The sequence below is a fragment of the Schistocerca nitens genome, chromosome 4 (assembly GCF_023898315.1).
Source record: "Schistocerca nitens isolate TAMUIC-IGC-003100 chromosome 4, iqSchNite1.1, whole genome shotgun sequence".
NCBI classification, from domain to species: Eukaryota; Metazoa; Arthropoda; class Insecta; order Orthoptera; family Acrididae; genus Schistocerca; species Schistocerca nitens.
In genome coordinates this window covers 398,453,874-398,598,052 of record NC_064617.1, presented here as the reverse complement: position 1 = coordinate 398,598,052, position 144,179 = coordinate 398,453,874, and the positions used below count along the sequence as shown (strand labels likewise).

The following is a 144,179-nucleotide window of genomic DNA, read 5'->3' as shown; positions in this document are numbered from 1 at the left end:
ATTCATGTTGACAGTCACTTAAAGTGGGAAGAACATATTAAAAAACTTACTAACAGAATCGCTACAGCATGCTATGCTATGCTCTTAGAATTCTGACTGCAGTGGGTGATACTACATGTGTCAGATCTGTATATTTTTCTTATATCCACTCTGTTATTACCTATGGAATAATATTTTGGGGGGTCAACAGTAAAAATATTCAAATAGTTTTCAAATTACAGAAAAGAGCAATTCGTATAATAACCAGGAGTGGCAGTAAGGCTCACTGCCTTGAACATTTCCAAAAGCTAAAAATCCTAACCGTCCCCTGTGAATACATTTTTCAAAGTATTATGTATGTAAAAAAAATATTGACTGCTATGTTAAAAATTCTTTAGTACACAGCTATGAAACTAGAAACCAATACAATCTGCATCTAGAGAGGAAAAATAAAGTTAAAACTCAGCAAAGCTTGTTGTACAATGCTGTTAAATTATATAATCAATTACCCCAAAATATAAAAGGTATTGATACAACTGGACAGTTCAAGGCATAACTAAAAATTTTTTTACCACATAAAAGTTATTACGCAGTAACAGACTATCTGAATTAAAACATGTAGCGTGATCAAAGTAGCCTGCATTGTAATAGATGAGGAAATAGTTATAATATGGAATCCAGATTGTACAGTACTACAAGAAAATTACATAGGGATATAAAACTAATGTAAGATACTTTAAAAATGTGTGTAAATATTAATTTTATGTGTATAAATTGTAGGTATATTGTATATGATTTTGCTGACGAAATCCACACAATATAAATTGTTACATGGATTAATAAAGAAATCAATCAATCAAACCTCTTTCCATGTCAGATACAATGTGATGCTCCGACAGGTATAGTATACCTATTACATTATAAGATTCAATGTAATCTAAACAAACCAGGAGCTCATCTACTTTATTCTTCAATCCCGGGATATTTTGGTGAAAAATGGTAACATTATTTTTTACTTTACTTTTGTGAGAATCTACTTTTCTCTTTAATGCACCAATATTTTAGTTAAATATGGTAACATTATTATTTACTTTCCTGTTGTGAGTTTTGCACTTCTTTAGCACCTGCCTGCCTGAAATTCTCATTGGACACTGATATTAGTCTAAAAAAGAGGTAAATCCATGAGTACTAGTGTCCCCCATTATGGATTTCGCTAAAAACCTAGCCAGTTTACCCTTCCCTTTCCTATTGAGGTGTAGGCCATGCCTTGTGAAATCCCCCCCTATCAATAGCCTCGACAGGAACCAATCCAATGTCTGACAGAGTGGCCGCCCTACGCAACTGATCCAACTGCATATTTACCCTCCTGACAGAGCGGTTCAACTGGGGCTGATCATGCCGCATGAAAGCAGGTGCCAGCCCAACATTGGTATAGGTCACTGCCGAGGCTATTTTCACCAGGTCACACTCAATACTGTAGCCCTGATCCCTATCAATACTGTTTCACACTACACCCACTATCAGCATTGATCCTGCTTTGTGAAACCCTTGCACACGGAACCAATATCCTCTACCACCTGGCTAAGACATGCACTTGGCTTTAAAACGTTTGTGACCTGGTACCTGTCACCCAATTCTTCCTGCAAAATCTGGCCCATACCTCTTCCATGGCTGCTACCTAGCAACAGAACTTTCCTCTTATTTTCTACTTTTTTTTTTCAAAGAGTTGGTTTCCTAATGGGATTCTGTTGCATCTTAACCACATCTGCTTCTACCGGAGCCTCTTTCTTACTTAATTGTGGTAGCAAGGCAAATCTATTGGTTGTGCCAATTGGGAAACTGTCAGACACTGTCCCCTTTCTGTGGTCCCTGTTCCCAGCTACCACTTCCCACCGCTGTTTACTCTCCTCCCCCTTAACCTCTTCAGTTCCTCCCTCGTTCTGCCCAAATCAGCCTGAAGGGCTCTAATTTTCTCCTCCTGTTCAGCTATAATCCTATCTCTTGAGCAAACCCTGAAAAGGAATGGAAGAGTCTCGTTTGCTTCCCTAATTCCCACACCGCTACAATTTCCCCAATGAAACCACCTGTCACAACAGCTGCACTAAACCCCTGAACTAACTTTCCTACTGCAGCTCACACACTTAGTATCCATGGTAGTTTGGAAATTAGTTAAGAGATTTACTAAGTGATAATGATAATATATTAAATACAGATGTAAAAAAAACTGTGGAAGGAGTATATAGAGGGTTTATACAAGGGCGATGTACTTGAGGACAATACAGGGTGATTCAAAAAGAATACCACAACTTTAAAAATGTGTATTTAAGGAAAGAAACATAATATAACCTTCCGTTATACATCATTACAAAGAGTATTTAAAAAGGTTTTTTTTCACTCAAAAACAAGTTCAGAGATGTTCAATATGGCCCCCTCCAGACACACGAGCAATATCAACCCGATACTCCAACTCGTTCCACACTCTCTGTAGCATATCAGGCGTAACAGTTTGGATAGCTGCTGTTATTTCTCGTTTCAAATCATCAATGGTGGCTGGGAGAGGTGGCTGAAACACCATATCCTTAACATACCCACATAGCTCTGCGAGTCGATTTTCCTGGGCTGCGAACAAATGCTTGCTGGATGCGTGCTACATTTTCATCACTCGTTCTCGGCCGTCCAGAACTTTTCCCTTTGCACAAACACCCATTCTCTGTAAACTGTTTATACCAACATTTAATACACCACCTATCAGGAGGTTTAACACCATACTTCGTTCGAAATGCACGCTGAACAACTGTCGTCGATTCCCTTCTGCCGTACTCAATAACACAAATAGCTTTCTGTTGAGCTGTCGCCATCTTAGCATCAACTGACGCTGACGCCTAGTCAACAGCGCCTCAAGCGAACAAATGTACAACTAAATGAAACTTTATAGCTCCTTTAATTCGCCGAGAGATAGTGCTTAGCTCTGCCTTTTGTCGTTGCAGAGTTTTAAATTCCTAAAGTTGTGGTATTCTTTTTGAATCAGCCTGTATTATGGAAATGGAAGAGTATGTAGATGAAGACGAAATGGGAGATAAGATACTGCGTGAAGAGTTTGACAGAGCATTGAAAGACCTGAGTCAAAACAAGGCCCCGGGAGTAGACAACATTCTATTAGAACTACTGATGGCCTTGGGAGAGCCAGTCATGACAAAACTCTACCATCTGGTGAGCAAGATGTATCAGACAGGCGAAATACCCTCAGACTTCAAGAAGAATATAATAATTCCAATCCCAAAGAAAGCAGGTGTTGACAGATGTGAAAATTACCGAACTATCAGTTTAATAAGTCACAGCTGCAAAATACTAACGCAAATTCTTTACAGACGAATGGAAAAACTGGTAGAAGCGGACCTCGGGGAAGATCAGTTTGGATTCCGTAGAAATGTTGGAACACGTGAGGCAATACTAACCTTACGACTTATCTTAGAAGAAAGATTAAGAAAAGGCAAACTTACATTTCTAGCATTTGTAGACTGAGAGAAAGCTTTTGACAATGTTAACTGGGATACTCTCTTTCAAATTCTGAAGGTGGCAGGGGTAAAATACAGAGAGCGAAAGGCTATTTACAATTTGTACAGAAACTAGATGGCAGTTATAAGAGTTGAGGGCCATGAAAGGGAAGCAGTGGTTGGCAAAGGAGTGAGAAAGGGTTGTAGCCTCTCCCCAATGTTATTCAATCTGTATATTGAGCAAGCAGTAAAGGAAACAAAAGAAAAATTCGGAGTAGGTATTAAAATTCATGGAGAAGAAGTAAAAACTTTGAGGTTCGCCGATGACATTGTAATTCTGTCAGAGACAGCAAAGGACTTGGAAGAGCAGTTGAACGGAATGGACAGTGTCTTGAAAGGAGGGTATAAGATGAACATTAACAAAAGCAAAACGAGGATAATGGAATGTAGTCAAATTAAATCAGGTGATGCTGAGGGAATTAGATTAGGAAATGAGACACTTAAAATAGTAAAGGAGTTTTGCTATTTAGGGAGTAAAATAACTGACGATGGTCGAAGTAGAGAGGATATAAAATGTAGACTGGCAATGGTGTGGAAAACGTTTCTGAAGAAGAGAAATTTGTTAATATTGAGCATAGATTTAAGTCTTTTCTGAAAGTATTTGTATGGAGTGTAGCCATGTATGGAAGTGAAACATGGACGATAACTAGTTTGGACAAGAAGAGAATAGAAGCTTTCGAAATGTGGTGCTACAGAAGAATGCTGAAGATAAGGTGGGTAGATCACGTAACTAATGAGGAGGTATTGAATAGGATTGGGGAGAAGAGAAGTTTGTGGCACAACTTGACTAGAAGAAGGGATCGGTTGGTAGGACATGTTTTGAGGCATCAAGGAATCACAAATTTAGCATTGGAGGGCAGCGTGGAGGGTAAAAATCGTAGAGGGAGACCAAGAGATGAATACACTAAGCAGATTCAGAAGGATGTAGGTTGCAGTAAGTACTGGGAGATGAAGAAGCTTGCACAGGATAGAGTCTCAGGACTGAAGACCACAACAACAACAACACGTAAAAAAACACTAAATATGTTTTGGAAACTAATATGTAAGTAAACTATTAACAAATGCACTTAAATTTGTGGTATAAAGCTAAATATACACGAAAAAAATTAGGCCTAAACAGCTGAATGTAACCAAAACGAACTTTTTGCGATAAGTGGAAGAATACGTAAATAAAAGAAAAACCTTTAATGGCAAGCTTGAAGAGCACACTAATGAAAGTATTTAATTAGTTAATCTATAACAAATGCACTTAAGATTGTGGTATAACGCCAAGTATGCACAATCAGAAAGTAAGGCAAAACCACGAAATATTAACATAACAAACTTTTAGCGATTACTGGAACAATACGCAAATAAAAGAAAAACCTTTAATGGTGAGCTTGAAAAGCACCCTAATGAATGTATTTAATCAGTTAAACTACAGCAAATGCACTTACAATTGCAGTATAACGTTAAATATGCACACTTGAAAAATTAGGCCTAAGTAGCAATAAGTAAACAAACGAACTTTTCGCGATTCAAATAAAAGAAAAACTTATAATGGTGAGCTTGAAGACTACACTAAAGAACGTATTTAATTAGTTAAAAGTGTTCAACTACAATTTATTACAACCTAAATTACTTATCTTTCACGAGATCTCTGTCTCCGTACGTGCGGCCTTGTTTAGTAATACTTGGCTTATTTACTGCTACAGTCAGGAATATGGCACAAGGTCCACTGGATATTGTGCAAGATTGGTGCAGAAAACAGGACATAAGGGCTAATCCTAAGAAGACTGTTGTGGTACCATTCACAAAGAAGCATATTCAACACTCAAGTTGGAATCTAAAGCTTTTCAGTGAAACTCTACCTGTGAAGTGGATAGTGAAATATCTAGGGGTAACCTTAGATTGAGAAACTAACATGAAACCCTCACATTAAGAGCATCTGCTCCAACGTGAAAGGTACTCTAGTGAGTACCAGAAGAGCTTATGGCAAAAACTGGGGCCCAAGCCCCAAGCCCCACGCCCCAGAGGTATGCACTGGATATACACCACAGCGAGTAGACCTAGGATCTCCTATGGGGCTGTAGTGTGCTGGAAGAAGGTAGAACAGCAGACTGCAGCTAAGGAGCTTGCTAAGGTGCAGAGAGTGGCCTGCTTAGCCATGACATGCAGAATTAGCAACACACCAATTGCTGGGATGGAAATCATGCTGGACATGCCTCTATTACATCTTTGGGTTAAGATGGAGGCAGCAGCTGGTGCATATAGACTCAAAACAGCTAAAAACTGGATCTCATTGGGATATCCAGAATCATACACTGAAATAGTGAGTGAGGTAAATATAGGAATGGTTGGGGAAACACTGGCCGACTATATAATAACTCCCAACTGGTTCAACAAGCCTTACAATATAATAATTGGAAGCAGGGAGCAGTGGGAAAAAACAGTTCGACACTGTACAGTGAACATTGGTTTACTGATGGGTTGAAATCAGACCAAGGTGCTGGGGCCGGGGTGTGCGGGGTTCAGCCATGACGGGATGGCATCATCTCTCTATGGAAACTGGCATTGGTTTTCTAAGCCAAAATCACTGCAATCAGGGCGTATGTGGAGGAGAATGTGCGTAGGTGCCACAAGGACCGTAGCATCTACATCTATTCAGACAGCCAGGCAGCCCTGAAATGATTGACAGCTCCTGCAACAAGACCTAAGATTATTGCAGAATGTCACAGGGTTCTGGTGGAGTTAGAGGGAAGTAATAGGGTAAACCTAGTGTGCGTCCCTGGCCACTCAGGGATCGGTGGAAATGAATAAGCTGACAGATTGGCCAGGATGGGGGCAAAGACTCCATTCATTGGACTGGAACCTGTGCTGAAAATCACCAACGCTATGATCAAATAAGAACTATGGAACTGGCTCAGAAGACAGCACGCAGAATACTGGACAAGATCTATAAACAAAAACATGGGATAGTAATGATGCCAAAGCCATGTTTTAGAAGAAGCTCTGTAATCCTGGGCTTGAACAGGAAAGAGACTAAACTCATGGTTGGACTGATGACCAGGTGGGAATTAACACACCTACATGCAATGGGTATAACGGAAGAAGACCCTAAATGTAAGATCTGTGATGAGAGTGAAGAAACTGCATCACACCTAATCTTCGAATGCACTGCATTGGAGAGCAAGAAACACAGAATTTTCAGGACAACTAGACCTGAATAAATTGTGTCTAAGAACTGGTAAAGTGACTCCTTGCACTATTTAAGGGCATTGGTTGGCTTTACTAGATATACAGGGAGCGATACTGCACAATAAACTCGGTTTCGCTGCGGGCAGTGGTGGGTTAGGCCAAAGCTGTTTTAGCTTCCCTGCTAAAATCAAATCAAAATGACTATACACCTTCATGTGTGCAATTAAATTTACCGATCTAATAAATGTTCTTTTGCCAGAATTTTTGTTTACGCTCTCACTGCTAAAATTCCATTCCATGTTTCATCCAGCTCTAATGTACGGCACATCCTACTGCATTCCGTTTGCACGACAGTGTATTGAGGTCACACTTCAACCCCCATATTCAGATTAATTGTAAAGACACCTTTCAAAGACATCTACAAAAAATTGTATGTCCACATATACTAGGTCTACAACTTTGCTTTTGCAAGTGCTGGGGCAGCTGGTATGCCATAAGTGTCGTAAATGTAACACCATAAGTGTTGTAAACATAACATCATCAAAATATTAGTTAACTTGTCAATGCATCATACAGTTATTCTCAAATATGTCAACTTACAAGCCCAGTTCTCATCATTTGTGGGATATTTTGATTTTTTGCGTTCAACATGAAATCTGTGGCTGAGCCTCATAAAATTCTGGGTAAGATCTATGGTGGTGCACATATTAGTGAAATAACATGCAGAGAATGGATTCAAAGCTTCAACAATGGTGATTTTAACACTGAAGACCAGCATAGTGATGGAAGAGAAAAAGTTTTCAAAGTTACCAAACACAATGGAAGCAATCACAGGAAATCATTATATATAAAATATATATATAAAAAAAAACAAGTGATTCATTTAAGCTGAGCACTGAAAGACAAACGGTCACAGTACAGCAATGGGCATGAAAAGGTGATTTTGCAGCACGACAATGCATAACCCCATGTAGCAAAACCCGTCAAAATATACTTGGAAATGCTGAAATGGGAAGTTCTACCTCATCTGCCATATTCTCCAGGCACTACTCCCTCTCATTACCAACTGTTTCGATCAATGGCACACAGCCTGACTGACCAGCACTTCTGGTCATATGAACAAGTGCAAAATTGGATCAGTTCCAGTTCTTCCGCCACAGGATTTGTATGCTGCCCAAAATAGGGCAAAAAGTAGTGGCTAGTGAGTGCCAATACTTTTAATCTTAAAGTTTTTGTAAGTTTTTCACAATAAAGCCTCAAACTATGAGAAAAATCATGGAAGCAAAGTTGCAGACCTAATAATACGGTTAAACATTACAACACAATGGTCAATCCTGAAGATCTGTGTGCAAGTGAAATTTTAATTCTCAAAAGAAAAGATGTTCTGGTAAATATCCTGCAGGAATAACAGAAGGTTACAAATAAAGCTTTCGGCCTGAAAGGCCTTTGTCAAAAATATATCACGAAACACACACACAAACCCAACACAGGCATCTGAGTCTTGTGTGTGTGAGTTGCATTTGTGTGTGTGTGTGTGTGTCTGTTTCGTGATATATTTTTGACGAAAGCCTTTCGGGCCGAAAGCTTTATTTGTAAGTCTTTTTGTTGTGCCTATCTGTGACTCAGCATCTCCGATATATGGAGAGCGGCAACTTTCCTTTTCATAATATTGTTACATTCAATCCTGGATTTTCTATTGTTTAATTACCAAACTCGGTACACTATGTGTAATTTAGAAACTGAATTTTTCTTTCAAAACCGAATTTTTCGAAGCACCGTACTTCACAAAACATTTGTCAAAATGTAGTCCTACTTTGCACTTCCAATAATAAAATTTAACCATTCAACACAAGGTACATGACAACTTTGAGTATGTGGTTTTTCAGGTCATTCACTCCATCATAATGGACCTCCTAAGATACAAGCTACAGTTTCCTCAGGGTTGCAGCATTTGGTATTCCTATCTTTGGAGCTGTCAATAATACCAGTTTTATTCTTAGGATTAAATCTAAATAGGAAATATCTGGTGAATTATTCCAGCAAAATAACCACATGTTAACTGTTGCACTATTTAGATAGAATCTGATGTAGTGCCACCACCACTGTTCGACTTATTTAATTGTCCAAGTGACGTAAGGAAACACTTATAGCAAGTGATATAATGTCAGGTCCAGTCATAATTCATGAATGAATACAGTGATCCTGAGGTCTGATAATACTGTATCGAGCACCACAAATTTAAACACAACTTCACTGTTTTTTAGTCTGATTCTTTTAAAATCAAGTTAACATTTGCTGAGTTAACATTTTCACTCACATGAAAATAACTAGTCCATTTGATCATGAATGATTCATGCTCTTATCACCAAGGTTGACGGTTTTACATGTCCACATCACAATGGCTGACTGATGACTGATATCAGTCTAGTACTAAACTAGGACTGACAGTTTTCCACCTCCTCATGCATTATGCACTTTTGTGATAGCTCAGCCATCTCTGCAATATTTATCATAATGATCTAATGAATATTTGTTGTCTTCATCAAGTTAATTTTTAATAGTTGAAATTACAATTACGAAGCTTCAGTAAGGATAAATACTTCAGCGCTGTTATATTGGTATATAAGCTGAACATTAAAAATTATTAATGGACATTACACATCTTGGTTCTAACAGTGACAAGGGAATTAAATTGATCTGCTGTTATTCAAGCACCAAGTATCCTGCTATCAGTACTTGCCCACACTCCAGGTGCAAGTGTCATGACCACCTTCCATTTGTGCAGTGGATAAGCTGTCTTTCTACCAACTTGCACAGCTACAACTAAGAATACAATTTGATATGACAATAAACTATGATCCACAATGTGGCATAAAGGACCCAAGCAAAAAAGAAAAATTAAGCTTCCTGATGGAACAAAATTTATGCAAAGCTTGTCAGTGACTGGAGTGCCTAACATATTGTCTTCAGGTTTACTAACTTTTTCTGTATAAGGTGAGAACTTTAACTGTCCTGACTTCTGCTTTTTGAGATAGGCTTCATGTTAACAATTTCATGAAATCTATTCCTTCATCTCCATCATGGTTAATACCAGACCATCCACTGTCTTGTATGTTTGTTGGAGGAACAAGAACCACTTTAAGTTTATCAGAGCATAAATTACTTGGCATAAACAGCATTGCACTTCTTCCCACAATACGATATTTCATACACTAAGTTTTTTCTCCATTATGAAAAAGTAAATGGAATATCAGTCTAAATTGTTGATAATGCCTTTTAATTCACTTTAAATTACAAGTAAAACTGTCACTTATTTACCTTAAACTTAAGAGCAGTTAATTATTTCATTACTTACATTAATGGCACCATGCCAGCAATATGCAGGTATCACTACAATTACCTGTTTCTCACTTAGAAAAGCAACTCAACCAAACTCATTGTTAACTCACTATAAGAGACTCAAGAACACTCAGAACAGGCAGCTTAGGAAATCTAAAAAACTGTTTTCATTGTGCACAGTGTTTCAAAACTCGATGGTAAAACTTCAGGAATGGGTTCCTTATACAACAAAAAGAAAAAAAAGTTTACTAAATATGGGCTCCAAAACACATACCTTAAGAGCTATGAGCACCTGTTCATCTTTGTTAATGTAAAACATATCTCTTCTACTGCAACGTCTTTGATTTCTGTGCTTTGGTAGGAGGAAGTATGAATCCAAACAAGAAACAAATGTCCAATAGACATGCACTCTACACTGCATACCTTACGAGCTATGAGCACTTGTTCATCTTTGTGCGTCTCTTCTACTGCAAGGTCTTTGCTTTCTGTGTTTTGGGCAGAGGAAATATGGATCCAAACAGGAAACAAATGTACAATAAAAATCACTCTAAAATGCTTACCTTAGGGGCTATGAGCACTTGTTCAATAGAAGAGATGTGTTTCTGGACACTTTTTCTTGTTTTGGTCCATGTTACCTCCTCCCATAATATGAAAGCAAAGAGCTGGCAGCAGAAGAGTTTTGTTTCACAGTATCGAAGATGAAGAGGTGTTCATAGCTCTTAACGTATGTTTACTAGACTTTTTCCTACATGGTGTATGAGGAATTAATACCTAAAGTTTTGTCGTTCAACTTTTGAAACATCCTGTATACAGGTTGAATCTTATATTCATTCACCAAATGATGTGTCATTCGATAGGCAATACTGATTAACAAGTTAAATGTCATATGTTTTATCATCTGTACAACTGACATAATGTCTTCTGTGGAAAAAAAAGTGCTGCCCAATTATTGAGCATGTGACATCATTCATTAACATTATTGTGGATTTTTTAAAACTAAATGGTTCCAAGATTTTTCTTCTTTTGGTCCAGTCATTCGATCTCAAAATCAGGACAACACACTTCAAAAAACTAACTAGAAAGCAAAAACCTCGGACCTCACAAAACCCCAACTTATGAGAGTTTCAGATTGATCGGGTCGCCATCTCCAGATATAGTTATCAAGAACTTCAGAGTCAAAGAGGAATTGAAGATGATTCAGATAACTATCCAATTGAGGTCCACATGAGAATTATTCCAAAACATAACAGCAAGAAAAAATTAGTATGACTATGACAGTCAATAGCAAATCTTTGAAGGAAAAGGAATGTGATTGTTAGCAGTTGCCAAAGGAAATGACTATGATGCCAACAACTTTACAGAAAAAATTAAACTTACTGCATCTGCTCCCGAGAAAAATCAAAGAAAGTTAAAAAAAAGAGAGGGAGAGAGTTTGGAACAACTGGAAAATACACAATAATTGGACAATCTATGTTTCAGAGGAAGCAAAGAGATAAAATTGAAAGAGCACAAAAGAGGCACTTTGAGAAGGAGCAACTTGAACTGTAGAAAAACACTTTAAAAAATATAGGACATGAGACTATTATAAAATATTCAAGAACTGTATGTCTGGATGCGTTCTGCAATCACTATGCTTCAGGGAAAAAATGCAAAACTTGCACAGAACAGTGAAGGAAACTATTACTGGCAGCTTATTTTAAAAAGCTACTGAATCATGAAAAACTGACCAAACAATTCGACTTCATTGATAACATTCCAAATGAAAAAACAAAAACATCAAGTATGATTACAAGTCAAATTAAAGAATTAACACACAGCAGAGCTCCACGTGAAGAGAGCCTTACAGCAGAAATTCTAAAAGCTAGTGGACATTTAGGTGTCACTATATAAAAGAAAACAATGGAAAACCCAGGATGAAATGTGACAATAATATGAAAAGAATAGTTGCTACTCACCACATAGCAGAGATGCTGAATCGCAGACAGGCACAACAAAAAGACTGTCAGAAAATAAGCTTTCAGCCAACTAGGCCTTTGTCAGACCCCCCCACACACACAAACGCACACTCACACAAATGCAACTTTTACACACGAGTGCAGTTTCTGGCACCTGAAGCCAAACTATGAGCAGCAGCAGCATATGATGGGAGAGGCAACTCAGTGGGGGTAAGGAGGAGGCTGGGGTGGGAAGAGGGAGGGATACCAGGGTAGGGGTGGGGTGCAGTAAAGTGCTGCTGGGAGCATGCAGAGATCAGGTGGAGAGAGAGAGCAGCGCAGCTGGGTGCAGTTGGGAGGTTAAACAGAGGGGGAGGGATACCAGGGTAAGGGTGGGGTATAGTAAAGTGCTGCTAGGAGCACGCAGGAATCAGGTGGAGAGAGGGCAGGGCAGCTAGGTGTAGTTGGGAGGTTAGACAGAGCGTCTGGGACAGGGGAGGGGGGGGGGGGGGTAGTGTAAAAACAGAGAAGTAAAAATAATGGGTGCGAAGGCTGTGTAGTGCTGGAATAGGAACAGGAAGGGGCTAGATCGGTGAGGACTACAAGTAACGAAGGTTGATGTTCAGATTCACTGATTACATCGCGATCTGGATTGAAGGTGAGGACACCCTATCCACATTCCTCCAGAAACTTAACACACTCTGCCCCCATTTGATTCATATGATCCTGCTCAACCCAACAACCCACCTTCGCACATGTTGTCCTACACCTCAAGGATGGCTATTTCAGTATCTACATCCATAGCAAACCTACCAACCCCAGCAATACCTACACTTCGACAGCTACCACCCATTCCATGCAATCTGTAAGCTAAGCTGCAACCACTGCACTGCATTCTATGTGGGCATGACAACCAACAAGCCATCTGTCCGCATGAATAGTCACGGACCACAAGCTGCTGAGCACGCTGCCCAACACGAAGTTCTTCCTTTCAGTGACTTCACGGTCTGTGCCAAAAGTATCCTTCCCACCAACACCAGCTTTTCTGAATTCTACATCTACACCTATATCTACAGTTATACTCCACAAGCCACCCAACGGTGTGTGGCGGAGGGCACTTTATGTGCCACTCTCATTACCTCCCTTTCCTGTTCCAGTCGCATAAGGTTCGTGGGAAGAACGACTGCCGGAAAGCCTCCGTCCGCGCTCGAATCTCTCTAATTTTACATTCGTGATCTCGTCGGGAGGTGTAAGTAGGGGGAAGCAATATATTCGATACCTCATCCAGAAACGCACCCTCTCGAAACCTGGACAGCAAGCTACACCGCGATGCAGAGCGCCTTTCTTGCAGAGTCTGCCACTTGAGTTTGCTAAACATCTCCGTAATGCTATCACACTTACCAAATAACCCTGTGATGAAACGCGCTGCTCTTCTTTGGATCTTCTCTATGTCCTCCATCAACCCGATCTCGTACGGATCCCATACTGATGAGCAATACTCAAGTATAGGTCGAACGAGTGTTTTGTAAGCCACCTCCTTTGTTGATGGACTACATTTTCTACAGACTCTCCCAACGAATCTCAGCCTGGTACCCGCCTTAGCAGTAATTAATTTTATATGATCATTCCACTTCAATCGTTCCGCACGCGTACTCCCAGATATTTTACAGAAGTAACTGCTACCAGTGTTCGTTCCGCTTCATATAATCATACAATAAAGGATCCTTCTTTCTATGTATTCGCAATACATTACATTTGTCTATGTTAAGGGTCAGTTGCCACTCCCTGCACCAAATGCCTATCCACTGCAGATCTTCCTGCATTTCACTACAATTTTCTAATGCTCCAACTTCTCTGTATACTACAGCATCATCCGCAAAAAGCCACATGGAACTTCCAACACTTTTTTTATCTGCTAGGTCATTTATATATATTGTGAAAAGCAATGGTCCCATAACACTCCCCTGTGGCACGCCAGAGGTTACTTTAACGCGTGTAGACTAGTCTCCATTGAGAACAACATGCTGTGTTCTGTTTGCTAAAAACTCTTCAATCCAGCCACACAGCTGGTCTGATATTCCGTAGGCTCTTACTTTGTTTATCAGGCGACAGTGCGGAACTGTATCGAACACCTTCCGGAAGTCAAGGAAAATAGCATCTACCTGGGATCCTGTATCTAATATTTTCTGGGTCTCATGAACAAATAAAGTGAATTGGGTCTCACAAGATTGCTGTTTGCGGAATCCAGGTTGATTCCTACAGAGTAGATTCTGGGTTTCCATAAACGACATGATACGCAATCAAAAAACATGTTCTAAAATTCTACAACAGATCGACGTCAGAGATACAGGTCTATAGGTTTGCACATCTGCTTGACGACCCTTCTAGAAGACAGGGACTACCTGTGTCCTTTTCCAATCATTTGGAACCTTCCGTTCCTCTAGAGTCTTGCGGTACACGGCTGTTAGAAGGGGGCAAGTTCTTTCGCCTACTCTGTGTAGAATCGAATTGGTATCCCATCAGGTCCAGTGGACTTTCGTCTGTTGAGTGATTCCAGTTGCTTTTCTATTCCTTGGACACTTATTTTGATGTCAGCCATTTTTTCGTTTGTGCGAGGATTTAGAGAAGGAACTGCAGTGCGGTCTTCCTCTGTGAAACAGCTTTGGAAAAAGGTGTTTAGTATTGCAGCTTTACGCGTGTCATCCTCTGTTTCAATGCCATCATCATCCCGGAGTGTCTGGATATGCTGTTTCGAGCCACTTACTGATGTAACGTAAGACCAGAACTTCCTAGGATTTTCTGTCAAGTCGGTAAATAGAATTTTATTTTCGAATTCACTGAACGCTTCACGCATTGCCTTCCTTATGCTAACTTTGACATCGTTTAGCTTCTGTTTGTCCGAGAGGTTTTGGCTGTGTTTAAACTTGCAGTGAAGCTCTCTTTGCTTTCACAGTAGTTTCCTAACTTTGTTGTTGAACCACGGTGGGTTTTTCCCGTCCCTCACAGTTTTACTCGGCACGTACCTGTCTAAAACGCATTTTACGATTGCCTTGAACTTTTTCCATAAACACTCAACATTGTCAGTGTCAGGACAGAAATTTTCGTTTTGATCTGTTAGGTAGTCTAAAATCTGCCTTCTATTACGCTTGCTAAACAGATAAACCTTCCTCCTTTCTTTTATATTCCTATTTACTTCCAAATTCGTGGATGCTGCAACGGCCTTATGATCACTGATTCCCTGTTCTGCAGTTACAGAGTCGAAAAGTTCAGGTCTGTTTGTTATCAGTAGGTCCAAGATGTTATCTCCATGAGTCGGTTCTCTGTTTAATTGCTCGAGGTAATTTTCGGATAGTGCACTCAGTATAATGTCACTCGATGCTCTGTCCCTACCACCCGTCCTAAAATTACGTCCAAATTGCACAGACGGGAACCCTCCCTGCAATATATCCTACATTCCTGTAACCCTCCTAGCCTCAACCTTCATTAGTCATTGTCCTTAGCCATCTAGCCCCTTTCCTGTTCCCATTCCAGCACTACATACCCCTCTATTCCAACAACACATCCAGTCTTTTTACTTCTCTCCTTTTCTGCTACACCCACCTGTCTCCCCCACCCACTGTCTAACCTCCTGACTGCACCTAGATGCCCTACCCTCTCTCCAGCTTCTGCCAATCCTTAGCCCTCATCAACATAGGCCTGCAAAACCATATCAATCAAGCTCAAACCTCCATGCAATATCTTCTCTCCATCCATAAAATTTCCCTGCTATGCAATCCCAAATGCCTGGCTCCCATAACACACACTGAAACTCTTGCCCTCCAGAGCAGCACCACTTCAAAAAACTCTCCAACCTGCTCACTTCCTATTTTCGCCTTGGACTACCACTGTCCATCACCCCTACAACAGCTACAAACCAACCCCATGTCCTCTCATAGCTGACAAAGTCCATCTTGCAGACCTACTACATTTACGCCACCCTACAAAACTCCCTCCCACCACCACACAGAATCCAGAACCTAAGCAGACCCGAAACACAGTCTTGAACCTATCCCTCACAGAAATATCAGTCCTTTCCAAAGGCCTAACCTTTTGCCCCACTCCCAAATTCAATCATGCAGAACTCGTTAAAGACCTTCTCTCCTTCTTCTGGTCCCTACAGTGAAAACACTTTTTCACTACCAACCCTACCAATCAGACTCAACCAAAGACCAATGTTGAACCCTACCTAACTCAGTTCACTCTTCCATCCACCCGTGATCCACATCCACTGCCCCTAAACCAATAAAATCCCTCGACATGCAAACTAAACTTGTATCTGCAGAAAGAACTGCAGACCACCATATAAAAACTGATCACAAACTTATAATTCTACCTGCAGACAAAGGCTCCATCATTGTTGTTTTGAACCGCAAGGATTACCTGGCAGGACTTCGCCAGCTGTCAGTTACATTCACCTACGAACCTTGCCACAGTGACCCCATTCCAGAAATCCAGCAGGATCTCCAGTCACTCCTCAATTGCTTAGGCCCACCTCAGAACCTCTCCCCGGAGTCCATCTCTCTGCTCACCCCTACCACTCCCCCATACTCTTACCTTCCACATGCTTCCTAAAGTCCCTAAACCCAAACACCCAGGATGCCTCATTGTGGCTGGTTACTATGCCCCCACTGAGATAATCTATGCTCTTATAGACAAATACCTTCAGCCTATTACCACTACCTACCCTCCTATATAAAAGATGTCAACCATATCCTCCACCAACTGTCCACAGATCCTCCTCTTTTATCACACAGTGCCCTGCTCATCACCACTGATGCCACCTTCCTTACATCCCGAATGTCCATGCACTATTGAACACTACCTTTCCCAATACTCGACTGGTTCCAGACCAACAAAATCCTTCCTAGTCACCATGAACCATATCCTCGCCCACAATTACTTCTCCTTTGAAGGCATTACCTTCAAACAAATCCAGGGTATGGCTATGGGCACCTGCACAGCTCCAAACTACGCCAATCTATTCATGGGGCATCTAGAGGAATCCTTCCTAAACAGCCAAAATCCTAAACCCCTGATCTGGTTCGGATTCACTGATGATGTCATCATGATCTGGACTGACATTGAGAACACCCTACCCATATTCCTCCAAAACCGTAACACCTTCTGCCGCATTTGCTTCACATGGTCCTACTCAACCCAACAAACCACCTTCCTAGATGCTGACCTCCACCTCAAGAATGGCTACACCAGTACCTCTGTCCATATCAAACCTACCAACCGCCAGCAATAAGAGTACCTCCACTATGACAGCTGCCGCCCATTCCATACCATGAGATCCCTTCCATACAGCCTAGCCACCTGTGGCCATCACTTCTGCAGCGACGAGAGGTTCGTCTCAAAATATACCGAGGGTCACACTGAGGCCTTTACAGACCATAATTATCCTTCAAACCCTTTACAAAAACAAATCTCCCGTGCCTTATCTTTCCAGTCACCCACCACTTCTCCAAATCACACTGTCACACCACAGAGGGCCATTCCCCTCGTAAGTCAGTAACACCTAGAACTGGAGTAACTGAATTACATTCTCTGCCAGGGTTTTGCAAACTGTCATTGTGCCCTGACATGAGAAATGTCCTGCGCACTATCCTTCCCATCCCCCCTTCCCCCAATCAACACAGTGGTATTCCCTGCCATCCACCAAACCTACACAATATCCTCGTCCATCCCAGCACAACCCCTGCTCCCACCCCTTGCCTCATGGGTCATTTCCCTGCAATAGACGTAGGTGCAAGACACTTGCCATACATCCTCCCACCACCACAACTGTGGTCTACAAGCTAAACTGCAACCACTGTGCTGCATTCTAAGTAGGCATGACAACCAACAAGCTGTCCATGCACATGAATGGCCACTGACAAATTGCACCCAAGAAACAACTCGACCGACCTGTTGCTGAACATGCCACCCACCACAATGTTCCTTCTTTCAATGGCTGCTTCACAGTCTATGCCGAATGGATCCTTCCCACCAACACCAGCTTTTCTGAATTGAGCAGGTGGGAACTCTCCCTGCAATCTATCCTACATTTCTGTAACCCTCCTGGCCTCAACCTTCATTAGTCATTGTTCTAAAGCATCTTGCCTCTTCCCATTCCAGCACTACACAGCCCTCTATTACACCAACGTACCCTGTCTTTTTACTTCTCCCTTTTTCCGCTACCCCCATCTCCCCCGCCCACCATCTAACTTCCAAACTGCACCTAGATTCCAAACCATGTCTCCACCTCATACCTAGTCACGCGACATTTACATTTTTACCTGCAAAATCCCCAGCAGGACTTTACCATCCTCACCCTTACCCTGCTATCCCTCCCCCTCCCCGGTCTCCTTCTTACCCCCATCCAGTTGCCTCTCACATAAAGCGTTGCTGCAGCTCATAGTCTGGCTTCAGGTGCCAGAGACTGTAGTTATGTGTGTCAATGTGTGTGTGTGTGAAAGAGAGAGAGAGAAAGAGAGTCTGTTGACTGTTACTAACAAAGGCCTTGCTGGCTGAAAGCTTATTTTCTGAGATTCCTTTTGTTGTGTCTATCTGTGACTCAGCATTCCGCTATACGATGAGTGGCAACTAACGTTTCCATAATATTGTAATAAAAGAGAAACTATATAAGACTTGTGACCCTGAAACAATTTTGGGAAAGTGGGAGGTTTCATTTATTAACCCATTTCATAAAAAGGAAATAAACAGAATCAATAATTAGAGAGGGATTACATTACTACACTCAGAATACAAAATCTTATTGAAAGCTCTATTGGACATATTAAATCCTAAATTATATATACAAATCGTAAAGTATCAAGCTGGATTTAAAAATAGTGGATTCTATCCAGAGCTAATTCTAAACCTTAAACAAGTAACTAGGTATGTTGTTATTGTTGTGGTCTTCAGTCTAGAGACTTTTGTGATGCAGCTCTCCTTGCTACTCTATCCTGTGCAAGCTTCTTCATCTTTCAATAACTACTGCAACCAACATCCTTCTGAATCTGCTTAGTGTATTCATCTCATGGTCTCCCTCTACGATTTTTACCCTCCATCACTAAATTGGTGATCCCTTGATGCCGCAGGACGTGTCCTGTTAACTGATCCCTTCATCTAATCAAGTTGTGCCACAAATTCCTTTTCTCCCCTATTCTATTGAGTACCCCCTCATTACTTACGTGATCTACCCATCTACTCTTCAGTATTCTCATGTACCATGACATTTCGAAAGTTTCTATTCTCTTCCTATCTAAACTATTTATCGTCCATGTTTCACCTCCATACATGGCTACACTCCATACAAATACTTTTAGAAAAGTATAGGTTAGTAAACCTATAGATTAGTAAAACTATACTCAATGTTAAAAAATTTCTCTTCTTCAGAAACACTTTTCTTGCCATTGCTAGTCTACATTTTATATCCTCATTACTTCAACAATCATCAGTTATTTTGCTCCCCAAATAGCAGAACTCATCTACTACTTTAAGTGTCTCATTTCCTAATCTAATTCTCTAAGCATCCCTTGATTTAATTAGACTGCATTTCATTATCCTCATTTTGCTTTTGTTGATGTGCATCTTATATCCGCCTTTCAGGACACTATCCATTCCATTCAACTGCTCTTCCAGGTCCTTTGCTGTCTTTGACGGAATTACAATGACATTGGCAAACCTCAAAGTTTTCATTTCTTCTCCATGGATTTTAATTCCTACTCCAAATTTTTCTTTTGTTTCCTTTACTGCTTGCTCAATATACATATTGAATAACATCGAGGATAGGCTACAACACTGTCTCACTCCCTTCACAACCGCTGCTTCCCTTTCATGTCCCTCGACTCTTATAACTGCCATCTGCTTTCTGTACAAATTGTAAATAGCCTTTCGCTCCCTGTATTTTACCCCTGCCACCTTCAGAATTTGAAAGAGAGTATTCCAGTCAACATTGTCAAAAGCTTTCTCCAAGTCTACAAATGCTAGAAACATAGGTTTGCCTTTCCTTAGTCTAGCTTCTATGATAAGTCGTAGGGTCAGTATTGCCTCACGTATTCCCATATTTCTATGGAATCCAAACTGATCTTCCCCGAGGTCGGCTTCTACCAGTTTTTCCATTCGTCTGTAAAGAATTCGCATTAGTATTTTGCATCCATGACTTATTAAACTTATAGTTCAGTAATTTTCACACCAGTCAACACCTACTTTCTTTGGGATTGGAATTATTATATTCTTATTGAAGTCTGAGGGTACTTCGCTTGTCTCATACATCTTGCTCACCAGATGGTAGAGTTTTGTCACAGCTCTCCCAAGGCTATCAGTAGTTTTAATGAAATGTTGTCTACTCCAGGGGCCTTGGTTCGACATAGGTCTTTAAGTGCTCTGTCAAATTCTTAACGCAGTATCACATTTCCCATTTCATCTACACTTACGTCCTCTTCCATTTCCATAACATTGTCCTTAAGTACATCACCCTTGTATAGACCCTCTATATACTCATTCCACCTTTCTCTTCTTTGCTTAGAACTGCTTTCCATCTGAGCTCTTGACATTCATACAAGTGGTTCTCTTTTCTCCAAATGTCTCTTTAATTTTCCTGTAGGCAGTATCTATCTTACCCTTAGTGAGATAAGCCTCTACATCCTTAAATTTGTCCTCTTTCCATCCCTGCTTAGCCATTTTGCACTTCCTGTCGATCTCATTTTTGAGACGTTTGTATTCGTTTTTGCCTGCTTCATTTACTGCATTTTTATATTTTCTCCTTTCATCAATTAAATTCAATATCTCTTCTGCTACCCAAGGACTATTACTAGCTCTTGGCTTTTTACCTACTTGATCCTCTGCTGCCTTCACTATTTCATCTCTCAACACTACCCATTCTTCTTGTACTGTATTTCTTTCCCCTGTTTCTGTCAATCATTCCTAATGCTCTCTCTGAAACTCTGTACAACCTCTGGTTCTTTCAGGTTATCCAGGTCCCATCTTCTTAATTTCCCACCTCTCTGCAGTTTATTCAGTTTTACTCTACAGTTCATAACCAACAGATTGTGGTCAGAGACCATGTCTGCCTCTGGAAACGTCTTACAATTTAAAACCTGGTTCCTAAATTTCTGTCTTACCATTATATGATCTATTTGAAACCTTCCAGTGTTTCCAGGCCTCTTCCATGTATACAATCTTCTTTCATGATTCTTAAACCAAGTGTTAGCCATTATCAAGTTATGCTCTGTGCAAAATTCTACCAGGCGGCTTCCTCTTTCATTCCTTATCCCCATTCTATATTCACCTACTACATTTCCTTGTCTTCCTTTTCCTACTATTGAATTCCAATCCCCCATGTCCTTCGCTATCTGAATAATTTCTTTTATCTCATCATACATTTCTTCAATCTCTTCATCATCTGTAGAGGTAGTTGGCATATAAACTTGTACTACTGTGGTAGGCCTGGGCTTCGTGTCTATCTTGGCTACAATAATGCGTTCACTATGGTGTTTGTAATAGCTGACCCGTGCTCCTATTTTTTTCATTCATTATTTAACCTACTCCTGCATTACCCCTATTTGATTTTTATTTATAACCCTGTATTCACCTGACCAGAAGTCTTGTTCCTCCTGCCACCAAACTCAGGAACCACACATTTGTCTGGCCTCTCAAATACCCTTTCGTTGTGGTTGCACCTACGGTACGGCTATCTTTATCACTGAAGCATGCAAGCCTCCACACCAACAGAAAGGTTCATGGTTCATAAGAGGGAACTAGGTATACGAAAATATTTTTAAAAAATAGTTCTAATATTTGTTGGTTTTAAAAAGTCTTATGATTTGATAGGAGACACTCCCTCCTTAAAACCATGAAGGAAACAACCAAACAAACTCTTACAAATATGGTATCTAAGGTTAAATTTCCTGAAGATACTACTAGAGTTGGAGTCATAAACGATGGTGGTCGAGTTTAGGCTTGTTCTGTGCACCGACGTCATGTATTCTACGACAGCCAATGAGCACTCGGTAACGTTCTGAGTGCTCTGCTGTGAATCCCGTAGCTAATGCTAGCATTAAACGTGATGACAGCGAGTTGTTTAGTGATTTCAATTCCAATTTTTGCAAGTTGTCATTACTGATTGTGGTGGGAAGTGATAAATTCTGCATAAGCAAGTGAGAGGCACAATTTGCAGGATATACACTTTGTTCAAGTGGAAAGCATGTGCATGCTCGTACCGAAACTGTCGCTTGGAATCGTCAACAATGTAATCCCCGTCCGTGCCACAACATGCACAAACCACCACTATTTGTGGACTGGGCTGTAGTCCCTTCCAATCTTCATCAGGAGTCAGACAAAGAGACAGTTTTGTCACCTCTATTATTCAACTGTCTGTTGCAAAACATTACAAGGGAACAGAAAACAGGGAATCAAAAATTTAATAACTGCATAAACCCGGGTACACTGAAAGAAGCAATAAACTGTTTGGCCTTTGCAGATGATCGATTAATAAAGTATGGAATCTTAGAGAAAGCAAAGAAAAGACTAGAACTTCTGAAGGAGGCAGCTGAAAATTCAACTCTACAATAATCTTCTGCAAAGACAGAATACGTGACCAATGAAACTGACCTGTCAAAAGTTTCGAAAAACAAGTATGGCATCATAAAGAAAATAGACAACTTTAAATATCTGGGTAAAAATATAAATATAAAACGGGAAAAAGAAACGATTAAAACAAGCATGGAAGACTTGGAAAGAACATACAAGAAAATGAAAAACGTGTACAATAAAAAAAGGGTTTTCTAAAGATGTTCAATTAACACATTATTCTACAGTTGTAAAATGGATCAGAAACACTACTTTTATATTGATGCAAAATGGCGTTAGAAGATCTGGAAAAAAAAGAAAGATCAATCTTGCAAAAAATATTAGGTCCAATCAAGGAGGAAGATAGCAACAGGGTTTCGAGACCAAAAAATAAAATATACTTATATGAGGGGTGACTCAAAAGTCCACATGTTTATGGCTATTTTAAACACAGTCCTTTTTAGGGCCACACACTTTTGCCACCAGTGCTACAGGACCATTGTACCTTCCTTGTAAAGTGCTTCTTCTTGCATGGCAAAAAAGTCCTGTAGTGCCCCCAGAATTTTACGAAAGTCTGGAGCCACTTGTTTTCCAGCCGTTTCGAACACGCGTTATTTTAAAGCAGGGCGTAAGGATGAGCATGGGATACTGCACCCATTTATTGTTTGGGCAGGCGAAACTGGAAGGGAGATAATTCGTTGGCACTGGCAAGTGTTCAGCATGACCTGCCAAGAATAAGCAAATATGGCCCGAAAGCTCCGTGGCCAGCTGCAAAGAGTAATGTAGCATTTTATTGTTAACAAACAAATGGAGAGACTCGAAATAGTGACTGTTTATTAGACGTTGAAGTGCTGTTAACAGTACGTGGACTGGACGTGGATAGTCAGCCATGATAAAAGCTTATGTATTAATTGTGCTCAAAAATGTGTAATTAACTAATTCTGGATGCCCGGTAATGTGTGGGCTTACGTCATAAAGTTCAAAGTGGAAATAAATATGTTCTGGTGCATTGAATGATATTCCAAGAGTAGCGTATTTTTTACATAAGAAGAGAGAGAGTGAAAATTTCCCCTTCCTAGCAGTGAAATCTTCGGAAAAGCATCCAGTGCTGGCAGAAGACATCAGCGCTGGGAGAAAGAAGAACTAGCGTTCTTCAACAAGTAAGTCCACGAAAACGCTTAAGCTGTATAGAGAGAGCTTAACATTACACTGGGCCACCGCAGTCCCCCATGATGTCATCTGATAGAAAATGGGTTCCAGCTAGATATTTCTTGAGTTTAGGGAAGAGGAGAACAGAGGTGACCACATTGCATGAATATGGTGGGTGCCAAAGCAGTTCAAAGACAGATGGCAGACATCACACTGATGTGTGTGTGCGTGAGTGCATTGTCCTGATGAAAAACACTCCTTTAGAAACATCCCGAAGCATTTCACTTTGACAGCCTCCCTCAAATGCATTGGTTGGCCAGCATAATATGCTCCATTTACTGTTTCATCTTTTTCGAGGTATTCAGCCAGGATGACACACCTCAAACCCCCAAAAACAGAAACCGTCAGACCATTCACCTTGCCAGCTGATGAGACTCATCTGAACTTCTTTCCACTTTTCCACTCTTTCGAGAAAACCATAGATTTGGGTTGAAAGTGGTAAACCTATGGTTCATCCATTGCCACAAGAAATTTGAGAAGTGTCACAAGATCTGCCTAAAAAGCATCAAGTTTTGTTCGGACATGATGTACCTCTGGCATTTATTTCCTGCTGTCAACATTCTTGGGACCCACAGACATGAGACCTTCTGCACAACCAGTACAACTCTTATGATGTGTCCAACACATTCCTAAGATATGCCCACTTTCTCAGCAATGTGACATGCCAGTCTGCAATGATGATATTCCGGACTGCAATGAAGTCTTCCTCCATACTGACTGTTATCAGTCTTCCACTGCGAGGTGCATCTTGTACGGAAGTATTGCCTCACTTGAATTCGTCTACCCACTTTGCTACAGTGAAACAGGAAGGGGAATTTTCCGCTAATGCTTCCATCATGTCACTATCGATCTCCTGTGCCTCATACCCTTTTTTAGCAGGTACTGGATGACCGCTCACCTGAAGACTTACACTCTTTAACCATTTTTCAAATAGCGCATACCTTGAACACTTCAAATCCAATAACTGGAGGGAAAGGGGACATAATATATACATTTTGGTAGAAACCTAGCAAAGGAATGTACTACTATTAGTCTATCAGCAGGACGGGTTTCACTAGACATGGCCTGCACCTCAACAGGTATGGGAAGGGGAGGTTGGCAACGCTTATGGTTGACAGCATAGGTGGGGTTGGTGGGATCATGGGAAAATTCCTGCAGTAGTGGGTGTTAGAGCTGCACCTTTTTTAGATTGAAGTCAGCTGATAGGTATTACTGCTTAAGGGAAGTCTCTCTAACAAAGGAACCACTTTTGACAAAGCTTAGGTATCCGAGTAATGAGGGAATTAGTATATTTCATCAAAATATACAAGGTATTAGAGATAAAAGTTAGTGAACTGCTTATAGATGTTGACTCTGAAATTATTGGTATATCTGAACACTTCTTAAATAAGGAGATAATTCAGAGGCTTCCTTTACCAGGATACAGGTTGGCTGGCAGCTTTTCGAGGAGCTCTTTGCGGTGTGGGGGAGTAGCCATGTATGTCAAAAAAGGCATCCCATTTGAGTCAATTGATGTTTCAAAGTACTGCACTGAAAAGTTGTTTGAATGTTGTGTAGGAAGGAAGTAGTGCCAACACAGCGGCAGCTGCCATTACTGGGCCAAGCAGCTGGCATGTTCCCGTAGCACAATAAAGGCCACAGCTTTAAAATGAGTTTATGATCACTTTCTGATGGAAGTGAAGGTGCAAACTATAGTGCAGTAATTAAATACGCACTGCAGTAGCACAGTTTTTTGTCATTAAATAACAGAACTACAGAGCAGACAACACAATAGAATTTGTAATCCTTCCACCACAACAAATTCTTAGCACATTCTTTCATTTCTACTTCTACGAGGGTTGGAACTTAAATAGTGGCAACTATTTATTCACAACTGATACAAAAGAGTTACATGTTTGCACCTGTTACTGTCCGTCAAAGTAATCACCAGTGTTGTGTAGAACCCATTGCCAGTGATGCGGAAGGCATAGTATACCATTAGCAGAGCCTGTTCTGTTGATGGTGTGAATGGAGCGGTCTACTGCCTGTCGAATCTCTGGAACTGTTATGAAGCGAATGCCACAAAGTGGTTCCTTCATCTTCGGAATCAAATCGAAGTGACAAGGACTTAATTCTGAGGAGTATGGTGGGTGGTAGTGTACTTCCCAGTCCCATCGACCGAACAGAGCAGCCACAGCTTGCGCTGTATGCGCCCGCGCATTGCCATGCAAAATGATGGGTGGGTTGCACAAAAAGTGTCGCCGCTTCTTTCGCAAAAGGTGGTCGCAGGTGATGCTCCAAAAACGAACAGTAATACTGTGCATTGATAGTCTGCTGTGGAGGAACATAACGCGTTAGGATAACACCATCACAGTTGTACACGAGAATCACCATAACTTTTACCATACTGGGGCTCTGACACACTTTCGACTTTCGTGGCAACCCATAATGACCCATTCGTTGGGTTGGCATTTCAGTTTTGGCTCATACCATGTGGCCCATGTCATATCCAGTGTTACGATGCAGCATAAGAAAGCCTCTTCTTCTCACTCATAGTGCTCCAAGTGCATCAGAGCAGCGTCGTAATGCATCCGTTTCTGCATTTCCATCAAGTCATGCAGAACCCATCATGATGCAATTTTTCGCATGCCCAGGCATTCCTTCAGGATGCAAAGAACAGTCATATGTGCTAATCCGGTTTTGTGGGCGAGCTCACAAATCGTATGACATCGATTATTGTTCACTAACACAGCAACAGCATGCACTTCTTCTTCAGACACTAAGATGACCTGCCTGATGCATGTCTGCCACAGTTTGTTGACCTTCGTTGAAGGCTTTTATCCAACATGCCATGTTTTGTACGGCAATGCCGATTCCCTGCACGCCACTTGAAGACCTAGATGACACTGTCGTACTGTACGACCTCTGGCACATTCAATCTTGATCCAACTCCATTTTACCCATTTCAAAAACATAGTGACACCGTTACGTTAGACTGCTCACTCACAAATGACTGTTTTTCCCTCCACTGTGTGCATGTCAGTGACGTAGGATGGGTGAGTCCATTTGCTCGGAGGTAAGGTAGGTATGTCAACAACGTGTGCTATCAGCGACAATTGTAATTCCACAGCAGTGTTGCCACTATTTAAGTTTCAACCTAGGTATATCATACTTCATAAGCCACATAACGGTGTGTGGCAGAGGGGACTTCTGGTACCACTAACAGATCCCTCCTATCCTGTTCTATTCGCAAATGGCCTGTGGGAAGAATGATTGTTGGTAAGCCCCTGTGTAGGCTCTAATTTCTCGAAATTCCATGTTAGCAGGAATGAAATCATAACAAATTTTGGTGACAAGGAATGTTTAATACCTTATTCAAATGCTGTCAGAAATTTTAGAAACAAGCATTTGCAATTACTTTGAAATAACATATAGTAACATAACAATATAATGAAAGATGCTACTCACCATATAGCGAAAATGCTGAGTCACAGAAAACACACACACTCATGCAAACGCAACTCACATACACATGACCACAGTATCTGACACCTGGAGCAATTCATTATATTGTTATATTCCATCCTGGATTTCCATTGTTTGATACAGTAATATCACACTTGTGGAACTACACGTTTTTGACAAATGCGCCACAAACAAAAGTTTTAGATTATAATTATGTTAATGTTTACGTCTTTCATTACTACTAAGTGAATGAAAAGACTGACTTATAATAATAAATAATTATTTTAATGTGCTGGCACTTGAGTTATCATCACATATACAATTATTTACAATCTCATTTTACATTTTCCATACATATACTGTTGCTGCTGTGTTGTGATTTTGTTGCCATCTGAACAAGATAATTATGCTTCTTCAAGAGTACGTATACACCATTGTAATGAATACGAAAACAAAACTACAACGGAGCAACAGGACGGTATATTGTGAGCCAGGTCCTTTGCTGCTGCAACAGAGTTGGTCTCTAATACTTTTGTTGACCATTGGGAATCAGTAAATTTTTTATTCATACAAAAAATATTTACTGCCACTTTCAATGCACTAAAATCTGCTTCTGAAGGAATAATGCCTCACTGTTGTGTCATTAATTGAAGCTCAAGGATAAAAGCTATTCAAAATTCCACAAAGAGAAAGAACTGCAGAACACCACAGGGTGTAGCTGCATAGAATTGGGAAAAGGACCAGTTCTCTTATGAATCAGCTAAACTGTGTGTGGTAAGAAACCGCACCTACGGGAAATTGTTGTACCCTACGAAGGAATGATACCACTTTCTTCCACTGAGCTGAATTGTTGTAGAATTATTCGAGTAAGCCATGAAAAAAGTTTAAATAAAGGGCCTCCCATACATTCATCATCTTTTTTTTTCTTTTTTAAGCTTCATTTTGCACCTGATCAACTCAAATATAATCGAAATTATGGTGTTAGTAAGCTAAAGCTAAATGCTTTACTATCTATTTTCAGCCAGCATCCTGCAAAGAAAGAAAGACAGTCATTCTGAATTTTACTGTCTTACATTTACAAAAAGTTCAATCAAATGAAAATCTGCATTGTTCAGACCCATTATTTGTTTGCACTGTTATGCCTGTTACACATTTAAAATAATAATAATAAACTCGGATGAGGACTGAATCCATGCAAAACACTTTCCCATTTAGATGCAGACACCTCGCACTACAGCATCAGTAGAGGCAGTAATCCTTTTACGCGATGTTGTTAATGTACAAACGGCTTTATAAGTAGACTATTGCATGAAATGATAGAATTACACAGTTATCTTTTGTTTTTACATTAGTCAGCTTAAAAATATTATAGTAAACATCATACAGAAGTGAACTGACTAAAAGATTCCCCCCACCCCCTCCCCCGATACCGAAATATGAGCAATATCACTTAGTGCACTACAGTAATTGATAGACAAAATGTTGTATCTTGCCTTGAATCCAATACCACGAAACAAAGTTCTACTGTTAATTCAAAATTATCTTTCACAACACAAAAGCCCTGTATAAAGAAATAAACCGTAACTTAGTAGATTTCTGCAATTTCCAGAAATGGCTGTGGAGTACCATGTGACATTCAGCTGTCCAATGGCAAGATGAAATTGTTGGCAATTTACACATAAAATATTGTTGCAGCTTTCTATAAAGAGGGCTTTAAGCCAGACTGGGTCTCTTTGGGTGCTGATCCAGCATGGCATAGGTTTTTCTCCCATGTGAACAACTCAGTGTTGTCCAGGGGACCCTCATGCTTGCCAGAGGGCAGCAATGCTCTCGAATGGTCACCTTCACCCACCACTCCACCCGCCCCTGCTGTTTCATCCTCACATACTCCAATTGCTGCAGGCATCACACTGGGACATTGCTCGTATGAAAGCACTGACACAAGGTTGGCAGCCCTGCAGCCAGGCGACTAGCGCGAGTTTTGGTGTTCTCGTAAAGATAAGTCATTTTAGATTATAAAACATATAGATTAGTACTGAATACGTGGTAAATAAGTGTATTAGTGTGCCCTTTAAGTCTACCATTAAAGGTTTCATTTTTCTTTACGTAATATAGCAGAAAACACGAAAAGACCGTACAGTCATATTTTCTGTTTACGTTCTGCTGAAGCAAATCTATAGAATTTCGTTTAGTTGTTCCTTGCTCTCTCCAGCAATTTAACTTAGCGTACCTCTTCATTATTTAACTAGCATTTCCGGAAAGTAGCGTAAAGTTTAAGTTGTTGTTTCAGAAACTTTGCACTTTTGTTTTTGTTTACACACAGTTGCGTAAACAGTTGCGTATAGGCCAAATTTGTGTAACCATATTTTCGTGTTTATCTGTAATTTAACTGACTTATTCTTAATAAACTATTACGTTTATCATGAGTGAAAAGTGCTTGACTTGCCGTAGAATTGTTAGGTCGGGGCTTTGGTGTGATGGCTGCTGTAGTTTTTTCCATGTGGGTGACTGTAGTGGCGTGGGAATAGGGGAAGTAAATGAGACTCATCAGTGGTTTTGTAGGATTTGTAGTAGAGATAGGAAGATACTAGAACAGGAGGGGAAAATTGCCGCCCTTCAGGCTGAGTTAGACAAGGCCAGGGGAGATCTTGACAGGTTAAGGAGGGAGAAGGGTAAAGAGAGGTGGGAAGTGGCAACAGGCAACAGGAGGAACAGGCCTAGAACTTTGTCTGACAGCTTTATGGTGAATGTGGAAAATAGATTTGACCTGTTGCTTCAGTTAGAAGCTGGTGAGCCTCAAGCAGTTGCAGGTGTAGACAGGGCACAACAAACTTTCAGCAGCAAATTGAAAAGTAAGAATGTAGGGAAATCAGTAAAGAGAAAGAAAGTGTTGTTGTTAGGTAGTTCCCATGGAAGAGGTGTTGGCCAACTTTTGCAGGATGAACTAGGATCAGAATACCAGGTCACCAATTTTTTTAAACCTAGTGCTGGTCTGGAGCAGGTGACAGAGGATTTAGGATCACTTTGCAAAGATTTCACTAAGGAAGACACAGTGGTTATAGTGGGTGGGGCAGGTAACAGTATTGACAGAGATCCTGGGTACAGTATAGAGTGTGACCTGGCGAAGATTGCGTCAGCATCGAAGCATACTAGTGTTGAGTTTGTATCTGTTCTTGGGCGCCATGACCGACCTCATTTGAACTCTTCTGTCAAGAGAGTTAATTTGGAGCTGGAACGGCTGCTCATGTCGGGTGCGGGGTCACACATTGGTGTGGTTCCTGTTGATTCTCTCAGTAGGTGGGATTATACTAGGCATGGCCTTCACCTCAACAGGAAGGGGAAGGGTAAATTGGCTGGGGAAATAGCAGGAAAGTTAAAGGGGGGAGGCACTATCATGAGTGGTAAAATACCAGTGGTTATAGGATTCAGAAAAGACCCTTTTTTAGGGTAGGGAGGACAGAAAGAAAGCAAATTTTAAGAGAGGTTAGAACTGAGACAAATCTTCAGTTTGAGAAAGAAATCAAAAAACATAATTCCAGCTTATTACATCAGCATAAACAGCCATTGGTTAAGAATTTTCAACTGTCAGCAGATATTTTAACTCCACCCAATCTTAACTCAGTCAATGAGAAATGTCAGCTATCTTTATTGCATCAAAATATTCGAGGACTGAGAAATAAAATTAATGAATTAACTATCTGCATAGATGAATTAGAGTCTTCAAACCCAGCTGACATAATCTGCCTCTCTGAACATCATGTGACCACTGGTATAGAACTTTTAAGTGTTACAGGGTTTAGGTTAGCATCTCACTTTTGTAGATCAGAAATGGAGAAAGGAGGAGTTGCCACATTCATCAGGAACTGTCATAAATTTAAGAACATAGACATTCATAAATTTTGCCTAGAACAGCATATGGAAGCATGTGCAACAGAATTAGAATTTCACAAAAAATCCTTCATAATATTAAGTGTATATCGAGCACCTGTAGGTAACTTTAATCTGTTTGTCAACCACCTTGAAGCTGTACTGGCCCATTTAACAACCAAAAACAAAGAAATAGTGGTTGCTGGTGATTTCAATGTAGATTTCCTTAAAGACTCTCCCAATAAGAACTTGTTTGAGTTAGTAACACTATCATTCAACTTAATTCCCACAGTAAAGTTCCCCACTAGGATAGCCACTTGCTCACAAACAGCCATTGATAATATCTTTATAGAAAAGTCCAATGAACAAAATTATATTACAAAACCAATAGTCAATGGCCTCTCAGACCATGACATGCAGTTCCTTCTGTTAAATGTTAATACTGAACAGGATATAAAATCTGTTAAATCTGAGCTCAAAAGGGTAATCAGTAAGCCAAAAATTGATTATTTTAGGACACTCCTCAGAGACATTCACTGGACTGATGTTTACAGCGTTCATGGCATGAATGAAAAATATAACATTTTTGCTAATAAAGTGCTTACCTTATTCGAACACTGCTTTCCCCCAAAACTTACCAAGGTTAGAGCAAAGTCTACAAAGAAGCCATGGATTACTCGAGGAATAGGGGTATCTTGTAAAACAAAAAGAAAACTGTATCTGTCACTCCGAAACATTTCCAATGTTGATGCTATAGCACATTATAAGAAATACTGCAAAATATTAAAGACTGTAATACGGATGTCAAAGCAAATATATTACAAAGAAAAGATAGTCATATCAGATAACAAAATAAAGACAATATGGGATATAGTGAAGGAGGAGACCGGTAGAACCAGGCATGAAGAGGAACAAATAGCATTAAGAGTAAATGATACATTGGTGACAGATGTGTATAGTGTTGCAGAACTTTTTAACAAACATTTTATAACTGTTACTGACAAGATGGGGTTGTCAGGTTCGGTAGATGCTGCTATGGATTACCTTAGACCAGACATTTCAAGTAACTTCCTTAATATGAATTTGACCCTCACTACCCCAACAGAAATAATGTCCATCATAAAATCTTTAAAATCAAAAACATCTAGTGGGTATGATGAAATATCAACAAAGTTAATTAAAGAATGTGATTCTGAGCTAAGTAACATATTAAGCTATCTGTGTAACCAGTCGTTTATTAGTGGAATATTTCCTGAATGGCTGAAATATGCTGAAGTTAAGCCACTGTTTAAGAAGGGAGATAAAGAAATAGCATCAAATTTCCGTCCAATTTCACTGTTGCCAGCATTCTCAAAAATTTTCGAAAAAGTAATGTACAGTCGTCTTTATAACCATCTTATCTCAAATAACATACTGTCAAAGTCACAGTTTGGATTTCTAAAAGGTTCTGATATTGAGAAGGCTATCTACACTTACAGTGAAAATGTGCTTAATTCATTAGACAAAAAATTGCAGGCAACTGGTATATTTTGTGATCTGTCAAAGGCATTTGACTGTGTAAATCACAATATCCTTTTAAGTAAACTAGAATATTATAGTATAACAGGAAATGCTGCAAAATGGTTCAAATCTTATATCTCTGGCAGGAAACAAAGGGTGTTATTAGGAAAGAGACATGTATCAAGCTATCAGGCCTCATCCAACTGGGAACTAATTACATGTGGGGTCCCACAAGGTTCCATTTTGGGGCCCTTACTATTTCTTGTGTATATCAATGACCTTTCATCAGTAACATTACCAGATGCCAAGTTTGTTTTGTTTGCCGATGACACAAACATTGCAATAAATAGCAAGTCAAATGTAGTCTTAGAAAGATCAGCCAATAAAATATTTGTGGACATTAATCACTGGTTCCTAGCCAATTCTTTGTCACTAAACTTTGAAAAAACACACTACATGCAGTTCAGAACTTGTAAGGGGTGTCCCAAGAGTATATGTCTAACATACGATGACAAGAAGATAGAAGAAGTGGACAGTGTTAAATTCTTCGGATTACAGCTTGATAATAAATTCAACTGGGAGGAGCACACCACAGAACTGCTGAAGCGTCTTAACAAATCTCTGTTTGCAATGCGAATTTTGTCAGACATAGGGGATATAAAAATGAAAAAGCTGGCATACTATGCTTACTTTCATTCCATAATGTCATATGGGATTATTTTTTGGGGTAATTCATCAAGCCAAGCTAAAGTTTTCCGGGCACAAAAACGTGCAGTGAGAGTTATATGTGGTGTGAACTCAAGAACATCCTGCAGAAGCCTGTTTAGGGAACTAGGGATACTAACTACTGCTTCCCAATATATTTATTCCTTAATGAAATTTGTCATTAAAAATATATCACTTTTTCAAACCAACAGCTCAATTCATGGAATCAATACTAGAAATAAGAATAATCTTCACAAGGATTTAAAGTCACTTAGTCTTGTACAAAAAGGTGTGCATTATTCACGAACACACATTTTCAATAACATGTCAGCAGCCATAAAAATCTTAACAACCAATGAAATTCAGTTTAAGAGAAGCCTAAAGGATTTATTGGTGGCCAACTCCTTCTACTCCATTGATGAATTTCTTAGTAAAACCAACTGATTTGTATATAAGTACAACATAACTTCTGCACAATTTCAGTGCAGTAATGTGTTCATTGAAAATTTGTGTGTGTGTGTGTGTGTGTGTGTTAGTATAATCTAACTTCTGCACCATTTCAGTGCAGTAATGTGTTCATTGTAAATAAGTATTACAGTAGTTGTATTACCTTATAAATAAATAAAAAACTTTTTTATTTTAAATTCAGTGCATTAGTATTTGTAAAATTACTCTTAGTGTTCATTAAAAAATGACGATCATTCCACTTGGGACCTGTGGAATGGTACATTAGCTTATTTGTTTTAATTGTAAATATTTGTCATGTATTGTTGTTTTTCTGACATGTTCCACATCCTGGAGGACCTCCTCACTACGGATCAATTGGAATGAAAGTAAATCTAATCTAAAAAAAACACATCATCACGTCTACTGGACTGCAATCGATCTTGACATGAAATATCTGCTCCACACTTAAGGTGCTTGCACACAGAACCAGGATGCACCACAGTGCCAGTTACCTTCTTGGCCAGCCCTGGAGCACCTTTGGGATAGGGTGCATGCTGACTTCGCTGGTCTGTTTTAGGGCAGCATGTGGTTGTTAGTGGTAACTGCATTATCCAACTTCCCATACATAACATACTGTCCTTCAATTCGTCAAATGGCACATTATTAGTTATTTTCTGGCTACTTATCAGGCAATTCTGGTCAACAAGTGAAGGCCAGCAGAATGTTTGCATGGGTGTCAGCCGCAGGGTCTTCTGTATTTGTTACACCCTGAGTCATATATGCTGGACCACAGTGGCCCCACCACATTTTTCTCCCAGGGCTGCCATTTAGACCTGATCCTTTGGCCGACTGCAGGGCTTTAGTGGTAGACTACAAAAGTTGATCAACATTTGTTCCGCGAGGTTGGGATTTCTGCCCTTTGCAGGTAGTGGACTATCAATTGCACTGTCTGTGTATACTTCACAACACAACATTTCAATTTGCTGCTTGTGTCATTTCACACCTTCTAAGCTCTACAGAGACTCTCCTACTACGCTGCTGGACTAGCAACTGTAGAAGGAAGGATACAGCAGTGATTTAGACTTAACGATACCTTCGTGATTGACGTTTTTCTACTCATTAGCATAGCGTCCATTCTTATGAACATTGTGCTGCCTAAAAAAAGATTGGAATCTGGACAATTTTTGGTAGCTTGGGCTCAGTCACATAAAACTTTTCGAAAGGCATCATTCCAGACACTGACTGTTGAAACTATTTATCCCCAAAATCCACAATACAGCAGTTTTCGTCGTATAGCCATTTTGAAGCAGGTCACAGCAAATATTTTGTGCTTCAGCACACGTAAAAATCATAAATATTCCAGGCACATATACAAGTCATTGTCACATCTGTAGACAAAACACCATTCACATACTTCGTACACTATTGGCCATTACAACTGCTGTCCATGAAGGCAGAATGCAACAAATGCCAAATTAGCATGACATATGCTACATACTTTCATATGTAACTTCAACATAACTGCACAAAGTATGTAGCAAAAATGCTGCATACATTCTATATAAAAGGGAAGATCACGCAGTGGGTTTCTCATTCAGAAATAGCATTTGAATGTTGGCTGTTTGTGAGAAGATCTTGTCACGTCTCGTGTAATGAGGGGAACTGACTTCTGTCAGCAGATTGAGGACTACGAAGACTGTGGTCATTCTACAATATTACTGCCTGCACTGAATAGGATCCCCTGACTGTTATGTGAATACACAACTCATGGGTTCAGTGGCAACAGGTCATCTTTTCAGATCAGTGTCCACTCTGCGTGTAGCATAACGATGTACAGAATGAGACAAATAAAACTGGCTCGGACGAGTGGATGCGACTGGATGTGAATGTACGTACATAAACACACATCATCACATGAACAGCACATGTATGCCCACCACATGATCCACACAAGTTCACACTAGTACTGGATGTGTCAGTGTGAGTGGAACACTGGAAAGGGACAATTGTACTCACAGTGGAGCAGTGGGTGTTCATTTTGGAAAGTTATTTGGTAACAGTCATGTTATCAATTGTTTACTGAGAAGTTTAATGGTGTCAAAGTGCCAGCAAAGAGTGCCATGCAACACTTAGTCCGAAAATGGCATCAAACAGAATCTGTTTTGAATAAGTCAAAAACTATCACAAAACATGCCCACACACCAGAAAATGTGGCTGCAGTTCACCAGAAAATGCTCCGTAGTCTTAGGAAATCAACCAGATACCTATCTCAAGAGACCAGTATATCACATTGATCACGTGGATGAATACTACACCTAGATCAGCATATGCATCCCTACCAAGTGTCTGTCATTCATGCATTAAAAACAGTAGATGTTATTCAGCACCTCCAATTTTGCAAATGGCTGTTCACTGAGATAGCAATGAATGACTTGAATGTCGATCTGTTCTTTATGTCTGATGAAGCCTAGCTTCACCTGAGAGGTTATGTCAACCCACAGAATCACAGGTTCTGGGCAGCGGAAAATCCACGCTTCCACGAAACACCACTGCATGATCAGAAGGCTGGGGTCTGGTGTACAGTGTCTGCACGCCGCATTATTGGTACCATCTTCTTTCATCAGACACTGGCTTCAGCACATTACATTGCCAAAAAGCATTAACAGAGGAGGAAAAGACCTACAGTTACTTCCAACAGGATGGAGCAATTGCCCATAGAGTCAGCCAAAACTTGGAGCACTTTTACACAACCTTCACGCCTGACAGAGCTGTGAGCAGAGGTCAGTCTGGTCTTGCTGTTTTAATGGCCAGCAGTGCAGTTATGTGAATCTCCAATATAAATTTGCTGAGTTACCCCAAAGTCGGTTATTCTGACTAAGTACACTATACGATAATGGAGATCTGGAGCATTGGGCAAAAAGCTACCAGCTATATAGTAAAATCTTTCTCCAATTCATAAAAAAATCACATATCACATCAGCAGACTGCTAAGAAGACATTGTTTTAATAGATAAGAAAGATGGATGGATATTTGAATACTGTAAATGACTTACACACCTCACTTACCACGGCAGGAGTATACAATGTAACATATCTTTTCTGGGTCGTGTTTTTGACCACTGATGGTCATTATTGTGAACAGCAGTGCCCATTTTCCAGTGAGACAGTAGCTATTCTACAGTCTGGAGTTAAACAGTGATGGTCTGGTCAGACCTTGCTGTTTTCAAAATAGAGTGATTTCCACAGGATGGCTGGTGTAACACCTTTGGGAACAAACTTGTATGCGTCAGCAGGAAGCAGCAACTTACTGTGGTTCTATGAGCATTAATGGGAAATCTCTGAACAAAATGCTTAGTCTGTTCCGGAGGCTGACTGGCCAAAAGTCAGCATATCAAAATAATTATGGTGAGCAGTTTGAAGCTGTCAAAATCACAGTGTTTGCTGGTAGCCTACATGGAGCACACAATGCTAGTTTTGGTCTCTCTTGGGCATAAGCAGTGTTGCAGAGTGTATTTTGAAAGTTGGTAGTCAGTGATCAATGAAGTAGTTTTCCCCATGTGAAAAATTTCAATACAGTTCACAGGTATAACCCTGTGCACAAGTGTAGATCCTGGATTAGTCGTTTACGTGTTTTCAAGAAGAGTGTTGCTGTCTGGTGGATGTAAACCTACTCTTTAGCAAGAGGCTGCATAACAAGTTGTGGAGCTATCAGCTAGCTGGTGGTGTTGTTTAATGAATGAAGCGGAATTGGATAGGTTATTAGGACACAATAAATTCAGTTTTGTTTCAATGGAAATTTGAAGCATGGATTTTTTTGTATGTGCGCTTGTCATTTTTTACTTTAGGCTGTGATTCTCTGCTGTTTCATTTGTGGGCGGAGTAGTGACTATTTGCAGTGTTAGCTTGCCAATCCAACAGAGAGATCTGAGAGGCTTTTTAAAGCAGCTCGATTATAACATGGCACTCATTAGTGGTACAAAGGAAGTGACTGTCTCATGGGTCAGAGGCTGGTGACCCTTATTTAGCATGATAAGATAAGTATAGTAGTTCATAAAAATACTCCATGTTCGCCAATGGATATTTCCAAGCAAGTCTACAGAGCACTATGTCATATAACTTTCTAAAACCCTTATGGCACAAAAAGTGTGCTGACTCTGGCTGCAGTCGTGAGTGGGATATCACCAGATGATATGGGAGCTCAGTGGACAGGACACCAGAAGGCAAGTCTTATCAAAATCCCCTGTACATACAGTCAAGAGTATGTACGAACTAGCATAAGAGGCACCATAACCTGGCTTAAAGAACATGAAAGTGATTGTTGTCTGGGCAACATGAATAAACCACCAGTAGCACACTGAGTATTTGGACCAGGTGAGTATCAAATTCACTTCTCTGGTATTAATGTTTCATCAAAATCCAGTCTTTAGTAACTTAGAATGCAGAGACAAACCTTATAAATTCAGGGACAGATAAACAGGACTAAGATTAGACAAGTTGTCATCGGTGTTCTGATTGGCTTGATGCAGTCCACCACAAATTCCTACCCTGTGCCAACCTCTTCTACTCAGAGTAGCACTTGCAACTTACATCCTCAATTATATGCTGGATGTATTCCAATCTCTATCTTCTTCTACAGTTTTTGCCCTCCACAGCTCCCCCTTGTACCACATAAGCTAAATGCTGATGTCTAAAAAGATGTCCTATCATCCTGTCCCTTCTCCTTGTCAATGTTTTCCACACATTCCTTTCCTCTCCAGTTCTTCACAGAACCTCCTCATTCTTTACCTTATCAGTCCACCTAATTTTCAACATTCATCTATAGCACCACATCTCAAATACTTCAATTCTCTTCTGTTCCAGTTTCTGCAGTCTATGTTTCACTACCACACAATGCTATGCTCTAAATGCACTTCCTCAGAGATTTTTTCCTCAAATTAAGGCCTATGTTTGATACTAGTAGACTTTTCTTGGCCAGGAATGCCCTTTTTGCGGTGTTATTCTACTTTTGATGTCCACCTTGTTCCATCCATCATTGGTTATTTTGCTCCTAGGAAACAGAAGTCCTTAACTTCATCTACTTCATGACCATCAATCCCAATGTTAAGTTCCTTGCTGTTATCATTTCTGCTACTTCTCATTATTTTTGTCTTTCTTCCATTTACTCTCAATCCATATCCTGTACTCATTAGACTGTTCATTCCATTCAGCAGATCATGTAATTCTTCTCACTTTCCCTCGGGACAGCAATGTGATAAGCGAATCGTTTCTTGATATCCTTTCACATTGAATTTTAATTTCACTCCCGAACCTTTCTTTTATTTCCATCATTGCTTCTTCAATGCACAGACTGAACAGTAGGGGCGAAAGACTGCAGCCCTGTGTTACACCCTTTTTAACCCGAGCACTTCGTTCTTGGTCGTCCACACTTAATATTCCTTCTCGGTTCTTGTACATATTGCATATTACCCATCTCTCCCTATAGATCACCCCTATTTTTCTCAGTAAATTTACTAAAGCCGCCAGTAGCACTGAGCAATGTAACCATAACATGGTTGGCGCAGTGCCAGGGCCGAGCAGAGCACAGTGTAATACATTGGAAAACAACATCGCTACTGCCACAGCCAGTGCCAAGTGGGACCTTGAGGAACAGTTTCGTCTATATCCAAGCGGGACCTTGAGGAACAGTTTCGTCTATGTAAGTAATGATCTTGTTAAGAAGGCATCAGTCTTCATGCAGCCACTCAAGCAACAGCATTGGACCGCTCACACAGAAGATGCCACAATATTATAGGAGGAGAAGGTGTACCCGCCTTACAGTGTACAATGCAAAACCGAGAACTATTTAAGTGCACAAGTCATCTTGCATGGTCCATCAGTGTTCTGTAGTAGGGTTCTTAACTTTATCCTTAGCAACAATTATGCCAATCAGCACGGTAATGGCTGGGTCATTGTTGCTCTAGTATATAGACCTAAAGTCGATAAAGTTGCAGGTCTAGAAAGTTTTAACAGCCGTGACATCATTGCTTATCGGACATTTCAGATCGCAGAGGTCTACAATAGAGATATGGGTAAATCATATTACCTTTCTTCGATGTCTTTGGTTCTCAGGACCAGGAATCATCGTAAAATAGATGAATCTGAATGTGTGTCAGTATGGGTCAAAGGTGTTGATAACCGTAAGAAAATAAAAATAGTTGGTGATCTCATACATTATTATAGAAATTAAATAAATTTATCCTTGCACCATATTACACTGTCTTGATTTTTCTTTAGTCTTGCTTTCATTATCAACTGCAACATCAGACTCTGGTGCCTATACCTTTCCTAAAGCCAAACTGATCGTCATCTGACCCTTCCTCAATTTTCTTTTCCATTCTACTGTATATTATTCTTGTCAGCAACTGGGAAGCATGAGCTGTTAAGCTGATTAAGTAATAATTCTCGCACTTGTCAGCTCTTGCAGTCTTCATAATTGTGCGGATGACATTTTTCCGAAAGTCTGATGGTATGTAGCCAGTCTCATATATTCCACACACCAATGTGACTAGTCGTTTTGTTGTCACTTCTACCATTGATTTTAGATTTTCCGACGGAATGTTACCAATCCCTTCTGCCATATTTGACTGTAAGTCATCAAAAGCACTTTTAAATTCTGATTCTAATACTGGATCCGCTACCTCTTTGCTATCAACTCCTGTTTTTTCTTCTATCGTGTCATCACACAAGTCTTCTCCTCGTAGAGGCCTTCAATGTACTCCTTCCACCTATCTGCTCTCTCCTCTGCATTTAACAGTGGAATTCCCATTGCACTCTTTAATGTTACCACCCTTGCTTTTAATTTCAGCGAAGGTTGTTTTGACTTTCCTACATGCTGATCATACTTCTGACAATCCCCGACCAGTTCCATGCACTTCTTGTTTATTTCATTCCTCAGGGACCTTGTATTTCTGTATTCCTGAATTTCCCTGAACATTTTTGTACTTCCTTCTTTCACTGATCAACTTAAGTATTTCTTCTGTTACCCATGGTTTCTTCACAGTTACCTCCTTTGTACGTAAGTTTTTCTTTCCAAATTCTGTGACTGCCCTTTTCAGAGATGTCCACTCCTCAGCCTTAGAGAACTTCAAGCTTATCTCGTCATTCCTTATTACTTCTGTATCCCACTTGTTTGCGTATTGGTTCTTCCTGACTAATCTCTTAAACTTCAGCCTACTCTTCATCACTACTACATTGTGATCCGAGTCTATACCTGCTCCCGGCTATGTCTTACAATCCAGTATCTTGAGTTCAGAATATCTGACAATGATGTAATCTAACTGAAATCTTCCTGTATCACCTGGACTTTTCTGCGTACACCTCCTCTTGTGATTCTTGAAGACATACTCACTACTACTAGCTGAAATTTATTACAGAACTCCATTAGTCTTTCTCCTCTCTCATTTCTTGTCCCACACCCACATTCTCCTGTAAGCTTTTCTTCTACTCCTTCCCCAACAACATCATTCCAGTCTCCCATGACTTTTAAATTTTCATCTCCCTTTACGCACAGTATTACCCTTTCGTCACCCTCATACACTAGCTAAATCTCTTCATCTTCGGCTTGCGACGTCGGCATTTATACCTGAACAGTAGTTGTCAGTGTTGGTTTGCTGTCGATTCTGATTAGAACAACCCTATCACTGAGCTGTTCACAGTAACACATTCTCTGCCCTTACTTCCTATTCATAATGAATCCAACTCCCATTATATAACATTTTCTGCTGCTGCTTATATTACTCTATACTCATGTGACCAGAAATCCTTGTCTTCTTTCCATTTCACTTCACTGACCCCTACTATATCTAGATAGAGCCTCTGCATTTCCCTTTTCAGATTTTCTAGTTTTCTTACCACATTCAAACTTCTGACATTCCACGCCCTGACTCGTAAAACATTATCCTTTTTTTAAATTTTTATTTATTAATTTGGCCAGCTATGGGCCGCATACAACTTAAGACTTATGGTGTTTCTTTTTCTTCCATTCTTCCCAGTACTTCTTCATTTTCTTGTCAACTGCTTATCTCTGCTCATCTGTCCACACTCTCTTGGGTCGAGGTTTCAGCTCATCTTCTTCATAGTTTGTGTTTTCTATCAGTAGCCTGAAGTGATTCCTGTCACGTATTATTTCTTCTGTGACACCTATTTTGTTGGCATCTTTCTTTACTGCTTCTATCCATCCTACAGATTTTTTCAACTTACTAACACAATTAAAAATTTTCTTTGTAATCCGTGTTTCTTCCATTCTTTTTAAATGTCCATAAAATTTTAGCCGTCTCTTACTCATTTTATCTGTGATCTTTTCTGTATTTTTGTATAAGTCTTCATTTCTCCTTTTAATCCACCTACTTTCATTGTTTTCTCAGGTCCTAGAATGTTTCTTAGTATTTCTCTCTCTCTCTTTTTCTAGTTCTCTTAATTCGCTTTTTTTATTCAATGTTAGGCACTCTGATCCATATGTTGCTTGAGTCCTAATAACTGAATTATAATGTCTAATCTTTGCTTGTATGTATATTGATTTCTTATTGCAGTAGTTTTGTGTTAATTTATATGCAGATTCTAACTTTTTTATTCTTTCTTTATTTGTAGTGATATCCAGTCCATTGGCTTGGATCCACTCCCCCAGGTATATGAATCTATCAACTCTTTTAATTTTTCCATACTTTGTTTTCATAAACTTTTCTGTATTATGTTTGTGTTCTATATACTCGGTTTTTTCATAGGATATTTTTAGCCCAGTCTTTTCAGCAATCTCGTGTAACAGATCAAGCATAACTGTTGCGTCAGTTCGGTTTTCATTTATCAATGCCATATCATCTGCAAAGGCTAAATATTTCACTTCAAATTTGTTCTTTCCTTGGACCTTGCTTATATCCTTATATACATTATCCTCTTGTTGGTTATTTAATCTTTTTTCTCATGGTTACTTCCCTCCTTGGCAGCCCCCTCCTGGATATGTGAATGGGGAACTATTCCGGAATATTTTGCCAATGGAGAGATCATCATGACACTTTCTCAATTGCAGGCCACATGTCCTGTGGACACATGTTATATGTCTTTAAGGCAGTGGTTTCCATTGCCTTCTGCATCTCACGCCATTGATTATTGCTGATTCTTTTGCTTTTAGGGGCAGTTCTCCACTTCAAGGACAAGAGAGTGCCCTGAACATCTGATGCTCCTCCGCCCTCTTTGACAAGACCGTTGGCAGAATGAAGGTGACCTCTTATGCCAGAAGTCTTCGGCCACCAATGCTCATTAATAATCAAAATTTAAGCAGTGGTAGGTTTCAAACCTGGGACTAAGGACATTTTGATTAATAATCAAACAGACTACCCCAGGACCACAGGTGCATTCTACTGTACAACCTCCGTAATATATGCCTGCACAACTCTGCAATATTTGGCAACTGTCAGATGATGTCACAACTCAAACACTGCATGGTTGTGTAAATAAACAGGCTGACCAGATGAGTAAATTTATGTTTGACAATCATCTAACTGCTTCTGTGTATCCTCTGCAGACATCTCCTGTAGTGAGACATAAAAGATTAGGCACAAAATATGCTTTAAATCACAGCTGAATTCCCAGAAACAGATTGCCAATGATATAAAAGCTATGCCATATTTAATGTTTCTGTTGCATGTTACATGCTAAATACTATCCATTTGCTTTGTGTGTGTTGTAGTTCATGTTTCGTACTTTAGTATCTTGTTTAATAAATAGTGTTCCTATCAGGCTGACAAAGTCAAACTTCACGTGGATGTCTTTCTGAAATATATCATGGACCTAACTATCACAAAGTCTAAGAGCAGAAACAGAGGAAGCAACACAACCAGAAGACAATGGCTAAAATAAAAATTAGAGTAGTAACTATTTCTGTACGAGAAATAATTACAGCACAAGTGGTTCGAACATCTGTTACCACCCAAACTTTTAGGTTTTTATAAAATGGATCTTAGCTCTTTATTCTCTTGGAACAGTTCTTTTTAGGTTTTAAGAAAATATTTTAGCCTTTCTGGAGTCTTAAATGTAAAATATAACAACAGTAATGTTTAGAAAATAAACAATTAACTATTCCTATACAGGCACTCAAAAAAGTGCATAGCAATTGAGATATTTATCTATGCTAAATTGTTTTCTCTTTTCATAATATTTTAATGAAAAGCCTTCCATGCAAAATGCTTTTCATGTGTAGTTACGTATGACCACAATACAGGGCCTCATGCTTCAGCTAACAAGAAATTTTATTTTACATTTTGCTATTGCAGTACACTATTAACCATATTTGTAAGTTTTGTAAGTAAAAATTTTTCTACTGTCTCCCAGCACATTTCTGTAGGATGAGAAAGGTCTCTCTGCAGCACAAGAAGGTCTATGGTACTTATTTCATTGACATAATTGCTTGTGGCCCCCAAAACATCCACCTCTGAACTTCTCCCCATAAATAATGGTAGACACTTTCTTTGTGTCAGTGGTTCCTTAGAAGAATATTCATTAATTTAGTGACACTACTGTACCCACTGAACACATCTGCACCATGTAGATCGTATCTACAGCATCTTTCAGTGGTAAGATACGCACTCAAGGCAATGAACTCGAACAGGTAGATGCCAAAGTGAGCTGTTCGACATAATAGAAAGTTGCCTAGAGCCAGGTGCAACAACATGTAAGCATGGATTCAGGTGGGTGAGGAATGGAGCGATTTTCTTTAAGGATGGAATGCAGATGGGAGCTTTGAGAAATACTTTTTCAACAGAGGAAATGATACAAAATTATTTCCGAGTTCCTCTCCTAGATGGTGTAAACCACAGACAAAGCAGGTGCGACAAATCACACTGGGATACAATAGTTTCAGTCTTGCTCCCACTTTTAACTTATGGGCAGCACAGACTGTCACCAACACCAAAAATTTCTCATCTCTGCTTCCTCCTGATCACTGAATGTAGAGCATCACTGACAATGTGGGCTATAGTACGGTGATTTGTCTACTCCAATTCTTTACACAGGAGTCAGTGGGGTTTTCCTGGTGCAGTGGATTCTAATTTCCCCACCATTATATTAGCTGTAAACCTACCAAATGTGTCGCCTGGAAGCCAAATATAGTGGTGACCAATGTCTGGTTTAATGTCATCAATGGCCTTCACAGATCTGTTTCAAACAATTTTTGCGAAATATTAACTCATCTGGTGTACTGCAACCACTGATATTCTCCTGAAACCCCTAAAAGTAGGGTTCTTTAGCATATCCCATGGCACATTACCAGACATTAATGCCTCACAGAGCTCTAAATATAAGCTATTTACTGTGCTACTTGTCATAGAGCAAATTAATGACTGAATTTGTTTTTCTTCTTCTTCCTAGTGATGCTCATAATGTGAGCTACAGAATCTGTGACTTTGTATCATGACTTACCTAAAAGTCAAAGCAAACTAACACTAATAGGATGGCAATAATTAAAACATAAGAAAGGTCAACTTCAACTGAACCACATATTCATATCAGTAAACTAATTTTACATTTTGACTTGAAGATCTGAGGGAAGGAGACTGGTAGATAAAATGAATGATAAAATAACCTGTGTTTGCTTACTTGTTTCTGACAGGCTTGGCAAAAATTACTCAACCAGTTGTGAAACTGGCGTCTACCTCAATCCACTTCCAGAAATGACAAATTTTGGATGATTTCTGTTCAGGCATGACAAAATTACACTCAAAGCATAATACTCAATGCAAGTCAACAAATCATGCAACTTTAATTCTTATGGATTCAAGTATCACCGATTTGTTCCTTTAATATACCCTTCTATTGTCCGATGGCATTTAAGTAAATGCTGACTGGGTCTGTCCCAATGCAGCAATGTGTGGACAAATCCTACAAGTGACAATGTGAAAGTATCATACACAGTGTGGCCTATATTTCTTATAACTTCTGAACTACAAAAATTAGTAACCTTCAGGTATCACTGATGCAGCAACATGCTGACACAGTATCAGGTTATAAAAACAAGAGACACTGTGCCACACACATTCTTGATTTCAGTGCAGTGTATAAATTTATTTATAATGTGTACCCTTAAAATGTGCAAATTGAGAGTATTGATTTTCCTTAGTATTAATTTAGAAAATCTATTTAAAAACTATATTTTTCTGCAGATGTGCTCTTTAACCAATACTTTCTCCTTGAAAGTAATGTTTAGCCCCATTTAGAACTTTAACTATGATTTAGTCCTTTTTAAGTTCTCTAGGGTTAAAACCTCAGAATCACAGCCCCAGTTATCGCAGTCCAACAAAGGACTAGCACTGCAGCTACAACAGCAAACCCACAACCCTGCCATCGTTTGCCTCATTTGAGAAGTCCTACATACACTGTCCCAAGCAGTGTATCATGCCATCAGGTAGTAGATCCTGATTTACAATAGGCATTTTTCTCAGCCTCAAACTCATTATGAGGGTATCACTACCGATAGAGCCTAAATTTTGTCTTTTGGAAGCTTTGTGGAGTGCTGAAACCTTTCATACACACACAGAAACAACATGTATTGTCAAGGTTGCAGTTCCATGACTAAACAACAAGCAAAACTCATCTACTATATTAAGTGTCTCATTTCCCAATCTAATTCCCTCAGCATCACCCCACTTAATTCGACTAAATTCCATTATTCTCATTTTGCTTTTTTTGATGTTCATCTTACATCCTCCTTTCAAGACACTGTCCATTCCGCTAAACTGCTCTTCTGCTCTTCCAGGTCCTTTGCTGTCTCTGACAGAATCACAATGTCATTGGCAAACCTAAAAGATTTTATTTCTTCTCCATGGATTTTAATTCCTACTCCAAATTTTTCTTTTGTTTCCTTTACTGCTTGCTCATCATACAGATTGAACAACATTAGGAATAGGCTACAACCCAATTACAGAGTTATAAATACAAAATCAAGTAGGGGTAATGCAGGAGTAGGTTTAATAATGAATAAAAAATAGGAGCACGGATAAGCTACTATGAACAGCATAGTACCCAAGATAGACATGAAGCCCATGTCCACCACAGTAATATAAGTTTATATGCCAACTAGCTATGCTAAGCATATGATGAAGGGACTGAAGAAATGTATGATGTGATAAAAGAAATTATTCAGATAGTTAAGGGAGACGAAAATTTAGTAGTCATGTGGGACTGGAATTCAACAGCAGGAAAAGGAAGAGAAGGAAAACTAGTAGGTGAATATGGAATGGAAATAAGGAATGAAATAGTAAGCCGCTTGGTAGAATTTTGCACAGAACGTAACTTAATCATAGCTAACACTTGGTTTAAGAAACATGAAAGAAGGTAGTGTACGTGGAAGAGCCCTGGAGACAACAGAAGGTTTCAGATCGATTATATAATGGTAAGACAGAGATTTATTAACCAGGTTTTTAATTGCAAGACATTTCCAGGGGCAGATGTGGACTCTACCCACAATTGATTTGTTATGAACTGTATATTGAAACAGAGGAAACTGCAAAAAGGTAGAAATTTAAGTAGATGGGGCTTGGATAAACCGAAAGAACCAGAGGTTGTAGAGAGTTTCAGACAGAGCACTAGGTAACGATCGACAAGAACGTGGGAAAGAAATACAGTAGAAGAAGAATGGGTAGCTTTGTGAGATGAAATAATGAAAGCAGCAGAGGATCAAGTAGGTATAAAGACAAGGGCTAGTAGAAATCCTTGGCTAACAGAAGAGATATTGAATTTAATTGATGAAATGAGAAAATATAAAAACACAATAAATGAAGCAGGCAAAAAGGAATACAAATGTCTCAAAAATGAGATCGACAGGAAGTGCAAAATTGCTGAACAGGTATGGCTACAGGACAAATGTAAGGATGTAGAGGCATATATATGACTAGGGGTAAGATAGATACTGCCTACAAGAAATTAAAGAGACCTTTGGAGAAAAGAAAACCACCTGTATGAATATCAAGAGTTCAGATGGAAAACCAGTTCTAAGCAAAGAAGGGAAAGCAGAAATATGGAAGGAATACATAAAGGGTCTGTACAAGGACAATGTAGTTGAGGGCAATATTATTGAAATGGAAGAGTACATAGATGAAAATGAGATGGGGGATTTGATACTGTGTGAAGAGTTTGACAGAGCACTGAAAGACCTAAGTCGAAATAAGGCCCCCAGAGTAGACAACATTCCATTAGCACAGCTGATAGCCATGGGAGAGCCAGCCCTAAAAAAAACTCTACCATCTGGCGAGCAAGATGTATGAGACAGGTGAGATACCCTCAGACTTCAAAAATAATATAATAATTCCAATCCCATAGAAAGCAGGTGTCGACAGGTGTGACAATTACCAAACTATCAGTTTAGTAAGTCAGGGCTTCAAAATACTATTCTTTACAGACGAATGGAAAAACTGGTAGAAGCCGACCTCTAGGAAGATTGGTTTGGATTCTGTAGAAATGTTGGAACACATGAGGCAATACTGACCCTACGACTTATCTTAGAAGATAGATTAAGGAAAGCATTTGTAGAACTTACAGAAAGCTTTTGACAATGTTGACTGCAATACTCTCTTTCTAATTCTGAAGGGAGCGAAAGGCTATTTACAATTTGTACAGAAACCAGAAGGCAGTTATGAGACTCGAGAGACACAAAAGGGAAGAGTGGTTGAGAAGGGAGTGAGATAGGGTAGTAGCCTATCTCCAATGTTATTCAGTCTGTATATTGAGCAAGCAGTAAAGGAAACAAAAGAAAAATTTGAAGTAGGAATTAAAATCCATGGAGAAGAAATAAAAACTTTTGAGGTTTGCCGACGACATTGTAATTCTGTCGAGGCAGCCAAGGACCTGGAAGAGCCGCTGAATGGACTGGACAGTGTCTTGAAATGAGGATATAAGATGAACATCAACAAAAGCAAAACAAGGATAATGGAATGTAGTCAAATTAAATCAGGGTGATGCTGAGGGAATTAGATTAGGAAATGAGACACTTAAAGTAGTAGATGAGTTCTGCTATTTGGGAGCAAAATAACTGATGATTGTTGAAGTAGAGAGGATATAAAATGTAGACTAGCAATGGCAAGGAAAGTGTTTCTGAAGAGAAATTTTTTAACATCGAGTACATGTGTAAGTGTCAGAAAGTCTTTTCTGAAAGTGTTTGTATGGAGCGTAGCCATGTATGGATGTGAAACATGGACAATAAATAGTACAGACAAGAAGAGAATAGAAGCTTTCGAAATGTGGTGCTGCAGAACAATGCTGAAAATTAGATGGATGGATCACATAACTAATGCGGAGATACTGAATATAACTGGGGTGAAGAGGAATTTGTGACACAATGTGACTAAAAGAAGGATTCAATTGGTAGGACACATTCTGAGGCATCAAGGGATCACCAATTTACAGGGTGTATACGCGGACAAGGAAAAAAAATTCCCGGATTTCCCGGTTAAAAATACATTTTCTCCTGGATGAAAACACACTTTTTCCATGTTATTAAGTGACAATATATTTTCCCTCAGAAATGTAAAACTTATCAATCCTTTGAATGGTTATGTTTTTATACACAGACTTAGAATTTCCTGGCACTTTAGAAAATGAAACTCAGGGAAGAAAACTCCTTTTGGAAAGATTTTTTATGTGCAGGAACATGTACGCTGCATATTTTCGTATTACGAAAGCATACATTCGAATTCCACCAAATTCCGCATGTTACTTTCCGAACCATAAATAGTGTACACTATGCACGCATTCAAAATTCAACTTATGATTTTTTTTTTACCATGGGACTAAACTGCTGATGTCATCGGTCCCTAGGCTTACACGCTACTTAATCTAACTTACGCTAAGAACAACACATACACATACACCCATGCCTGAGGGAGGATTCGAACCTCCGACGGGGGGTTATCAGCACCCATACAAATTCCCGATCTTTACTCAGTCCAATCTCGTTGCGAACCGTGACAAGTCGCCTCAGACAGCACGGCTACCACGCGTGGCTTATGATTCATTCAGAAATTAACTTACAGAGTGTGTTCAAAAACCAAGAGGGATGCGCATCAAAATCATATGAGTAATTGATAGACCAACGTGCGCTGGATGCTAGGCACTTTGTGAAACTACGCTTTTACTCCTTGAGAATATGAATTTGCCCCCCCCCCCCCCCACCCACACCCACCCACACACACACACACACACACACACAGATCCGGGCCCGCTGCCCATGCGTTAATATGGTAGCTTGGCAGGGTGCGATTTGTGCTTCTACCAGTGGGGGGGATGTCTTACGGGGTTAGTAGAATTATATATGTTACTAGCTTGGACCGTGGTGTTACGCATGGTTAAACAGCTATTTGTAAATAGATGTTAATGCCGAAACTCACTATTGGCACGTATGCAGTATCAGAAAAGCCATCCCTTGTTATATCTTTAAAAGTACATTATAGGTTAAGCTTATTTACAAAATCATCTACATGCGGGTACAGATGTACGAGGGGAATTGAAAACGTAGAAGCACATTTGTGAACAGTTGTACTTATTCTGATGATAGAAAACTGAAACATATTAATAGTGTTAATAGTAAGACTTATTTAAGACTTTCAGTGTTTGGCTCCACAAATTTACATTATATGTAAAGTTTTACTCCAGTGCGTGGGAAATAAACATGCCAGGTTGGGATACATAAACTAAAACCAGAGGAGGGGATGGTCTGATGCAGAGGGGGGGAAATCCCCCTCATTCCCCCTGCAAATCGCACACTGCAGCTTGGGCGCGGCAGTAAAATTTTTCCTGGTTGCATCTAGCTGCTTGCTGCGACTGCTTACACAGCAGCAGCCACATTTCTGTAGCCGGAAACGGGAGAAGGTACTACTCATACGCCACTCAACTGCGCATGCGCATGAGCCCGCACGTAACTGCTAAAATGAATCTAATGTAAACAGCTGTGACGTCACACTCATCGGAGGCAATTTGTTGTTATGTAGCATTGCATGGTCTTCCTAAAGCCTTTGACACATTATGCTGTTGGCAAACACTTGTATGAGCACTGTGTTTTGTTGTTGTATATGGCACATTTCCTTTGCAATTTATGTTTTATTTTCCTTTTTTTTCCTCGTTCACATTTTATTGTTGCAGTATTATTCTGCAGTAGCGGCATACAGTAATATCCTTTGTTAGAGTATTGATTCTTACCAGTCAAAATTACGAAAATTTAACTGAAAACTAAACGAAAAATTCCCGGAATTCTAAAAATTCCCAGGTTTTTCCCAGTTTAAAAAATTCCCGGATCTCCCAGTTGTCCCGGGTCGTATACACTCTGATTTAGTATTGGAGGGAAGTGTGGAGAGTAAAAATCGTAGAGGGAGACCAAGAGATGAATACACTAAGCAGATTCAGAAGGATGTAAGCTGCAGTAGTTACTCGGAGATGAAGAAGCTTGCACAGGATGGTGTAGTACGGAGAGCTGAATCAAACCAGTGTCTGGACTGAAGACCACAACAAAAACAACAACAATAGTATTATGTTACTGAAGGAAAACAAGCTTCTTTCAAACAATAAGCACATATTCAGAAAATGCGAATTGTATAGAACGCCGCTTGCTTCTTTCAAACACATTATCTTACAAACAATAAATGTAATAGAACAAAAAGTTTCCATCTTCCTGCACTTAGCACACAGTCAACTACTAACCAAGATACAATCATACACAGTATCCTTCCAAATATGCGAATGGACTGATAATTGTTCGACTAATAGGACATACTATATTCTAGTAGATGGTGAATATTCTACAGAAACGAAAGTAATGTCAGGTGCGCTGTGAGATTACAAACTTAATTTGCTCTTAGCTGAAATACCAGCAAGTCATATGACAATGAGACAGCCAAGCAAGGAGAGCTGAGAGTGCCGCACAAAGGTTTTAGCAGACAGGAAGCAATAGGGAATATCCGAAGATAGGGGAGATGTGCACGTCTGTGGTCAAGCGACACTTCCAGCTACTGAATACAACTTGGAAATACAGGACATATACTAAAATTGAATTTAATGGAGTCTCAAAGAATATGAGGATATCAAATTGTGCATCTCAATGGCACAAGTTAATAGCAACAGTGCACTTCATTGTATGACCTCTTAAAATTAAACTACTGGAAAACCAGTGCAGCTACAGTCATCACTGATTATGTCAAATTGAAGCTTACACATGTACAGTAAACACATAACGACTTGGTTTATACTAGTGCAATGGCAACTTGTACCTTTAATCACTGAGGCCAAGAAAAATGCTTATTGTAAATCTGGATCTACTACCTGATGGCATGATACACTGCTTGGGGCACATATGTAGTACTGGTTAAATGAGGCAAACAAATGCAGGCCTGTTGTAGCTGCAGCACTAGTCCTTTGTTGGACTGTGGTAACTACAGCTGGGATTCAAAGGTTTTGACCTTACCCAAAGTATATTTAAGGGGGGATTGTAATGGATTTTGGTCCAAAAAATCGATTTTTTAAAAATATTATTTTCTTGATCTACACAGTTTAATCAATGTTGTGTGTGAATTTTATCATGATGTCAGCTTTAGAAACACCTTTAAATTGTTAAAATGATTAATTCTGCACTGGCGGCTACTCCCACCTTTTCCGGTATTTGGGAAACTGCTTGCTTCAGCGGAATTTTTGTCAGTGTGAAGGCTATTTTCTTTCGATATCTTTGACTGAGATCTACATCTCTGACTGACATCTATAAATCTTGCCTGAAAACTTTCTTGCATGTGGTTTATTTACATTTTGAGAATACTAACACATGTTAGTAGGTGGAAGGTTGAATTCGCAAACCTTTATGTGGAAGTCAAGATTTATGAATGTATAATGGGTGGTGGAAAAACTGTGTTTAGGAAATGGAGGTTTCGTGGAAATCAGTTTACCAACAGAAACGAGGAAGCGGCTAGAAATGAAGAACATAAGCTCTCAGCTTCAGCATCGAAACTTGGGACAGGAGAACTGTAAATGCATGGATGATGTTGATATGGATTCCACTGGATTCAGACATCGATTTAGAGCTTCTGTGCCAAGCTATACAGTTTTCATGTTCATGTGTAAAAATACGGAATGCATGATTGTTGTTGAAGAAAGAAGAGTGGGAATAGTTTGTGATTTTAAATTAACTTGTAACTCATGTGGTTATGAATTTTCATTTTCCTCCTCCAAAAAAACTGGCACTAGTACCTATGAAAGCAATTTTAGGTTAGCATATGCTCTGAGATGCCGTAGACAGGACAGGGAAGGAGGTAATTTATTGTATGGTTTTCTGAACATGCCTCCACCTTGTGCAAGGTTTGAAAAAATAAATAAAGACATGTCTGATGCTGTACATGATACTGCCAAAGTTTCTATGAAGAAAGGCGTGGAGGAATTGATGGAAACAAACTAAAAAGAAATATATCCTGGGGTAGATATTCATGACAGTGAATCTCCCAGAAATGTTACTGACCTGTGTGTGTTTGTAGATGGGACCTAGATGAAGAGGGATCACACATCTCTGCATCTGTTATTGGTATTCACTCAGGTAAAGTTTTGGATGGGGAAATTATGTCTAAATACCGCCACCAGTGTGCAACAAGGAAATGTCCAACAATGAAGACAGTGAGAAACTGTGGCAAGAAAAACATGCAGTAGCATACTCTAAAAAATATAATGGCTCAAGTGGGGGCATTGAGGCTGCTGTAGTTGTGAGGATGTTCTCCAGATCTGAGGGCCAATATGGTGTTAGATACACTAAATACCTTGGTGATCGGGAGTCCTCTTCATTCAAAGCTCTTTTACTTTACACATGCAAAATTTTAGATTTTTACACTAGTAAATACGGTTGTAATGATTTTTAAAATAAATGTTTACATTGTCCGTTACATCCGCCATTAATAGTGCAACAACAGAAAAGTTGGAATGTGTTGGCAACATCCAAAAGAGGCTTGGTGGTAGGCTTCGATGCTTACTGAAAGAGAATAAAGGTGAAGTACTTGAGGATGGAAAACCATTAGGAGGAAAAGGCAGGCATACTCTGAAAGAGATTCTCTTCAGTTACTTTATAGGAGAGCTATCACGAAAAACAAAGATAATTTAGAGACCATGAGGCGTGCTGTGTGGGCAATTTTTTTCCACAAACTATCCACTAACCAAACACCAATGCACAATCTGTGTCCGAAAGATGATTGGTGTCAGTTAACAGAAATGAGACGTATTCACATAAACACTCAGTACCAGAACCTGTTATGAATGCAATTAAGCTCACATTCAGGTTTCTTGCAAACCCTGATTTGTTGAGGAAGTGTCTTCACAGAAAGACAGAAAATGTAACTGAAAGTCTCAATAATTTAATTTGGATTAGATGCTCAAAAGGAACATTCTGTGGACTTGAAGTACTCAAAATAGATGTCTATGATGCAGTTTTATGTTACAATAACGTAAATAATGGCAGAATTGAAGTGCTGAAGAGAGTTCCTACAGATCCTGGTGTGCTTACAACAAAAGCATTTTACACCATGGACGAGAGCAGGATCAAGAAAGCTAACAGATCAATGTTTTACATTATTAGAAGCATTTCTCAAAAAGTATATTCACTAATGCTATGAAATTTTCAGGAACTGCTCGTAACGTGTTGCTGTCTCCCTGGAACTAAAAAATACGAGATCCTACAATTACATTCTGATTTTTAGACGATTGTATGTAGAAAAAAAAGTTAATTTTGGATGATACAATTTGTACCATAAATTAATAACTGTAGTTCAGTGGTCTTGTAACCTTCTCAGGACACTAAAATACAATTTTCAGATTAATTGCACGATTAGAATTCAAGTTATGGTTTTTTATAAAAAAGACAATAAAAAATAAAAATTCAAATTTCTGGCAAAATATTAATCCGGCATATTTTATTATATTTTCCATTAAAAGCAGCTCTTTTACTTTACACATGCAAAATTTTAGATTTTTACACTAGTAAATACGGTTGTAATGATTTTTAAAATAAATGTTTACATTGTCCGTTACATCCGCCATTAATAGTACAGTAGTTCTAAATTAACATTTATATGCCAAATCATGTTGGTACATTAAATCAACTTATTTTCTTATTTAGTCATGGTTTAAATCTGATGTGCAATAACTATGAACTGAATGTATCACAAGGAAGAATGTGTATGATCTGACACAGTCATTTAAATATTTATGTTTATTTATGTTTTACTTATCTTAAAGTAGTGCATGATAGCCCTAGTCAATGCTTTTGTCAATACCTGTTGCAATATTCTTGTTAGATTATTTTGGTACATGGGAGAGTAAACAGTGTGAGATTATTTTGGAACATGGGAGAGTAAACAGTGTGAGATAGCGCTTATTTTGATATGTTTTGTGGTAGTTAAATGTATATATTTGTTGATGATTGGTATTTTTATGAAAATTTTGTAACAAGTCATGAATCTGACTACCACAGTTTGGCTTTTGAAGTTTGAAATAGGCAGTGGTGAGCATCTCATGGGCTTTCTCTGATGGCTCTTCAATGAGAGAAGGCTGTAGAGGTTGGTGGTCTGCAGTCAGCCTTAGATTTCTGAGTGGCAATACAGTAGCACCATATCAACGACAGAAAATTCACAGGTATACAACTGAAGCAACCGTGTAGACTTAAGTCATTGTCACTCTGCTCTGGAGTGTTGTGCTTTTATTCAGACTCAATGATACAAGCTAAGCATGAGTGTTTGTGTAGTGTTATGACTTGAGACAAATAATGGTGTTGTATAACTGAGGAAATCTTGTTGTACAGTTTCTTTGGGATGTGGACTTCATTTTTACAAATAGGTTACTTCATTGTATTAGGCATTCTGCCAAACAGTTCACCCTCCTACCCATCTTCACCATATTGAGGCAGAACAGACACGATTTTAAAACCCTTTTGCAAGGCCATCGTTGTATTCGAGTGATTTTATTGGCAACGCAGTATTCTATTTCCAATCAACTTCGTCATTGTGGTGACTACATTATTCAGTCATCTGTTCCATTTATTTATATGTGATCAGTGCTTGCCTGTAAAACTTTTTGATTAAATAGTGGGTAATATTACTATAGAGAGAGCGAGAGAGAGAGAGAGATAGAGAGAGAGAGAGAGAGAGAGAGAGAGAGTAGTGACTCTCCAACCCCTCAGACAAAGAATCAAATGAGTCTAAATAGAGGAGCATCCACTCATGTGAAGTCTTCGATCCGCTATTAATTATTATGCAGTCAATAAAGACAATATCATTTAAGATGGGTGGGAATAACTGATGAAAAGTTCTGAGAGTTGTAATGAGAAATGGGCAATCTTGCTTCTGAAGTTGGGGAGGTCAAAATTAAGATTAGTAAGCTGGAACAGGGATGGAAGAGGAGCATCAATAAATTGCAGAGTGATCTGGATCGTAGGTAGGTGACTGCGGAGCAGTGGCAAATTTTTTTGGAATAGGGGATGAAGTTAGGCACTGAGGTTGGTAAATATGTAAGAGAATGTCATGATGAGATTAAGAATTGTAAAGTAGCTCCAGTACAGAAATTAGAAGTGGGGCTGTGCAGTACACATTGCAAATTTAACAGGTGAAGGTGGCACTTGATTTGATTGCATCAGCTCAAGCAGCAAATTTTCTTGATGTTGCAAAGCGCCCGCCTGTTAATGGCAAATATTTCACAGGAGAATGTAGTAATCATCCCACTGATCTTCTAGCAGCATGTAACGATAATTTTGGTGCAGGAATGTCTGACACAGCTAAAATTCAGTATACTGGTGGCACCTGGATGGCACTGCTTTTTCTTAGGCAATTCAGAATACCGAAAAATTTGTTGATTGTAAGAGTTCTGTTGAGAGCTTTTAAAGTTTTGAAATAGCGCAAGGCAGACTCACTTGCAAAACAAATTCTTGAATCGGCCTATATACAGAAGCGGTCAGAGGTCCAAGAAGGAATTTTGTGTTAGAGAACTGAGATGGTTCAGGCACGTGAGCAGACACTAGGCATCTTGACAGAAATATCAGTTTTGAACGGACGACTATCACAGAACTTGCAGTGGAATCTAGTAGACAGTCTGACTGAGTCAATAGATCATTTCAGAGATTTTTGAGAAGTCAGAGAATGTGCTGCATTACACACCATCGAGTGCTTACTAGCCGTAACAGTAATGAACCTAATAACAAGAGTTGGTGTGGAAATAATAATCTGCCACATCTGTCACAGGCCTGGCGCAAGGATAGGCCATATGATTTTCAGTAGACAGATAATTTCAATCAGCAATATAGTGGCAAGAGGAATAATAATCAGGGAAGAGGCAAAATTGACAGAATAATGGCAATAACAGGCAACAACAAACAGAAAAACAAAGCTGTGCGCATATGTGGTTCCGAGATGTATTGAATGAATGGCAAAGAAAGACTATGTAAGCAGCAAGAATAAAAAAGTTGCCGAAATCAGAAGAATGTACACAGAGCAAATGTACATTATGGAGGCAATTCTGGGTGATGAACAATTCTGGGAGGTTGGAGAAGCCATGTGAACTAGGAATCTCTGAAAAGGAGGAATAGCTTCAAATATATACATCAAACTGACTGACTGTTTAATGTTTCAGATGGTGATAAGGAGAGTTGTATGGCTGGAGTAAGTAATGAATCTTTTATGACTACATTGGAAGGAGGATGAATCTGTATGATGCAGTGGTTACATGTGTGGATAAACAGAAAGATGTGACATGTAGTAGTGACAAAGACAACAGTAATGTCGGTGAGTTAACTGTTTGTGACATGAAAAGTGACAGTGCTGAGAGCACTTACGTTAGAGGCCAGATTAAAAGATTAGAGTTTCAAGCAGATGATGTTGCAGCAGGCACATCTGCTGATAAGCTTCAAAGCTCACAAGTAATGGGGAAGGATATGTTGTTTAATGAAGGGTTGCTGCGAGGTGCAGAACCAGTAAATAATTAATGTGACATGAATAGAGAATTATAAACTACTGCAGTTTACTCGGGAGAAAGTATCTGTACATTTGTGTCTGTAGATGGTGGCAAGCCATTGCTTTTATAAACTTAACTAGCTTCTAGATGGTTGAGTACAGATGAAAGTGACTTTTGTGTAAATGATTGGGGGGGGGGGGGGGGGGGGTGATAAATAGATTGTCTGGCTCAGGCTGCAGGCTGGTGGGGGTACTGGATGAAGGGATTATTTAATGAATTGCTTTGTGACCTTGAAGATAGACTGTTGTGGGAAGAAGTGTTACAAGAGTTTAAATGTGATAAACATGAATTTAAAGTGTCATTCATATGAAATGTGAGCACGGTGCAAGGCATACATGGGGACATGGGGATACATAAATAAATTTTGTGAAATAAGCATTTAAGTTAAAAAGGTTTGCTGGTTTACTTTGTCTTATTCATCAATATGTATTATTTTGGTTGTAGAACAGGTGCATCGTGTCAATGTGCATCGTAATCCTATCTATACAAAGATGTTATGACAGCATGAATTAATTAGCAGATATTTGGGCATTTATTTATTTATTTTCGAGTTCCGTGGATCCTTGATGTGAATGTATCGCTAGGATGTAGAACGTGTCAGGTTATTACAGTAATAGTCACATGCAGATGATTATGAGGCAACCAATTAAACACATATAAGCAGATACATGAAAAAGGACATCCACATGTCAAATAATTACACACAAAAATTCAGATAACACAGATAATAGTACAGTAATGACATAGATGATTGCATAAATAGTAGTGCAGTAATGACATAGATGATTATATAAACAAATTTAAAGTAATTCAGCTAAAAAATATTCTGCCAACAAGTGGTATGCTAATCTACATAACCAGTTCTATTAGAAATGTAAGAAATTAAACACAAATTCAAGAAGTATTACACATTATCAAAGAATTCCTGTAAAGAATAGAAACAATTATCCAGTCCTTGTGATACATGATTGTGAGACCAATTGAGGTGTGTGTTGCATTTGTGTGTCATAGCTGAGTTTGTGTTTCCTGTGGGTTATATTGCTGTGACAGCTTAAAACTGAACATACAGTTCCATTGAAATATATTAACAGTAATCATGTCAATTGAGCTGAGTGGCTTAATACATATGCATAAGTTGGTATGTGCCTTCTTGTGTAGGTCAAACAAGCTCAAGGAAAGAAAATAGAGCAATGTATTTGTCAATGTGATGCAGTGTTAGTCTTTGTTAATTTGGATGCTTGCATTTTGTTTATGAGACTCTTTTCAGCAAGGTATCCACCACCTGACTCCATGGACTCCTATGTATGTTGAATTATTATCATAAAGTTCCAGCTTTGCCGTATTTTGAAATCAGAAACACGATTGATCCTGCAATGAGTTCTGGGAACGTGTTGCATGAGTGGTCACTTGATTTAGGACGTGGATGATCAGTCCGCATTTGCCGTTGTGTGTGCAGGGGGCGCATGTGTGATATCAATTTTCTTTTAAATAATCAGGGAAATATCTGTTGAAAAGTATCTCTGAGTGGTTATCAAATTTCATTTATGGCACAATATAGTACATGTGCAAGTAGTATCAAGTATTGGTGTTTAAACTGCATAGGAATAAGGTTTTCAGTTGACAGCTTATGTTCCTAATGTAGTTCACATGCAGACATGTCACCACAAATAAATTATACATGAAAAAGCTCCGACAGGAGCTGCAATGAGGTGTATATACAGAACAATGAGCAAAAGCTGGAACTGATTTGCATTGCACTTACAGATAAAATGAAATGCAAATTGGGAGTAAGTGAGTTCAAAAGCTTGGTTTGGTCTTGGGATGAATACTGGCAAGCCACATGGCAGCAAGACAGCCCAGCACAGAGGTCTTAGAGTGCCACACAAAGGGATTTGGCGACAGGGAAAATCCACAGCTATGGAAGATGTGCACACCTTTGGCCAAGTGACACTTCCAGCTACTGAATTTAACTTGAAAATACATTGAAAGTACTGTACTTTGTTTTATGATTTCTTAAAATTAAACTACTGGCAAACCAAGGATGCTACATTCAACATTGACATGTCAAACTGAAGCTTACATGTACAGTCAACACATAATAACTTGGTTTACCTGAAACTCTTGTAATTCTAGAGTAATGAAGACTTTGAATAATATGTTTTGATCAAATGAATCATAGTAGAATGTAATCCATAGAAACTCATAGCATAGTGTCAGCATATGTTCCCTTATACCTTAACCAACATGTATTTAGTATTGATTCCAAATAACATTTATGTGCCATATTTGTATTATGTCGGAAGATTAAATCAGGCCATTATCTAAAACAGTGACAACTAAAATCTGCTATGTCTTAAATATGAACTGAGTGTATCACAAGGAAGAACAGAAGTATGTGCACCTTTTTACTGTGACACGGTGATTTATGTATTTCTGTTTTACTCATCTTGAAGTAGTGCATGACAGCATCGTTCAATGTATTTATTGATAACTGCTATAAAACTCATGTTAGATTGATATGGAAGAATAAACAGTGTGAGAAGATGCTAATTTTGATATGTTGTGTCGTAATTAAATGTACGCATTTGTTGATATGGGCATTTTTTATTTATTTATTTATTTTTTAGCAAGTCATGAAATTTAGACTCATGTAGTTTGGTTTTAAAAACAGTACTAGAGTGCCTCACCATCTTGTTTGCTCTTGCTTGACAGAAGGCCAGATGGGTCAACAGTTGGCAGCCACAAGTTGAACTTTATTTTCTTAGCAGGGTAACTTCATGTGAAATCACCCAGTGGCCATTGCCCTTATGTCGCAGATTTTTCTGAAAATTTGGTGTACGAATGTACATGAGTTAGGGTTAAAATATTTTTTCTGGAATTTTTTGACCAAAATTGTAATTAGGAGACCATTTTGAAATGTGGGCCCCTTCTACCAGCTGGCGTTGAGAAACGAAGTGCCTTGTAAATTTGTAACCGCTATAACTTTTTTATTTATGAATCAATTTTATTCAATTTGGTGTCATTGGAAAGTAAAAGAATAGTGTTATAATAAAAAATTATTAAAGTGCTGTGTCTATTTTTTTTCAGCAGAATTACAAGTTTCATCATCTGAATTTTTGTTTCAAATAATTCCTACTGCTATACTTTTCAACATAAAAAAATCAGAAGGATCTTTGCCCTCTATCGTTAGCTCTTACACTTTCTCAATAATGCTGTATAATTAATTGCTTCAAATAGCTAATCAACAATACATGAAACAACAATGAAAAATTCAGTCTAGCAGCAACACTCACATGCAACATAGGCTGCGTGTGTTAGGTTTTTGTGTCTGTGCACTTTATATATCTGAAGGACTTTTTTGTCTTGATTTTGTTCTTCTTACATAAGCAACCATTCTGTTTGGTAATTAGAGAACAAGAAAAAGTTTCAAACCATCCAGTTCTTTTCTGCAACATACACAGTTGATTAAAAATCACAATGGAAAACAAATGTTCTTTAGGTTTTGTGTCAGCAGCTATGTGTCAGAAGAAAAGTAGTTGCAGTGAAGAGCTTGATTTAATAGATATGTCAACCCTGAATCAAGCTGATATTGATTATTGAAGCTAAGAAGCACCTGTGAAAATACTGAGTGTGTTTGTTCTTCTCACAAAAGGCTCTATTTGGGAACATTTGAAGACAGACAAAGAATTTGCTGCGACCCTTTTAAGAAGCATGGTAAAAAGACTGCTAAGAAATCTTTGAAACCTATTTCTTTAACCATGGCAAGGAAATATAAAACACTTGGACTTATCCCAGGTACCAAGCTGTGCATAACATGCCGTAAGGACATTTTATCTCCTATGGGGGATAACCTTCCAGGGATGGATGAATATGAAGTTGAAGATCAAGAATATACACCAGATCCACCTACAACTCTTTAAAAACTTAATGAAAGTTGTGAACTACTTGAAATTTCACCATTTAAGGTTACCAAGAGAGCACAAGATACACGTCCAGAATACATTTGATCCAAGTCTCGTTGCTCAGCTTTAAAATTCCAGCAAACAGCATCAGAAGTGCTACATGTTCCAGTGAAAAATGTGTCTGAAGAAACTAGCAGTGCTGAATGTACAGACTGTAATATTTTAATGCAAAAACTTAAAATAGAAATTCAGCAGAAGTTGTGTTAAAGAAAAACTACAAATACTTACCATAGCACCAGATTTATGGAGTAAAGAAAAATTCCAAATGTTTTTTAACATTACCGAAAACATGGTGAAGAAATCGAGGGTATTGCTAAAAGAAGATGGTATTTTGTCAAAAGGGAGTTATAAAGTGGGAAACAGAATAGGTAAGGATGTGGAAAAATATGTCCAGAATTTTTACTGTGAAGATGATATAAGTCGAATTTCTGCAAATAAAAATGACTGTCTGTATGTCCCTTCAGAAAATGGCAAAAGAGCGTATAAGGCAAAAAGACTAATTTTACATAATCTGAAAGATGTGTACTTAGCTTTCAGAGAAAAATACCCTGAAGATAAAATCAGTTTTACTAAATTTTGTGAACTTAGGCCAAAATAATGTGTTACTGTAAACAGTTGTGGAATGCATAACGTATGTGTATGTATGTATCACCAAAATGTAAAACTGTTAATGCATGCTGCACATTTGAAAGAACCGTGCACTGAACATCTACAGAAACTTGTTTGCAATCTGGAAAACGAGGAGTGCATGCTGCATCGCTGTTCTCGGTGTCCTGACGAATATGAACTGCGCAATTTTTTAATGGAGCTGGAGTCCTTACAAGATTGTGAAAATGTTGTATTCAAACAATGGATGCAAACTGATCGACCTACACTGGAGACATTAATGAAGACGATCGATGAATTTGTTAAGTATCTCATGCAAAAACTTCAAAACTTAACACAACATCATTATGTATCAAAATATCACAGTCACTACTTCAAATCAAGCAAAGAAACCCTCTCTGATACTACATGCATCATCATAGTGGATTTTGCAGATAACTATACCTGTTTGCTTCAGGATGCGGCACAAGGATTTCACTGGCAGAACATTCAAGTCACCTTTCTTCCTTTTGTGGTGTACTTTAAAACAGATGATTGCATTATGTCAATGTCATTGTGTTGTATAAGTGACTGTTTGCAGCATGATACAAACACATTCTATGTTTTCCAGAAAACTGCTCTCACTTATGTATTGGAACAATTACCACACATCCAGCATGTTATGTACTTCAGTGATGGCAGTTCTGCACAATATAAAAACTTTAAGAACTTTTTAAATCTGTGGCATCACAAGTAAGATCATGGAGTAACTGCAGAATTGAATTTTTTTGCCACTAGTCATGGTAAAAATGCATGTGCTGGAGTTGGTGGTACTATTAAACGTTTAGCAACAAGAGCAAGTTTACAGTATCCATATGACAGTCACATTTGAAGCACAAAAGATCTGTTTACATTTGCCAAAACTCATGTTCCAGGAATAGAAACCTTTTATGTTACAACAGAGGAGATAACAAAGTTTACGAACATGTTACAAAAATGGTATGAGACTGGTTCTACCATTCCTGGGACAAGAGTGAATCATTTTTTCAAACCACTGAATGAAAACAAGTTGCTGATAAAGCGTGTTTCATCATCAAGTTGCTGATAAAGCATGTTTCATCATCTACTAAATTCATTCAAGTTCCTCATGGAATTCAAAACACTGCCTCTAACACAATTAAAGAAGAAACATTTGTCGCAGCTATCTACGATAACCAGTGGTGGGTTGGAAAAATTCTAGAGATAAGTGAAGAACACAGAGATGCAAAAGTCAAGTTCATGAGTGCAAATGGCCCTTCCTCAAGTAATTCATGGCCACTTCACACTGATGTTTGCTGGATACCTTATGAAAACATTTTAATGACTTTGCCTGTTCCTAGTGCAAGCGCAAGTACTGGTCGTTTATATACTTTTGAATCAGACATAATATTGTCCACTGAAAACTTGTTTGACAGAATCAATGCTTTTTAGAATTTTATGAATGTGTTTTATGAGAACTGATCATCATTTATGACCAGTAGGTAAGAGTCACAAAATGAAATGTGTATATTATTATTTATTTTCTTTCTGTTTCAAATCATTAAACAGAACAAACACCTTCCTGATTTTTTTATGTTGAAATGTATGACAATAGGAATTCTTTGAGACCAAATTTAAAATGGTGAAACTTGTGATTTGGACGAAAAAAATTCATGAAGTTCGTAAAATTTTTTTTTTGAAAAATGGCATTAATTATAGATTTGCACATATTTATATGCACAGTTGCAGCATTTTTATAGTTTAGTGATATAGTTGGTCCTTTTATCTTTCTAATGACACCAAATTGAATAAAATTGATTTATAAATAAGGGAGTTATAGTAGTTAAAAACTTTCAACCTACCTTTTGTACAGATGCCAGATGGAGAAAATGCTAGACATTTCAAAATAGCCCCCTGACTACAGTTTTGACCTAAAAAATCTGGAAAAATTATTTTTTATCACTTTCTTACACCAAATTTTTACAAATATCTGTGACATGATGGCAACGAGATTTCTTTATTTTGGGTAATCTTAAATGAAATTAGCCAGCAGCAATACAACCATACTGTTTCAACGCTTAGAAAATTCACGGGTGTGGAACTGGAGCAGCCACTTGGACTGTGTCTGCTCTCGAGTGTTGTGTTTTTACTTGCGACTGAAGGATAGTAGCCGTATTATGGTTATCATTCACAATTTCCAGTTGACACAAGTCCTTCAGTGAAGTTGATTAATCTGGATTCTTACACTTGTCCAGCATCTTCAACAGTGTCGGGCACACAACATTATCCAATAGAGTACGAAAATCAAGATATTCCGATTTATATATTAATCATCAGTGGTCCATCATGCAGAAGTGTATCACAAAAGAAAAGAAAATCTACTTTTTCACATTAAGACACCTTCATGGCTTGGCAGTTTCCATCCAGAAAACATCTTATGACAACCCTTTCAAAGTGTTAGATGGCTTATATAGTCTCTTTCCAGCATTACTTTATGCAAGTCAGCTAAGAGAACAACTCTACAGCTGACCTGACCATGAAGCTACCAGCAGCACCAAAATTCTTTAAAGCTCTCACCAATCCCCTGTGACCGAAAAGACATTGCAAAAACAGAAATCTACAGGTTACAGGATCAAGGTGTGGTAGAACAATCACTGCCGAGGCATTGGACATCAGAAGTGCTAATAAAGAAACAAAATAGCAAACTCCATCTATGTGGTGATTTTAAAATGGTCGTAAATGCTCAGGCTGCAACAGACCTCAAACTAGTGCAGTAAGACTACAATCTATCTACCTTTTTCTATCTTTTATTATTTTCAAAAAACCACTTGGTACGTGTATTCCTGTAATTGCTGCCACGCACAGAAACACAACAGATTGTGATACTCAACTCATCTTTTGAACTGGCTCACCAAAAAATACAAGAAAGAGAGAAGAGTTTCTGAACAATCAAGGGCAGCTGTGAAGGGATAACAACAAAGTAAATATGAAATTCAACAAGTAATCATAACTCAGGCTTAACACATAAATGTATCTGAAAATAACTTGAAAGAAAAACTCATCATCACTCATCAATGCTGTTTTTAATTCATATTTCAGTTATTTGACTTACTATTAATCAGTTTTTTCCTCCCCCTTGTAGATCAACATGCTCAAATAATGACATCAAGCTCAAGCAGCATTGATTCACAGGTATGCAGTGTTGATTCAGAGTTTCTAGATTTCAAGAAAGTTTCAGGTACGCAGATATCACTGTCTCAAGAGTTTCAAAGAGGTGGGAGAGAGAGAGAGAGAGAGAGAGAGAGAGAGAGAGAGAGAGAGAGAGAGAAGAGGACATCAAGCAGTAATGACATCTCAGCTTTCTGCAGCCTTGAATAATTGCAGGATCAGTTACAGGACAACAGTTAAATCCTGATAGCTATTGTTGGAGGAAGAAATACAAGAGGTCCTCAAAAAATTTCAATTAAAATTAGAAGTTAAATTATTGAAAATTTTGCGATCAAATAGAACTATTTACAATTGTTGAGAGGAGGATACTGAAATAAAGAATCAATTTACAGATAAGAAACTGCAGGCTGTTATTGTTCATTGGGATGGTCAGTTGATTCCTGCATTAACAGGTTACAATGTCATTGACAGATTTCCTGTGATTCGTTGTGGGAAATTTCTTAAGAGTGTCTGCATTACTCTCTGAGAGCTGATAAGAGCAGACAACAACTGTCTATGAAATTCTTGCTGAACAGGATTTTCAGTTATAAGTTAATGCAGTTTTTGACACAACAGCATCAAATGTGGGTCTTTTTAGAAAAGAGTGTGTTTTAATTGAAATTTTTCTGGAAAAAATGCCTTGCGTTTACCTGGCAGGTATAACATGTGTAAAACAATCTCAGAAACATTTTTAAGGAAAGATGGGATGTGCAAACAGAGGTGTTAACAGAATATCAGAACATTTGGTCTGAAATCCATGTTAATTAAATACCCAACTGGAATTGATGAAAAGGCCAAGGGACATTTCTACAGAGGACTACAGAGAATTTTTAGAATTAATGATGTCTTCAGGAGCTATTGATTATGCAAGCTAGATGAAAAAGCTATTTATTGCTTGAAAATATTTATTTGAATTATCACCACAAGAAGAGAATTCAGTTTTTAATATTTGTATTTTCCTCATTAGAGTATATGTCAAAGCATGGTTAAACTTTTCAGTTGCCAAACCAGGCAATTTGGATTTAAGTTTCCTTTAAAACTTTGGAAATCGTGACCTCTGTTGTTATGTAGTGAAACTGAAAAACCTGTCACCCTAGAATTCTTTGTTAATTTGAGTTCTGCATATAAAATGAAAAAGGTCAATATACAGAACTGTATGGCAGAACCATCAGGTGAAGATATTAAAAGGTTTCAGGTAGCAATCAACACTCTTAGATAACTGGATTAAACAGTTTTTGAGTAACAAAATATGACTATTTTTACAGACATAATCTGAGTGGTTAGTTATAAGTCAGAGTCATATCCTTTATAGTGGTATGGAAACAAAGATTCTACACACTGTTAATACCTGAAAGTTCTAAATGATCCAACCAAGAAATACAACCAGCTCATGCAGGACTGCCATAAATTATTTACAAGAAATGTGAAACATGCAAGACTGCCATAAATTACTTACAATAAATGTGAAACAGAAACTGTGTGTGCTTCACAATGTAACCAGGTACCACTGTAAGTTTCTGGGGCATAAAACTGAAACTTCACACAATACAGATTTCTAAAACGAAATGCAATTTTCCAATCACATTTGACACACACGCATGGTATGTAAAATTACTGTACATTGTATTATCAAAATTAATACACCAATAGCAATATTAAACTGAATGTAACAATGTTGTTACAACTTCCTTGCAGATTAAAACTATGTGCATATCTGGATTCAAATTCAGAACCCTGCCTTTGGCAGGCAATCCAGACTGACATATGACCTTCTTCTGAGCTTCACTTCTGCCAACACAACTTACCTTCTCTGCAGTACAATTTCTTCCAGGAGTGCTGGCCCAAAAAACTATGTACAAGAGTTTCTGTGAAATTTGGAATGTAGGAGAGACGTAATGGCCGAAGTGATGCTGTGTGGGCAGGTTGTGAGTCAAGCCTGCATGATGTCCAGCACATAGCTTTAATGTCAGGAAATTTCAAAACAGCCCATATGCTGCTGCAGAGTGAGAATCTCATTCTGGCATAAAGTTGTTGGCTCACTACTTGGAGGTGGAGAAGGTGGGATAAGGGAAAGAAAAAAAGTTGGTAGGGGAATTTTAAGCAATCCCCCCCCCCCCCCAAAAAAAGTGCAGGAGCCAGAAAGCAGTGCTTTCCCTATCCTTAAAATGTGGGGGCCTAGGGCACTCCTTCTTTTACTACTGCACCCAAATTATACACAACTCATTTTGAAAAAGTAGAAACACCTTAGTGTTTCTCATGGATATATGTCTCCAGCTGTGCACATGAGAACAATTAACATCATAATTTTACAAGCAGTATTTTATAATTTTTACAAACAAAGACCCTGGCTTGTCATAGAAGATAACATCAGTATAGCTCCTCTTGTTTAGCTCAAGTGTGAGATACAAAATGCCTTTATTCATGGAGGAATCTTTATAGAAGTTAAACTCAAAGATTGTTAACAAGTCAGTGCTAGAAAACTCTGCCTGTATTTTGCAACAGACTTACATTTTGGAAGTTTTTAAGGAACATGAGAGTGTGGGGAAACCTATCAAACTAAAAAAGACATGGAAGGAGATTATGTATCGAAAATTAACAATTACTTGGTTCTCTCAAATTATACAAATGTTTATTTCTACTGTAAACACACATTGTTAATGAACTTATAACAATAATGGCCCACAACAGATTATAGAAACTCAACACAGGATTCTCATATTTGCCGCATGGCATCCTCTCCACTTCTCCCTGAACAGCTCTTGCATATTCAACCTTACTTGACTATCAATTTTACACCCTGCTCAACATAACAAAGAAAACAATGCCAGTTGTCTGCTTCAGCTTAACAAAAATTGAAATGTTTTGCAATATTTAAAATAAGTGTAATTTTAGAAAAGAATCCTTTTTAGGTCTTGAAACATTTCCTAGTTTCCTTTCTTTCCCTTTCATACTGTAGTCCTAAATATTGTATCTCTTTACACTTTTCCACTGTGGTCACCATTTCCCACTCAACATATATGTTTTTGGCACACAACACACTGAACAATATAGGTGTTTTTTGGCACACAACTGACTGAGAACATTATTATAGTAAGCTGATACACACAGTCCATTAGTTTGATGTGATCATGTCAGTGACTCCACTCTTACACAGACTAAAGCTCGATACCTGTAGGATGTCATTATTGGTTACTTTTCTCTTCTACTCATCATAAGTAGAACACAGTAAATGATCATTCACACTAGCGACAATGCTGAGACCAGTGGAACAAACAGGCAGTTATGTGGTCAATGATGGCAGAGTTAACCAAGTGAACGGCTAACTAAACGCAAAGTTCAGAGTACAGTCAAAGTAATCGTAGGTGTGCATGAACAGTCCAGGGAGTGATCTGAACTGAAAAAATATAAACACAAGCAAGCTCAATCACTCTCCTATCTATGGCATGTATCATACATGTCACAGAATAGCAAGTACTGCTGGACAAGTGCAGGACCATTGTATTTAACAGACTCTGTTACATCAGTAGACAGGTCCACATGACATGCCAGCAGCAGCAGCAGTAGTGCCTTTCACAGGAGCAAGCTGGTGCCGTAGCGTGAATGCTTAGCATCTCTGACTTTTCCTCCATATCAATTCTTGGGCTGGTTGATACTAAAGTTAGAATTTCCAATATCCTATAGAAACAAATGACATACAATTCTATTTAAAAGCATTAGTTGCTGTAAAAATACTGTCTGAATTATATTCAGTGTTCAAGCTGGTTTTCGCGACAGTACATGGACAACAGATGGGAAAGCAAAGCCTTTCAGCAACCGAGTTTGTGCTTCAACATGTGAATCTACACTCTGCAGAACCGTCATCATTCTTTAAACTGTAATGCCTATTTTTCCTTATGATCATTTGAGATAATTCATCACACACACATATATACAATTAAAATTTTGACAAACAATATCTAATTCTTAGTCATGAGATTGAAAATAATGTTAATAACAATGGAAAATGATAAGTATAAGAAAAATATAAATTGAAACACACACAAAATTCTTTTGCTTTAATACCCAATTTCTGTTGTAGTTCTTACTCAATGAATTCTCAGTTTAACGTAATACTGGAAACAGACCACAAAAAAGAACAACTTTGACTTATAACCAGTAAAGAAGCAACGTCAAGTTGCAGACAGGCACAATAAAAAGAGACTTATGTAAAGCTTTCAGGTACAGCCTTCATCAATAAAGAGAGACACCATTCACACACAAGCAGGCACACCTCACACACACAAGCAGGCACACCTCACACACACACGACTGCCAACTCCAGCATCTCGGGCTGGATATGTATGCCTGCTTGTGTGTGTAAACAGTGTGTGTCTCTCTCTACTGATGAAGACTGTGGCTGAAAGCTTTACGTAAGTGTCTTTTAACTGTGCCTGTCTGGTACTTCTTTACATTAAGTAACAAACTGTCTTTTCCTACATTGTTGATATTCCTACTTGGAGTTTCCATTGTTTGATCATAACCAACAAATACAGACTAGTAATAATCCAGGAAATTACATGAGAACACAATTCTGTACCTAGAATTATTTATGTTACTCTTAACTTGTAAAACTACAATATCTTAAAAACTCATGTTTTCATTTCATCTTAAACAACACAAAAATTCACCTTTGAGTTTGAGGATAGAGTTAGTTTACATGGTCTTTCTTTTGAAAGAACTTCTCCTGATGGTGCTGGTGTCGTAGTTTTGTTAGAGCTCTGGCATTTAGGTGATAATTCATCTGCTTCAACTGAGGGTTCCATTTCCTTAGTACTGTTGGACAACTTTGGTTTCTTTGAAGTCTTCTTTGTCTGCGAAGTACTTTTCATAGTAGCTGAGCTATTTGTCCCAGACTGCATTCTGTCTTTATTAACATTTTTCCTGCCTTTGTGAACAGTGGAATTCATTTCAGAAGATTTTTTGCCTAATTTTATGAGGGATGACCCACTTGTCTTTGAAGGCAGTTTATTTTTATTAACATTTTTATTGCCTTTGAGGACAGTGACAGTCATTTCAGAAGATTCTTTATCTAACTTGATGGGAGATGCCTTTTCAGTAGATGTTGCATAGCATGTTTCATCCAAGTCTGAAACAAATACAGTTATATCACAAGTCTCACAAGCTTCTTTAACAATCAATTTCAAAATATAACTGAGAAACTCAGCACAGCCAGCTGAAAAGATTTTGGTATATGCAACAGTTAGTCTCACAAGCATAAAACCTATTTGATATCATTCCAACTATATCCAGAGAAATCATGAAAATAATTAATTTTTTGAAAGCAAAAGTCATCCTAAGTTTTAAATCATTTCAATTAAAATATTAAGAGCATAGTTTTCTTGTATAGCTGCAGCACACAGCTAAAGAATAATTTTCACAATGTAACTTTCCAGGCAGATGACAGTATACCATTGTTAGACTCCTACTCCAGGAAGGTAGTAAGAAAGACATAACTGTTAATCCAATCACAATTAACACCTTAAAGTTTTGGGAAATATGATGTATTTCAGAATGGTTGAACATATCTGCAAATATAAGATTCTGAGTCAGTCACAATTTATATTTCACGAAGATCTCTTTGCTGAACATTTCATCTACCATTCAATAAAATTTTTCTGGGTTTCTGATCGCATAGTCAACAAAGACACATCAAAAAAAGTTTTGCATCACCTCGGTTCCGAGAGTTCTGGAACCTGTACAGAAAACTGGAACAGAGACAAACATTGCATGTTGTACCACCATACAGCGAGACCTTCAGAGATGATGCTCCAGATTGCTGTACATACTGATACCTCTAATACTCAGTAGCACATCCTCCTGCACTGATGCATGCCTGTATTCGTCGTGGCATACTATCCACAAGTTCATCAAGGCACTGTTGGTCCAGATTGTCCCACTCCTCAATTGCGATTCAGCGTGGATCCCTCAGATTGGTTGCTGGGTCATGTCGTCCATAAACAGTCCTTTTCAATCCGAGCCATAATCCATAGGTAGCGGTCATCCACTGCAGTAGTAGCCCTTGGGCGGCCTGAGCCAGGCATGTCATCAACACTTCCTGTCTCTCTGTATCTCCTCCATGTCCAAACAATATCACTTTGGTTCACTCCGAGATGCCTGGACACTTCTCTTGTTGAGAGCCCTTTCTGGCATAATGGAACAATGCAGATGTGATCAAACTGTGTTATTGACCATCTAGGCATCGTTGAACTACAGATAACACAAGCCATGTACCTCCTTCCTGGTGGAATGACTGGAACTGATTGGCTGTCGAACCCACTCCATCTAATAGGCACTGCTCCTGCCTGGTTGTTTACATTTTTGGGCGGGTTTAGTGACATCTCTGAACAGTCAAAGGGACTGTGTCTGTGATACAATATCCACAGTCAACAGTTATCCTCAGGAGTTCTGGGAACTGGGGTGATGCAGAACTTTTTATGATGTGTTTATATAAAACTACTGACATTTTGGTGCCTGTTGCAAGCGACCATCTTCAGGGTGTTTTAGTTTACTGCTGAATGAGAAAACTTTGTTTCTTATATACCTGCAGACATGGCTGTTATCTAATTCTGACATGCTGTTTAGGATGAAGGGGAGGGATGTTAGAAGTCTTTATTGGTGTTTTTATTATTTATTTCCATTGGTGGAAACCTGACCTTTTGATTAGTGTTTGCATTACTGCTTGTGATTGGTGGAAATCGGTGAATAGAAAACCAGGCGGCAGCTGGAACGTGGTGTTGTTTACCTACCGGCCGAGGCACGCCAGTACTCTATGTATCTACAGCCGCTGCAGTATCCCGCGCGTCTGTATGTGTTGCTTCACGTGAGCTATTGTCCCCTAGTGCTGTTATTGATGGCAGCCAAGACATTGGAAATCAGTAGCCATCTTCTCCATTCATGTTGGCCGGTCACTTATCTATTTCTATTGCGTCTCTAATCTTCCTCCTGAAAGTAAGATGCTGTTTCACCAGTATGCATGCTTCACCAAAATCAATCTGTTTACTGCACTCATCCTGATGTCCTGCCACCACTGACTTGGTATGCGGTCTTAGTCGGATATATCTCTCATGTTCAGATATCCGTGTGCTGATGGGTCACCCTGTCTCGCCTACATACATTAATCCACATTCACACCTGATCTCGTAAACTCCAGCAGCATATAGTTTGTCAACTGTATCTTTCATTGTGTGAAAAACATCTTTTATTCTGTTGTTGCTTCAGAAAATTGGCATGATTCCTGCTTGGCAGAGAATTCTGCCGTCCCGTTCAGTGACAGCTTGAACACATGGTAATAGAGCAATATTTTGTGCCTCCTTTTGCTCTCCTCTACTGCCTTCATTCTTTGCCATGACAGTTTCATCTATTACTTCATTCCATAACCATTGGCACAAAAAATTGATTTGAGGTTTTATAGTTCACCCTTTAGATGTTCCTTAACGCTGATCCTGTGAGCCCTCTTGGTTAAAGTGTGCACGGTGGATTTCTTCTGCATAGGGTGATGATGGGAGGAGGTATGCAGGTACCTGTCAGTACTGGTTGGCTTCCTATACACTCTATGGCTCAATTTACCATCAGGCTTTCTGTGACCTTCCATCTCGAGGAAAGGCAGCACCCCATTCTTTTCTATCTCCATAGTGAATGCAGTGCTGCTGGTTGAGATTTTGGTGGAAATTTCGTAGCTTGTCCTCTCCATGTGGCCAGATGATGAAAGTATCATCAACATAATGGAACCAACATCCTGGGCATAATGCTGTGGACTGGAGCGCTGTTTCTTCAAATGCTTCCATAAAGATGTCTGCTGCAATAGGCGAGAGAAGGGAGTCCATAGCTACACCATCTGTCTGTGGCATATAAGAAACAAAGTTTTCTCATTCAGCAGTAAACAAAAACACCCTGAAGGAGATTGCTTGCAACAGGGACCGAAACATTGGTAGTTTTATATATATTAACAATGCGGTCACAAACCCAGAAAAAGTTTATTGTATGTGACAATGGCCACAGAAACCTGTTTATGTTTCATCTACCACTTTACTGACTTTGTTAAAATGTCTATAAGACAAGAATTCATCTGCCAGGATCTGTCTGTCTGATGCACCTGACTGAGTAAATCACAACATACTTTTGGAGAAACTTAAGTTTATGGCTTTTGAGGTACAATGAGTAACTGATTCATTTCATATTTAAAATGGGAAATGAAGAGCCATGTTAGCTCATGCAACTTTCATGATGACTCTTCTTCTAAGTGGGAACAAATTACTTCTGGCATTCAAGAGGGTAAAATTCTAGGACCACTTTTTTCCTTGCTACACATAAAATACCTTTTATCTTACACTGATAGAGCACATATAGTGCTATTTGTTGGTGATGTAAGCATCATAATCAAGTGAAACAGCAATGCAACAACACAAGGAGAAATAAACAAAATATCCAGAAGTGTGTGTGCGTGTCATCGTCATAGACGTCGTTGCCCCCTCACCGCCCGCAACTGATTTTTTATTGGTCCAGTTTTAGTTGTGTTAGTGTCATGACTTGCCATTACATGTCAGTATTAGTATGGTGATGTAGGGTTGAAACACAAGCATCAGAGTGCATTCGGTTTGCAGACAGTCATCATGGGTCTGCACAAGGTGAGCAGGGCTTTATTCATAAAGCTATTTCACCAAAACAACAGCAAAATGCGGCTGCTCTTTGTGAGTACTGATGCGTTAAGGAATAGAGAGAGGTCCTCTTCCAGCACTTGGCTTGAAGAACATGATTCAAAAGGTTGAATTAACTGGGAATTTGAGAACTGCTCTTGGGAGAGGCCAACTTCTAATAGTGCCACAAATTGTTGCTGTAGCAACTGATGAAAATGCTGGACACAGTGTGTAGTCGTAACACACATTGGAGGTTAAAAATGAAAACAGCTTAAATATCCCAGCTGAGATGATTCGAGCAGCAATAGAGCAATCTCTAGCACAGCTCCATGGTGTTGTGGATGCAGATTGTTGTCATATTGAACAATGTAACTTAGAATGTAAACATGGTACACAATTAATAACTGTTAACCTCTCACATGTAAATTAAAATGTGTATCTTTCCATGATTTATACATTATTTCTCTTCTGGATACCCATTCAATTGTTTCCACAAAGTTTCATTGTTCTACGATCACTCGTTTTTCAGGGTTCCCTCTCAAGGAGCGAAAGTTTAGTTATAACAACCCTGTACTGTCCAGTTTTCTTGTAACAAAATACACAAATCTGATTGCAAAGGAGGTGTAGCAAATTGAAAATATGAAAGGTACTGAAAGCATGAGCCACATCGATGCAATGAGTTATGGAAACAGAGGAAGCTATGATTTACAAACAGAAGAAACTGTTACTATTGTGGTCTTCAGTCCAAAGAATGGTTTGATACAGCTCTCGATGATACTCTATCCTGTGAGAGAATCTTTATCTCCAAAGAACTACTGCAACCTACATCTTTCTGAACCTGCTTATTGTATTCATATCTTTATCTCCCTCTATGATTTATACCCCCAAATTTTCCTCTCATACTAAATTGATGATCCCTTGATGTCTCAGAATGTGTCCTAGCAATGGTCCCTTCTTTTGATCAAGTTGTGCCCAAATGTCTTGTCTCCACAATTCTACTCAGTACTTCCTCATTAGTGATATAATCGACCAATCTAATCTTCAACATTCTTCTGTAGCAACATATTTCGAAAGTTTCTATCCTCTTTTTGTCCAAACTGGTTACTATCCATGTTTCACTTCCATACATGGCTACACTCCATTCAAATACTTTCACAAAAGACTTCCTTACACTTAAATCTATATTCGCAGTTAACAAATTTATCTTCTTCAGAAATGCTTTTCTTGCCATTGCCAGTCTACATTTTATATTCTCTCTACTTTGACTGTCATCATTTATTTTGCTGCCCAAGAAGCAAAACTCGTCTATTACTTTAAGTGTCTCGTTTGCTAATCTAATTTCCTCACCATCACCTGCTTTAATTTGACTACATTCCATTATCTTAGTCTTTCTTTTGCTAATGTTCCTTTTGAGACACTGTCCATTCGGTTCAAATGCTCTTCCAAGTCCCTTGCTGTCTCTGACAGAATTACAATGTCATCAGCAAACCTCAATGTTTTTATTTCTTCTTCTTGAACTTTAATTCCCACTCAAAATTTTTCTTTGGTTTCCTTTACTGTTTGCTCAATGTACAGACTGAATACTATCGGGGGCAGGCTACATCCCTGTCTCACTTCCTTCTCAACCACTGCTTCCCTTTCATATCCCTCAACTCTTACAAATGCCGTCTAGTTTCTGCACAAGTTGAAAATAGCCTTTCGCTCCCAGTATTGTAGTCAACATTTTCAAAAGCTTTCTCTAAGCCTACAAATGTAGGTTTGTCTTTTTTTAACCTATCTTCTAAGATAAGTAAAAGGGTCAGCATTGTCTTGTGTGCTCCTACAATTCTCCAGTATCCAAACTGATCTTCCCCAAGGTCAGCTTCTACCAGTTTTTCCATTCTTCTGTAAAGAATTTATGTTAGTATTTTGCAACCATGACTCACTAAACTGAGAGTTCGTAATTTTCACACCTGTCAGCAACTGCTTTCTTTGTAACTAGAATTGCTACATTCTTCTTGAAGTATGAGAATATTTTGGCTGTCTCATACATCTTGCACACCAGGTGGAAGAGTTTTTGTCATGACTGGCTCTCCTATGCTATCAGTAGTTCTGGTGGAATATCACCTACCCCCAGGGCGATGTTTCGGCGTAGAGCTCTCAGAGCTCTGTCAAATTCTTCTCGCAGTATTGTATCTCCCATCTCGTCTTTAGCTACGAGATCTTCTCTTTCTGTAACATTACCTTATAGTTCATCTCCCTTGTATACAGCTTCTATATACTCCTTCCACCTTTCAGCTTTCCCTTCTTCGCTTAGGACTAGCTTTCCATATGAGCTCTTGATATTCGTACAGCTGCTTCTCTTTTCCCCAAAGGCCTCTGTAATTTTCCTGTAGGTGATATCTATCTTTCCCCTAGTGAAACATGCTTCTAAATCTTTGCATTTGTTCTCAAGCCATTCCTGCTTAGCCATTTTGAACTTCCGGTGAATCTCATCTTTAAACGTTAGTATTTCCATTTACCTACTTCATTTACTTCATTATTAAATTCTCTCCTTTCGTTAGTCAAATTCAATACCTTTGTGTTATCTGAGAATTTATACTAGGCATTGTATTTTTACCAATTTGATCCTCTGCTGTCTTCACTATTTCATCTCTTAATGCTACCCATTAATCTTCTACTATTATTCCTTTCCCCTGTTCTAATCAATTGTTGTTCCTCTGAAACTCTCAACAACCTTCATTTCTTTCAACTTATACAGGTCACATCCCTTTAATTTCCTACCTTTTTTGCAATTTCTTCAATTTTAATCTACAGTTCAGAACCAACAATTTCTGGTCACAGTCCACATCTGCTCTGGGAAATATCTTACAATTTAAAATCCAGTTCCTAATCCTCTTTGTTTCCATTATATAATCAGTCTAAAACTTTCCTGTGTCTTCAGGTCTCTTCCATGTATAAAACCTTCCTTTTTTATATGATTCTTAAAGCAAGTGTTAGTGATGATTAAATTATGCTCTGTCTAAAATTCTACCAGATGCCTTCCTCTTTCATTCCTTTTCCCCAGTCCATATTCACCTATTTTTCATTCTCTTCCTTTTCTTACAACCGAATTCCAGTCCCCCATCACAATTAAATTTTCGTCTCCTTTAACTTTATGAATAATTTCTTTCACCTCATCATACTTTTGCTGAATCGCTCCATCATCTGCGGAGTTAGTAGGCTTATAAACTTGTACTAATGCAGGAGGCATGGGTTTTGCATCTGTCTTGGCTTCGATAATGCATTCATTAATTATGCTGTTCATAGAAGCTCACCCACATTCCTATTTTCTTATTCATTATCCCGCATTACACCTACTTGATTTTGTATTTATAATCCTGTATTCACCTGACCAGAAGTCTTGTTCCTCTTGCCACCGAACTTCATAATTCCCACTATATCTAATTTCAACCTATCCATTTCCCTTCTTAAACTTTCTAACTTACCTGCCCAATTAAGGGATCTGACATCCCACACTGCAATCTGCAGAATGTCAGTTTTGCTTCTACTGGTGACAATGTCCTCCTGAGACATCCCCACCCGGAGATCTGAATGGCGGACAATTTTACCTCTGGAATATTTTACCGAAGAGGATGCCATCATCATCAATCAACCATACAGCAAAGCTGAATGCCCTCGGGAAAAATTGGGGTTGTAGTCTCCCCTTGCTTTCAGCTGTTCGCAGTACCAGCACAAGAAGGCCTTTTCGGTTGATGTTACAAGGCCAGGTCAGGCAGTCACCCAGACTGTTTCCCCTGCAAATACTGAAAAGGCTGCTGCCCCTCTTCAGAAATCACCTTGTCTGGGCTCTCAACAATTATCCCTCCATTGTGGTGCCACCTATGGTACAGCCGGCGCACAAGCCACCCCACAAACAGTAATGTCCATGGTTCAAGAGGGGGGGAGAGGGGAAAGGGGGGTTTGGAGGGGTAGAAGAAACTACAGTCACATAAACAGACGAAACATTAACTAAATCAAATGAGCATGACAGTTTGAATGAATTTAGAAATAAATTTTATATAATGAAATGTCAAAATATCCTACAAAAATTTTGATTCTACTTAAAGGTAACTGATATGTCAAAGCACCAGATAACCGATAATTACATAGACAATTTTGTTCAGCAACATTACTACAGCACACATGAAAGCAAAGGTAAATTACAGTTATAATGTTTCCTAAGAACATGCAGTGCTAATGTAGGGTTTAATGATAATGCCATCCTCTTGGATAAAATTTCTCCATTTGCATTTCCAGTGGTGACTACTCAGAAGGATGTTTCCATAAGATAAAACAAATCTTGAATTCTACACACCAGAGCCTTGAATTTTAGATCCTTTAATCATATAGACAGTTTAGAAAACTTCAAAAGATTAATGAATGGGTTGAAATTAGATACAGTATGAATTAATGAAGTAGTATGGCAGGTGGATTAGGATTTCTGGCCAAGTGAGTACAGTGTAACCAATTCAAACCCAAACAAGGGTAATGCAGAAAAAACTAGATAATGAATAAGATGTGGTTGGACTGCCTCGTATCCCAACCTCTGTCTTTTCCTACACTTTTTGCCCTCTCCCTTCTTTTCAGTATTTCTCCCCCAAGGTATATGATTCTATTCCATAAAAAAACTGTGCTCCATATACACATTCTGGGAAATTCCTTTCTAAATTTAAGACCTATGATTGGTAATAGCATACTTCTGTAATTCTTCCTCACTTTCACTGAGAGTAACAATGTCGTCCAGCAAATCTTTTCATTGTTATGCTTTCACCACGAATTGTAATCCCACTTTCACATCCTTCTTTTAATTCCTTCATTGCTTCTTTGAACAGGAGTGGCAGACTGCATACCTTGTCTTAAGTAAAATTGCTAAAGTGGTCTCAGGTTTCCATACAGACCCTTGTTGACTACTTTGGTGTGGCAGTTGAAATAATCAAAATGAAAGATAAGTTTTAATTTCATGTTCAAGAAATCATTCACACAGGAGAATCGTGCAAACATACTGTCATTTGATTAATTGACAGACTCCCATACGGACGACATAGTAATACGCATCCCTCGTGTAGAGAAACGACTAAAAGATTTGGAAGCAAATAATTCACCAGGTCCAGATGGAATCCCAATTAGGTTTTACAGAGAGTACTCTACAATTAGATTTTACAGAGAGTACTCTATGGCCCTGGCCCCTTAACTAGCCTGCATTTATTGTGAATCTCTCACCTAGCACAAAGTCCCAAGTGATTGGAAAAAAGTGCAGATGACTCCAGTATACAAGAAGGATAAAAGAACAGAACTGAAAAATTTACTGACCAATATCCCTAATATTGGTTTGCTGCAGAATCCCTCAACATATTCTCAGTTCTAATATATTAAACTTTCTTCAGTCTAAGAACCTTATGTCCACGAATCATCATGGGTTTCAAAAGCTTCGCTGGTGTGAAACAGTTCCATTGCAGGCTGTTAACAAAGGTACAGGCATTAGTTCGCAGATATGTGAGTGGCTTGAAGACTTCTTAAGTAATAGAACCCAGTACATTGTCCTCAATGGCGAGTGTCCATTAGAGATAAGGGTATCGCCAGGAGTGCCACAGGATGTGTGATAGGACTGCTGTTGTTCTCTACATACATAAAATGATTTGGTGGACAGGGTGGGCAGTAACCTGTGGCTGTTTGCTGATGATGCTGTGGTGTATGGTAAGGTGTCAAAATTGAGTGACTGCAGGAAGATACAATATGACTTAGGCAAAATTTCTAGTTGGTGTGATGCTCTAAATGTGGAAAAATATAAGTTAATGCAGATGGTTAGGAAGAACAAACTTGTAATGTTCAGATACAGTACTACTAATGTCCTGCTTGACACAGTCAAGTCATTTAAATACCTGCGCATACTGTTTCAAAGCAACATAAAATTGAACGAGCATGTGAGAAACATGGTAAGGAAGGCAAATAGTTCTCACCTATTTAGTACTGGAGGAAAGCAGGGGGTAAAAACTGTAGACGAGGATGAAGAGATGAATACAGTAATCAGTTTCAGAAGGATGTAGGTTGCAGTAGTTACTCAGAGGTGAAGCTTGCACACAGTAGAGTGCATCAAACCAGTCTTCGGACTGAAGACCACAACAGAACATAAGCGTTACAGAGATACTTCAGGAACTCAAATGGGAATCCTTGGAAGAAACGTAACATTCTTTTTGAGAAACACTACTGAGAAAATTCAGAGGACTGGCATTTGAAGCTGACTGCCACATGATTCGACTGCCACCAACATAAATTGCGCTCAAGGACTACAAATATAAGATATGAGAAATTAGGGCTCATACGAAGGCACATAATTGTTTTTCCTTCACACTATTTGTGAATGGAACAGGAAGGGAAATGACTGGTAGGGGTACAGGGTACCCTCTGCCATGCACCGTACAGTGGTTTGCAGAGTATCTGTGTACATGTAGATGTAGATGTAGATGTATGCTTTTTTAATCTGAGTATTTCTCTCTTATTACTCTTTCCTCCTTGTTTCTTGAATGTGTTGTTTATTATCAGCTTTTCATGTAGCTTATATTTATTTTCAAACATTTAGTAGCATTTTATTTGTTGAATTAAATTTTATAAGTCAATAAATCCTATGAAAGCATTTTGATTTTCCTTAAGTCTTGCCTCTTATCAAACTCAGTGTGAGATCTGCCTCTCTGATGTCATTATCTTTCCTAAAGCCAAACCAATAGTCATCTAACATATCCTCAATTATCTTTCCCTTCTTCTATATATTATTTGAATCAGTATCTTGGCTGCATGGGCTGTTAAGTTAATTGTGCAAGTAATTCTTAAATTTATCCACTTTTGTTATCCTTGAGATTGTGTTTATGATATTCTTCCAATAGTCCTTATGTCTCCAGTCTCACAGATTCTACACATTAATTTGAATAATCAACAAATAGCATAGTGAATGGATTATGATAGTCAAAATAGACACAAAGCCATAGTCCACCACAGTAGTGATGCCTACTTGTTCTGCAGATAATGAAGGAATAAAATAAAGCTCTACAGAAGACAAAGGAATAGAATAAATGTATGACAAGATAAAAGAAATTATTCAGAACCCTGATGGAAACAAGAATTTGATTGTGGTGGGAGACTTGGGTTCAATAATAGGAAAAGGAAGAACATTGGGAAGGTGAAGGAACAAAAGGGGAAGCCAACCTGTCAGACTGTTACACAGAAGACAGTTTCATCAATGTAAACAATTTGTTTAACTATCACCAAGGAAGGATGTGTATCTGAAACTGACCTGGTGGCACCAGAAGGTTACAGACCCATTACATAATTGTGTGGCAAATTCAGAAACCAGATTCTAAACTGCAAAATATTTTGAGAATGGACACTGACCATAACTCGTTAATTATGAAATGTGGAGTAAAAATTAAGGAATTTCCAAGGTTAAAAATCTAGCACATAAGTCGAAACAACAAGAGGCTGTTGAGCAGTTACACAGTTTGGTCTAAAACAGAACTCTTGGTTGGTGATTTGAGAGGTGCATCTATATTACATTTTCTCACCAGAAATTTGTTCAAAGTGGCCTGTTTGAATGGACAGAAGAAGTGGTACAGGCTTGTTTATACTGTGTTTCTTTCCCCAGTAGCCATCTGTCTGAGATAGAATGTCTGTATTCACTACTTTTTGCACTACTTCCTTAAGTTTTGATGAGTTGAGTTTCAAGGTACATAGTTACACGAAGTTTTTGTAATTTTATAGACTAAGGACTCTTAAGTTTTTTTCCATGCTAAGATCAAGTCCACAATTGGTGTGAAGTCCTCCATTAAATTTGTGTACTTCTATCAAGTAACTATTAGGAAAACCGCTGCTGATTTCTGCATAATAATTATTTGTAGCTCATATTGACTCAATAACACACCAAGACTGAATTAAATCCTGCCTGTGTAGAAGGTCAAAAACAGTTATTGTGGTATGTTTCAGTTGGTGTAGAGATGTTCTTAAGGCATTAACACTATTCAAACCTTCATTACGTAAGACATTATTTGAACCCCCACAGATCACAATCTCAGCAAATGGACTCTCACTAAATTATACAGTTCCATACAGTAAAGGGCATAACACCACTGATAAATATAGACTTTGAATAGAAGTCTGTTACTAAGGCAGCAGAATATTCAAAATTTATGGATGTGTGCATTGATGAGAAATTGGATTGGAAGAAACATACTGATGACCTGTTGAAATATCTGAGTTCAGTAACTTAATGCTATTAAGGTTAGTGCAAATTCTGGTAATAAACGTATCAGTAAATTAGCCTACTATGTCTATTTTCATTCACTGCTTTCATGTGGCAGAGTTTCATAAAATCTAATGTCTTTATATGGTTATTAGTGTTTCTAATTGCTCAAGCTATAACTTGAAGGTAACTGTCACTCAGCCAAATTATCCCCCCCCCCTCCCCCCTGCTCACATCTGTCACATTTGTTACATTTTCTGTCCTAAAAAATTCATGCACAGCTCTTACAAGAAAAAATAGATACAAAGTATACTCACCAAGCAGTGGCAGGAGAACACATATAAAGGTATAGAAATTACACATATAAAGGTATAGAAATTTGCAAGCTTTTGGAGCCAGTGGTTCATTCTTCTGGCTGAAAGGTTGAAGGGGAAGGAAGAGGGGCGAAGGAAAAGTACAGGTGAAGTTTAAGAAATGGGGAGAGTTAGGAGAAGTCACCTAGAACCTTGGGTCAGTGGAGACTTACTGGACAGGATGAGAGGGAAAGATTTATTGTTGGAGACTGAAACCGACAAGATTTGAAATCCTGGGAGCTTAAAGGTGGAAAATAGAGCAATATGCAAGATTCTTGACAAAACATTCTGTCCGAGTTAATAAGAGCAGAAAGCTAATGGCATTGTATGTAACACGGGTGGTGGTTGGAGGGAGAGGGGGGGAGTGTGGAGAAAAATAGTCAGCTCAGGAAATAGAAGATACAGAAAACTAAAAGGAAGTGAAGAAAGTAATACTAAGACCAAAGAGGTTAACATAAATTATGACCAAATGGCTGGCAAGAACCAAGAGTCAGCCCCATCTGTGGAACTCTGAGAAACTAGGGGGGGTGGGGGGAGGGGGGGAGGGAGGAGGGGAGGATCCAGATGGCACATGTGGTGAAAAAAGTGCCAAGGTCCGACTGTCATGTCGTAGAGCACGCTCTGCAACAGGAGCCCTGTAACTGGCAAAACACACACTATCAAAGGGAGAGCCACTTGTGAAACAACACGTCATATTCCAACTGTTATGTAAACACTGTTCAGTTTTTAGATTGGCATGTCTATCACCAAGTTATTAGCTAGGATGAGTGGGGATAGGCAGAGCGTGCATACTGGCAACAGAAAATATCCTGTTGAAATACTTGCTCTACAACATGGCAGGTTTCACCTCAGTGCCTGTTTCACTACATATGCCATCTGAATTCTTCTCCCTAGACATCATTTTCTTGGAACAACATGTCCTTGATTCTCATCACCACTTGGCCTTAATTTATGTTAATTTTTCTGGTCTCACTATTACTTTCTTCAGTCCCGTTCAGTTTTCTATATCTTTTATTTTCTCACCTATCTACACTCCTGGAAATTGAAATAAGAACACTGTGAATTCATTGTCCCAGGAAGGGGAAACTTTATTGACACATTCCTGGGGGCAGATACATCACATGATCACACTGACAGAACCACAGGCACATAGACACAGGCAACAGAGCATGCACAATGTCGGCACTAGTACAGTGTATATCCACCTTTCGCAGCAATGCAGGCTGCTATTCTCCCATGGAGACGATCGTAGAGATGCTGGATGTAGTCCTGTGGAACGGCTTGCCATGCCATTTCCACCTGGCGCCTCAGTTGGACCAGCGTTCGTGCTGGACGTGCAGACCGCGTGAGACGACGCTTCATCCAGTCCCAAACATGCTCAATGGGGGACAGATCCGGAGATCTTGCTGGCCAGGGTAGTTGACGTACACCTTCTAGAGCACGTTGGGTGGCACGGGATACATGCGGACGTGCATTGTCCTGTTGGAACAGCAAGTTCCCTTGCCGGTCTAGGAATGGTAGAACGATGGGTTCGATGACGGTTTGGATGTACCGTGCACTATTCAGTGTCCCCTCGACGATCACCAGTGGTGTACGGCCAGTGTAGGAGATCGCTCCCCACACCATGATGCCGGGTGTTGGCCCTGTGTGCCTCGGTCGTATGCAGTCCTGATTGTGGCGCTCACCTGCACGGCGCCAAACACGCATACGACCATCATTGGCACCAAGGCAGAAGCGACTCTCATCGCTGAAGACGACACGTCTCCATTCGTCCCTCCATTCACGCCTGTCGCGACACCACTGGAGGCGGGCTGCACGATGTTGGGGCGTGAGCGGAAGACGGCCTAACGGTGTGCGGGACCGTAGCCCAGCTTCATGGAGACGGTTGCGAATGACCCTCGCCGATACCCCAGGAGCAACAGTGTCCCTAATTTGCTGGGAAGTGGCGGTGCGGTCCCCTACGGCACTGCGTAGGATCCTACGGTCTTGGCGTGCATCCGTGCGTCGCTGCGGTCTGGTCCCAGGTCGACAGGCACGTGCACCTTCCACCGACCACTGGCAACAACATCGATGTACTGTGGAGACCTCACGCCCCACGTGTTGAGCAATTTGGCGGTACGTCCACCCGGCCTACCGCATGCCCACTATACGCCCTCGCTCAAAGTCCGTCAACTGCACATACGGTTCACGTCCACGCTGTCGCGGCATGCTACCAGTGTTAAAGACTGCGATGGAGCTCCGTATGCCACGGCAAACTGGCTGACACTGACGGCGGCGGTGCACAAATGCTGCGCAGCTAGCGCCATTCGACGGCCAACACCGTGGTTCCTGGTGTGTCCGCTGTGCCGTGCGTGTGATCATTGCTTGTACAGCCCTCTCGCAGTGTCCGGAGCAAGTATGGTGGGTCTGACACACCGGTGTCAATGTGTTCTTTTTTCCATTTCCAGGAGTGTATTTAACCAGGCCCCCACCTCTGCCATGTACTATGGTCTTAGCTTTCCACACTTATTAACTTGTGCATGATGTTTTGTCAGTAATTTACGCCTTGTGTATTACCCTATCTTCCATCTTTAAGTTTTCAGGATTTCAAATCTTGTCTGGTGCAGTCCCCAACAATCAGTCTTCCCTTCTTATCCCTTCCTGTTAGTGTCCCCTGACCCAGGGTTCTAGGTAACTTCACTAACTCTCCCCTGTTCTTAAACCTCACCAGTCCGTTTCCTTCATTCCTCTTCCTTCCCCTTCAACCCTTCAGCCAGAAGGAGCCACTGGCCCCAAAAGCCTGCAAATTTCTAAATCTTCATGTGTGTGTTCTCATGTCACTGGTTGTCAAGTAGATCTTTTTCATCTATTACATTACATTTTCAAACACTGATTACTTTTATTGAAACCATTGGAGAAATGAGGAACAAATGTGTGAACATCAATATTTCAGATAGTAAGTCCACATCAAACAAGAAATTGAAGGCTAAAAAGTGGAAGTAAAATACTGATGGACCATAAAAAAACAAAGGACCTTTAAGATAATGAATGGAAGCAAAGAGGAAGTTGATAAAAATGAGTTAGAGGATTTGATACTGCTAGAAGAATTTGAGTAATCATGAAAAGACACAAGCCAAAACAAGGCCCCTTGAGTAGACTTTTCCTCAAAACTATTAAGATCCTTAAAAGAATAAACAATGACAAAACTGTGAGATTTAAAACTTTCCTGGCACACATATTGTCCCACAAAATTTTGAAAGAACTGGCAGATGTTTGTAACTTCCTGCCACAATATTTCAGGGCAGAGTCCTCTGGCCATCTTCAGGTGATACACACTGAGCTCTGGTATTTAAGGCATAATACATGTCCATATCGAAGGACATGTATTATCTTCTTTTAGAATTGGCAGCAAGACTGTCTGTGTTGTTTTGGGACTGGGTGGATGGTGTGACATGGGCCTAAGCAAACTGGAGCCATGACAAGGCTACGATGAGACAAATGGCCAAGTTCAACTGACTTTTGACACAGATGCTGGAGGAAGTTCCTACTAGATGATCCATTATTAACTTGACGGGGAAACCTACATATGACGTGACTACGTCTGAGCAAGAGGTCTCAATTTTACTCCTACACCTGTTCCACCACTACTGGACTCTGTCAGTTCCATCGAAGAAGCAGTGCGCCATCTTGCTACAGTTGAAGCTGAGGAAGTGCACCAAGAGATTTGTCATGTGTTGACAAGAGCTGCACCGCCGAAGAGCAACATCTCGCCTAGCTGAGGGCAGCCCTCCAGAGCTTGCGAGCAGACCCGGATACAGTGGTACTTAAATCGGACAAAGGTAATGCTACTGTTTTAACACTGCAGGAGGACTACATTAATAAGATCAATGTTTTATTAAGTGGCTCAATATATCGTAAAATCGATAAGGATCTTACTACACAAGTGGTGCAGAAAACAAGGAGGTAATTAACAAATTGAAACCAAATAGTTAAGTTCCACCTAGGCTGTATGGTTTGCCGAAGATCCACAAGGATAACATACCATTACATCCAATTGTAGTAATATTGGAGCAGCCATCTACAACTTAGCAAAGTACTTGGCGTCTTTGCTCAAACCAATGGTAGGAAAGTGTCCACATCATCACGTAAATAATTCTAGTGATCTCATCAGCAGACTTAAGTTATTGCAGCTGCAAACTTATGACTTGTTGGTCAGTTTTGATGTGGTTTCTCTTTTTACAAATGTACCTCTTGTGGTCTCACTTCATCTCATTGGCAATAGGTTTGGAGCTGATATTACAGTGCTGTTTCAGCACACCCCCTCCTCTATATATTTTTATTTAACAACAAGTTTTATGAGCAATCAGACGGTGTTGCCACGGGGAGTCCTTTGCCACCCCTGATGGCCAATCTTCTTATGGAAGATTATGAGAAGAGAGAGTACTCACCTCAGCCACTTTTAAACCAACAGTATTCTGATTCTGGCAATATATTGACGATACTTTTATAGTTTGGCCTCATGGTTTGGATCATCTGTGGGAGTTTCTACAACATCTGAACTCCATACACAAAAACATAAAATTTACTATGGAGTTGGAGAGATTGTCTGCTGATTTTAGATATCTTGGTGCGACATATGGCACACTTGGTCATTCAGTATATAGAAATCCACTCACACAGACCTTTACTTACAAGCTGCTAGTTGCCATCATCTGGCACAAACAATCAGTGTTTTGAAAAGCATGATTCACCGAGCCTACATCATCTCTGACACCAATAGTTTGCAAATGGAACTGGAGCACCGGCGGATTGTATTTCTGAAGAATGGGTATTCGTCCCAGCAAGGGGAGAGAGTGCTGTAGACCCGTAAGCAACAGAGAAAAGAAGAGGAAGAGACTTTTAAAACGACTGCCTATTTACCATATACTGGCACTATTTCAGCACAAATAGGCAGAATACTAAGAAAGAAAATACAAAGTGAAAGCAATATCCTGCAAAAATTTGCAAAAATTTTGTCAATGTTGGAATCTGGCAAAGATGACCTAGAGCTGCACAAGGCAGGTGTTTACAGGATTCCGTGTGAATGCGGCAAATCTTATAAAGCACAAATAACGCTTACTGTGCAGGATCGCATTGTAGAACATCAGCAGCATACTTGCCTCCTTCAGCTTTGTAAGTCTGCCATCACCGAACACTGTATTTCCACTGGTCATGTAATGAATTACAGTTAGACAAAAACTGTGGTCCATATGTCTAACTTCTGGAGTTCTATTATTACTGACTCCATGGAAATACAACTGTCTGACAGTGAGTCTCTTATTAATCGAGATGGCGGTTTCCAACTGAATTCAGCATGGAATCCAATCGTTGATAAACTTCGGGTCCTCCGTAGCCAGCATAGTTCTGTGATAGAACTGCAGGAAGCAATCGAATTGATATCGATGCGGTGAGTTTTCACCATGGAGAGTGCGCGGCACAGCAGAATCAAATTCGCTCAAGTAGCGTGCGTGGAACACCAAGTGAATCCACCACGCATGTGCCGATGGAGCCTTAAATATCAGAGCTCAGTGTGTTTTCACCAGTATCACCTGAAGATGGCCAGAAGACTTTGCACCGAAATATTGTGGCATGAAGTTACAATCATCCGGCAGTTCTCCCGAAATTTTCTGGAACAATGACAAAACTGCTCCATCTGGCATTTGGAATATACAGCACAGGCAATCCTCAGAATTGAAGAGGAATGTATTAATCCCAACACACCCCAACACTAAAGAAAACAGGTGCTAACAGGAGGATTAACTGCCCATTAGTTTAAAAGTGTTATTCTTTGTGAAATCAACAAATAAAAAAATAAATTTGAACCTTAATTATTCAGAATTATGCAGTTTTTTGTCATTTTATTCTGCTTATCAAAATAGGGTGTACTCCAAAATTGTGTAATTTTTGTTGCTTTTGACATTTTAATGTGCCTGTATCTCAAGAAGTCTTTGACTCACAGACCTCAAATTCATTTAATTTTATTCAGTTTCTTATAATCTTTAAAAACATGAGCTATTAGGGCATATTTAACACAATGTTAAATTTTCCAAAGTAAAATATCGTCTTAATTCTAAATATTTCAAAATCGGAATTTTTTACAATGCTGAAAGAAAAAATGTATGTTCACAATACACAAATTGTCAATGTGTGCCCAAAATTTCAGGATGGTATTTCAACATGAACATATTAAAATTTATTTTACTTTACTGCAACTTGGATTGCCAACTGTGCCACAACTGAGGCGCACTGCTGCTATGAACGTGTAAGTCTGAGTGTCTGTGTATGTATGAATGTGGTACTCCTACAAGAAAAAGAGCAAGAGTTCAAAGGCTAGTGTTAATTGTTATCTATTACGTGTTCCTATGCACTGCACATCAGTCCTCTGTGAGTAAGTTGTTGCCTTTCCCGTATTTTACGTATTTGTCCATCCAAGAATTTCCATTGTACTGTACTACAACTGTAAATGGTTTACAAGCTGGCCCATTACACTAAAGTTGAAGTGAAATTATTGCATAATCATTGAGATCACTTTGGTTTAGGATTTGAATAATGTAATAAGTCACGCCCTACAAAAATTACCATAAATATTTTAAAACATATTATGTATCTTTCATTTCACATAACTTTCAATTTAATTGTAGTTTATGTTTATAGCACAATAAAAAATATGCATTGTCAATAGATAACACCAAAACAAAATAGTAACTTCTACTGACTCTTTGATATACTTCACCAGAGATCAATTGTAGAGAAAAAACTAGCAAAGCACTGAAATGGGAGAGGGGACCAGGATGCTACAGGCTGCAAACTATTGATAAAAAGTAGCCAAATATTTTTGCAGACCCTTAGAAACAAACTCACACTTGGTGATTAAGGATCTTAGGAAGAACGTCTTCAATAATTGACGTAGCTACTGAAGAGAGAATGAAATCAGCATTTTATGTACACTAAAATTATCTAAAGAAAGGAAAGGTGAACTGCTGATAATTGAATGCAAAAAATCTGATGAAAAATGCAACCAAGATATAGGCTAGCATGTCTGATGAACCTGAATTTATGGATTTATGAATTTCTAAAAAGGCTTGCATTTGTTGTGCCTCCTTGACTTCAAGAATGGTAGTCTTTATTGAGTACATGTTACTATGGTGTATGTTAAAATATTTCCACTGGTAACATGAGAAAGCCTAACCTGAACTTAAATTTAAATATATAATTTATAAATTATTAATTAATCATATATTAATTAATTACATATTAATAAATTAGCTATCATCAGATAAAAAATAACAATGATTTGACACTCTTACATGGCTTTTTGCCTGTTAAGGTTTCCATTGCAACTTAGTAACAAGTCCAAAGTCCTACCAACTATGTGCTTCACTTAACAGTAAAAGAAAATGTATTTTAATAGGCTGAGTTCTGGTTTGGGAAAATTCAGCATCTTTATGAATACCAACCAGCATAGATTCTGAAAACACCAATCATGTGAAATTCAACTAGTACTGTTCTCACATATGACATACTGAAAGCTTTGGATCAAGGCAGTCAAGTAGATGCAATATTTCTCAATTTCCAAAAAGCATTTGACTCAATACCACACCTACACTTACGTCAAAAGTTCAATCATATAGGGTATAAAGTAAAATTTATGACTGGATGAGGACTTTATGATAGGGGGGACACAGCTTGTTATCTTGCATGGAGAGTCATCATCAGCTGTAGAAGTATCTTTGGGTGTGCTGCAGGAAAGTGTTTTGGGGCCCTTTCTGTTCATGTTGTATGTTAATTATCTTGCTAAAAAACTAAAACTAAGCTCCGCCCAAACGGGTCATGAAGGCCCAATGGTACCGACAGGCCGCCGTGTTATCCTCAGCCCACAGGCGTCACTCGATGCGAATATGGAGGGACATGTGGTCAGAACACCGCCCTCCTGGCCGTATGTCAGTTCATGAGACTGGAGCCACTACTTCTCAATCAAGTAGCTCCTCAGTTAAGTCTCATAAGGGCTGAGTGCACCCCATTTGCCAATAGCGCTCTGCAGCCCACATGATCACCTATCCAAATGCTAGCCCAGCCCAACTGCACTTAACTTTGGTGATCTGATAGGAACCGGTGTTACCACTACGGCAGGGCCGTTGGCTTAATGATCTTGCGGACAATGTTAATAGTAACCTCAGACTGTTTGCAGATGACACAGTAATCTATAATAAAGTACTGTTTCAAAAAAGCTGCTTAAATATTCAGTCAGATCTTGGTAAGATGTCGAAGTGGTGCAAAGATTGGCAAATTATTGTAAATGTTCAGAAATGTAAAACTGTGCACTTCACAAAATGAAAAATCGTATCTATGACTATAATATCGATGAATCACAGTTGGAATTGACCAACTCATACAAATACCTAGGTGTAACACTTTTTAGAGATATGAAATGGAATGATCAGACAGGCTCAGGTGTGGGTAAAACAGCTAGTAGACTTCAGTTTATTGGTAGAATACTGAGGAACTGCAATCAGACTACAAAGCAGATTCCTTGCAAATGGTCACCTGTTTGTCTGACCTGTGAGAAAGTGTTACAAATATGCTGAAAAAACTGAACTGATAGACTCTTGAAGACAGACATACACTATCTCAAGAGAGTCTACCAAGAAGGTTTCAAAAGCTGGCTTTAAATGACGATTCTACAAATATAAAGCTGGCTTTAAACGACAATTCTATGAATATACTACAACACCCTATATATCACTCACAAAGTGATCATGAGGACAAGATTAGAATGATTACAGCAGGCACAGAGACATTCAAACAATCGTTCTTCCCACGCTCCATAAGTGAATAGAATGGGAAGAAACTCGAATAACAGATACAATGGGACATATCCTCCACCAAGCGCTATACAGTGTTTTCAGTGATTTGCAAAGTAAGGATGTAGATGTCAATGTATTCAAGTATTTACCTGATAACAAAGGTGTCATTTTTTCCCAAATTCGACATTGAAAAATACAGGGTCATCTTACATTTACAGAATAAACTATTTCAACTAGGATCAACGAGTTAAGATTGTGTAGTAGACTAATATAGGAGTCGTCTTACTTTTACAGATGAAGTTATGGAAACTGTGATCATGCGCAGATTTATTTTGAAGAATTCAAAGGTGTTGGAGGAGGACCGGCAACACCAGCTTAGCTGAGAACTAAGACAAATGTGGGAAAGGGAATGGTGAGCAGGCAGCAAATTTTATCATGCTGTCAACCATGGGACTGTACACTGTGTACATTAGTTTTTTAGCACAGTACATATCCCCCCCCCCCCCCCCCCCCAATGAACCATGGACCTTGCCGTTGGTGGGGAGGCTTGCGTGCCTCAACGATACAGATAGCCGTGCCGTAGGTGCAACCACAACGGAGGGGTATATGTTGAGAGGCCAGACAAATGTGTGGTTCCTGAAGAGGGGCAGCAGCCTTTTCAGTAGTTGCAGGGCAACAGTCTGGGTGATTGACTGATCTGGCCCTATAACACTAACCAAAACGGCCTTGCTGTTGTGGTACTGTGAACGGCTGAAAGCAAGGGGAAACTACAGCTGTAATTTTTCCAGAGGGTATGCAGCTTTACTGTATGATTAAATGATGATTGCGTCCTCTTGGGTAAAATATTCTGGAGGTAAAATAGAAACCCATTTGGATCTCTGGGCAGGGATTACTCAAGAGGACATCATTATCAGGAGAAAGAAAACTGGCGTTCTACGGATCAGAGCGTGGAATGTCAGATCCCTTAATCGGGCAGGTAGGTTAGAAAATTTAAAAAGGGAAATGGATTGGTTAAAGTTAGTGTTGTGTACACAGTTCCGCGTAGTCAGCACGTACACAACTTTCCCACTAGAGCGCGCCCCGCTAAACACAACAGCGCAGGCGCAGCGCTCGTCCGTCTCCGCACTACGAGATGGCACTGTCTTAGAGACGGACCAAATTCTGCTTGCACCGATCCGCGTATCAATATGTAACGCAGCCAATGAGATTGCTGCTAACGTAGAACCTTTTCTCCTCGCGGATCACACTCGCGCAGTGATACCTGAATGCACGAGGTATTATAACGAGTGTACAGACCTCCGATTAGTTAGTCTGCATTTGTCTGCACCAGGCTGCATTAGTCTGTACCAGTCTATAGTCAAGTTTCAGTCTGTGCCTAATAAGATTATCATATTCCTGTACATAGCCATGAAGATAAATGTATTGACACTTTGTCAAGTATCAGAGATATGTGAGAATAAGATTAATGTACCAAGACCAAAGGAACTACAGATTGTCAATTGTAAATAGCATCCAGAATCAAGTTAAGTAATTTTATGTTGTTATTATTTTAATAAATGTGTGTGAAAATTAATCAAGTTCTGTTTAAAGTTGTTCACCATCAATCTGCTACTCTAAGCGTGCAAGTGGCATTTCTATCGTCTGACCTAACGGCAGAAGATAAACAAGCCACGATAAGACCACGAGATATATTGCTGACACTCGCCTACTTTATTAGAGCGACAGGTCAAATAATCTGATTGTGTGTGTACCAAAGGTCTTACAGTGCGCACACCACAGTTAGATATAGTGGGAATTAGTGAAGTTCGGTGGCAGGAGGAACAAGACTTTTAGTCAGGTGAATACAGGGTTATAAATACAAAATCAAATAGGGGTAATCAAATAGGTTTAATAATGAATAAAAAAATACGAGTGCGTGTAAGCTACTACAAACACCATAGTGAATGCATTATTGTGGCCAAGATAGATACAAAGCCCACGCCTACCACAGTAGTACAAGTTTATATGCCAACTAGCTCCGCAGATGACGAAGAGATTGATGAAATGTATGATGAGATAAAAGAAATAATTCAGATAGTGAAGGGAGATGAAAACTTAATAGTCATGGGTGACTGGAATTCGACAGTAGAAAAAGGAAGAGAAGGAAACATAGTAGGTGACTATGGATTAGGGCTAAGAAATGAAAGAGGAAGCCGCCTGGTAGAACTTTTGCACCGAGCATAACTTAATCATAGCTAACAGTTGGTTCAAGAATCATGAAAGAAGGTTGTATACATGGAAGAACCCTGGAGATACTGGAAGGTTTCAGATGGATTATATAATGATAAGACAGAGATTTAGGAACCAGATTTTAAATTGTAAGACATTTCCAGGGGCAGATGACTGACCACAATCTATTGGTTATGAACTGTAGATTAAAACTGAAGAAACTACAAAATGGTGGGAATTTAAGGAGATGGGACCTGGATAAACTGAAAGAACCAGAAGTCGTACAGAGTTTCAGGAAGAGCATAAGGGAACAATTGACAGGAATGGGGGAAAGAAATATAGTAGAAGAAGAATGGGTAGCTTTGAGGAATGAAATAGTGAAGGCAGCAGAGGATCACGTAGGTAAAAAGCCGAGGGCTAGTAATAGTCCTTGGGTAGCAGAAGAGATATTGAATTTAATTGATGAAAGGAGACAATATATAAATGCAGTAAGTGAAGCAGGAAAAAAGGAATACAAACGTGTCAAAAATGCGATCGACAGGAAGTGCAAAATGGCTAAGCAAGGATGGCTAGAGGACAAATGTAAGGATGTAGAGGCTTATCTCACGAGGGGTAATATAGATACTGCCTACAGGAAAATTAAAGAGACCTTTGGAGAAAAGAGAGCCATTTGTATGAATATCGAGAGCTCAGATGGAAACCCAGTTCTAAGCAAAGAAGGGAAAGAAAAGTATATAGAGGGTCTATACAGGGGCGATGTTCTTGAGGACAATATTATGGAAATGGAAGAGGAGGTAGATGAAGATGAAATGGGAGATATGATACTGCATGAAGAGTTTGACAGAGAATTGAAAGACCTAAGTCAAAACAAGGCTCCGGGAGTAGACAACATTCCATTGGAACTACTGACAGCCTTGGGAGAGCCAGTCCTGACAAAGCTCTACCATCTGGTGAGCAAAAGGTATGAGACCAGCGAAATACCCTCAGACTTCAAGAAGAATATAATAATTCCAATCCCAAAGAAAGCGGGTGTTGACAGATGTGAAAATTACCGAACTATCAGTTTAATAAGTCACAGCTGCAAAATACTAACACGAATTCTTTACACACGAATGGAAAAACTGGTAGAAGCCGACCTTGGGGAAGATCAGTTTGGATTTCGTAGAAATGTTGGAACACATGAGGCAATACTGACCCAACGACTTACCGTAGAAGAAAGATAAGGAAAGGCAAACCTACGTTTCTAGCATTTGTAGACTTAGAGAAAGCTTTTGACAATGTTGACTGAAATACTATCTTTCAAATTCTAAGGTGGCAGGGGTAAAATACAGGGAGCGAAAGGCTATTTACGATTTGTACAGAAAGCAGATGGCAGTTATAAGAGTCGAGGGACATGAAAGGGAAGCAGTGGTTGGGAGGGGAGTGAGACAGGGTTGTAGCCTCTCCCCGATGCTATTCAATCTGTATATTGAGCAAGCAGTAAAGGAAACAAAAGAAAAGTTCGGAGTAGGTATTAAAATCCATGGAGAAGAAATAAAAACTTTGACGTTCGCCGATGACATTGTAATTCTGCCAGAGACAGCAAAGGACTTGGGAGAGCAGTTGAATGGAATGGACATTGTCTTGAAAGGAGGGTATAAGATGAACATCAACAAAAGCAAAACGAGGATAATGGAATGTAGTCGATTAGTCGGGTGATGCTGAGGGAATTAGATTAGGAAATGAGACACTTAAAGTAGTAAAGGAGTTTTGCTATCTGGGGAGCAAAATAACTGATGATGGTTGAAGTAGAGAGGATATAAAATGTAGACAGGCAATGGCAAGGAAAGATTTTCTAAAAAAGAGAAATTTGTTAACATCGAGTATAAATTTAAGTGTCAGGCAGTCGTTTCTGAAAGTATTTGTATGGCATGTAGCCATGTATGGAAGTGAAACATGGACGATAAATAGTTTAGACAAGAAGAGAATAGAAGCTTTCGAAATGTGGTACTACGGAAGAATGCTGAAGATTAGATGGGTAGATAGCATAACTAATGAGGAGGTATTGAATAGTATTGGGGAGAAGAGGAGTTTGTGGCACAACTTGACTAGAAGAAGGGATCAGTTGGTAGTACATGTTCTGAGGCATCAAGGGATCACCAATTTAGTACTGGAGGGCAGCGTGGAGGGTAAAAATCGTAGAGGGAGACCAAGAGATGAATACACTAAGCAGATTCAGAAGGATGTCGGCTTCTACCAGTTTTTCCATTCGTCTGTAAAGAATTCGCGTTAGTATTTTGCAGCTGTGACTTATTAAACTGATAGTTCAGTTATTTTCACATCTGTCAACACCCGATTTCTTTGGGATTGGAATTATTATATTCTTCTTGAAGTCTGAGGATATTTCGCTGGTCTAATACATTTTGCTCACCAGATGGTAGAGTTTTGTCAGGACTGGCTCTCCCAAGGCTGTCAGTAGTTCCAATGGAATGTTGTCTACTCCCGGAGCCTTGTATTGACTTAGGTCTTTCAGTGCTCTGTCAAACTCTTCACGCAGTATCATATCACCCATTTCATCTTCATCTACCTCCTCTTCCATTTCCATAATATTATCCTCAAGAACATCGACCCTGTATAGACCCTCTATATACTCCTTCCACCTTTCTGCTTTCCCTTCTTTGCAGTAGCTACTTGGAGATGAAGAAGCTTGCACACGATAGAGTAACATGGGCAGCTGCATCAAACCAGTCTCAGGACTGAAGACCACAACAACAACATATATTTTGGCAGGAAATGGTAAAACGCTAGATAGGAGACAGTGGCATACTTAGTGTTCTGTGCAGCAATGCTGCCAACGGTCACCATGAGGTCTACAATTTCTCTGCAATTAACACTTATGTGCCCAGCAGAGGGTTCATCGAAACACATTCAGACTACTACTCCACAGGTACTAAGTGTGAATTGTAGAGAGCTCATGTAGACATAGACCTCATGGCAAGCGTTTACAACATTGCTGCACAAAACATGTAAGTATGCCGCTGGCTCCTAACTAGCTTTTACCATCTCCTACAGAAATGTACAAGATTATTCTAAATGATGGCCCCACTTTCAGAAATTCGTATATATTGAAGTACAAATCCAAAATGAACAAGCTTTATACCAATCAAAAGAGGAAGTTTCAAAGTTTTTGGTGGGCAGCAGCAACTGTTTCAGAAGCGGTTGGTAGGGTTCACACAGCAATAGGGCCATCATTCTGTTTCACTGACAGTTGTGAGTGAGATGGCAACTGTGGAGCACAGGGTTTTCTGCATTCTTGAGTTTGCGAAAAGTGAGTCACAAATTGTAGTGCGGTGGGCATTTCGTACCAAATTTGGTATTCAATCACTAACTCACAAAGGCATTATCCATTGGTTTACACAATTTAAACAGATTGGGAGTGTGTGCAACGGAAAAAGCACAGGCCGACCGTCTGTGTCGGAGGATGATGTCCAACAGATTCAAGAAAGTTTTGTGTGCAGTCCCATTAAGTCTACCAACAGAGCCAGTCGAGAACTTGGAATACCCCAACCAACTGTATGGAAAGTTCTGAGACAGCATTTGCTGTACAAGCTCTATTGATTACATATTATGCAGGTTCTCAACCCCAATTTGTGTTCATGTGCTAACAAAGATGGAGGATGACACATTTCTATAGCATGTAAGTTTTAGCAATGAAGTAACGTTCCACCTTAGTGAAAAAATCAACCGACACAATGGTCGCACATGGGGGTTTGGAAAATCCACATTCGCCATTACAACACAAAAGAGACTCACCGAAGATCAACGTGTTCTGTGCCATATCCCATACAAAGATTTATGGACCATTTGTCTTTGCAGAAAGAACTGTAACGGGAATCACGTACCTGGACATGTTGGAACAATGACTGTTTCCTCAAGTTATGGAAGATTTCCAAGACTTCATTTTCCAACAGGATGGAGCTCCGCCCCATTAGCACCATGATGTATGAGGCTTTTTGAATGACTCCCTTCCTCAGCACTACATCGATCGCAGGGGACTTGAGGACCCGGCTCTGCATTTCTGGCCGCCGAGATCTCCTGATCTCACACCCTGCGACTATTTCTTATGGGGGTTAGTTGAAGGAAGCTGGTTACATCCTGGCTATACCAACCACTCTGAACAATCTGCGGAACTGAATCACTGCTGTGCACTCAGTAACAGCAGATACACTTTCACACATGTGGAACGAGTTTGGCTACCACATTGATGACGTGCAGCCAACAATGGCCAAACTGAACATTTAAAACATTTCGAATTATTAAATAATTAATAAAAACTAATTAAATACAAATTATTAAATTTATTAAATTGATATCAAACATTTTGAAAAAAACTTTGAAACTTCCTCTTTTCATTGGTCTAAGGCTTGTTCATTTTGGATTTGTACTTTAATAAATATGAAGTTTTGAAACTGAGTCCATCATTTGGAATAAAGCTGTATACTAAGTTAACACTATTAGGAAAAGGATGGACAGTTACTTACCACAGAGATGACTCGCTGAGTTGCAGAGAGGCACAACGAGACTATTATACATTAATGGCTTTTGGCCAAAGACTTTTTCAGCAAGGATAAAACACACACACACACACACACACACACACACACACACACACACACACACACACACACACACACCTCAACTACACGAGTGCTACTGCTACCACCACCAGCTATGGTAGGAGCTGTCAGACACGTAAAACTCTAAAATGTAGAAGATTAAACTTTTACCTTCGTTTTTACTTGTTTCCCTGCAGTGATCAAGGAAGTCATCTCTTCTTATTTTCTTTCCACTTTTAGCATTTTGGTGTTTTTGTTCCAGGTTATCCTTTTCTTTTGCCTTCTGTGGGCTTTCTGTCCAACATGTCATACAGAAAAGCTATAAATTAAGTCAAGTGTTATAGTCAGACATGTAAACTCTAAAACATAGTAGATTAAACTTTTACCTTTGTTTTTACTTGTTGTCTTGCAGTAATCGAGGGAGTCATCTCTCCTTATTTTCTTTCCACTTTTGGCATTTTCGTGTGCTTGTTCTGGATTATCATTTTCTTTTCCCTTCTCTGGGCTTTCTGTCCAACATGTCACACAGAGATGCTATACATTATCATACATGTTAAGTGCAATTTTGTGAAGATAGACAGCAAATTCAATCCAACAAACACTGAATTGGAAAGAAATTACTGGAATGTTATTCAGTTCTCAGACATCATCTTTAATAATAGCACGCATTACTATATACAGTGTGCACATAAAGTCCAATTATTTATTGCACAAGAATGAAACATTGTAAAGATGTCATACATATTGCATTTTGAAGAGAAACTCTGACAGTTCATTTGATATGCGTGCTTCATGGTGTGGGTTCCTGTTGTCATGTCCTAGTTCATGAACCACGGGCAACGTATGAGTGGCCAAGTAACTGGTCCTGACAGTCGGGATACCAGTTACTTTGGAATAAGGCTGGGCATCTCAGACATATTCTGAGTAGTGGTCACCTTTGTGCTCAGACGGCAAAGACTACCAAATCCACCGGTTAGTCCCTCAACCGTTAGGGGTAAAACTCAATGGGACCTGGGGCAAGTAAGGCTAGCAACCTCAGGGTGTATACGTGGACAAGGAAAAAAATTCCCAGATTTTTCCCGTATTTCCCGGTTAAAAATACACTTTCTCCTGGGTGACAGTATATTTTCCCTTATCAATCCTTTGAATGGTTATGGTTTTATACACGGGTGTACAATTTCCCGGCACTTTAGAAAACGAAACTTCGAAGCGCTTTTGTAAGCCGTTCGTAGCTCATGTCACGTGATCTCACCAGCCGATAACAGCGGATATTCAGAGCATAGGACACGTGATGTAGTCAGCCAACAGCAACATCACTGTTAAGTAGCACGAACACACAAACAGGGAAAGTTAATAGTTTAAATTAATATACATAGTGTTGCTACAAGAAAAGAAAAGCTTTCACATATAACATTGTTCTCAAGCTGCAAGAGAAGCTAAGCTTTCGCATATACTGTTGATCTTTTTTGCACGTGTTACACTTTAAGATATATCACACAAATGTGCCAGTAAAATTTTAATAATGACATAAAAGTCTGATCTTTAGGGTTCGAAATTTTTCTAAATGGCTCGTCATCAAAGAGTTGATTTTTAATGAGAGTTTACGCTCCTTGATTTAATAAATTCATGGTACATTCTTGCACATAGTTCAACTTATGTAAAAGGATATTTACTTTGAAAGTAACGCTTTTCAAACCACTATTCGCAATACTTTCCTGTGACCTGTTAGAAATAGGTTCGTTTCAGGAGTTGCCAGAGAGCGCAGATAACAGGCGACACCGCGCTTGGGTAGGTATCATGATGTACGAAGCCCGTATGTACGTACATATAAAAGATTGGAAGATTATACATTATATCATAAAAGAAACAAGACATCAGAGGATACTGCAAGAGTATCGGAATTTCGTGAACCATATTAAAATGTGCCCATTTAAAGTCCATACTTAAAGTGCACATTCGTATGTCCAGATTCTCAATGAAGTAGACCTCGAGCTGATATAAAGCTTTTCAGTGCGGTTTTGGGGATGTAAATTTTCTTGGAGCACCAGTACTGTATTATATCATGTTCAGTTCTTAATGCCATACGTGCTAGAAAAAGAAAACGTGCACTTAAAATGCAGCGAACCGTTGAAACTAGCCAGTACTGTGGAATTAAACATTTCATTTCAAATACATTGAATGCTTCTATGCAAAAGGATAAAAAAAGTCAAAGTTCTTTAGCAAACAGACAAAAATAACTTCATTGTTCCGCAAGGCGATTAATGCTTGACTGTCAGAAAGATGGAAATAAAATAAAATCTGAAACTAATGATATATTTTAGTCTTCCGTAATTATGTGAATGTGTTTTATTTCACTTGATAGCTCCCGGCCACAGATATCCGTTTTGTTTTCATTTGACGTGAGAGTAAACGAAGGGGAAACCGCAAAATCACTAAATGTAAAAACGGGTCATGTGGAGACTGCCCACTATAACTCAGACTGCTCTGTGCATCAGCCCCGGATCTACGACATTTACGAACCGGGTCAATACTAAAAAAAAAATCGAATTTTCAAAATATGTTCATCTTGTAGCACACATCTTTCCGAAAAGTCTGAAACATAAAACATATGTATTTGAGGAAATTTAAGACATATTATTTGGTCTTAAGTATGCCAAAGTGCAGTGCCACGCCTCTTCATAAAGCATTTTTCCACCGCACGTCCAAACTATATTCAGGAGAGTGGAAATTAAAATGTCCTGTGGTGCCTCTGCTTCTCCCAGTCGGCGCGTTTGACAGCCTGCCCCCTCTTTAAAAAAATCTCGAAATTAATAGCGGATGGGATTATTTGTAATCGAGAGAACAATAACTCTTCAGAAAATTGAACTCTTTATTGCTTATTAGTTAATAACATGCTGTTTTGTGTGGCATAAAATTAAATATAATATATTGCAAGAAATTACACACTTCTTCAAACCTTAGCTCCTAGCATTTTTTTCTCTCTAATCTTACTACAGCTTTACACTGCGAGGTTTCCTTTCTGCGAATGAGTCTATTACCTCATCAAAGTTCGTCAAACGTTTTGCTACATGAAAAATCGAAATGTCGTTATCTAATACTGAAAAAGGTGTTAAATCAAAGACTGATGTGGTTTCTCGATCTGATTTCGTCTATTTTGTCACTGTCTACTAGATGAAACGTCATAGGCCTTTCTAATATGGTAGCGGTTTTGTAACACACCAAATAAATGAGACTGTTTTGGCACAAATGGCCATTTTTATAACACGACAGAATATAATCCATGAAGTACCAATAACAAATGCCTATTAGGCCCACTACAAGCAAAAGGCTTTGTTAGGAAATAGTTTCACATTTCATTCATACGCACCAGCTTCTCAAGCACCAGATCGAGAAATTTTTATATAAATTTAGAATCGTCTTATTCTTCCATAATTTTTGTGATGTCCCCCGTTTCTTCTCCTTCCTCATTCTAATAATCTTGTCATCGGCAATTCTGTAGCTATTGCTGCCATTGTCAAAATTTGTTCGCCGATTAACTTCACTAACCCTGCCAGAATCACAGGTTTAGTTATCCCGCGATTATTTTCAGGTTAGGCGTTATTAAGTGTTCAAACTAAACGTTTTCTGCGTTACTTCCAGAATAGAACTTACGCAGCTGCTAGCCGGGGACTGTACTACTGGTCCTTACTAGTGTAGCGATGTGGCCAAAAATTTTCCGTCAAAATTACATTTTCTGGGATACACCAAGAAGATAATACGTAATCTTTCTCACCTGTTATTCCTATCAGTCGTTTATTTCCATCCTGGTAGTCTGAATCTATGGATTTCGCTAGTAATTATAACAATGCTGATCATTCGCAAACCCAATCAACCACATAATCAGACAGCGATTGGCATTCATCCGTTCGGCTTTGCTCCCTCAGCTCGTATAGCCCCGTCCCCTTTTGTCTGCGGAAAGTTTATTTCTAGATATGACGAGTATTCTCCTGACAGAAACATCACGTACACTATGCATGCTTTCAAAAGTCAACATTTGATTCATTCAGAAATCAACTTAAAATGTGTTCAAAAATGTTCAAAAACCAACAGGGAAGCATTTCAAAATCATATGAATAATCGATAGACAAAATTGCGCTGGATGCTAGGCGCTTTGTGAAACAAGTTTTTTCCTCAAGAATATGAATTTGGCGCCACCTTTTCCCGATTGCATCTAGCTGCGACTGCTTGCACAGCCAACAGCCACATTCCTGTAGCCAGAAGCCGGAGAATCTACTACTCAAACGCAACTCAACTGCGAATGCGCATGAGCCCGCTCGTAATTGCTAAAACGAATCTAATATAAAACCCTTTGACACATTTTGCTGTTGGCAGACGCTTGCATGAGCACTGTGTGTCGTTGCTGTATATGGCGCATTTCCTTTGCAATTTAAGTTATTTTCGTTTTTTTCTCTTGTTTGTTTTTTATTGTTGAAGTATTATTCTGCAGTAGCGGGATACAGTAATATCCTTTGTTAGAGCATCGGTTCTTACCAGTCACAATTACAAAAATTAAACTGAAAACTAAAACAATGAAAATTCCCAGAATTCTAAAAATATGCCGGGTTTTTCCTGGTTTTCTCCCGGATGAAAAAATTCCCGGGTTTTTCCCGAATCTCCTGGTTGTCCCGGGTCGTATACACCCTGAACCTGCATCCCTGATATTTTAAATATGATGCTGGCAACAATCAGAGCAAAATGCCTCGGACCTTTGGAGGTGACGGAGTCCCACCTTTAATTGACAAACCAGGGACTCCTAAGATACGACTCAGCAAACGAATGGTAACAAGATGGGGAGCTATTAATATCAATGGGGGCTACTCTGGGAAGAAGGTAGAGCTGGCGAGGCTGCAAGTAAGATGGGGTTGGACGTTTTAGCTGTTAGTGACATTCAGGTAAGGGGTGAGAAAGAAGAGGAAGTGGGAGAATACAAGGTCTACCTGTCAGGAGTCAAAGCAGGAATAGCACAATGGAGTGTAGGGCTGTACATCAGGAAAGAAATGGAACCCAGCATAGTTGCATTAAGGTATGTAAATGAATGACTGATGTGGATAGATTTGACAGTGTCTAGCAAGAAAATTAGGATTGTGTCAGTATATTCGCATTGTGAAGGGACAGATCAAGATAAGACAGATAGTTTTTATGACGCACTCAGTGATGTAGTTGTTAAAGGACAAGGACAGTGTTCTGCTCATGGGTGATTTTAATGCCAGGATTGGAAATCGAACAAAAGGGTATGAAAAGGTTATGGGTAAATTTGGAGAGGATATGGAGGCCAACAGGAACGGGAAACAACTCTTGGATTTCTGTGCCAGTATGGGCTTAGTAATCACAAACTCCTTTTTTAAACATAAGAACATTCACATATACTTGGGAAGGCAGGGGAACCAGATCTGTCACTGACTATATAATAACAGATCAGGAATTCAGGAAGGCTGTGAGGGACATACGTGTATTCATGGGATTCTTTGATGACACGTATCACTATTTAATCTGCAGTGAAATTGGTATTGTGAGGCCGAAAGTGCAGGAGGTCAGGTCCATATGTAGGAGGATAAGAGTGGAGAAACTTCAGGATAAAGAAATCAGGCACAAGTACATAACAGTGATCTCAGAAAGCTACCAGTTAGTTGAATGTAGTCAATTACAGTCACTGGAAAAGGAATGGACAAGGTACAGAGACACAGTACTAGAAGTGGCTAAAGAATGTCTTGGAACAGTAGTGTGTAAAGGTAGGATGAAGCAAACAGCTTGGTGGAATGGTACAGTTAAGGCAGCCTGTAAAAGGAAAAAGAAGGCGTATCAAAAATGGCTACATACTAGAACTCAGATAGACAGAGAAAGTTATGTTGAAGAAAGAAATAAAGCCAAACAGATAATTGCAGCATCCAAGAAGAAATCTTGGGAAGACTTTGGAAGCAGGTTGGAGACTTTGGGTCAAGCTGCTGGAAAACCATTCTGGAGTGTAATTAGCAGTCTTATAAAGGGAGGTAAGAAGGAAATGACAAGTATTTTGGACAGGTCAGGAAAACTGCTGGTGACTCCTGTTGATGCCTTGGGCAGATGGAGGGAATGTTTTGAAGAGTTGCTCAATGTAGGTTAAACTACGATCAGTAATGTATCAGATTTCGATGTACAACGGGATAGGAATGATGATGGAAATAGGATCACATTTGAGGAAGTGGAGAAAATGGTCAATAGACTGCAGTGCAATAAAGCAGCTGGGGTGGATGAAATTAAGTCAGAACTCATCAAATACAGTGGAATGTCAGGTCTTAAATGGCTACACAGGATAATTGAAATGGTGTGGGAGTCGGGACAGGTTCCATCAGACTGGATGAAAGCAGTAATCACACCAATCTTTAAACATGGAAACAGAAAAGATTGTAACAACTACAGAGGTATCTCTTTAATCAACGTTGTGGGTAAAATCTTCTCAGGTATTGTTGAAAGGAAAGTGCGAGTATTAGTTGAGGACAAATTTGATGAAAATCAGTGTGGGTTTAGGCCTCTTAGAGGTTGTCAGGACCATACCAAGGTTGAGGTTATGGATATGAAAGTAGCTAGGATGATTGTAGGTACTAGTAGATGGGAACAATGGCAGGAGGGTGTCCACAATGAGGAAATCAAAGAAAAACTGGGGATGAACTCTATAGATGTAGCAGTCAGGGCGAACAGGCTTAGATGGTGGGGTCATGTTACACGCATGGGAGAAGCAAGGTTACCCAAGAGACTCATGGGTTCAGCAGTAGAGAGTAGGAGGAGTCGGGGTAGACCAAGGAGAAGGTACCTGGATTCGGTTAGAATGATTTTGATGTAATAGGCTTAACGGTAGAAGAGGCACCAATGTTAGCACTGAATAGGGGATCATGGAGGAATTTTATAAGGGGGACTATGCTCCAGACTGAACGCTGAAAGGCACAATCAGTCTTAAATGATGATGATGATGACATTTGATATGCGAACTATGATGACCCGGCAGACGTCAATATGGTAATCGAATTCTTACCACACCCGTCCCAGCAAAGCATCTTCGACTGTGGTAGTTGCTTCCCGTATTCTCTGACAAACCTCTGCTGTACAAAGTGGTAATGGCAGAACATACACCAGATCTTTAAGTTGTCCCCACAGTAAAAAATCACACAAAGTGAGATCTGGTGATCGGGGAGGCCATTTCATGAAACTTCTGTCCCCTTCTGTAACAAGGCCGATCCATCGATGCAGCAGCTCTGTGTTCAGGTACTCACGAAATTCACAATGAAAAAGGGATGGAGCCACATCCTGCTGAGAGATGAATGGAGAGTCCGACTGCTTTTGAGGCATCAGCTATTGCTGCAACATGTGCAAGTAGGAATATCCAGTGACAGTGCTCTCGGCGGAGAAGAATGGCCCATACAGTTTTCTATGTGACAAGGCACAAAAAATATTTACTTTTGGGGAATCACACTCAAATTTAATTCATTGGTGTGGATGCTTTGTACCCCAGATTCGACACTTATGCTTGTACACTTTCCCATTAGTGTGAAAAGTGGCTTCGTTGCAAGAAATTAAGCAATCAACAATGCCATCTCTATCCTCATTCAATTGTTGCCACTGCAAACAAAACTCAAAACACCTGTCTTTGTTGTCGTCATTAAGCTTCTGCACTAGCTCCAATTTGAATGATTTCATGGACAGCTTCTGTCACAGGACTTTCCACACTGTAGCCATGCACAATGCACCGATTTCTTTGGACTCCTTGAATGTCTCTCATATGAGCTCCACATTCACCTCACTCACACTGGTATGTCTGCTTCTCTTTGCCGGGCACAAGCAACCCATCATAACGAATGTGTTGTGCCAGTGGTACACGGCCTTCCTTGTTGGTGGCTTCTTACCATACTTGGTTCTAAATATCCATTTAGCAGCTGTGTTTTTGTCGAACTCCAACACACAAAAAGCTCTCCCCACACCTGAACTCGTCATGTTTGTGACTAGTGCTGACTATCGGAAAATTACCAAACTACACTGTGGCAGTACACATGATAAAAAAAAAAAAAAAAAAAAAAAAAAACTTTCAGGTATTCTCTTCAAAATGACATATGTATGATATCTGTGCTATGTTTTTTGTGCAATAAATAATTGAAAGTGTTTCCGGACTTTATGTACACCTTCTATGTTGCACTGACAATAATGGCAATTGACACTGCTTCTTCTTGCTCTTGTGCCTTTGTTCCACATCAGTGCAAGACTAGCATGGTTATTAATGTATTTGGCATGGTTAGTTAAGGGGCAGCCAGATGCCCTTACTGTGTCGCCACCACATTGCCATCAAAAGGAGTGAAATTGAGTGCTGGGGTGAAGGTGACCAACAAGTTCAAAACATATTTTGTATTACATAACTACATATTGGTCATGACATTTCTTTTATTTTAATTATTATCTTTACTGTTTGAAAGTTCTTAGTGTGCGGCAAAGGCTAAATACAGAACATTACGAACCAGTATCTGAATACTAATCTTTTCAGGAATGATTTTTTTAACTTTTTTTATGAGCTAAAACTTTTATTTTTGTGAACTGATGTAAAACAGTTCATGTGTCTACGTATTATGTATGTAATGCACTGATCCTTCACAAAGACGACTATAACAGCAACAAAAGTTTATCTATTACACTTGCCTATTAATACATATAAATAAAACTTTGCAAATTCTTGATGGAATCGGGGTGAAACTGACCATCAGCAAACCTTAGTGTGAAGTTAACCATCTTTTCCAAGGGGTTCTTTTACATACAGACATTCATGAATGCCACAAGAATGTGCCATAATGAATACAGCAACAATGAGACACAGTGAACGCAGCAACAATTCTACGTAATAATCTAGTGACAAGGTAAGAAAGTCATTGTGTCTGTAAGTTAATCTGTGTCTGTAAGTTAATCTACCAATTTGTCACATAGGCTGTAATTCTATTTGTTACATCATACAGTTGAGATCATACGAGTTGTCAATGTGAAAATGCCATCACAATTGAGGTTCCAGATGTAATAAATTAGCCAAACCCAAAAAATAAATAAATAAATAAATAAAAATTAAAAATATCGGTATTAGCCAGATAACCATTAGTGGAGAGACTTTACCCACTGACAAAGAGGATGTGACATTTTTTAAAGACTTTCTTTCAAAGTTAATTGACAAGGACGGAATTTCTGGCGAACAGTTAAACAACTGCGATGAAAGTGGCTTAAATTGCAAGATGAACCTGTGACAATCCTTTCTTCAAAACAGAAGCTGCAGCTCCTGGCTACAAGAAAAATAAGGAACAAGTTATCATACTGGCTTTCAGTAATGGAACCACATGATTGGGCTTACATTAATAGGGAAATCACAGAAACACAGACCTTTCAGACTGCTCCTACATTACACTCATCAAAAGAAAGCATTAATGAATTCAGAGACCATTAAAACCTCGGACCAAAATGAATTTGTACCAGCTATAGGGAAATATTTGAAAGACAACAATTTACTGAGAAAAGTTGTAATACATCTTGGTAACACGCCTTCACATTCTGCCAGTGACGAACTCACAAATGGAATCTAAGCATTACTTTTTCACCACCAAACAAATTCTTTTAGACCATGAAGGTGAATGGAAATTGTGCTATCATTTGTTGCTCAAAATGTATTGGGTTGTGGGGATGTCAATGAAGAGGACATCACAGAATGGATGGCAAATGATGAAGTTGAACTAACTGATAATACCATTGTGGAAATAGTGACGCAGAGAGAAGTTACACAAGAGGAGGAGGAAGAGGAGGAGGAACTCTTATGACAGGAGAAATCTCATCCTACATTTTTCAGAGTTCAAGATAACTGAGGCTGTGCTGAGTGAGAAGGATGAAGCAATACCAGCTGATATCATGTGTTTGCATAAGTGTTGGGTGGAGGAGTATTGGCAGCACACAAGAGCACTAAATGATGGAAACGACCAAAGACTTTTAAAAAAGCTCAAACCTCTAAGGTTCATATTTTCTATTAGGCCTGGCTTTTCACATTATGTAATATACATTCATATTTTTTAATGTTTCCTTTAGTAATTTTTGAAGAGTGCTGTATGTGCATAACAAACACTTATAATTAGCATGTATTATGTAAGAAATCGAAAAATGTTAATAAAATTGGTTTTTGGTACACATAAGAAAATGGGTGTTTTGAATGGCCACAAGAGATATTTTATTGAACTCCAGCCTGTCTGGCTTGACCCTCTGCCATGTTAGGCTAGATAGTTGGAAGTCTACTGTATAAAGAATAACATTTTATCTTGATGACTTTCCCTTGACTTATGGGAAATCAGTCTACTTTGTATGAAAAGCTGATGTTTTTTTATATAATAGGAATGTAGTAAGTTATTTCAAAGTACTGAGCCTTATGCTCTTTGTGTGAGATGCTAACTGCTGTCATTAAAAATGTCTAAAAAAGTATGGCAAATGGTGCTGTTATACGGGTTGGGGCAACAGTGATGACACTAATGTGGGTGTGCCAACTGTAAAAATTGTTAGTTCGCCTAAACAGATCATTCCAAAGGATTTAAATTTGCTAAATCTCATGTTAGTACGTTGTCGAAGTGTCTGTACCAAGATCCCCAAGTTACTCTAAAAAAAAAAAAAAAAAAAACACAATATTGTATTAGTTACCAAAAGTTGGTTGATACCAGACATAAATAGCAGTGAAATTTTGAACTCTGATTGGACAATATTTAGGAAGGAAGAGGACTGATGCTATGGGAGGTGGTGTGTTCATTGCAATTAAAAGCCGTTTGAACACAGTTGAGATCGATACTGGGTCGGACTGTGAAATAGTCTGGATAGAGCTGTCAATCAGACACGGCGTGACCATTGTATTAGGATGTTTTTATAGACTACCAGCATCTGAAACAAATGTTGCAGAACGTTTCAGATTAAGTCTTGAGTATATAGGAAATAAATATCCAAATTATCCATTAGTTATATGTGGAGACTTTAACTTGGCGTCCATTGACTGGGAAAATTACACATTTATCACAGGAGGCAGATGCAAAGACTCATATGAAGTTATTCTAGGAGTGCTCTCAACATAAAACCTTGAGTAATTGGTTAAAAAACCAACTCGAGATGGGAACATATTAGACATCTTGGCAACAAACAGACCTGATCTTTTTGAGGAAGTTAATCTAGAAGAAGGTATTAGGGACCATAATGTCACTGAGGCTTCTATGTCAGTGGAAGTTGCAAAAAAGCCAAAGAAACAGTGAAGAGTTTTCTTGTTTTCGAAAGCAAATAAAAGTGTCATTAATGAATATCTTCGTAGTCAGCTCCAAGCATTCACCGTGGGACACAAAGATACTGAGCATCTTTAATCGGAATTTAAAGGTATTGTCCACCACGTGCTAGAGAAATATATGCCTAGCAAAAATATAGGGGAGGGAAATGATCCACCTTCGTCAACAAACACATTAGGAAGTTGCTGAGAAAGCAGAGAATTTTGCGCAGTCATTTTAAACGTAGTCACTGCCCCGCTTACAAACAGAAATTATGCGAAATGAAAGCAGCTGTCAAAAGGTCAATGAGAGATTCTTTTAACAAATTTAAACCCAATATTTTATCTCCAGATTCTATAAATAACCCCAAAAAATTTTGCTCGTACATAAAATCTATGAACGCGACAAATAATTCAATACCTTCTCTTGCTGACAGTACAGATAATGTAACGGATGATGATAAACAAAAGGCCAACATTATAAACCTAGCTTTCAAAAACTCGTTTCGGTAGAGGACTGCAGCACCATTCCCCCTCTCAATTATCGAACAAACGCAAAGATGGTTGACATAGTGTTTAGTGTATCTAGGATTATAAAACAATTAAGATCCTTAGATGCCAGGAAGGTATTTGGCCCAGACGGTATCCCCTTAAGATTTTATGTTGACTATGCTACAAATGTAGCACCATTCTTACCCATCATCTATCAGAGATCATTGAAGCATCGAAAAGTTCCACCAGACTGGCAGAAGGCCCAGGTCATAGCAATCTATAAAAAGGGTAGAAAATTGGATGCACAAAATTACCAGACAATTTCACTAACATCGATTTGTTGTAGAATCATGGGACATATTTTGTGTTCAGACATAATGACCTTTCTAGACTCTGAGAAGCTCATCTGCGGAAACCAACACAGTTTTAGGAAACAGCGGTCATGCAAGACACAGCTGGCCCTCTTTGTGCATTATATAAAACAGACACTAGATACTGGCTCCCAGGTTGATGCATTATTCCTTGACTTTTGAAAGGAAAATTATGAGTTTGTACTGAGGCATTCAGAGAGTTGTTTTACCCTCGCGTGATCCGCGAGCGGAACAGAGGGGGGGGATATGACTTTGGCGCGAATAGTGCCCTCCGACACACACTGCTTGGTGGCTAGCGGAGTATATATGTAGATGTAGATGTAAATAGTAGTTGGTGGCTGGATGCCCTCCTGATGTCACATCAGTACCAGCCTGGTATTTACTTAGCTGGATGCGGTAAACTGACTAAAAACCACATCCAGGCTGGCCAGCTCACTTATACTCACAGTCAATCTACAAGACATTTGATTTCATGCAGTCTTGTCTCCCTGTATCCCAGAACTTTAATGTGATTTGTTACCCAGGATGGTCATTTGTTGTACAATCATGGAATACATATTGCGCTCATAATATAAGTGAAGTACAGAGACATGTAAGTGGTTTACAACATGTGCAGGAACAAACTGCTAGTCTTTAGTCAGGTCATTTATTTCACAGAAGAGTAACAGAGCGAAAAGGAACTCTTGTTGTAGGGTTAAAAACAATATTACATATATTGAAAGAATTTTAGACAGAAAAGCAAGAGGAGCTCTAATAAGGAAGCAGGTAGCCTCTACCAAGAGTTACAGAGACTGATAATAGCAAATCTCACTGCAGGTGCATTTCATGCAAAAATAGGACAAACACGAAAGAATGATTCTTCAGGGGGAAATGAAATTTAATTTAAGGTAAACTGTGAAATGCTACATCTAAATATTAAAGGCAAATATAATTACTATGTGGCTTTGTTTGAAGTACTGAATAAAGCGACAGCTGAGTAGTATAAGAGGAGGTATAGTGGCCTTTTTCAGAACAACTGCTTCTCTTCTAATATATATTTACATCAAAAATTCCCATAATTATCAGTGTGGATAGATCTGCTCTATTCATAACTTCTTTTGTTCTACTTAACACAAGTAGTCTGCACTGGCTGCTTCTGCCTCTGAATTTTTAACCTGCTTGTACCACATCCCTTCATGATGACATTTATGGAACTCTATCTTTGAATGAATGAATAAAAAAAAGGAAGTCTGATTATGAGTTCTTTAAATATAGTAAAGAAATTACACTGCCAGTACAGCACTCAGTCCAATAATACTGCTGTCATGTTTCTGAGTACAGAGTAAGTTCAACACTGCAGACACCTGCATTATATAGCATTAACTCATACTCACTTTCTTCATGAAGTCATTGTCTAATGCAGCCTGAAAATAAGTGACAGCAGTTTTAAGCAACAGTGTGATATCAACTTTTATTTCATACACAGTCATATCATGGCTAAGACTGTTACAAAACTTCACCAGACATATGGAGAATGTGTTTGGCAAGGGGCCAGGTTTTCAAGTTGCTTAAGGCATTTTTGGAAGGATGGAATTTATTGATGATAAATATTACAGTGAGATGACGAAAACAGTGAGACAGAGATTTCCAGCTCTTCTATTGTGACCAACATTTAATCAGTTTTAAGATAATTGGAAATTAGAAAATTCTGCACAAAATGGTTCTGAAACACATTTATGAGAAACAAAAGGAAAATATAAAGAACAATTTTTTTATTATAAAGTGCTTGACACAATTTGAAGAAAAATTTTCAGTGTTGCGACCAAGTGTGGTAGCAACCACTGGCAATGCATCTTGACACACTGCACTGTCTGACATTGAATATTTGGCTATTAAATGTAACACAGTAGCTCTATGATCTTATTATTCACTGAACATTATTTCTCTTCAAAGTTTTCTCTCCCCGAAACAGGAAACTCAACTGAAGGAATGCAGTCTTAATAGTGGGCACAAAAACAACAGTAACAGGGCAGTTTAGGACACTTCCATTCACCACTTTGTAAGACTGCTACACAGAATGACCTCAACATTAGAAGCCAAATCTGTAATATACAATGTGTAAGAAATTTATAAAAATTTTAGGTAATTATTTTATTTACAGAGTTTGCTGATGTGTACTAGTTTATCAAACAACAGCTTTGATGTGGCTCTTGGAAATTATCTGCATGGGACACTTCCCTATCATCGAAACAAATTGTTGAAACTTTACACCATATTAACAACCCAATATTACATCATCATCAAAACGAAAAATAGATTCACCCTGTTTTTGCACATCTGAGAAGATAGCAAGACAACAGCAGACCCAAACACATTATTGTCAAGCTGGAGGGTAAGCATATGTTTACCAAAGAAAAAGCAAAGATGACAAGTGTACATGTCCACAGGACACGTGACAGCAATTCTTCACCAATGATATGCTGTTTGTCAGATGAGGGAATGCTTTCTAGGAATAACTTTCTTGGCAGTTGTGCGGTCTTTCTGAAGCAAGCGTTGTGAGTAGTACAAAATAGTGAAACAAGAATGTTGCAAAATAATGTAACTGAGAAGAAGAAGCACATGAGCTAGTCAGTTGGGTGTATGGTCACACCCAGAAAGGGAGCTCCGCAGAATAATAAGAGAACATCCTTTTTAGTAATTACAACTCACAATATTTTATTTTGCACTAGATTGTGGCATCTGCATACTAAATAAAGGGAATGGGTGCAACAACTGCGAGAATGTGATTAGATTGGTGACAAACATTTATTTTGACAAACAAAAGTCTTTTGGAACACAGCTACACATATATATTTTACAAATTATTATTATTATTATTATTAGTGGAATAAAATAATAATATCAACAACAAAAAGTTATGATAAGTAACAATGCAGTATATATAGGAATGTTGTCACAATTAACGATGATCTCTAAGTGCTGAATTCCATTCTTGTTTCAATGCTGTCCTTGGCACAACATTATGAGGACTATGAACAGCACAACATATGTGCTCTACAGTCACTAAAACTTTTATAGGTGCACAACCATAGATTTATACTGTAATATAGGACAGCATTCTGGCCATTATTTCACATACAACTATTTATACATTAGAGATTCCTTAAAGAAGGCTACTTGCAACAGGGGCCAGAACACTGGTAATACAAGGTGATGATGTGGTCACTTACCTAGTAAAGTTTCACTGAAGATGACAATGGCTGACAAGACTTGCCCCTGCGCATATCTAATAAAGAGATGCCAGGATACATGTGGCAGGTCAAAGCTCCTTGATCTGACAACCCACATAAGAGCTAGAAAGGCGATGAACTTGTGTCTCTAAGCCAGTGAAGAGTACTCATGTGAGAAAGGGTTCATCGCATGTTCTCCAACCTTAACATCTATAAAAGAATTACACACACTTTCTTCCACTAGGGAACTAAAATTGGCAGTCTGGGAGAAGGTCAACAGGCTGACCAACTAACATGCCACCTTGCCATATGAAAATATTTTCAACAGACAGAAGAAGTACAGGGAAAGGCAGTCAATTGGGAAGACTTGAGGACTGCCTGGCATCCTTGTTGGGCAGTTACGGGAGTGGGGGACTTGACCTTTGGAGTTTAGACAGGTTGAAATTTTATTAGTCATGGAGGGTTGGTCAAGTATGTAATGTCCATCTGCTGTGAAGGCATATCACAAAAATTCAGATAATTCTGTTGGAGCTCACCACATCTCCTATCAAGATTTCATTCAGACATCTCCCGCCCACTCCTGTGCCACCTTCTAATGCTTTCAGCCTTTGGATGAGACACTTTGAAGCCACTGGCAGCACTACAAAAAACAGAACTCTTAACCTTACGCTGACATGTTGGTAACATTTTCTCTGTTTGAATTCGATTCATATCATCAAACACACTCTTCCAGTAGGATGATGGAACAGGCCATACTGCTGCAGTGTCAATGATTTGCTTTGACTCATATTTCGTGGTTGCCTTACTAATAGAAATGGCATACTTCATGGCCTCCCTGTTCAACAGATTTATCAGCTCCAAACTGCAGGTTGGGCATTTCTGAAGAGTTTGGATGGCCGTGTATCATGTCATTTCATCTTCATTGATTTAAACCCTATCAAAATATTTATTTCATTTCAGTGCATTTAATTCATTTCACGTATCTTCATTGTGGCAGGGTCAGCTACAGTTCTCCACCGACTTCGTTTCCCCTGTGATGCTTCGTCCACATAACACATAGAAGAAGAAGAGAGAGTAATATCTTGGAGGAATGCTAAGATAACCTAATACTTAAGATGACTGCTCATCCTATGCTGTAATTCTGGTATTAAATCACAGTTTGGTGTAATTTTTCAATTGTCTGAGCAAGTTCAATAGACTGAGTATTCAGCATATCAGAATGATTAGCACTGATAGCATTTCATGTCAATGCATCTTCACTGGTTTCATCCTCATCAACCCATTAATTTCATTTCTTTGCTGATAACAGCAACATCCTAGTCACTGATACAACACCAGAACTCCTGTTATAGAAAGCAAATAAAATTCTCAAGGATGTCTACAACTCATCATTATGTAATAAATTAACATTCAACGTAAGGAAAACAAACAGTATGCACTTTTGCATAAAGATGGAAAACAATCTGTTGCATTGGGCAGAGACAATAAATCTATAGACTGTTTAACAAACACAAAGTTTTTAGGGGTGAATATTGGTTATGAACTAGCATGACATGAATGCATAAAGATATTCAAATAAAAGAATGCCATCAGCAAGTTATGTTCTTATGCACTTTTGCATAAAGATGGAAAACAATCTGTTGCATTGAGCAGAGACAATAAATCTATACACTATTTAACAAACACAAAGTTTTTAGGGGTGAATATTGATTATGAACTACCATGATGAATGCATAAAGATATTCGAAAAAAAGAATGCCATCAGCAAGTTATGTTCTTAGCAGTTAGTAACAGTCAATGTCTGGAGGTGACATACTATTTCCATATATACTCAAATCCTAGCTATGTGATTCTTTTCCAGAGATGAAAGGCACAAAACATGGACACAATTTTTAAATTGCAGAAAAGGGCTTTAAGAATAATAACTATAAGCAGTGGTTGCATTCACTATAAAGAACTGTTTAAAAAAACTGGGTAGCCTTACTAAAACAGTGAGTATGTCTACCAATCTGTTGTGCATGTGTCAGGGAAAACGCAGTTTGGATTACATTCACCAAGGAAAAAAACAAATTTAAAAGCCAAAAAAGCATTTTCAATCAGGGAATAAAGTAATATAAGAAACTGCCCAAGGAAATGAAAAAGGTTTGTTTAAAAAGGCACCTAAAACATTTTTTGTAAATAATGCTTAGCCCTACAAGGCAGTTAAGGATTACTTAAGAGGTCTCACAGCAGTGGTTAATAATAAAAGGTGGTAACATGTAACTACATAACATGATTACATTAACATGTAACGAACTAACTAAGAGGGCTGATCAACAAAGACTGAGACTGATTTTCAATATTAGAGAAGGAAAGTTGCTACTCACCATATAGCGGAGATGCTGAGTCGTGATAGGCACAACAAAAAGATTCACACAATTATAGCTTTTGCCCATTATGGCCTTTGTCAGCAATAGACACACCACTGAAAGCCACAATTGTGTGAATCTTTTTGTTGTGCCTATCGTGACTCAGCATCTCCACTATATGGTGAGTAGCAACTTTCCTTCTCTAATATTGTTACATTCCATCCTGGATTTTCCATTGTTTGAGACTGATTTTCTTTTTTTCACAGATATTTATTACTACATTTGAATGTTTACATGATCTTTCACAAAGTACTCCCCTTCTATCTGAATGAATTTTGGTAGTGTCTCTGCCAGTCCTTGAACACATGGTGCAGCCCATCCTTTGTCAAGGACTTGAGAATCGCCTCACTTCTCTTGAGCACTGTTCCCAGGTTCTCAAATTGGTCGCCCTGGTGCTTTTTAATGATATAAACAAAAACAAAACACAGAGTGCAATATTGGGGCTATAAGACAGATATGGTACACAGGTAATGCTGAAGTGAATTAGAAACTGCTGGACTTGATTTGCTACGTGGGCCGCACGTTATCATGATGAAGTAGCCATCCAGTCTGAGAAAGTTCCGGTCATTTCTATACAATATGCTTCCTCCGCTTAGGCAACACAGACGTGTAATATGCTGCTGCAACAGTAGTATGAGAGGCAACTGCATGCTGGTAAATCATTCCTTGGCAGTCAACACATATGATCACCATAGTTTTCCCTGCAAATTGAACAATTTTCGCTTTTTTTGGTATTGGAGAACCTTAAGATTTTTACACTGTGCTGGCTTGTTTTCCTTCAGGATTGTAATGATGCAGACATGACATACTACCAGTGATAATCAACTCTAGACACACATCCCTTCAGTCAGTAAAGAGACGAAGTACCTCACAGCTTGTCACCATTCGGACTTCCTTTTATTCAGGAGTCAACAGATGTGGTACCCAATGGGCACAAAGATGAGGCATATGGAGATGATCATGCATATCTGTAAAGACACTGCTATTTGAATTTCTCAACAGTTCAATCCAATTACACAATGTTAACCATTGATCCTCAGGGACAATCACAGTAGTTGTGTCAATATTGATGTCAGTCACAGCAGAAGTCGAAACACTAGGCCCACCTTGCTTAAGACAAACAAGTCGGCCTTCTCTGAAGTCTCTGAACCACCTGAACACTGTTGCTCAACACAGTGCATCTTCCCCACACATGTACGGCAGCTTTTAGTAAGTTTCAGCTATACGGTTTAAATTAACACAGAATTTTACCGCCCCCGGCAGTTGAATGGTCAGCATGACGGATTGTCAATCCTCTGGGCCCGGGGTTCAATTCCGGGGAATTTTCTCCGCCCAGGGACTGGGTGTTGTATTGTCCTCATAATCATCCTATCATCCTCATCGACTGCAGGTCGCCGAAGTGGAGTCGCATTGAAAGACCAGCACCCGGCGAACATTCTGCCCAATGGGGGGCCCTAGCCATACGATTCAATAAATAAAAACTGCATCGTACTGCTCCTCTCACATCACCTCCGTTGTTTGGTATGCAAAAAACAAAGAGATTCTATGAAATAGAACATTACTACCAACCAACCGATACATGACTGCTGCCGTCTATGAACTTTACACATAAAAACCCACTCTTTTCAAATACTCATACTACAGATAGAAACTATCACAAAACTTACAGGAAAATATCAGTTTCAGTCTTTGTCGATCAGCCCCCCCAACAATGGGCAACAATTCATAATCACAATGTAATGCTTTTAATAGAAAATTATATGCTGCAATCTATAGTGCACTATAGTAATGTCTTGTCATTTTCTTGACTTCAATATCTCACTCATCATATGGGGATTTTGCCTCGGTATTTTCACAGACAGAGGGGAAGATATGATTATGTGCATGGGGCACAACTACAAGTTTAAAAGGCCAGAGTAGTTCAGGAGTCATTAGCAGGTGCCCTTAGGATGTACAGCAGTGCAGAGAAGAACTATGTTTCATATTATACATTATCTGTACAATATGAAACATAGTTCATCTCTGCAGTACATTATCTCCTCCTCCCATGAACCATGGACCTTGCTGTTGGTGGAGATGCTTGGGTGCCACAGCGATACAGATACCGTACCTTACGTGCAACCACAATGGAGGGGTATCTGTTGAGATGCCAGACAAACTTATGGTTCCTGAAGAAGGGCAGCAGCCTTTTCAGTAGTTGCAGGGGATACAGTAGGGATGATTGACTGATCTGGCTTTATAATATTAACCAAAACAGCCTTGCTGTCCTGCTACTGTGAATGGCTGAAAGCAAGGGGAAACTATAGCCATAATTTTTCTTGAGGAGATGGAGCTTTACTGTATGGTTAAATGACAATGGCATCCTCTTGGGTAAAATATTCTGGAGGTAAAATAGTCTCCCATTCGGATCTCCGGGTAGGAACTACTCAGGAGGATGTCATTATCAGGAGAAAGAAAACTGGTATCCTATGGATAGGAGGGTGGAATGTCAAATCCCTTAATCGGGCACATAGGTTTGAAAATTTAAAAAGGGAAATGTATGGGTTAAAGCTAGATATAGTGGGAATTAGTGAAGTTCGGTGGCAGAAAGAACAAGACTTCTGGCCAGGTGATTACAGGGTTATAAATACAAAATCAAATCGGGGTAATGCAGGAGTAGGTTTAATAACGAATGAAAAAAGGAGAGTGCTAGTAAGCTACTGCGAGCAGCATAGTGGACATATTATTGTAGTCAAGATAGACAGGAAGCTCATGCCTGCCACAGTATATGCCAACTAGCTCTGCAGGTGACAAAGAGACTGAAGAAATGTATGATGAGATAAAAGTAATTATTCAGTTAGTGAAGGGAGGTGAAAATTTAATAGTCATGGGGGGACTTGAATTCGATAGGAGGAAAAGGAAGAGAAGGAAAACTAGTAGGTGAATATGAAATGGTGGTAAGGAATGAAAGAGAAAGCCGACTGGTAGAATTCTGCACAGAGCATAACTTAATCATAGCTAACACTTGGTTTAAGAATCACAAAAGAAGGTCGTATATGTGAAGAAGCCTGGAGACACTGGAAGGTTTCAGATGGGTTGTATAATGGTAAGACTGAGATTTAGGAACCAGGTTTCAAATTGTAAGGCATTTCCAGGGGCAGATGTGGATTCTGACCACAATCTATTGGTTATGAACTGTAGATTAAAACGGAAGAAACTGCAAATAGGTTGAAATTTAAGGAGATGGGACCTGGATAAACTGAAAGAACCAGAGGGTTTAGAGTGTCAGACAAAGCATTATGGAACAACTGACAAGAACATAGGAAAGAAATACGGTAGAAGAAGAATGGGTAGCTTTGAGAGATGAAATACTGAAGGCAGCAGAGGTTCAAGTAGGTAAAAAGACAAGGGTAACACAAGAGATATTAAATTTAATTTATGAAAGGAAAAAATATAAAAATGCAGTAAATGAAGCAGACAAAAAGGAATAGAAACATCTCAAAAATGAGATTGACAGGAAATGCAAAATGGCTAAGCAGGGGTGGGTAGAGAACAAATCTAAGGATGTAGAGGCATATATCACTAAGGATAAGATAGATATTGCCTACAAGAAAATTAAAGAGACCTTTGGAGAAAAGACAACCACTTGTATGGATATCAAGAGCTCAGATGGAAAACAAGTTCTAAGCAAAGGGAAGGCAGAAAGGTGGAAGGAGTATGAAGAGGGTCTACACAAGGGTAATATACTTGAGGGCAATATTATTGAAATGGAAGAGGACATAAGTGAAGATGAAATGGGAAATGTGATACTGCGCGAAGAATTTGACAGAGCACCTAAAGACCCAAGTTGAACCAAGGCCCCGGGAGTAACAACATTCCATTAAAACTACTGATAGCCTTGGGAGAGCTATGACTAAACTCTACCATCTGGTGAGCAAGATGTATGAGACAGACGGAATTCCCCTAGACTTCAAGAAGAATATAATAATTCCAATCCCAAACAAAGCAGGTGTCGACACATGTGACAATTACCGAACTATCAGTTTAGTAAGTCACGGCTGTAAAATACTAACGCAAATTCTTTACAGACGAATGGAAAAACTGGTAGAAGCCAACCTCAAGAAAAACAGTTTGGATTCCGTAAAAAAAGTTGGAACGTGCAAGGCAATAATGACCCTACAACTTATCTTAGAAGATAGATAACGGAAAAACAAGGAAAGGTAAACCTACATTTCTAGCATTTGTAGACTTACAGAAAGCTTTTGACAACATTGACTGGAATACTCTCTTTCAAATTCTGAAGGTGGCACGGGTCAAAGTACAGAAACCAGATGGCAGTTGTAAGAGTCAAGGGGCATGAAAGGGAAGAAGTGGTTGAGAAGGGAGTGAAACAGGGTAGTAACCTATCTCCAATGTTATTCAATATGTATACTGAACAAGCAGGAAAGGGAAAAAAAAAAGAAATTGGACTAGGAATTAACATCCATGGAGAAGAAATAAAAACTTTAAAGTTTGCCGATGACACTGTAATTCTGTCAGATACAGCAAAGGACCTGGAAGAGCAGTTGAACGGAATGGACAGTGTCTTGAAAGGAGGATATAAAATGAACATCAATGAAAGAAAAATGAGGATGATAGAATGTAGTCAAATTAAATCAGGTGATGCTGAGGGAATGAGACACTTAAAGTAGTAGATGAGTCTTGCTATTTGGGGAGCAAAATAACTGATGATGGTCGAAGTAGAGAGGATGTAAAATGTAGATTGGCAATGGCAAGGAAAGTGTTTCTGAAGAGAAATTTGTTAACATTGAGTATAGATTTAAGTGTCAGGAAGTTTTTTCTGAAAGTATTTGTATGGAGTGTAGCTACGTATGGAAGTGAAACATGGACAATAAATAGTTTACACAAGAAGAGAATAGAAGCTATTGAAATGTGGTACAGCAGGAGAATGCTGAAGATTAGATGGGTATATCACAAAACTAATGAGGTGGTACTGAATAGAATTGGGGAGAAGAGGAATTTGTGGCACTTCACTAGAAGAAGGGATTGGTTGGTAGAATGCATCCTGAGACATCAAGGAATCATCAATTTAGTACTGGAGGGAAGTGCGGAGGGTAAAAATCGTAGAAGGGGACCAAGGCATGAATACACTAAACAGATCCAGAAGGATGTAGGTTGTGGTAGTTACTCAGAGATGGAGAAGCTTGCACAGGATAGAGTAGCATGGAGAGCTGTATGAAACCAGTCTTTGGGCTGAAGACCACAACAACAACATAAATTATGTGGAGCAAATTATGTGTAAATTGAAGGGACATTGTACAACAGGGACCAACCAAGTGAAGCAGTGCAGCTGCTAAGACAATGACCTCAAATTCGGGAGAATGGAGTTCGCTCTGCCTGGCCATCCTGATTTAGGTTTTCCTAAATAATATCATGTAGATATCGGGAGAGATCCTTCATCAAGGCCACAGCCAACCACCTCTGCTATCCTCAAAAAAGTAAACATATACATTCCATGTCAAAGTATACAGTGAAAATTACCTAAAACTTCCACCACAAATATTTTAAGAATGGAAGGCGCCATTGATATTTTGATTTCAGAGACTTGATTGGTATGCATAGACCCACTTTTGCTGCCTATAAACAGAGTGTTACCAGTTTCGAATGTGTGCTTATTTACAAAAGGTACAATTATTTCAAAGGAACAATGCATATTGACAGTACCACAATCAAAGAAGAGTAAATTGGAATGTCAATGGTGTTTGTTGCAAATGTCTAGTGCAAGCAGTTTACAAGATATCGCAGTTTGAACATTGTAAACACCAATAGCTGTTTGTTCCATGTGGTAGCACAATGAATGTGAATTAGGCATGGATGTGTATGTGCAGCCCTACACAGACGTTAATACCTCTCCAGATGTGCCATGCTGTTAAACGGGACATTGCCTAGGACAAACAAATGTGATTTACAGTACCTCCTCCAAGCCTGTGCTCAAACTGACCACCACCAGTGTCTGTACAAGCCTGTGGTCTGCCATGCAATGGTTGCTGCACACATTCTACGATTTCAGTGGAAATTGCAGTGCAGGCATCATTCACAAAATCATTTCCATGCAGCACTTGATGGAGAGAGATGTGGTAGGGTTGGAACTTATGATGGAGAATGCGTAGTATACTTACCTGACTCATGCCACTTCCTCATGCAATTGCACAGGAACTACTTTGCTGATCTACTGCTATAGCAGCCAGAACATTAATTTCACCCTCCTCTGCAGTCATACATTTTGTTCCGTTACACACTTTAGGTGTTACACTGCCACTCGCACATAATTGTTTGAAGAGGTTCACAAATAACTGCCATGATCGTTAACATCTATAGGGATATCTGCCATGATCGTTAACAACTATAGGGATATCTTTCGGTGCACACAGTACACAAACGAATGGCATTCTTCCTTCATTCACCAAAAACCATGAGCAGATCTGCTTTCTCCACATTAGGAAATACCATCTTATAAGCATGTCCCACTGTGTCCACTATCACACAGTAACAGACAAGACCATCACAATATAATCGCAGTGTACACAAACACAAAGTAAACAAACATAATGTCATCGTCTAGCATCTAAGCAATAGGATGGAAAAAACAGCTGTCGGTGTTTACAATGTTCACAATATGATAACACAAAACTACTTGCATTTGCTTCCTGCAACAAACACCATTGACATCCTGATTTACGGTACTCCTAGCATATTACTGTCAATACGCATTTCCCCATTTAAACATTTTTAATTCCTGTAAAGAACTGCACTTCTGTAAATGTCTCAAAAACTGCATATTGGCTACAAATACATGCCCTTCCCCACAATTCAGTTACGTGAAAACCACATATAGATAACGCCTTCCATGTCTGTAATACTCGTGGTGCAAAAGTTCAACTTTGTTAAAAAATATATCGGCTCAACCACTTGTTTATAGTGTAAAACACTAAGATTGATGCGTTTCGGAAGTCAAGCTTCCATCACCAGAATAATAAAAAGTAAAAGAACCTGTTAAAACTCGCTAAAATGGAACATACACCAGGCACATTTTAGCGAGTTTTAACAGGTTCTTTTACTTTTTATTATTCTGGTGATGGAAGCTTGACTTCTGAAACGCTTCAATCTTAGTGTTTTACACTATAAACAAGTGGTTGAGCTGATATATTTTTTAACATTGACATTCACAACCACAACCTCTCATCCAGTATGGATAAAATAAAAAAAAGTTCAACTTGTATTTTTGAGCTATTGATTTTCACTGTATTACAGTAACAAATCCTATATCAATGTAAGATGATCGCTGAATAAATAAATAAAAATAAACTACGTTATATCTAAAGCTGTTGGTAGACTCCAGTTCATTGGCCCCATATTGGGAAAATACAAATTGGCTATAAAGACAGCTTACAAAACACTTGTGTAATCTGCCCTAGAATATTGCTCATATATGTCTATGTGGGGGCAACACAAAATTTGACGACAGGCATCAGCTACCTCAAACCACTTACAAAGTTTCAAGACCTAGGATTAAATGATGAATCTAGGAATAAACTACAGCTCTCAGCTTATTGATTCCATAGCGATTGCAAAGAAATTATCACGCACTAATTACATTGTGCAGAGAGTAATTTAAGCACTCAGTCCATGTGTGAGTGGGACAGGAAGAAATCCTACTATGGGGTACAATCAGAAGTACCTTCTGTCATTTGCACTACTTCACAGTGTTTTGCAGAGCTGAATGCATACAAAGATAAAATGTTACTGTAATTAGATCTTCAGTGAAAATCACTCCATGTAAAATAGCCTATCACATGGATGTTGATTGGAGCAGAGATAATGGAGCATAACATTAAGAGAAAAACCATCCAAATATAATTGTACATGACAATGGTTAATTGTAAAATATGACACTATATTCTTACTGTAACTATGTAAATAACTTAATGTTATGGCCATATGACTTAAATGCAGATGCCAGCTCATAAAGAAGTACCGGATGATAAAAAAGTCAGTATAAACTTGAAAACTTAATAAACCACGGAATAATGTAGATAGAGAGGTAAAAATAGACACACATGCTTGGAATGACATGTGGTTTTATTAGAACCGAAAAAAAAAAAAAAAAGTATTGATAGACGCGTGAAAGGTCTCTTGCGCACGTCGTTTGGTGATGATCGTGTGCTCAGCCGCCACTTTCGTCATGCTTGGCCTCCCAGGTCCCCAGACCTCAGTCCGTGCGATTATTGGCTTTGGGGTTACCTGAAGTCGCAAGTGTATCATGATCGACCGACATCTCTAGGGATGCTGAAATACAACATCCGACATCAATGCCTCAGCATAACTCCAGACATGTTTTACAGTGCTGTTCACAACATTATTCCTCGACTACTGCTATTGGTGAGGAATGATGGTGGACACATTGAGCATTTCCTGTAAAGAACATCATCTTTGCTTTGTCTTACTTTGTTACGCTAATTATTGCTATTCTGATCAGATGAAGAGCCATCTGTCGGACATTTTTTGAACGTTTGTATTTTTTTAGTTCTAATAAAACCCCATGTCATTCCAAGCATGTGTGTCAATTTGTATCTCTCTATCTACATTATTCCGTGATTTATTCAGTTTTCAAATTTATACTGACTTTTTGATCACCTGGTACTTCAATTCACATGAGGATCATTCCACGTATCTCATAGGGAGCAATATGTCAATCTTAGATACACACACCTACATGTCTTAATAGTAAAACTGACAAATAGCACTTTCCTAACTCGAACTTTTTTGATAAAATCACTGTAGAAGGCTCAAGAGTGTGTAACCAGTTATTAGTCAGGCACGAATTTCAATATTTTCAGAGCTCTCCCACTTAGTAATGAGTTGCTCTACAGACCTCAATTTTTTTATGCATCTACAGTAGAACGCCTCTAATCTGTCACCTTCGGGGCCGGGACCATGGTCGGAATGAAAAGAAGGTCAGATTATCCGAAAAATCTAATATTTATTGCAAAAAATGTAAAAAGACATTTAGTACAAAAAATTAAAATATTTAAGAACTAAAAGACATCTACAGTAATATAAACAGATGTTTTTTACACAGTGTTAAACAATATATTAACTAAAAAACATTTACACACACTGTAAAATGTATTGGTTTTAAAAGGAAAAACAACAAACAAACTACAGTACTGTACTGTACTTAATACAGTATAAACGATATATACTGTAAACTAAAGAATGTTTATAGCACTGCACATAATTTTTTTTTACAAGGAAATAAACTACTGTATGTATAAACTAAGAAATGTTTATACTGTATGCATTGTTTTTATAGTGAAAACGAAAACAAATTAATTGCAAAAACAGTCAGTGATACATTTTTATTTAACAGACGTTATTCTAGATTTAGCTGCAGTGTTCCTCCATTTTTTTATCCACAAAACATCTATTGGAGTTGAAATTGGATTCTGCTCGATGTACTGAAGGGCAATGTCAAAAGTGTTTTTTGCATCGTTGTGTGAAATACGGGTGGGGGGTTCGTCTTCGCCGTCCGAGTCCTCATTCACTGTTTCCTGGCTAACAGCGGCAACAATCTGGTCCTCATTGAGCTCTTCAAAAGTGTCACAGTCTTTGTCACATTCGTTGATTCACTCTTCAACTGCATTGGCAGGGACATTCGGCTCCAGAGTTTGTAGATCTTTAACGGTTTCCAGTGTGTTGTTGTTTTGCTCATCTTCGGTATGCTCATTTTCAGTCATAACAGATTTTTGATTGCGATAGTAAACCTGCAAGGAAGATAAGTTTATAGTTTTGAACGCCCTTGGCTTCTTAGATTTGCCAATGACGAACAAGGGGAGCTTGTGGGTACCATCTGTGTTGCTACAAGGAATGACTGTTATTCTATCTTTTACAAGTTTCATTCCACCATGAATTCATTTGAAGCTGCGAGCGTTTTTGTTGGGAACATTTTAAAGTTCAGCCCTGTCTCGTCAATGTTATACACTTGGTAGGGTAACATTTCATTTTCTTCTACAATTTCTTGAAACTTAACAGAAAACTCCTTAGCAGCTGCGACATCAGCAGATAGTTTTTCACCGGAAATAGAAACAAATCCGACACCATGACGAGTTTTCCAACGATCAATCCAGCCTTCAGTCGCAGCAAATTTAGTTTCCAGGTTTTTGTGCAAACCTATCGCTTTTTCTTTGAGAATTGGCCTGGATATTGGAGTTGCTTTCCTTCTTTCTGGACAAAACCACATCCACAATGCGTTATCAAGCAGTTCAAGTTTAGACTTTTTGAATGTTCTGCAATTTTTCAGAGTGTTTTCACTATCAATCGTAACTGTATAGGATTCAATGTCTCTCCCATTCTTCCTCCAATCCTTAATTGTCGTCACCTACATTCAGTTCCTTTGCAATTTTTTGGAGCAATTCTCCTTCATCCAGTCTTTGTAGCACTGCTAATTTTTCATTTAGTGAAAGAGTTATGTGTTTACTGTACACACAATGAATCTACAGTAATAAGTACTGTAGAGAACACGGAATAAAGCAAACAACGACGTTTTTTAACCTCAACAAAGGATAATACTGCACAATAACGTACAGTATAACAATGTGCACAGCGGTAGACACAGCAACAGTGGCCCGACAGCTGTCCAGTCAGTGACAAGTCAGCACAGGCTCACGAGCCTGAGCATGGTCGGACTAACCAGAGTGACGGACCATCCAAGGTCGGATTAGAGGTGTTCTACTGTACTACACAAGTTGATATAATGTACAAAATGTATGATACATCAAATGGATTTTATATGAAAAATGTGAAAAAAAATCACTCTTTTCATGCTGTGCTTTAAATTAGTGATATTTTAAAAAAGCATAACTTTATACAGGGAAACAGTATAGACCTCAACTTGTGCACTGTAGCTCTTTAGTCCTATTATTGAGTATAAATAATAATAAAAAACATTTATCAATGCATTTAATAGTTCTTATCTTCAAATAAAGATGAATCCACAGGACAACAATGTCAAATTTGACGAGCTTCAAAGTCCCGATGCATACCTACACAACTGAATCTCAACTTGATTTCTTGCTGAAATGTTGACATATGTAGTAGCAATCTTAGGTATAAAGAAGAATACCCTAAATCACTTTACTCATTGACAAAGAATAAAATGAAAATGTCACTTACGCATACCATCCACACTCAACATTAAAGTAAATAAAAACCATGTTTATTCCATGAAAAATTGTTCCTAAAATATTTGTGGCTGACCTGTAGGTCAGAATTGTAAACAAGTGAGAGCTGAAAAGCACTATCAATAATTTTTCTTAGTGTATACCTGTATGTTGTATCTCACTGTTTAAGAATTACAACAGACAGCTTTGGTGCACAGGTATAGTGATATATCCATATTCTGTAACTATAAGTTAAAAACACAACTTCAGTAAAATAAAATAAAGGAAGCAAGCTATAAAGAGACACATGAATAGGTATATATAGCCACACAAACTCTACAAAGAACAGTTCCATAAAAGAATTCAAATACAGAGAAGGAAATAGTATTTTTAAAACTCTTCCACAATGCACAAAAAATTGTTTTTTCTTGACATTTTAATTAATAAATGAAATACATTCACTTAAAGGTCAGTGACAGTATCTTTCCATAGTACTTATTGTCACATTTTAAAACAATACACTGTGACTTTGTAATGATGGCACAATCACCTTACTTACAACACTGGAGAAGGGGACCCATACAGAACAATTCCTAACAGGCCATGTAAAGAATTGTCATTCAGCTAAAGCATGCTGTTAAGGTCCAGAAATTTATGATACCTCAGAAATGTGCTGTATGTAGCAGTTTTCGCCGTATCTGAAAGCCACATACTGCCCCACTTGTAGTTGTTCCAACAAAGCATTTTCAAGAGCTGCAGTAGCAACAGTAGTCCCATTTGTATCTGTTCAGAGTCTCTTCATTACAATGGAGTTACTATTAGTGACTAAAATATTCATTGTGCAATCATGTTCCTGGAACCTTCCTCACTGTACTGCACTTGCGTTCCAAGAAACCATTATATCTGATTTGAAAAGAAATATAAGAAATATTAATATCCTGTATTTTGTGGAGTATACTGTTTACAACTCTTTCAGATTATCTAACATATGTATTTTCTGCATGGGGACCATCTTATTGTCTACCATTACAGAAACATATTTCATTTCTGCACAAAGTCTTGAAAGATTATTGTTTTTGCAAAACTTCACTACGTCATGTTTCACAGTTTCATAACATCTTTTGGCCACTCCTGAATTATGTGTTTAACTTTCCTTGCTAAATGTATCGTGCTCTATACACCAAAAGCAGCTGCTGCTCTGGCAATGCTCCATGAAGGTGTAGCAAGTGTTTGAACTTGTATCAGTTCACTAGAGGCTGAAATTATACATTTCTGAATGAGGAGCTTTGTTCATCAGCAAATATTTGCACTATTCACATACACACTCTACAAAATACAGGACATTCATACATTTGTTATTTCCTCACAGAAGATCAAATTCTGAGAAGACATCTTACACCACAGGAACATGAATTTAAAGATGTTGAGGTTAACTGCATGTATCCTGCTGAATCACAATTCCTTTCAAGGTCCAACAGGAAGGGTGCTACACACATCAATAAAAGTTTTGTATCATCCTGGTTCCCAGAACTCCTGGAGATAGACATTGACTGTGGATATTGTATCACAGACACAGTCGCTTTGACTGTTCAGAGATGTCACTAAACCCAACCAAAGGTGTAAACAAAGATGCATAACCAGCACCTATTATATGGAGGGGGTCCGACAGCCAATCAGTTCCAGTCATTCCACCAGGAAGGAGGTACACGGCTCGTATTGTCTGAAGTTCACCCATCCCTAGACGGTCAATACCGTGGTTCGATCGTGGATCCTGTCCGCATTGTTACACTGTGCCACGAAGGGCTCTCTACAAGGGAAGTGTCCAAGTGTCTCGGAGTGAACTGAAGTTGTTTGGACATGCAGGAGATACAGAGAGACAGGAAGTGTGGATGACATGCCTCGCTCAGGCCATCCAAGGGCTACTACTGCAGTGAATGACCGCTACCTATGGATTATGGCTGGGAGGAACCCTGACAGCAATGCCACCATTTTGAATAATGCTTTTTGTACAGACACAGGACATCGTGTTATGACTCAAACTGTGCAACAGGCTGCATGATGCGCAACTTCACTCCCGGAATCCATGGTGAGGTCCATCATTGCAACCACGACACCATGCAGCGCGATACAGATGGGCCTGACAACATGCCGAATGAACTGCTCAGGATTGGCATCGCGTTCTCTTCACCAATGAGTGTCACATATGCCATCAACAAGACAACCGTCGGACACATGTTTGGAGGCAACCCGGTCAGGCTGAACACCTTAGACACACTGTTCAAAGAGTGCACCTATGTGGAGGTTGCCTGCTGTTTTGGGTTGGCATTATGTGGGGCTGACGTACGCCGCTGGTGGCATGAAAGGCACCATAACGGCTGTACGATACATGAATGCCATCCTCCAACCGATAGTGCAACCATATTGGCGAGGCATTCGTCTTCCAAAAATGGCTCTAAGCAGTATGGGACTTAAGATCTGAGGTCATCAGTCCCCTAGACTTAGAACTACTTAAATCTAACTAACCTAAGGACATCACACACGATCATGCAAGAGGCAGGATTCAAACCTGCGACCATAGCAGCCGCGAGGTTCCAGACTGAAGTGCCTAGAACCACTCAACCACAACAACCGGCACATTCGTCTTCATGGACAACAATTCATGCCCCCATTGTGCACATCTTGTATCTTGTGAATGACTTCCTTCAGGATAACGACATCGTTCGACTAGTGGCCAGCATGTTCTCCAAACATGAACCCTATCAAACATGCCTGGGATAGATTGAAAAGGGCTGTTTATGGATAATGTGACCCACCAACCACTCTGAGGGTTCTATGCTGAATCGCTGTTGAGAAGTGGGAGAATCTGGACCAACAGTGCCTTGATGAACATGTGGATATGTCACGACGAATACAGGCATGCATCAATGCAAGAGGACGTGCTACTGGGTATTAGAGCTACAGGTGTGTACAGCAATCTGGACCACCACCTCTGAAGGTCTCACTGTATGGTGGCATAACATGCAATGTGTGGTTTTCATGAGCAATATAAAGGGCGAGAATGGTGTTTAGGTTTACCTGTATTGCAATTTTCTGTACAGGTTCTGGAACTCTCAGAACCGAGGTGATGCAAAACTTTTTTTGATGTGTGTATTTGGGTCCCCTTCTCCAATGATGTATGTAAGCTGGATGTCACATCATTATGAAGTCATGATACAAGGTTGTATAAACTTAACAATGACTGCTATGCCTCTAACTTTTAAGTGAACTTTTTTCATCTTTTAATCAAGATCTGAAGGAAAACAATTATATTTGCATGACTGAAAAAATATTAAAAACACAATTTCATTCTCTATATTTGAATTCATTTATGCAACTGTTTTTTGCAGAATTTCTCTCTCTCTCTCTCTCTCTCTATGCATGTATAAAAATTTTTACTGTTTCTCATCATTTGTTTTTATTTTATGTCACTGAAATTGTCCTTTTAATTTACAGTAACAGAATATGGGTATATCACCACACCTGAGCATCCAGGCTGTCTATTGTAATTCTTTACGCAGAAAAAATATTAAGGACTGTAATAAAACAAATATGTTATGGGCATAACCCATATTACTTCAGGGATGTGTGTTACCTTCATAGTCTCCGATGTTATTGAATTTAGTATTTGTTATAATTCGGGAGTAAGTAAAAAACACGTTTTTTTTTCTCCAAAAAAATTCCTGCCTCCAAAGATGACGCTACAAACACCATTTTGAAGGTGTGATTTCGCAAAAAATTTTAAATGCTGTATCTCTGTAACAGTTCTAGATATTTTGTTAGAGTTTTTAATCTGAAAGATTACTGCTTTATGATTACAATGGTATCCTCCGTTTGGACATATCTATCTAAGTTTTTTACTGTCGCCCTTTGATTCTTTTTATAATTTACAGAAAAAAATTTTTTTTTCGAAAATGCCAATCTAGAAAAGTTGGATTTTTTTCTCTTGATTGGTACCATGTAGTACTCTATTCTTTGTAAAGGGGAGCTTCCACTTAAGTTGGGTAATGTATGTCATCATTGAAGTTGAAACTTCCTGGTAGATTAAAACTGTGTGCCCGACCGAGACTCGAACTCGGGACCTTTGCCTTTCGCGGGCAAGTGCTCTACCATCTGAGCTACCGAGCACGACTCACGCCCGGTCCTCACAGCTTTACTTCTGCCAGTATCTCGTCTCCTACCTTCCAAACTTTACAGAAGCTCTCCTGCGAACCTTGCAGAACTAGCACTCCTGAAAGAAAGGATATTGTGGAGACATGGCTTAGCCACAGCCTGGGGGATGTTTCCAGAGCAGGAGAGCTTCTGTAAAGTTTGGAAGGTAGGAGACGAGATACTGGCAGAAGTAAAGCTGTGAGGACCGGGCGTAAGTCGTGCTTCGGTAGCTCAGATGGTAGAGCACTTGCCCGCAAAAGGCAAAGGTCCCGAGTTCGAGTCTCGGTCGGGCACACAGTTTTAATCTGCCAGGAAGTTTCATATCAGCGCACACTCCGCTGCAGAGTGAAAATCTCATTCTGGAATCATTGAAGTTGTTTCTTACTAATTTCTTTGTTACAATGTTTATTTCTATTGTCTTTGTTACAGTTATTTCTTGTCATTTTCTTGTTGCAGTTATTTCTTTTCACTTTCATTGTTGCAGATACTTACACTTGGTTGTAGTTTCTTGACAGGTTCTTTGTCGTGGTTGTTCATTGCAGGTTTCTGTATTGTAGTTGTTCAATAATAATTTGTTTACTGAAGTGGTTTCTAAGAAATCTGAGACCATCCAGTGAGTTCTGTGTTTTTGTGAAGAATTTGCCTGTTGACACAGTTGCAGTATGTTTTTTGAAAAGAACCGTTTGAAATGTCAAGAAACCATGGTCAGTGAAGTCGAGCCATAAGCTCTATGCTCAAGAACGCAGAGAATTACTAAAGCTATGGATGAATACACTACAGCAAAACTGGCCACACTTTTCAAAGTAGAAATGCCATCTTCAGAAGGAAATGAACAAAAGCGCTCTTGCACCTCTTGCCAGGAATTTTTCACAAATATCAGTTCAGCTGTTGAATATTGTGAATCCTACAGTCAAAAGGTGCAAGTTTTAACTATTATTCCAGAATCATTTTCAAAGAAAACAATTTTGAACCATGTCCCATCAGTATAGAAGGATATGTTAGACAAATCAAGAAATGTGAGGTCTGTAAAAGGAGTCTTTGGAAGACCAGATCCCTATTATGGTCATCCTGTAGAGGCAGTCATTTTATCTGGAAGATAAATGGGACTGTTCTCACCAGAGTGCCAACAAAAAAGACACTATAATTGTAACAGTTGAAGGTAAAAAAGTTGTGAAAGTGAAGAGGTACATGACTCACAGTATTAAAGAAACTTTTGCAGTTTATAAGAGCAACTATACGACTTCACATAATGGAAGATCAAAATTTTATGCATCATGACCTCAGTGGGTAGTTCCACACCCACCCAGAGATGTCTGTTTATGTGTGTACTGCACAAATTTTGAACTTTGTGTGGTAACTTTGAAGAACTTACTGGAGCATGACATGACACCTTGGTTTGGGGTGTGAAGTCATTAGTAGCCTGTGATGTAAAGCTAGAGACTTGTTTGTTTCAAGAATGTGCTGACTGCCCTGGAAAGGAAGAACTGTCTTTATAGACACTTGGCCTGGAAGATGCAGCAGATAACTCTGCAGAAATTACATATGTGACGTGGGAGAAAATAAATTAATTAAGAAAACTGTTGCCTTTGACAGTTTCATTGATGAACTTGGTAAATGGTCAGTGAAAGCAGTAACACAGCAGCATCTGAAGAAATAGCAACACCACATTGCAGAAATGAAAGGGTGTGTACAGGCTGAAGAACTGTGTTTAGTGCTTCACTGTGATTTTGCTGAGAACTAGTCTGTAATCCTCCCAGAAGAAGTACAAGGGTATCATTGGAGTAATGAGCAGGTTTCAGTTTTTACAGAAGTGACATATTTTCAAAACAAGTGTTGCAGTTGTAAATGATGACACACAACATGACTCAGCACATGCTTTGCTAGTAATTCTTCAACTGCAAACGGGCAGAGGAGATAATCATTATTTCTGAAGGCACTCCTAGTCATTTTAAAACTCGTTACCAGGTGTTTGAATTGAGTAAGTCACTTGTGCCAACTGACTGGGTATACAGTGCTACTGGTCTCGGGAAGGGGCCTTATGATGGTGTAGGAGGCCTAGAAATACCATGATACAAAACATAATCTTTCCAGACCAAATACAGCTACAATTCAGAATACTGAGGATTTTACAAGAGTCATGAAATCTTACACATCCACAGCCCTCATTCTTTAGTCCAAAGAGGAAATCGAAAAATTCCGTGAGCGGAAAAAAGAAGAATGGTCCAAACAAACTACTCCTATGAAAGGAATTCAGAAGACACATTTTTGGACTCAAAGTGCTGGGTGAACTCATATTGCATGCATTTTAAAGAGCAAGAAAGAAGAAATGTCGTTCATTTGGCCAACTCCTCAGAAACAGTAGGATAATATTCACATTCATAACCTGAGAAGGGGGATGTTTGTGGCATGTATGTATGTATGACTGTGACTGGTGGATTGCAGAGATTATAGATACCAGTTATGAGTCAAACGAAATTGTAGTGAACTTTATGCTACTAAATGGACCACCTGCTGGATATAGGTTTCCAGCTGAAGGACAGCAACAATGCCATCAGTGCTCACTTCCTGTTCACAATGTTTTGAAGACTGTAGGTGCTCCAGTTCCTATCACTTCTACAGGGAGGCATCACTCTATATCCAAGGATAATACTGAAGCAATGGAACACATTTTTATTTCATTGACTGGCTAAGTTCAGTACAAAACTCAGTGCACAGAAGTTGTATAAATTGAAACCTTGAAGTCTTTGGACCTTTCACATACATTTTGGAACCATTTAAAATGCTGGAAAAATGAGTCTGTTACTCATCTTTCAAAACAAAAATTATGTTAAATAAGGCTAGGTTTTGATTTTTATGAGCATGTTATGTGATAATGTGGTAATGAAACAGGTTTTATGTATGGCAAAAATTTCGATTGTTTACAAAACCTGTTTGACCTAAAAGTGGAAGCTCTCCTTTTCAGAGAATGTAGAGCTATATGGTACTAATTAACAGAAAAAAATCAAAATTATATGGATTGGCATTTCTTAAAAAAAAAAACATAAATTATAAAAAAGTTCAGAATACTATAGTAAAAGAACATTTTTGGACAAGTCCTAACGGAGGATTGTTTGGGGGGAAAAAAAAAATTTCCAAAATTCCCATCTACAAAATGGTACGGGCAGTGTCACCTTTAGAGGGCTGTATCTCGTAGCAGCAATTTTTTTTGCAGAAAACAAAAAAAAATACGTGTTTCTTACATACGCTAAATTCAATAACATCCGAGACTATGAAGGTAAGATTTTTTCCTAGCCTGCCTGAATTGATATGGGCTATGCCTATGAAAAATGACTGATAACTGTTTACATTTTTCAGGGAATAAATATGCTTTTATTTATCAGTTCCTGTGGTGTTGAATGTTGATGGTACATGAAAATGACAGTTTCATTTTATTTTTTGCCAATGAGTGAAGTGATTTAGATATTCTTTGTACCTAAAAATGCTAAACATCTCAGCAAGAAATCAAGTTGAAATCCAATTGCCTAAGTATGGCCAGGGACTTCGAAGTTCATCAAATTTAATTATCAGCACAGCTTGAAAAAGGTGTTTTTTTAATATTTTTCATCTAAAATCCAACTGATGTTACATAGTTCTTATACATTATTACAACTTATTGGCCTATGTAGCAATCCACAAAAAAAATTGGGTCTGCAGGTCACCTAATTACTAAAAGGGAGATTCCGTGGTGACTCGCATTACATTTTGAAATCTATGTTTTATTATGTCGACTTATTATCAATCTATAAACCATATTTTCTTTTGTAAATTACAATTATAAATTGTGTTATTCAGGCAAAGATCTTGAAGTGTTATTTAAGCAGGGAAGAGCATTAAAATTAAAGAACAAGAATGTAATTTATGCTGTACTCACTGTTACAAATTTCGGATATCCTATTCCTAATGTGCATTTTAGGTCAAAAGTGTCCTCAAACTATTAGGAGTATGGATCTGGTTTTTATCACAGAAAATGCATGTTAGGTTGGCATTCAAATTACAGAATTACATATTTCCAAAAATATTTATACCATGTGATATATTGTAATATACTGAAAAAGGTGCCTGACTCAGTGTTACGTGACTCATATTACTTCTACTTCTTGCTGGAAAAACTTTTTTCCTGCAAGCAGAGAAATGAAAATATGACATTATGTGCCAAATAACATACACTTAACATTACCATTTCACTTTTCAAACACTATGAAAAATTATAAAAGCATGACATCTGGGAAAATGAACTGCAATTTCAATTAAAAAGTCAGAGAAGTGAAAATCTCCTCTTGCACTGACAACATCAAGTAGATTAATTTTCTTTATAATTTCATCACATTTTACAGGCCATTTCCAATAGTGACCAGCACACTCCATTGCACTGAGTAAGTAAGAATTTCCAAAAACTGCATTTACTTCTTCAGCATTGAATTTACTGTCATATTCTACTTTATGTCAGTTTCCAATTATCACACTTTCTATAATTTCTTCAGTATGATGAGCTGCAGCAGCAAAATTCTTTGGAGACAGCAGGTATGTTCGTAGTACTCCTTTCTTGTACTGAAAACAGTGAGTGCTTTTTATCTTTGGTACTGATGTTGCTGAAGAGAATATTTGAGCCAGTTTAGTTTCACATTGATTCCTTGAATTTCATCAATAGACACATGAAAAACCTGCATAGTTGTGGTACTTGCAGCTATCTGAATGAAAGCTGATGCATCACCTACAATTAATTTTCGCTTTTTTACTGTATTCCCCACTCGCAGTTCCGGAACTGCACTAATTCCATCTACGGCTCCTTTAGCATGGGATGTAGCAAATACGTTCCAATAGATTTCCACATTATGAAATGATTGAAATTGAGGTAAAGCAGCAGTAATATATTAAATTGTGAGGAAGGTGCATCTGACGAGATTTAAACTACCTTCACATTTTCTGGTATAGTTGACAGTACCTTGCTAATGTAAGCAATTGCAGCACTGGAACCATGGCTTTATCCAGTGCACTATGTGACTTATATGGTGACAAACTTGCTTTACTAGGTTTCTGATCTTGCATCCTATGTCACCCACATTTTCTAACTCTCTCTCTCTATTTTTAGACATTCTTTCTTCTAATAACAGTCTTTGCTTATGTTGAGTCAACTGTAGAAACTTTTGTTTCTGCTTCTGCTGGCTTTTTCTAGCTTCTTCCAGATGCTTCTTCTTAAATTCGTCATATTTTCCTTCACTCCTTAACTTTTCCCTCCTCCTACTCTGTTTTTCTGCAGCTGCTAAGAGCATCCTCTTCTTCTAATCTTAAAATAATACAACTGTGACTCAGATTACATGACTCACATTATACATTTCATTTTCTGTTTTTACAATATTGGTTGAAACTGTGAAATTTTTAGTAGTGATAGTAGTTACACATTCACACTAAGAAGTAAATTACTGAACTAGATAAAAGTTATCTCTAATACCTCTCTTGGTATAAAAACTTAATTACATGAAAGTGACTCATGTTACATGAAAGTTAATGCTATTGTATTAGGCTATATTGCTTACCCCAACCTATAATTCACCTACTTCAGTTTTATACTCCTCCTGCAATACATTAGGGTATGTAAGAATAATATGTATAATGATATGCTATTTCTTACCTCCCAATTAGCTTAAGTGAATGTCAAAAATCTCTAGTAATCCACACTCTTATCACATGAAAAAAATATATATAGCGTTATAAAAATGGCTACAAATTATGGAGGGGAAGCAGTAATGGGCCACAAACCATCGTTTCCATACAGTAAAAAGTCCAGCCTTTCAAAAACTATATAAAAAGTAGCAAATGTTAAATATCATAATTGTGTCCAGCTTTGCAAGTAGATCTCTGAAAGCATAATTACTAGGTAATAGATCTCTGAAAGTAAAGAGACTGCTGTCTGTCTAATGACCAGGTGCACAACCCTGAGCCTTCAAACGTGAATTTATCAAAAATGGTTAGTTAGGGCAGTGCTATTTGGCAATTTTACTAAGGAGACTAAACTCTGAAGTGGTCACCTTACAATCAACTAAAACATCTGTAAGTTTATAAAGAATGATCCAAGAGCACATTCTCATTATAGTAATTCACAGCGGGTTATTCTACAATGACCTCTTCCATGGTGTAGTCACAAGGGTACATGACTATGAGCTACATGGCACAATACCAACGGGTGACCCCGTGGTCCGGGTATAAAATTTTCACGTCTGAACTTCTTACACATACAAAAACTTACACTAGCCTACATACATGTTATCCACTTATTGTCCACATAATATAGGCTTTCAAACTGATTAATATGACAGCACTTACTTTTTGTAGCATTATTTTCTGGATAATCTTGAATTTTCGTTTTCGGTTTACTTTTGAATACTGGAATAATCTTCTTTTGACCGAGTATCTCAGGAGCAGAAAAGAGTTTGACTTTCTTTGGTTTTTCTGAAACATTTTCCGTTCTGGTGACTAATGTGTGACTTTCATGTTTTGCTGTCTCCCCAGGTGTTAACGCTTCGTTTTCTTTAGGCGTCACTACTTCATCCTGTAAACAACGTAAAATTAAAATAATTGCTTCTTCTTCACAGAACACATTGAGCTATGTAGATGCTCTTACAGACCTCAACAGTTTTACGTTTATTGCATCCTTTGTATGCAAGTGATTTGCAAATATCGCCCACAAAACTGCTTTCCACTTCGTAACAATCACCAATGGCTGCTTTAAATATGTCTTCATATTCGGCATCAGTAAGTGACTTGAAAGGCATGTTACTGCAATAATCAAAGCGCTTATTATAAAAACATCTTTCACGGATTACTTTCTTTACATTCATGTAATATACAGTTTAGAGTAAATTAATAAATGTTCAACAATCACGATTCAAAACAGTATCACTTAGAGTTCACTTAATACTGTAAATTCCTATGAACTGGTAACTTACTACAATGAAAAAAGAAGCTTTCAGTTAAACTCGAAGAAAAATCTTCCGATGTATTACGAAAGGTGTGCTTCAATATCACTCAGAGTAATTCTTCTCCGTCCTTCCACCGTTCGCTGCTCAACAGTGAATATTTCAAATGACGCGGGAACAGAGATCTTCTTGGATTGCGTGATCGTCGAGCAAGAGGTCTTTTATTTTAACGTCCTTGGCGTCGAGGCCCTAGACGTCTATACTCGCTAAGATTTCTAGGTTAATGTCGCGCGTGGAGAACACTTCCATCTGGAAAATTACTGTATCAAAGCTTTTTTAATTCCTTTCCCACATAATAACTACTGGCATAACCGGCAGAGCATCCGAAACATGAAGAAGTCGAGGCAATATAAAAATATGTGATTTTTCAAATATATATCGATCAACCTGCCGCATAACTGCTTTGGTCGATCATTGTTGGAGGGCGGAGGCATTTAGACAACAGGTACAGAAAAGAATTAAAGATATATTCTGCATATTTGTCGTAAAGAAGTGAACGAATTTCGCAACTTTAGTTCTCATAAGACAGTCAGCTGAGATAAACAGATAAATTATCTGGACTGAAACCGCACCCTTTTAACAATCGATCCTCTGTCACACCAAAGTGGTTCTATGCCTACAAATCGACCACTGGAGCTCTTAATACGTACGCACACTGTTTAGTGTAAATAACTCCTCTGATCCACAGATTGGTGGTGTATTCAGCATATGCTTCCACAAACCAAGTGCTTAATTTCTAAAATTTTAAGAGTCAATGCACCACTTTAACCACAAAACCGCTCCCCTTCCCCTAACCATAAACATCACAAGTTTCGATGTTGGAAACTTGTGATAAAAGTTTCCATGAGAAATTAGTTATTACAAAATATCTTCCTGAAATTCAGATTTTTAAAACACAATTTCTTATAATCAAAACAATAAAATAATAAGAGTTAATGTAAACAACAGGTACTGTCCCCATAGCAGAATCACTTTGCTTCCTGCATCTGCTCGATTCATATCGGCACAGGTCGGCAGTCTTCGTCACTATGGCCATGGCGTCGCAATAGGTTATAAGGTGTTACATTCAACTGCTGCCAGCTGCAACCTTCAAACAGTTGCATTGCAGCTGCTCTGTGAACTTGTGGGCATTATTAATTAATAAATCATTTAGCGATTAAGATAATCTTCATTCATCGGTGTCATCCACTGTTGACTTTCCGAAGAGTTTCGAAAAACTAAACAGGATGTGATATGAGACACGGAGTTTGATGTTTAGTTAATGCTTTGTCATTTGTCTTCTACTCCCAAGTTGTATTGCAAGTTGAATGATTTAAGTTCATATTCATTACTGCAAATTAGCGACACATTTGAAGATGAATTCCCTGTTCTACATCTTCAAGAAACGGTATTTCCGTGTGCCATTTGTACCGCAGCAGCTAATCAGCGCGTGGCATCTGAGTTAATAGGGATGCGAGGTTAAGAGAAAAACATTCCTCCTCTCCCCCCTCCCCCCCCCCCTCAACTCTCCAACCCCACGGCTGCTATGATCTTCCTCACAGAACACCAAAATATCAGAAGCACAAGGCCAGAAGCGCTCATAGTCTTCTAGAACTGAAATTCGAACGCGGGATTGGCGCGATAACCTGTATTTTTGCTTTGTGAAGTAGAAATACTTTATGGGTGGGCCTGATAGTCTGACGGTAAAGTGGGGAATATTGAAGAATGGGATATAACCAGTCAGCTTTGAAAAATGACATCACAGATGACATATTTCAAAGACATGATCGAATGTCGAGAAACAAAGGAATGCAGTAAGGAGAAATTAGATCGTGAACATATACCAAGTATATCCATATTTCGAATTTGATGTGACACACATCGCTTTTTTCGCAGTAGAATGTCCTAGCATCCTATTCTTCAGTCAATCTATACAGTATAGGTCAATTGAAGGGTAGGATACTAGTGCTAGGACTATGTAACAATGGCGTGGAATACCTTAGTTATCATATATAGGCTGTATCCACCACTTAAGTTGACCTATACTACTCAACTGAAGTACAGAATACAAATTTTATGTATGTCGGAATCTTTATTTTCGCTAGTAACTGCGAAGGCGAAAAGAGCGACAAACGTAAAATCTGTATCCCATACTTCAATTGGCCAATATAGATCAACTGGAGAATAGCATACAACCTTCATAGTTCAACTCACGTACAAGATGCGAGTGTTATGTATGTCGAATTTTTGGCTTTCGCTAGTACTAGTATCCAATTCTTTAGTTGATCTGCGTAGTACCAGATAAGAGTCAACTGAAGAGGAATCAGCAATTGGAACGACTCACTATCAAACAAAGGTACAATTCGAAATGTGTACACAAATGATTTAAAATTACCACAAACGACAAAAAGTATACATAATATCTATCTCTTAATAACACATTCATTTATTTTTATTTCCCATTATGATGGTTTGCCACAGAAGATAACCGATGTATTATCTACGGCTCGAAAATAAACAAACTAATATCTATGACTAAAATGTGATGTCATCGGTCAAAACCGATTCTTCTGCTGACCCGTCACACCCAATATCGCATTTTCGACTATGTGGCTGTTATCAAGTGGAAATCACTCTGAGGTGACAAATGTTACGAGACACCACATAATATCGTGTCGGACCTCCTTTTGCCCACCACCTGCCGTAGTGCAGCAACTCGGCGTGGCATGGACGTGGCAAGTCCCTGTAGAAATATCAAGGCATAATGCTTCCTCTTTAGCCGTCGATAACTGCGAAAATGTTGCTAGTGCAGGATTATGTACACGAACTGACATCTAGATTAAGTCCAATAAATGTTCGATTGGATTTATGTCGGATAATCTGGGTGGCCAAATCATTCGCTCGAATTCTCCATGATGTTCTTCAAAGCAGTCGAGAACAATTGTGGCCTGGTGACGTGGCACACTGTCATCCATAAAAATTCCATCGTTATTTGAGAACAACAAGTCCATGAATGGGCCCAAATGGTCTCCACGTAGCCGAAAATAACCACCTACAGCCAACCATCGGTTCAGCTGGGCCAGAGGACCCAGTTCATTCCTTGTAAATGCAGCCCACACCATTAAGGAACCACCATCAACTTGCACGATATCTTATTGACAAATTGGGTACATAATTTAAGGGGTTCTGTGGCACGCTCGAACACTACCATCAGCTCTTACCATCTGAAATCAGGACTCATCTGACTGTGCCATGGTCTTCAAGTCATCCAGGGTCCCAACCGATATGAGCACGAGCCCACAACAGGCGCTGCGCGTGATGTGCTGTTAGAGAAGGCAATCTCGTTGGTCGCCTGCTGCCATAGCCCATTACCACCAAATTTCACCGCATTGTCCCAATGGATACTTTCATCGTATGCTCCACATTGATTTCTGCGGCTATTTCAAGCTGTTTTACTTATCCGTTAGCACTTACAACTCTACGCAAACACGTCTGCTCTCGTGCTCTCGGTCGTTAAGTGAAAGCCTTCAGCCACTGCCTTGCCCGCGGTGCGAAGTAACACCTGAAATTTGGTATTCCCGGCACGCTCTTGACACTGTGGATCTCGGAATATTGAATTCCCTAACGATATCCGAAACTGAATGTCCCATGCGGAGGAGGAGGAGGAGATTAGTGTTTAACGTCCCGTCGACAACGAGGTCATTAGAGACGGAGCACAAGCTCGGGTTAGGGAAGGATGGGGAAGGATATCAGCCGTGCCCTTTCAAAGGAACCATCCCGGCATTTGCCAGAAGTGATCTAGGGAAATCACGGAAAACCTAAATCATGATGGCCGGACGTGGGATTGAACCGTCGTCCTCCCGAATGCGAGTCCAGTGTGCTAACCACTGCGCCACCTCGCTCGGTATGTCCCATGCGTTTCGCTCCAACTACCATTCTGCGTTCAAAGTTTGTTAATTCCCGTCGTGCGGCCATAATCGCGTCGGACATCTATTCACACGGATCCTCCAAATACAGCTGACTGCTCCGTCAATGCACTCCCCTTTCATAGCTTGTGTACACGATTCTACAGCCATCTGTGTATGTGCATATCACTATCCCGTGACTTTTGTCGCTTCAGTGTATGTTCGTGATTATGACCTTCTCGTGTGTATTGCACGCTTTCAGTTGCATTGTAAACATGTTGCTCGTATTCTGCTTAATTTTTGATTTCATATGTAACATTATGTACGGTAAATGATTCCATATTTGTTTCTCTTTCATACGAAACAGAAGCTAGTTTCGTCACGTGGTTTGTTTCTGCATACGAATCCGTGGTTGAACTGCTCGATTTAAATGCATTGCAAGTATACTGCTCGTATTCTACGTTATCTTTGTTCCCATCCGCTTTTCGTACTCTCGTATTTAATGGAGGTCACTGAAATTTTCATTGACTTCTGCTAAAATGTACTCTTTATACTAACCATCAATAACGCATGAAAATATTTGCGTAACTACGGTCCCATTTTTTTGCAATTGCAAAGAAGAACGCTCTAGTCACCAAGTCTACATTTACATCTAAATCCATACTCTGCAGCCACTGTGAAATGCTTGGCACTCAGTGGAAAGAAGCAACATCATTCAAAGCCAGAATTACATGCACATTCCAAGACAAAGATAACAAAAGCAATATTGTCAAAACGTGCCAACATGAAGTTCTCCATTAAATGCGAGACAGTGTGAGAAACTGATATAAACAAAAATAGAGTAATATCAATTTACTTACAATCATTTAATATGAAGAAACACCAGTTTCTGTTTATATGAAACAAAACCAAATATGGAAACATTTATCCCATCCAATACTACAGATGATAGCAGAACTTAATCACAATATGAGCAACAGATTTACAATGGCTCATGAGCAAAGGCAGCCACTGCATGAGCGACCTGTGTCAAGTTGCTTAAGCTCTTTTAATACTGCTCCATTTATGACATGCAGCCGTATGCTAATGTGATAGTACATGTGCGGTTTGTGTCGGAATGCACACTCGTGAAGTTAAAATTCAGACGTCAAAATTGATAAAATTAAATGGCATTAGACGTGTCATAGGTCATAAAATGTTTTCCTTCTGACGAAATTAAAGAGCTAACTGGGTTCCACTCCTTATCCACTTGAATTCCGCCATCACGATTGATAAGATCTTGTTGTTGTTGTTGTTGTGGTATTCACTCCTGAGACTGATTTGATGCAGCTCTCCATGCTACTCTATCCTGTGCAAGCCTCTTCATCGCCCAGTACCTACTGCAGCCTACATCCTTCTGAATCTGCTTAGTGTATTCATCTCTTGGTCTCCCTCTACGATTTTTTCCCTCCATGCTGCCCTCCAGTACTAAATTGATGATCCTTTGATGCCTCAGAACATGTCCTACCAACCGATACCTTCTTCTGGTAAAGTTGTGCCACAAACTCCTCTTCTCCCCAATACTATTCAATACCTCCTCATTAGTTATGCTATCTACCCATCTAATCTTCAGCATTCTTCTGTAGTACCACATTTCGAAAGCTTCTATTCT

General features: G+C 38.9%; 1 protein-coding gene across 1 annotated transcript; it reads right to left on the bottom strand.

Annotated features, from left to right (window-relative positions):
* Positions 1 to 70,158: 70,158 nt before the first annotated feature.
* LOC126253089 (uncharacterized) lies at positions 70,159 to 138,752 on the bottom strand. The gene is made up of 6 exons (XM_049954190.1): positions 138,615 to 138,752; positions 138,294 to 138,444; positions 137,992 to 138,217; positions 98,841 to 98,963; positions 98,626 to 98,748; positions 70,159 to 70,681 (listed from the first exon to the last, which is right to left on the bottom strand). The coding sequence occupies exons 2-6, from the start codon at positions 138,438 to 138,440 to the stop codon at positions 70,203 to 70,205; spliced, it is 1,098 nt and encodes a 365-aa protein (XP_049810147.1). The 5' UTR covers positions 138,441 to 138,444; positions 138,615 to 138,752; the 3' UTR covers positions 70,159 to 70,202.
* Between the last annotated feature and the right edge of the window lie 5,427 nt (positions 138,753 to 144,179).

What these genes read in the sequence shown, in the direction of transcription:
- LOC126253089 (XM_049954190.1), bottom strand. Translation starts at nt 138,440, where the DNA reads ATGCCTTTCAAGTCACTTACTGATGCCGAATATGAAGACATATTTAAA. An exon ending in AGAAAATAATGCTACAAAAA is followed by an intron (nt 98,964 to 137,991) that starts GTAAGTGCTGTC and finishes CATGTTGGACAG; the next exon opens with AAAGCCCAGAGAAGGGAAAA. An exon ending in GGAAACAAGTAAAAACGAAG is followed by an intron (nt 70,682 to 98,625) that starts GTAAAAGTTTAA and finishes TATTTGTTTCAG; the next exon opens with ACTTGGATGAAACATGCTAT.